The 121,128-nt window shown below is 45.0% G+C and overlaps 2 protein-coding genes across 2 annotated transcripts; one reads left to right on the top strand and one right to left on the bottom strand.

Annotated features, from left to right (window-relative positions):
• Nucleotides 1-13,114: 13,114 nt before the first annotated feature.
• Nucleotides 13,115-88,358, bottom strand: LRCH2 (leucine rich repeats and calponin homology domain containing 2). Its single transcript, XM_059732929.1, has 21 exons — nucleotides 88,051-88,358; nucleotides 59,785-59,929; nucleotides 57,425-57,551; nucleotides 54,495-54,600; nucleotides 54,271-54,407; nucleotides 53,187-53,320; nucleotides 51,044-51,131; nucleotides 49,821-49,932; nucleotides 49,382-49,479; nucleotides 49,227-49,294; nucleotides 48,878-48,982; nucleotides 43,947-44,018; nucleotides 35,085-35,133; nucleotides 33,250-33,366; nucleotides 30,472-30,516; nucleotides 29,300-29,350; nucleotides 27,590-27,647; nucleotides 26,068-26,180; nucleotides 24,709-24,846; nucleotides 23,834-23,911; nucleotides 13,115-22,432 (listed from the first exon to the last, which is right to left on the bottom strand). Exons 1-21 carry the CDS (start codon nucleotides 88,331-88,333, stop codon nucleotides 22,313-22,315), a joined length of 2,244 nt encoding a protein of 747 aa, XP_059588912.1. The 5' UTR covers nucleotides 88,334-88,358; the 3' UTR covers nucleotides 13,115-22,312.
• Nucleotides 88,359-104,864: 16,506 nt separating this feature from the next.
• On the top strand, nucleotides 104,865-118,123 carry LOC102571232 (UAP56-interacting factor). Its single transcript, XM_014601103.3, has 9 exons — nucleotides 104,865-104,973; nucleotides 107,867-108,007; nucleotides 112,043-112,185; nucleotides 114,049-114,176; nucleotides 116,103-116,190; nucleotides 116,830-116,873; nucleotides 116,981-117,055; nucleotides 117,566-117,692; nucleotides 117,943-118,123. Exons 1-9 carry the CDS (start codon nucleotides 104,901-104,903, stop codon nucleotides 118,036-118,038), a joined length of 915 nt encoding a protein of 304 aa, XP_014456589.1. The 5' UTR covers nucleotides 104,865-104,900; the 3' UTR covers nucleotides 118,039-118,123.
• Nucleotides 118,124-121,128: the final 3,005 nt, after the last annotated feature.

Genomic DNA, 121,128 nt, shown 5'->3' with positions numbered 1-121,128 from the left:
TGTTCATCAGCATCGGATGAAGTGAGCTTCAGCTCGTGAAAGTTTGTGCTATTTATATATATATATTTATTATATATACACATGCACTCACATGCATCTTAATCATTAATTCTATATAATATATAATTAATAATATATATATAATTAATGATTAAGAGGCATGTGTGTGCATGTGTATATATAATATATACACACACCCCTTATAGAGAGAGAGGAGAGCACATACGTACACTATACCTACCTACTTTGGTTAGTCTATAAAGTGCAAATTTATCTTGGCAAACAAATGCTGATGATACGTTGATTTGTTCATCAGCTTCGGATGAAGTGAGCCTCAGCTCGTGAAAGCTTGTGCTATTTTATACATATATCTTATATTAATAATGTTATATTAAGGTGTATGTGTGTGTGTGTGTATGTGTGTGTAATGCACACATCCCCCTAAAGAGACAGAGACACAGAGAGCGCGTGCATGCGTGCACTCTCTCTCTCTCTCTCTCTCTCCCTCGGTTAGTCTATAAGGTGCAAATCTACCCTGCTTTCCCCTCATCAGCCCAGGCAGGTTCTGCCATGCAAGCACTTGTTCAGGCTCTCCCCAACTAGAGAGCGCATCCCTGGGTTAGAAATGAACCCGAGGCCTTTGAGAACAGGCAGAAACCGCCTTCTGATGGATGCGATGCAGACAAAAGCCTGTCAAAGTTTCTAGCAACAGCAATCACCAGGTTTTTTTTCCTCCCTGAAGTTCAAACGTGGGCATACAGAGACGGAGAGAAACTCACGGCTGATTTTAGGAATAAAAGCATCTCGACGGAAAAACGATCACACCTGTCAAACGAAGATTGCAGTGCCAGCACCGGGTGAATGAACAAAGACAAAACATTTTAGAAAGCCCGAGCAAACCCCCCCCTGCAACAAGACAGACGCCTTCCCTCCCCCTTCCCTGCCTGCCGCATCGCAGGCCGGCGGCAGAGACCTCCGAGTTCAGGAGATTGAGTGCTGCCGGCAAGGTGAGGGCTTACCCCCAACTCTTACCGCTTTTCCTTCAAGCCAGGTCTTTCATGGGGTGAACTTGTAACCCAGCAATTACAAGCAAGTCAGATCAGCGCTAAAACACAGCAGCCCAGAGGCAGCTGCATCTCGGGGAACGAGATCCAGGAGCCGGGCGCGAGGCCCTGGGGAAGAGGATGCTCAGGGAGCGGAGATGCAGGGAGCAGCTTCCCCGCGAGCTTTGCAAGGACAGGTTTTGTGTGTCGGAAAATTTTAACCCGTGGAAAACGAAGGGTCTTTGTGGGAACGGAGCTGGTTTGGCAAACTTCTCCCAGTACCTGCTAGGTCACCGGGAGGGATGCTGGGGTGCTTGGCTTTCCAGGCCAGCCTGTGCCTGCTGTAGACGGACCCTAAAGCAGAGGCAGGAGCTGGAAGCCCTGGTGCCAGCCAGGGGACCGGGGCCCTTGCTCTGCCCTGCTGATGCCGCGGTGCCCTGTGCAAGGTGATTCATGCACTTATTACACCTCCCCTGCGGGTCCTCCCGCTCACCCGGGCACTCCCCAGCCCGAAGACTGGGAGCCGCGCGCCGTGCCTCCCGGCTGAGTCACCAGGGAAGGGCCCCAGCGGAGCCCGAACCAGAGGAAAGCGAGTCACGCAACCTGAGCTCACCTCTGTCTCTTCCACCTCCGGGTTCAGGCTGGGTCAGGTCCAAGGTTTGGACTCTGGGAGTCCACAAGCCGCTTTGGAGAGTTTCCTCTAACCCCGTGTCCCTGGGGACAACGTCCGTGACACCTCCCCGTGCCCGTTGTGACGAGGGCTCCTCGCACCCCACTGCCGAGACGTGCCAGAGCTGCTTTGGGACGCTGGCTCCTGGGGCTCCCTGCCGCCAGGGCGCACCAGCACACACACTCACTTGGCGGCGTGGCAGGGACCAGCCACGAAGCTGTTACACATTTTTTGTGGATTTGTGTGTTTTGTGGATTAATGCCATTGCACATTTTTTGCGCCTTTGTGCTTACTCATTTTGGGAGGTCATTAATGGCTATAATGTGTAGCCAGGTCACCACTTCAGATGTGCCAAATGGGTTGACCGTGCCATAAGTGTAACGTGTGACAGAGGCTATAGGTGTTGCAGGGAAAGGCCCGAGGAGGGAAACAAGCAGAAGAGTGCTTCGCTCAGCACCCAGCCACGGCCCAAGCACGCCCCTTATCCAGGTTTCTGTTGGATAAGGGGGGCACCTCTGTGTGTCCAGATGTTCTCCTTTTCACGGGGACTTGGCAAGCGCTGACCCTAAAATGTCCCAGACAGATGTCGATGCAGTTCTGCCTCGAAACCCCCAGCGCAGGGTATGCCCCGGCTCCCCTGGGCTGCTGCCCCGCTCTCTGGAAATCCTCCCTGAGCTTTGCTCCAAAGCTGCTTTGCTGCAGTTTAACTCCATTGCTTCATCCCCTGTCTTCTGCAGCCAGGGCCTTCCCTCGCCGTTGTGGCAGCCCTCCAAACCCGTGGAAACTACTCTCGTGCCTCACTTTCACATCCCATCAGGGGGCTCCAGGTTCGGTCTCAGTCTCATGTTTGTGTATTAACCACCTGGCCGGGGCACGTGAGCAGCGAAGGAGCAGGGTTTGCAGATGAGGCAGGCGTTTTGTTGAGGAAGGGACGGGAAGGATGAGGCCGATGTTCAGAGGACACCCGGCAAGGCAGGGACTGGGCAATGCAATGGCAGAGAAAACCAGTGCTCATGGATGCAATCGTGCAGCTCTGCAGGGAAAATGCGAGTCTCCCATGCCCGTCGCAAAGCCCTTTAATAAACCCCGTCTGCTCCAGGAAGGGAGGGAGGCATCGCTGTGGCCAAGTCAGCAGAAATCTCAGCTTCGGAGGCAGCTGCAGTCAAACCAGACGGTTAGGGTGCATATAAGGATAAGATGAACACGATGCAGGCAATATCACACAATCCTAGAAAACGAGGGTTGGACGGGAGCTCAGGAGGTCACGTCTAGTCCACCCTCTGCTCCAAGCAGGACCAGCCCCAACTGCATCATCCCAGCAAGGGCTTTGTCGCGCCAGGTCACGGAGCGATGATGAGAGATCATTAGCATTGGTCTCGTGTGCCCCCCTCATCCATGCACACCCCCAAAGGTGCAGCTGGGGGGCATTGCACGCAGGGAAATCAGCAAGCCACAAAACCCAGGAGCCCGTTGCTGGTGAGGTGGAAGCACCTGCAGTGCCCGCAGAAGGCAGCGGCATTTGCAGATACCTGGAATTAGGCCCAATGTCCCGTTAGCTCTGATGAAGCCCATTCTCTGCCTGCCATCAAGGCTCGCCGGCTCCACATCGAGGGCAGCTTTCAGAGGTTTTGCTTTTGTATCTCGAACTGGTGAAAAACAACTCACCTGAGATTTAATTGCAGGTGTGCCACCTTGCTAACGACGCTTGGGATGAGCAGACTGGCAATTAGAGAGAGGCTACAGGCAGCAATGAAAGACTCCAACTGGGCCGGTGACCTTTGGCAAAGTGAGCTTTTTCCGCTAACGAGTTATTAGCTGTTGACAACTTGTCTCGATACTGCTGTATCCTGGCATCCAGCTTGTGGAACAGGCTGTCGTGAAGTCATGCAGGGGAGTATTTGTCTGGCTTTGGAAAGCCCGAACGACTTATTTTTTTGCGCGTTAAATAGCTGTCCCTGGGCGGTTGGCTTGTGGTAGACTCCCACTGGCTGGGGTCATCTTGCCCTGATTTAGGAAGAGAAAATGGCTTTTTAAGAAGCAGACACTTGCTGGCTTGTTTCCTTTCTGAAGCCGGGCCCCCGACCCCGGCCTTGCACGGAGAGCGTCTCGCCACGGAGCCGTTTCCTTCCAACAGAAACCTGGATGCCGACAAGCCAACTTACTGCCCTGGGTAACCGCAAACCACGTCCTTGCTGCTAACCCCCAGGCACCACCTCTTTGAAACCACCCTAGAGTGGCCGCAGAGGGCCTCAGGCCCCTGCAACACATTACATACATGACGCACTTGACTGGTGAATGGCCAGTAACTTTAGACCGGCCACACGTGCAAAGTATTGATCACACAAATAAAAATGACACTCCAAAAGAGCAGTACAAAGTCAGTGCTTGAAAATGTGTAACAACTCTAGAGCTGGTTTCGACGCAGCTTTTGTCCGAACGTCCCGCAGGTGCGGCAGGCGAAGCAGGGACGCTATCGCGGAGCAGCATCGCCACGCTGGGTCACGGAGACTGGCGACCGCAAAGCAGGCTCCCACCCTCTGGGATTCGTTTCTCTCCATTTACTGAGTTTCAGCCCTTAAAGCCACGCCTGGGAGCAAGGAGTGGATGTTATAACTCGGTAGGGAACTGTCCTCGGAGCTCTCTCTCACTCTCTCGCGTTGTCTTCATCGTCGCTATTGCTGGGTGGAAATTTCCAGAGTGAAATAATGTGACTCCTAGCATCACCATCATTGCATGCGACTGCCTTTTGCTTGGGAAACGTCCCCATCCCCCATCACAACTCAATTCAGAGAAAGCTGCCAACACACGGCAAAACAGACGCACACATGTGCACTCTCCCAAGCTCTCCCCATGAGGCCAGCTCCCATGGTTTCCCCAGAAAATAAATCCACATGGCACATAGACCTCACAACATGATTAACTGGGAGGTATGGCAACGTTCAATGCAATCTTGGCCTAAGCCGTGGATTTTTATGGACAGGATGTGTGCGTCGCTCTCATGCCCACAACAAACAAATTAAATAATAGTTCTTCGTCAACTAGCTTCTTTCTGCAGAACTTGTCTTCTTCAGTCCTAGGAAGTCCAGAGAACGGAGTAACTCGAAGCCAGTGAAGAGGAAACACATAGATGTTGGAAGCTTTGCTTCATCCATGTTTGGGAGCGCTGGCCATCCCAACAGGAAACGTGGGTCAGCCCCGCTGCAAAGGCTAAGGCAACGATAACAAAACAGGGTTTTTTTAACCGCTCAGCCCGACTGGCAGCGTCAGCAGCGAGACGCTCCCAAGACTCGAGCAGAGGAAGCAGCAGCTGGTCCTTGCTTGCTGCAAACCTCGCCAATGCTCCAGGCGCCCCCGGGGAGAGGCGCGGAGGCACCGCTGCTCTGCTCCCCAGAACGAATAGCTTTTTAGTTCCCTTAAACGACACCCTCGTACCGTAAACCAATGATTTTGGGAGGGGTGAAAAAAAAGGATGCTCAGGTGGCTTCTTTTGGCTTCTTAAAAAGCGAAAAGGAGAGACATTTGGATGAGAAGCTGAAATGCTTTGATCAAAGTTGCTAGCCAGCTTTCTTGTAAATGGATCCAGATAGGCGCTGTGTGACCCCCAGCACCCATCGCCAGGCTCAGCTGCAGACCCAGGTCTGAATCCAGACTGGTCCAGATCCTGGGCAGCTGTTGAATCCCACTTGAATTGGGGGAGACCGTTCCCTCCCCTCTTATTTCCAGTGGAAAGGGACCTTTCCAAGCATATTGGAGTCTGAGAAAGGGCTGGCTGCCCAGAGGGAGGTCGCTTGCCTCCCAGAAGTGGACAGACAGACAGCGCGCTGAATACCTGCTCAAGGGAGCAATGAGTTTAAAATGGATTTGCACTCAACTTCTCCAAGTACTCCACCTACAGACCTCCACTCCCCTCCTGGGACTTCCCTGCACATACCTTGGGGTCACAGCACCATTGCGACACCCGGCCGTTGCCCCCGCACCAGCGAGCAGGAGCCTGGCTTCCCACGGCGGGTTGGAAGCGCCCGAGGGGCAGGGGCCGAAGTCCAGAGCCTGAAACTGAACCCGAAGTCCGAACACTGAGCTGGAGGGTTAAGCAGGGAGCCAGGGGAGCTACCAGGACAGGAGCCGCAATCAGCTGAGCAGCAAGGCGCAGGTGCTAGAGGGGTTCCTGCAAGAGGTCCACTGTGTCCATCCATTTTGGCACCAGGACCGTTTGCAGTCCAGGATCCCAGGACTTCCCCCTCCACGCAGGGACTGCCTGGCAAAGCGAGGGCCTGTCTGCACCAGCGCGCCCATCCCCGAGTCCCATTGCCACCTCGGCCATTTCCAAGGGGCCCGGGCCAAGCAGCGTGGCCACGCGGGAGCCCCGCAGCCCGTTTCTGGGTGACCGCAGCGTCAACCTTTGCAGACGTGACAACTGGCATGGTCAGCAAAGTAAAGGAAACCATCCGACACAATTAAGCATAGCACAGGGCCAGAAAGGAAACATTATAATGGATGACTGTACATTAAATCAGCCAAATACACTAAATCATAGCTTTATCTTAAGATGTTAGTCATAGCGATTGATGTAACCAAAGGCACTAATGTTATTTTGCTATAATAGATATATTTTGGTTAAGACGCTTAGATAATTTGTAAGAACAAAAACCAGCCCGTCAGAGACGACCGTAAGCTCAGGTGAAGCAGCAGCAGGCCGGCGCTGGGCAGGGAGGAAGGGAGATAAGAAACCTTGGGTCTTCCCTTCCCAAGGACACAAATCCCAACTCATGCGCTCCTCCCAAGGCCACGCGAGACCTGGTCCTGTCCAGGTCCGAAAGTTTCAGAAACAGAGACATTTCAATACAACCACTCCGAGGTCATTTGTTGGACTATTAGATCCATCCCGCTGTCTATCAACGCGGGGCACGGGCTGGAGGGAAATTTGGAGAATTCCCTCAGCAAATACAAGTAGACCTCCTGCCGCGCGGCACGCGCCCTCCTCCCGCCTCGGGACAGGGGACAGCCCCGCTGTGCGGTTGCGGGAGCCACGTACGCTCTGGGATCAACGCTTGTTTTTATGCAAAGAAACAGTCGGGCTGTAGACTTGTTTCTGCCTCTTTTCTCAGCAGCCAACCCACACGGGTACCTGTAATCCGGGGAACAAGACCCGGCCAGGCCTTGCGAGTTGGCAAGGCAGCCAGGAGGGTACATGGCAGCTGGGCATACCAGCGTGACAACCCAGGGATTGCTTTCCAAGCTGGCTTAAGGAGAACCAGATTGATAGCATGCATCCTTGGCTGTGCTGAGCAAAGCAAACAGCAATGCTTTTCTTGAGAAATGAGGTGGGTATGCAACTTTTGTTTAGAGTCAATATTTTTATAACCTTTTAAAGAGGCATTGCTTTGCTTTCCGTTTATTTTGAGATTTGTGGGGTGTTTTTTTTTTTTTACTCCTAATATCTGTGATGGATTTTCATAAAAGCATCTGAAATCAAAAGCAGAGAGAGGCTAAAAAAAATAGAAAGTTCAAAAGGGCGCAGAATTAAATTGCTAAAACAGACTGCTGCTAACGGCAGCAAAACAGCCGGGGTTACACAGGGCACCACGTGGCTCCAGGACCCTGTGGGATTGACTTGTGCTGGAGTTTTGTAACACAGGAAAGGCCTGTTGCAAAACGTAACACATGAATTTTGCCCTTTTCGGGGCATGCAAGACAGCACTGTGCTGCTCGGGTCCCCGTAACGTGCTAAATAGCTGCGTTGCCGTTACAGCAGTGCCTGTGGCAGACTAAAGATGCCTGTGGTTTTTTTTTGCCACCCTTGGAGCTTGATTGCAAAAGGAGGTAACGTGATGAACATGCCGCAAGGGCCAAAACTTTCTCCAGTTCAAATGCTTGTGCATGGCCTCTTCGTGGCTGGGATGAATATATTCGCAGCAAAAACAAACGGGCAGGGAGGTGACTTACGCCCGTGCACCTATTCTGGGGAACCAGCCCCGCCACAATGACAGCTGGTCTGCTGCTAAATGGCTTTCAAACATACAGTAGCGGGAGAGCGATGTGATAGCCGTGATGGTCCAGAAATACAGCAGCTGTTTGGGTGAGTGACGAAACCGTCCCCTAAGGTTTCAGCTCCAGGAATATCTGTAAGCTCTAACTGCAGTTCAACATCCAAACAAATCGGAGCCGAAAACCCCAATTTCAGGGGCTTATTCGTCAGCCTCGGAACCTGTTTTTCTCCCTAAACGTAGTAAGATTTGGGGGCGTTATTTGTAACTGGTGGGTGGGGCAGGGACTTGCAATGCCTGATTTCTGGGTTTAGGGATGTGGCGTCAGGGCACGATTCTCGACTGCGCTCTTGGGAGCGCGGCGGGAGCAGCGGATGTAACCCAAGTGGATGAAGGTCATAAATGGAGTGAGCGGCAAGCGCAGACCAGCACTTCTCACCTCCCCCCACTTTTGCTTTACTTTGGATGATTTCAGGTACAACCTAAGTATATTATCCACCTGCTCATCAACCGTCAGAAAGTTGAGAGAGAGAGAACCCAAGCAGTCAAAGCAGAAAGGTTCAATGCGCTCCCCGCAGAGACTGTGCTTGGATCGTAGAGTCATAAAAAATCAGGTGGAAAGGAGCTCAGATCACATCTGCTCCAACCAGGACCAGCCTCAGTCCAGCAAAGGCTTCGTCCAGCCGGGCCTTTAACACCTCCAAGGATGGAGACTGCACCACCTCTCTGGGTCACCCATCCCAGTGCTTCACCACCCTCCTAGCAAGAGTTTTTCCTAATATCCAACCTCAACTTCCCTTGCTGCAGCCTGAGCCCATTGCTCCTTGTGCTGCCATCTGCCCCCACTGGGAAGGTGGAAAGAGCGGAGGGTGGAAACCAGTGGGTCAAGACTGCTGTCAGAGATCAGGCCTAAATGGTGGACAAAAAAAGTGAGGGGTGGGCTCTTGAACCCAACGCTCCTTTTGGGGGCCCGTTGTTGACTGAGCCAGCAAGGAGGACGTATGATGTGCCGCTGTCGCCAACAGCCGCAGGAGCAAGAGCTTTCCCTTCGGGGCTGACGTCCCCGCCTCCTGTGAGCCTTCATCCGTGAAAGGTGCCAAGTGATCCAGGCAGCATCAATCAGCACCTCCGGCGGCTTTGGCGCAGGGGAGCACCTTTGAGAATGAGATTTGAGCTCCTGGTCTCGCTCTTCCCTCCCACTCTGTTCCTTTTTTGGTTTTTTGCCTGGTTAATGGGAGTCGCTCTAATTAAAGCATCCCCACCGCACCCCATCCCCAGAGAACATGTAAAAGTGCCCCCTGCTCTTTAATTCATGTGCATTAAGACAGGGTAATGTGCATTTTCCTAGTACCTCACAACAGAGGTACTAAATTTAATGTGCATTAACTAAAGTAGGTGTAGACGCACCCCTTGTGACTCTTACTGCCACAGAGCATAACTGAAATTAGAATTAGAAACACTGGAAACTGGAACAGACGAGGGGAATACCTGTGGTTATGTTGGACCGGCTAGAAAACTTCATGCTTAAAGGGCTGAGCCAAATGCTCTGCAGTGAGGAAGAAACGAGATGTTCAGCGAGATGGCGCGAGCCCTGGGTGGCCGGTCTCGACCTGAAGTGAACTGTGCTGAGCACAGAGATTAGCAAAGCGTTCTGCGCGGGGCGAGGGGGGACCCGCGGTGTGATAGAAAACAACCCGTTCGCAGAATTCGACCAGGATACCGTGTTCACGGTTCACATGACTTTCTTGGAAAATCACTGTTTACACTACTCGAGCCAAAGTGCAACTGCTGGCAGCAGCATCTTCATTGCAACACTGTGGAAATGCCCTGCTGAGGGGAAGTGCAGAGAGAGCCTGCCATTAGAGAGAAGGGATTACCAACACTACTGTGCACCAATTTTACTCTGAGAATGGCTGCTTTCAAATGCACCTTTACTGCTTTGTAATTTTTATTTTTGGTATCAATCACCCAGCCCTGGCTGATTTTTACTGTTCTCACAGATAATACGCCCCTAAATGAACGTAGGGAAGTTATCGAGGATTCCTGCAACTTCTCCAAAACGCTCCTCCATCTAGAACACTTCAGCAACCGTTCATCCAGAAGCCTACACAGGGAAGTGCATCACTTATTCAGTTTTGGAGAGACATGAGGCTTAGGGGAGCATTCACGCACTCGAAAGAGCAGATGGCTCAAACGAGTTTCTCAGCAGCCTCTAAACTCGTGTCTGCCGTCCGTCCGTCCGTCCGTCCGTCAGGAACACGCGACGTTCCTGCAAACACGTTTTCACTCCATCGGAATCCGTTTCTAATGGACTCACGTGAACAGAAAGGAGGGTAAAATCTGCGACAAATATTATTAAGTGCCCAGCGTAGTTTCAATATGGAAATTAGAAAACAAAAGCCACTGAACTCTGGGGGCCCAGAAACCGAAGTGCCTGTATCGAAAAACCTAGCCAGCTGCACGTACTGAAGCTATCCCATTACCTTTGCATGCTGTAATTTGGAAGGTAAATACTGCACTGTTTAACAAGACCATCTGTGCGGGGGCCCCTGGTAGCGGGGACTTGGAAGGAGGATCGGGAAGCGATGCTGCAATGAGAAGCGCTGCAGGCCAGGAGCAGCCACACCAGTATGCCTCGCTGTCGTGGGGGAAGCACTGGGTGCACGTGCTGGGGCCAATAATAAAGCCCATTCTTTTCAAATGTAACGTGTTCACAAGAAACTCCATGAAGAGGAGGATGGGCTGCTATGGCCCGCGACGGCACTCGCCGAGCGAAGCGGTTAGGCTGGAAAGCACAGAAACGGCACGAAGGAGAATCGGATGCTCTGCTCCAGGAGATGCAAACAATGAGTCACTTCTGCTTTCAGGATCCGATTCCAGGGTCAACCTGAGCCTTCAGCGGCCCCCACACGTCACAGCCGGAGAGAAGACACGCTGGGGAGCAGTACGGGGGGAAGCACTCCTTGCGGATCCACCGTTACGAGTTAGCCCCTGCACCTACAACTATTCAGTGCTTTATAAACCCACCATATTAAAATGCCAATTAAAATAGCTAAAGAGTTATTGCATATGGGCTGGTCATTAAAACACTCGCCCACGATAACGGGAGTTTTGTTAAAAGGATACGCAAACAGAAATCTCCAACGTAACTTTTCTGAAGTTGGTGGGTAATAAACATCTTCCAATTCTACTTTGACCGTCCTTGTGATTGGTCTCAAGTTATTAGTGTGTTGTCCTACAGGAGTGTCAATCATTCATTTATGAAGGCAATTACCAACTGACTGCTTCAACTGGAATATAAGCATCATCATTTTCTCTTTGGCTGCATAATCGGAATATTATTACTACTATTACTATTTCCATCCCACAGAGCTCTCATTTAGAAACAAAGCAAACAAATAATTACATTTCCTTTTTGGGAATAGCTCTGACATGCGTCAATACCACGGCAACCTTCATAAAACTTGATTTCGGTACAAAACGTATAAAGTGATTTCTAATTGCACTCTAAAAGACAATTAGAATACTTGATCAATAACTTCAGTTTAATATAGTCTCACAATCCATAAAATCGTGTGATATTTTGAAGGATGTTTTGAATATTGTTAAGTAACGGCACAAAAATCTGCCCCCTACCCCCGCCCATTTCTTCTATAAACTCTTATTTCTTCGTAAACACGGTGTATTTGTATTCCGACTGTCTAGATTGAGAATATCTACACTACACCACGTGCAGGTCCCTTCCGGCCCCCCTTTCCTACGATGCTGTGCTCTGAACGAGAGCACGTGACACAGGCAGGACTAGTTAAGAGATTGCCTACGCTGACAAGTGCTGCAGACATCAAACATAACCGGAAAGTTAAACTTTCTCTTGCAAGTGTCGTGTCTGATAAAGGAACAGGAGGCAGAAAGGACCCAGACGCGACTGGTGTGTGCGCGCAGAGCAGACGGAGGTGAATACAAAGGCATCGGCATCACCACCTAAGATTAGCAGACCTTGAAGGAACTGCTGCGTAAATGATATCGCTTAAGCAAATTAAAAGAAAGTGGGTCTTGCAATAAAGATAGACAAAGTACTTGGAGCTCAAAGGGCTCGCAGCTTGCCTGCTCTAAACACCTTTACTAATACAAAAAAATAGGTGCAGAAGAGTTTCGTGCTCCTTCCTAGCAGTGATATAACGCATCCACCATACAAAGGAGCCTGCCTTTTCTATAGCTGCTATCAGAGCATTCCTTGCAGGCGATCATAAAACTAAGCGCAGCCCTTGTCTGAGTCCTGTTCCCAGCAGGTGATACCCTACACAGAAATAATTACATTTCTCTCTGGATCCCCTGGTCCAATGCATTACCCCTTTCCCGCAGAAACGGATGCATCGAGAGTCCCGTGAGCTCGCAGTTTTCTCTGGAAATATAGCCACACAGAAAATGCAAATGTGTAGCTTATTGGATCTAATAAAAGGTGTCACTTTGGAAGCAAGAGTTCTAGTTTTTTGTATGTCTACTAGCTTATTCCTTTACAGGGCAGAGACTAACCCCTGTGAACTGAGGAAGGCCAGACCAGAAAGGACCGCCTTGTCCAGTTCTCTGCACGAAGCCACGTTGTGTCCATGCTTTCGGGAAACAACAGGCCCGTCCAAAACGGGAAACTCAGGTCAGAATTGCAAATGGAGTAACACAGACCCAGCCAAAGAACTTGCTGTGCTTAACCCTAAATTGTAGATGTTTTGCTACAAAACAACTCCTTTTCATCACCATGCTCTTCTACAACTTCTACGTCGTAAATTCTCATGATGTTTCACAACTGCTTCTGCTGCAAGCAGGGCTATCCTACAAAAAGGAAAGAAACGGGAAGGAGGGGGAAGGGAGAGAGAGAAAAAAATCTCTTTGCCTAAATGGACAGACCTCAAAACATAAAGAACAAATTACAGCGAACAAACAACGCTGCTGTGTCATCGTTCGAGCCGGACGGAGTATTTCGGATTACGGCTTGGATCATCGTAAATGCTAGACTTGAAAAAAAGGCGTCAGTTTTCACATGTACAAGTTATAGGAAGCTTGGTGGTACGATGTAATGTAAAAACAGAAAAGTTTCTATGTCAAGAAAGACCTCGAGAGAAGCAAGGCCCTCCTTGTCTTCTCAGCTTATGAACAGCAGTCATCTGCCTTGTAGTCAAATATATTGTCTAAGCAACCTTACCTATAAAGAAAGGCGTCCTTTAGTACGCTGAAGTAGTCTGGCAACAAAAATCAACAGTGAAGGGAAAATACAGGATCCAAGTCAGAAATTCTTGGGCAGATTCATGGTTCACGCACAGCCTTAGAAAAATGACAACGTCCGACGAAGTAACTGCTCGATCATTACCGTAAGTACCTGACTCTTATAGAAGATTAAAATGAATAACTGGGCTACATGGGAGTTATGAAAGAGTTTGTATTTTATACACAGAATATGTACACTGGTTTTGGACGTGTGGGTTTTTATCCATGCAAATTCCATACAAAACTATTTACAAAAAATAACAGTAGGATTGTTTTTTAAAGAAACATATACATGTTGGAAGCTCCAGCAATAATGGAAGTTCTGAGAAAAGACTTAAGATACATTATCATACAAATAGATGACCTTCAAAAAGGAGGAAAATGCCGTTTACATAACATGAAATGTGGAATGACTTAAAATGCAATATCAAACAAGTTGTTCAAATATTTACAGCTTAATCACCTGGTTCTTCTTATATCATCACTTCCAAATATCTGTCTCAGAACTACGATGTCAGTCTTGGACACGTGTACATGTTGCCGATTTAGTTCGATTATTTTTTTTTTCTGAGTTTCAGAAATCACAAGAAAAGGTACAAAGGAAAAGTATCTGAATACTGACCGAGTGATAATTTAACATGTGTTTTATGCAATCACATTTTCCTGATTCTACATAATTACACAATAGTTGAAAGTTATTCACATTAATCTCAACAAAATTCACCAGACGATCCCTTTACAAAGCCTGTGCATGTGACACACAGATGGTACAAACATCTGCATGTACTGTAGATGCAACAAATGAACAGTGGCAAGACGGAAACTCCCGTGGGTTTGGCAATGCTCACCGCAGTTACAAGGGTTCAGTAAATAAAACTGCCCTAGTACTTACAAGCAACAGGCTCCATCCTGCAGGCCCTCTGCAAGCAGCACGGACGCCCAGCGACAGGCGCCCACGCATGCCGGGCTGGGGCGTCCTGGCCCCGAACCAAAATCTGCATCCTGGGCAGATGTCACTGATTCAGCCACATTGCAAAAACAAACGAAGAACACCGCAGGCTTTGGTGCTTCCCGGCAAGTACCAGATTTTTCACAATGCGGCATCATGAAATTACTACCACTGGGGGATAACCCTGACATCTGCCTGACTGTGCAAGGACTCTTAAATAAGAAAGGAAATGCTCAAGTGCCAATAGATCATTTTAAGTGGCTCACTGCTGGACGTTGCAGATCAATTATAAACACACCGAGGGGAAATCCTGGTTCCACGGAAGTTAATGCTACTTTTCCCACAATTTTTTGTAGGTTCCCAAAAGTACTAAGTGCTCAAAGGAATTGGCCATTAGGGTTGAATTGTGAGAAGGGGAGGTTTGAAGTGCTTTTTAAAGATGAGGATGCTGAAGCCATGAAAAAAGTTGCACTTAATAAATAGCTCGTTTCAAATATCTTCAATTTTAGTTGATTACAAAACATTTCAAACATTTTATGCCAACTGATGCATCATGGCTGTTACTGTGTCCTTTGCTCCCGACCGGCGAGGCTGTATCTAGGTGATTTTACAGTAATTCTCTTTCCCTCTATTTAAAAAAAGTAAGCAGAGTAAAAGCAGCTGAAGGAAATGACCCTGAAATCTGGTGTAACATAAAAACACAACTTAAAACGGTGTTAATCATAAACAATCTACTGAAAACATTTCAAAACTGAAGGAAAAAAAAAAAATCAACAGATCTCTCCATTCTACCATGTTACAAAAAAGTCCGCAGCATTAGTCCTGTGCTATGGACAATTGAAACTGGGATTAAATCATGAAGAAATCTCTATTTTAACACAGGGCCAGTACAAAGACAACTCTTTCTAGGGGCTGTGATATTTTTTCGTCTGCTTACATCACTGAAAGAACGATGCCATAAAATGTTCTAAGAAAATACTCATTGGTGCGTGCCATAGCTTTTCTCCACCTCTGAAAGGGCGCTGTGTACCACACTTCAATGCGAGCTGCGTATAAATGGTGAGAAGGGATTAGTGACAACCAACTACTGCACAGTACGTTGGAGGTCAAGCGGTCATCTTGAAGCAGGTGTCCTTCCAGCACCACGCGCTCGCCAAAAGGAGCGTTCCTCCTGAAAGTCCAGTTACAGCACAGCGATTTGGGTGAAAATTAGGCATTGGCAAAAGTCCGCTCACCCGCGACTCTTCTGAAAGAACTATTCTCATCTTCTCCAACAGATTTTTCCTAGAAGGCCAAAGCTTTATGTACCCTAACTCTGCAAACTATCTAAGAGAAGGCAGTCAGTTCAGATGCTGCACCAGAGGATTTGGGTTTGCCCGGACACAACCTCCCCTAGCCCCCTTACTGCTTACAGCAACGCGGCCTGCAGGCAAGATGCTGCGGATACGAGCTCTCGTTGCTGGCACAGCGTAATGCTCAGGAAGGAGGTGAGAAGGGGGTGGTCAGAGGAGGACAGGAACATCCTTCTCTGGGTGTGCAACAGGGAGGGAAGTCTCACCCTGAGTCTCAGCTCTGAACCCAAGCTCCCTCGGTATCCCTCATCGCACAAACGCCGAGAAAGGAAGGGGAAGGGTACCAGGAGCTCTCTGCAAGAGTGCAGTCAACAGCCTTTGGGAAGCTGGTAAAGCCAGCTGTTTTCTCAGCCTGGCCTGCCAAGGGAAACACGAATCTTAGGAAGCCGTAACAAGGAGCTGCTCTTTGCACCCCGTCCCCAAAGCTGTGCAGCGATACAAGCCACCCATGGGTTTCTTTACCATCTCTCCAGCATGCTAATTTGCCTCCCAAGTGAGATGGTTCGGACAAAGCCAGCGCCAGCTCCCTCGGGGCACTGGCTGCACTCGAACGCGGCTCGCCGGATCTGCCTGTGCGACTTCACGTAAAAGTGCTGTTCCTTTCATTTAAATAAATCACGTGGAAATCAAAGACGTTTCCATTGGAGGCTGTTGAAAGGGAAGGGCTAGTATTTCACATAATACACCTGTCAAAAAGGGACACTGGTGTGGCCAGGTAAGGAGAACCAGCACAGCTGTTTTACAGCAACGCAGAGTAATCTCTCAAAGGGAGCGAGCATCGAAAACCTAGTACAGACGTCTCCTGAAAATATCAGCTGGAATCCACTGTAATGAGATTTTAAGTACAGTAGATCGGACTGGGATAAAACAGGATTTTTAATGAGTGGAACCTCAACGGTTTTGTCAGTTACTAAGTTCTAAAAAAGTGTCAAAAAGTGACAATTTGGTCAGGTTTCCTCCAAAACTTCAAGTTCACCAATCACAAAGCTTCATCGCTGCCTTGGCATGCCGATTTATTTGGGAGGGGAGGACTAGGATAAAATGCACACCCTATACTACATGCTAGCATTATTACGACAAGGAGAAGTCAGAGGCTGGCATTCATTTACATTTGCATCTGCTCTGCCTGCATGTTCCTTATAAGGTTTGAAATGATGTATTTCAATGCGCTGTCTTAAATGCGGGGGAGAAACGTGGATCACAACGAAGACAACCCCTATCTTGGCAAAAACACGTTCAAGACTGAACACGTTTATGGCTTGAATTTGGCTCCTGCGTTTGCTCAAAACTTGGGAAAGAAGAGCTGCCCCCACGTGATATCATAATTAATAGATATAGTTTTCAGTCTCGCAAAAGAGCTGCTGGTAGTTCTCCCCCCCACCATTTACTAAAGCTGTTTAGCTGGAGTATGAAGGTTGAGCTTCTGCAGGTGTTTGCCTCTTACCCTCCACGCTGCATATGGCACATAACATCTTAAAGCATTTACTAAATAAAGGTAGAAGTGTACCTATTTTAGGATTCCCTGAGGCTGACCAAACATGAATAACTCAGTACTTTTTATAAAACAGCCTAATTTACGGTGGCATTAGCTAAAAAGTGCTACTGGAGACTTCTACACCCAGGGTCATTATATCTGACAAAGCCTAGTTCTGATCTCAAATGCCCGTACCTTCCCGTTTCCTTATATAAATGGCAGGGTGAAATCCTGCCCCAGCGCAGTCAGTAACACAACTTCAACTGACTTCTCAATAAAACCAGGATTTTGCTCAGAATCACTTATGATTCATGTCATAGTTAAACTCTTGCAACTAATTTCTCAATCTGCTCCTGAATTTTGTGTGGCATTTTAGGGACTTAGCTACATTACGGGAAAGCTTTGGAAATCTGGACACAGCTGAGGCTGACTGCTATGCCCAAAGTCACAAGTCTAATTAGTCTAGCTCTAGCCTTTAATTATTTGTGTATAAACAAATAGGACAACTCAGTAACTGCATCTCTGAGACCGTTCCAAGTCACTCAGCCATCCACTGAGCACTTTAATGCCACTATTTAACACTTGCTGGGTGCATCTACATGTGCATTAATGCACTTTAGATAATGCACATTAAATCTAGTACCTCCATTGTGAGGTACTAGGAAAATGCGCATTAGCCTATCTTAATGCAATTAACTAAGAGCACGGGTATTTTTACACATGCAAGTGCCGCAGTGCCAGGAACTTTGAAAAGTACCCGGCGCTGTGACGCTCACAGTTGTATAAGCAGCGAAGCGTGCATCAGTGATGAGAAAATGGCGGCAGCGCGCTCTTGAACTAAACTGCATCAAAAGCACTCCACTGCCATTTTCTGAGTGCCAATGCACATTTTGCCACTCGTACAACTGCATGCAGCACAGTCTGCTCCGAAGCGGTGGATCTCCCATGCACCGCAGGACAAAAAGATACGTGTATAAATGCTCCAGAGTTTAAGTGAGGCTGGTGCGCATTAAGCATATTTTAATGTGCGTTAACTAAATAAATTTTTTTCCAGTGATGTTTTAATGTGCATTAAAACAGGCTAATGCACATTAAAGTGCATGTGTAGACGCACCCTCCATTCTGAGGTCCTAGGAAAATGCGCATTGGCTTATCTCAATGTGCATTAACTAAAGAGCACAGTTTTTCACTGACACCTAATGCGCATTAACAAGACAGGACTTTTTAAAGTGACGATTTAACGTGCATTAAAATAGGCTAATGTGCATTAAAGTGCACATGTAGACGTGCCTGCTGAAGGCATCTAGGCAAGACGTACTGTACTGCTCAAAGAAAAGGACACTCCCATGGGACACACTGCACCCACCAAAACATCCTGAACCTATACAGGAGAATATTCCACTTCTCCGCACCCCACCCGAGGAAATATCTTGGTAGTCAAATGCACCAGGCCATAGCTTTACCTGACTGCAGTCACTCTGATTAAGGGGCTTGGTACTGAAGAACTCTAGCTCCTGGAACAGATCAGTAATCCAAACTCGAGGGAGATTTCCAAAAATTCTTACTCTTGGCCTGACCCTGCTCCCAACCAACTCGGGGAAAAAACTGCAATAAGCTGCAACAGGAGCCACTGCTGTGCACTTCTGAAGCCCCCACACAGCCAGGCCAAACTCTGAGTAACTGCACGACGTCCTAAACGAAATGGAAACCCCAGAGCTCACCTAAGGAGAGACAAGGTATTGCCTGCACGTCACTAAATGCCACAGAGCAGTTTCCCACAAGTAAAGGGAAGGAGGGTCTCCTGAGGTCATCAGAAGGCAAAAACATATAAGAAAATGACTGATGGCTCTGCATAAGACTGGAGACTCTAAGGAACAGTACTTTAAATATACATACAAAACCTCACTACCACGGTTCTCGCATCTTCCCACAGCCGCTCTCCTCTGGGAGCCGGCACTGCTAATCACAGGCATCACGCACGGTTTCCTGTGCATGTCTTTGCTTTCGGCATGAAAATCCAGGGCTCGCCTGAGATAGATCCAGTGATCCTGGCTGTTCGTTTGCTCGCTGGGCCTGCAGGTGTGGGGTTTCTATTGAATGCTGTTGGGGGTGCTGGTTGTAGCTGTGTTGGTCTAAGAACATAGGCAGACAACCAAGACCCCCTCACATTTACCCAAATAACCTTGTCTGCCTATTGCATGCTGTGGCAGGGACAGGGAAGGGGAGCATGCCGAGGAGTTGATTCCTCTGGCGGGGGGTGGGAACTGACCCCTTAAACACTGGAGCTGCACAAACTCCTTTCCAGTCTCGTCAGCAGCTGCAGCCAAAAAAGCAGCATGGGGATACAGCTAATTTCAGAATGGCTCTACAAAAGCCATACTAAATTAGCGCGGTTAGCGGAGATGAGAGCTATCCAGATGTGGGGGTCCTCTCCCCACAGATTCCCAGGCTCGCGCTCTCAGACATCCTAGAAAGCCACAACATTTTTTCCGTGGTGAAGAAGGAACTGCTGCAGGAACAACCTTGGCTTACGTGCACATCTTGCCTCGTCCAGTGGGCTCTTCCTGCCAGGACATGACATAGGGCAAGAATCGTATCTGCAGACAGCGGGCAGGCAAGGCCACTTGCAGAATAGTCATGAAGATGCTACTTCTAAAAAAAATTAACTGATAGCCTTAGGCAACATTAACTGGCATTTTACTGTTTATCACACATATAGGGAGATAATCCACAATGACTTCATGTTTAAATTTCTTTTCCAAGTCATTTTTTAAAATACTTACAGAAATATGCACTAACTTTTACATAATTGTTAAACAACTGGCACGCAACACAGAGCCAGACTTTTTAATTTTTCCCTGTGGGCATAAACTTCTATCATTTATAGAATAGATAGAGGGGGTCGGACTCGATGATCTACTGAGGTCTCTTCCGACCCTAACATCTATGAATCTATGAATCATCTTCTGCCACATGATGACTGGGACTGGGAAAACTTGTTTCAAGCAATCAACAGAACGGTTCATTCGAAGGGGTACCAAGTGCAAGGTTCAGTGACCTGAGCAAGATTTACAGGGGAAATATTGGTCCAGCAAAAAAATAAATAAAAGACCAGTGGAAATATTTAAAGCACAAGAGTCCGATGCTTATGCCGTCACAGTCCAAATCAGATAAGCAACCAGCAAGCCCATGGCTAACGTACTGGAACAGCAACTTATACGCTCGTTGTCCAGAGGGCAAGAGCTGCTATACAATATATTTTCTCTTTTGAACGATAAACTAATTCTTCAGCTATTCCAAAGTAGCACATACAATAAAACAAAAGTCTCCTTATCAAACTAAGCTTGGCTTGTTCTTTTTAAAAAACTCAAATAATTATGTTCCATTTACATGAAATGAGAACAACTTTACTGATACATTTTTAAGAGAGCTCATTTTCAAAATAATTTAAGGTAAATGGTTAAAATTAATTTATTCAGAGAAAGGATAAATAAGGGTACTTATTTTAGTGGCTGATATTACACTGAGACTATTTCATTTTCCCCATTCGACTACATGCTTAGCTGATATTTTAAATGTATTGTTATATCTATAATTTTGCAGAGGACACGAGTTTTTTCAGTGAGCCATACTTTTGAGTACTATGCTGTATTTACAATAGCATATTTTAATTATAGCACATAAAAAATCACTTTTATTTCAACAGATTTCAGTTCAACAAAGTCTTAGAATAACGTAACTTCCTAAATCTTGTAGCCAGCACATTTTTTTTTATATTTCTTTTGACTGGCTTATTGGTCCATTGAAAGGAAGGAAGGACGGACAGAATAAAAGAACATTTGCTCCTTGTTCCTTTGCCAAATGAAATTAAATAAGGTATATCAATTGGCAATAGCAGAACCATTTTTTGTTACATATTTTGTTTGGCACAATAGGTTTTTTTTTCTTTTCACCTACAGTAACCTAGCCCAAAAGTATAAAGTCTGTGACATACCCAGACCTCAACTAACATTTCTGAGTGACCTACATACTCACTAGAAAGGTAACGAATGCACACACACACACTCATCTAAAACAAAGTATCCGACACACCTGAATTTGTTTTTGGGGAAGTCAACTCTGCTTCTTAGACCATTGTAAGCAATATACCCATCTGAACACGTCTAAAAACCAAACAGGTATTTAAAACCAGTAGTTGAGAAAACTTCCATTGTGGGGATTTATGTTTTTTTATATCTGCCCCCCAAGAGTTTGATATTCTTGGCACAGAGTTAACTGTAGAGAGCCACCAGGTGCAACCTGATTATACGCTATGCCACGCAAGCGGCTGATTTTCACAATAAATCCCAAACCAGCAAGTTCTCTCAACAGCAAAGAATATAAGGATTCCTAGTCTGATTTTTTAAACTAATTTATGAAGATTCTTGTTGTAAAAATGTAATGTGAAGTCAGGAACAACACAACGTAAAATCCTGAAAGTCACAGTATAAACCTGAGATTTTGGCATTTTTATCAAAATGTCCTTAATGATTACTATGTATGCGTCACTGGTCCTTATACATCTTATTTACTGTGTATGTTGTTGTTTGTCCCAAACAAGGAAAATAATTAAAAATGACAATTTTTGTCCAACAATACATTAAAACAGAAATGATTAGATATTATCAAATTAAATAGCATAAATAAAATGTATTTACATTATTTCCCATCATTAGACATCATAATAAGTAATTAAATTGTGCAACAAACTTAAAACATCCAACATCAAAAATGTGAAGCATCATTTATATCTTCACATATTACTGACCTTACAAAAAACTATTAAAATATTTAAAAATTCCCATTGTATCTATTTCAGACATAAAGAAATTGCAAAAATGTTTAAGACTATTATTAAGAGTCATCAATTACACAGGCACTTCACATGTAAACAATCTACAGTACAACTGAAAAAAGATTTTGGCACCAACCTAGAAGACTGGAAAAAACCCCGTGAAATCTGTCCTTTTTACTGGATACTCTTTTGTGTAATGAACTTCTGTCCAAGTAAATACTGGGGCTGTTAAAAATGTATAAATTACAAGAGTGCAAGAAATCAAGAACCAAAAGGCAGTGCTATTTGAAACGTTAAAATGGATTAAATGCGATCAGTCACTCAGATTTTCACCATCATACAGTCGCCGTATTTTGAACTGTATCTTTAAACGCTTTACAGGAGGGCTTTTTTTTTTTAATCAACTGAAGGTAGCAAAAAAATTAAATTTTTAGATGTAACACCATGAAACATTAATGGGAAACTTGGAACTTAGGTTACCTGGAAAGTGAACCTGATGCTGTCAAAATCTCTTGTGCATCCACACTTTAAAAAAACCAAAAAGAAATCAGAATACCAACATATTCAGGTAATTGTCTGCTTCACAACAAGGTTCATGTTTAACTCCAAAATAAGGCTCTGTCTAAAGTATCTGGGCAGAAATGACTTTTTGATGGCTTGGATGTTCCCATTCAGGAAGCTGAATCACCCAGGAGCAATCCAAATCAACAGATCAAAGGTTGGTTTGTCTGGTTTCCAAAAGTCACGTTACACAGAGGAAAGATGAGACGCCTTAGATGTCGGCAGTTCAAGCAGAGCCTGAACAGTGAGACCAACTTTCACTAGACCCCTTTCTTCCAAAATATGGTGAGGCAAGCAAAGCCTTTCCTGAAAAATAAAGCAACACATGCATCATATTGCAATCATTTGGCCCAGCTTGGGTACACAATATATTCTTACAAGACTCGAGCACTCAAATACTTCATTGCTTCTAATTAGCGTTTTGTACAGAAATCACCCCTCTTTACACTTGCACACATGTTTCTATGGCAACTTTGAGTGTGAGAAGGTATGCAGAACCTAATTATATTCCACAGAAATTCTGAGAGCTGCAGTATGAAAAATGCAAATAAAAATAAAAATAATTAGCAAATCAAGGAAAACATTTCTATAAAACTGAAGAACATTAATCCTGAAATTCTGACCCCCAAGTCTATCAGAAATCCCCTTCCCTCCATTAAATGAAGGCCTGTACTAATCTTAATTAACTAAAGATTCAGGAACAGAGGTTTCTATCTGCCTTGATAAACAGACGCAACAAAACGGGCTGGCGGGGCAGTTCTGGATTCGTGGTCACGTTCCTCCACCTGACATGTGGAAGCTCTGTACAGGTCTCTGCACTGCCGGGGATGGGGAAACTTGGCAACAAAATCACCCTCCACAGAGATTCCCCTTTCCCACAGTATCAGATAAAACAAGTGCCTACCATCTAGCGTTACCTCCTCGCCCTTTTAAAAATTATTTATAAACGCGTGGGGTCGGAATCGATAGCAAAATCTTTGGGAACATGACTTCTGCAGGACCTCAGCTGATCTGGGGGGCAGATGCTGGGCAGGGCAGAAGCACAGCATCGTAATCTCCAACTATGGTTCCACCTGAAACGGTGCCCTTGCTCCTTTGGGGCAGGAAGAAACAGTAACCCGTCCAACAATCATCTGGCTACTCCAAGTACAACTCTTTGGAGTTTCTCACCTCTAAACGGGAAGGAAATTTCTCTTTTAATGAGTTTCCACTGGTGGAGGGGGTAAGAGAATCAACCTGGCCAACGTGAGAGCAGTACCAAGGACCAGAGCTCTCGTAGTACAGTTAAGGGGTCACGAGCTTCTTCTGGCAGCTCTATCTGCACATCAAAAGGTGCACTGAATCTCTTACTTTAATGTAGGGCTTTTCCTAGGCAGGAAGATCTGCCATACACACTGTAATATGCTACTAAACTAAAGGTTTCTGATACCAGTGATGCCTAGCTCTTACACAGAACATTTCATCAGGAGCTCTCAAAGCCAACTGCAATGCTCAGCACCATTTTGAAGCCCAGAGAGGTAAAATGATTTGGCAAAGCTTAGACGGCTGCTCAGAGAAAGAGGTATGTGTAAGACCCAGGTGTCCTGAGTCCTCTATTATAACCAGCTGACTCCCCAATGGTCAGAAATCTAAACTCCTACAATGCTGCCAAACCTTGCCTGCAGTCAGTATCAACAAGCAAATTAGTCAGTCAAGTAATCTGTGTACCTGGGGGACGCCCAATTTTTTGCAAGCATCCAAAAAGTTTTCAACATTTCTTCGGCACTTCGCCATGCTGAGTTTAGGCTGTAAAACAGGATGTTAGATTCTCAGTTACTTCTTTATGACAGGTTTTTTAAATTACAGTGCAAATTCTGTAACAGTTGTTGGACCAGAAAATAAGGTACAATAATAATTTCGTAAAGCCGCACTAGATAACACAGGCTTCTAAAGCCATGACCTTTAATCCAGGACAGAGTACTTGTTCTATGGGGCTGGAAAGGACATGAAAACTGACAACGTATATCTAAGACAGAGTAACGACCACTTACAACTATCTAGCGTGGAACTAGAAGAGTGTCCTCACTTCAGATATGGCCCCTACTCCAGGAAGGATGTGGACAAACTGGGTTGAGTCCAGCAAAGGGCAACGGAAATGGTTGTGGGGCTGGGGGACAGGACTGGTGAGGAGAGGCTGAGGGAACCGGGCTGATTTAGTCTGGAGAAGAGAAGACTAAGGGGGGATTTAAGCCTTCAAGTCCCTGCAGGGGGGCTGCAAAGAGGATGGAGCTGGGCTGGTCTCAGTGGGGGCAGACGACAGGACAAGGAGCAATGGGCTCCAGCTGCAGCAAGGGAAGTTGAGGTTGGATATCAGGAAAAACTTTCTCATGAGGGTGGTGAAGCGCAGGAACAGGTGACCCATACAGGTGGTGAAGTCTCCATCCTTGAGGGGGTTTAAGACCCAGGTAGACAAGGCCCTGTCTGAGATGATGTAGTTGGGGCTGGTCCTGTTTTGAGCAGGGGGTTGGACTGGATGTGACCTGAGGTCCCTTCCACCCTGAATTTTCTATTGCTCTATGACTACAAAGATATAGTTGACCTACCACTGCTGGTGATGGTACATGAATGCTGGCAACAGAACGTGGCCTTATGTGATTGGCTAAATGGCAAAGAACCACACCATCCATCAATGCTGCTCCAATGTCGTCCGGCAACATCACTTTTAACCTTGATTCAAGATTCTATTGAACGAAAAAGAAAGAAAGAAGAGAACAGAAAAACTGTTCTCACTATCAAGGCAATTTTAATTTAAACTAAGTTTAAAATTGCAATATTTTTATGCTAACACATTATAATTGATTGCAAATATTCCATTTTCATACAATTAACCTGTTTTTCCTTAACTTTTAATGGTGTATCTTCAAGGACATGACACTTGATCTTAGTCAAAAGGCCAAGAAGTACTAAGGGAAGGACTCAGCCAACAGCCACAATAATGCTCCTCACACAAATGTGGAGAGCCATGACATCTAACTTGCAGATGTTTTCAAAGATCATAAAAAAGATGAACTGAACACCCCATGCAAGTCCAGAATTTGCAGGTATAAATGTCAGGTTGCAAAGCTGAGTCAACTGCCTCTGCAGGGATGGACACAACGGGCATGAATCATGCCCCCGTGAAAAGCAAGTGATCTATTTGCTTTGCAGAGGTCACCTCCAAAAATACGTACACACAGATGATAGGAAATGACGCAGGGATCTCTCCACATGCTGGAAAAGTTTGGGCAGTGGGGGATGTCACCCATGTGATAAGTAATAGTGTCCAACTAGGAGCTGGAGAAGTAAAAAATATAACTGAAACAGGTCATCCAAAGTCCTAGACTTCTATTGTACCTCATTGTTATTTAACAGCTGTTTAACCAAATGAGTGCTGTTTTATACAATTAACTTACAAATATGATCGGGAGAATAAAGCCAGGGAAACAGTGACATGTTGACCTAACATGCAGGTAGGTACACTCAGTGCCAGCTTAGTGCTACATGCCGCAATTAGTCTTATCTTCCACCTACATTTGATGAGGCAAGTGTTCAAAGTCCAAGGTCAGGTACAAGCCAAACTGCCAAACTGCTAGCCAAGATGTACTATACTAGGGGAGCCTTCTCGCAATGCCCTGTTTGCCCTGCATTGCTTCTGAAGACCCAAACATGATGTGCAAACCAGCATGCTAGAGAGGCCTACCAGCCAGACACTCGTTTTCTTTCGTGCCATTTTCTCCTTGAGGAGGAGATTTGTCATATGCAAGCTCTTAGGGTGGAACTATGTTGCTGTGGGGATGGCTCTTGCACCGCAGTCATAATCTCTATCATAGAAAGGCTTCACTACAAGGGTTTTACTGGTAGGGAAGGGTAAAGGGAAGTTATGGCCCCAAGACTGAACCTATATAGCAAACTATAGCACATACATTGCGAAGCTGTCTTATTTGTTCCCTTTCTTCCCTTAAATGCTCCATTTTCCTTCTCATTGTAAATCCAGGGTCCACTGCTCCATAGTCCTGGCGTGATGTACGGCTGAAAGCTGTGAAAAATTAGTAGTTATTTTTCAGTACTTGGAAAAAACCAGCCTTATGGGGAAGAGTCCATCAGTAAGGACAAATAAGAGAAAAACTCTACTGACATGTTAAGACAGCTATGTTATGTATCATAGGATGTATCACTATCATAAGATGACTCCCCTAATATATCAGCTAACTGGGCTAGTAGTTCAGTCAAACTTGCAGAAAAAGCTAGACTAGATAATTTTTCACACATGCACATTTGTGCCTAGAAACCATGCAGAGAGAGTTAATTTAGATGTGCAACTCTGCTTGGCACATATTTTGGAATATTTTGATGTGTGGTAAATTAGGACAATATGTTCAAAGTTTAATCCTTGCACAGCCTCTCTCATTCACTTCTTACTTTGTTTTTTTAGCAGGAAAGTTTCCAGTCATACTGAACAATAGACATTTTAAATGACTTGTTCAGAGTGTCATGGTTATGCTAGTTTAAATTTATGGCATGCATACATTATATGAAAATAAAGTACGCTCTTAACTCCCAAGTCTCTGGAACAATTTAAAGGAGAACCTTTTCAAAAACTGGAATACCAATCATTTTATAATTACACCATGTTAGGAGAGTGTGTAATCGCCAAAGTGATACCATATGTGAGTGACCTTCGCTGGGTATATTCTTGTACTGAGGATCCATAAATTAGTAATCAGGAAAGATGCATTTTTTAAGTTTGCAAAAGATAAACAGGAGCCCAAAATGTGTAGAAGCAGGACAGGCTTTTCCTACTGAGCTTCTGAAAAGAAGCTCCCAGTTGCAGTCTCCTTTTTTTTTGCTGATACTATGGTAACATTTCCCAGTGGTATTGCATATAGTTTATATACCACATGCAATGCAGTATATGACTAAGTACAAAGTAAAGAAACGAAGTATTAACTAAAGGCGTGCCCCCTGCTTCCTAGGCTTCAGGGAAATTAGCATCTGTGCCAGCTGGCATTATCTAAAGCAGTCGCCCTGCAAGGAGAGCGAGCAGCTGCTTGGCAGTGAAAGGGGCATGAGATGTGCTAAGCCAAAGAAGCACGGGCAGCTCCCTACTCTACACATCTATTCAATGGAGAGCAAGTGGTCCTTGCCTCTCTGCAGTATTCTCAGGGACAAGTGTGTACTCTCATCCTTGGTCTGCACAGGACGGCTTACGTCTGAGAAGAGAAATGAATGGGGTAGCAAATTACTTTGCAACTGAGGGGCCCTTCAGTGAGAAGCTTCTCCGAGCAGCTGGCCTTGCCTCTCCCCATAGCGCTGTGTTAACCGCCTGTGAGGACTTGCTGTCCCCTTCCACTTGTCCCAGTTCATGCATCTGTTGTCCTTCCCCTCCCTGACAGTGGGGAGAGTCAGCATCTGCTCTGCCATGCGGTACAAACAACGGCAGCTTACCTGACCTAGGTTTGAGACCAAATGGACCATGAGAGTTACTGTCAGTCCTTTCATAATCCTGTTAAAAAAAAAAATATACTGTCATTTTTCCTCCAGTGTTTGAGGGAATTAAGAGACTAAAAAAAACACATCTAAAACTTCTGTTCCCATCAAGACAACACTGACCACTTTCCATGTGCAGAGTACAAAACTTCCCTTTGCTTCAATGAAAGAACAGAGTTCTAGCATCTTTCTAGCAGTATCCTAGCCTTAAATCCTAGGGGGGTGCTATAATAAGGCAGTGATGTACGTTCGCTCGCCAAGGAGAGACACCCTTCTCTAGGCAGAAAAGTGACACCAGTTTAACTGAAGTCTCTGTTTAAAGCAACTGAGATCTCTATATGAACCTACTTCTAATTCTAAGCCAGGTGGAAATAACAGAAGTGTAACCACATACAGATTGGCATGGATTTAACTCGATTATTTCAAAAAAAGTTCAGCTAATTCAGTGCCATATGCATGTATGCAGATTAAGCCACAGAAAAGAATCCCTTAAAGAGCACTGTTGAGTGGACGGACCTAGTTCATTACATCTGAACAAACCAAAAGAAACAGGTATTTGAAAAACCATTTAAGGGAGTAGTCTTTCCTGCCCAAGTGCAGGGGGGCTGGACCCGATGATCTTGTAAGGTCCCTTCCAGCCCCTAACATCTATGCATCTATGAACTGATGTGTATATGTCTTGCTACCAAAGCTCACAATCCAAACGTGTCTCACCCCAGTTCTGGACAAAACCCACCTAAGCAGGTTCAGGGATAACAATCCAGGTTATCATGAAGAATAAGCAGTGGCAGCTTGCAGGCAGGCAGGCAGCCACTACTTCTGCCTCCCCTCTGTAGTGTCAGCACAGGCCACGGTGTGGCACGGGCCCCCTTCTGCACTTCCAGCAGGGGAAGCACGCCCAGGAGTGACTCCCCTTTTATTTCTTTATAAGACAAAGGGTATGTTCAAGCGCAGGACATGGCCCTCTCCCATCCCTAGAGTTGGAGGAGGGACACTTCAAGTCCTCCATTACCGGGGTGGCGGGGAACACCCTCTGCCATATAAACTCTTTCCTGACTCCCCACTCCATGATACCTAGCTGATAGTAGATTTATGAGCGTCTGTTCTTCTCGGCAGAGGTTTGCAATGCGACTGGCAACAAGGGAAATGTCAGTCAGGCCACATGCATTTTCCTTCTTAAAAATCGCCCAGGAAGCCAGGCTAAGGCATACATCAGGCAACCGGATGCATGGGAGATGAAACTCTGACTCAGAGGAAGACCTGGCGACACAGGATCGTGTACGGATGGACACCGTTCTAAATCACAACTGGTGTTTACAACTCTCTAAACACTGGGCCACCCGGACGCTGTCCTTTTTCAGCCCGGCAACTTTGACTTCTCTCAGCCGGAACAAGTGAGGCAGAAAACCAACCGTTTCTTTCTTGTACATCAATTAATCAAAAAGATCCAGTGATCTTCCTTTAACACAACTGATTCCTTTTTATATCTGACTTTTAAATTAAGGCATATGCATATAAGGTTTCAAATCTCTTCAAAGGAAAGCCCACTGAGTACATTTTCTGATTTGTCTGAGAGCCACCTATTTTTGTATGGTGAAAGCAAATTAGTGCACACAGAAAATGTTCCCTGAAAGAAAAAAAAACAAACCAAAAAACACAAACTTGTACCTCAGATGATACAGGAGACTGTGGAGACACATTAGTATTATCACTGTCTTGCTAAAAAGAAATCAGAGATGAAATTATAAAAAGAAAATTATGATTTAAATAGGTAAAATATGAAGTTATGAAAATGACTACATGCATGCATAACACAGGTAACATTTCTCTTAAATATGGCAGAGTCCAGTAGCAATTAACAACGTGCCAGTCAATCAACTATTGCATATTTTTAGCAACAATACTTTGACAAAAGGGATTTTCTTGCTGTAAAGTATTTAATTTGAATTCTTCCTGAGAAAAATACAGGTCTATATTACTTATTTTAATCTATTCAAATTTAAAATGTCATAATTAAATGACATTTTAAATGACAAACCCTTCCCTCTTTAATCTTTTGCACTTTTAATTGTAAAGGTATTTAAATCACAAAGCCCCCACTTATCTACAAATAAATATTATTTAAACTCGTACAACACTGGAGCTAGTCGCTATCTATTTTGTTTAAAGAAGATACAGGATTTAAATCAAGTTGTATTACTGGACTGCAGTTTCTTGTGGACAACAGAAAAATTATTACATCTACTAATTCTTTCACCCCCTTAAAAGTTGAGCGACTATTGAAATGCTAACTGCTATAGTAATCAAAAGCATTGCTTCACAATTTTTTATATTGTTGAAGGTAAAGTCATTATTACAGTTAGCAGCAATCTCACTGTAAATGTTTGCAACAAGAAACCAAGTGGAAGAGAAGAGACAAAAATGAAGACAGGAAAAACAATGTTTAAAATTAATGTTAACTCTTAGCTTTTACGTTCCAGACTTGCAAATGCATTTGGGAAATGCATTTGGGATGAGCACTATGGCATGCAGACAGCCACTGTACAACAGTATAATGAGGGAGGCACAAAGAAACGGCCCTTTCTTAGAATAACCATATCTTCTACTTTACTCAGGTGCCCGTGCGCAGTGTCTATGGCAGGTGGTATTTTATACATATATATATATCTCTTGTGTTCTAGGTAGGCTACAAGCTCTATGGGGCAAGGACAGCCTGCCTGTGGCATTTACACCCTGCTCATCAACCTGTTCCTGGGCTGTGTCTGGGATTGCTTAGTGGCACTACAATGCAAACAAGTAATGTCTTGGTTGAAGTATTTTATACCACCGTTGTGTCTCACCTCATCATTTTCATTTCCACTTGAACTCTTTCTGGAAGACTTGTACTGCAAAACAAACATTTTTTTTTATTATTCGTAGAAAATGCACAGGTTTTACGTGTCCCAAAAGTAATGCATGCCAGTGGGACTGCTAGATAGATGACTGACCATCATCCTGCAAATGTTTTTAAATAGTGCAGAACTTGGGACAGGGACAAGGGCTTCTGCATTCACGTCCTGACTGCTGCTGGCTCCCCTGGGGTACCACCTTTGCTCAGGTAACAGTGCTACAGCCAACCAACTTATTGTTAAAATGACTGGAAGAAATGAGGCCTTATGGCACTACACAGAATGTTTTTTAAATGTTAGTGAGAAACATTTTTACATTTATGATTGCATTGTGTGTATTTTAGAAAATATTTTTGCAGAATCTGGTCTTGGATTTTGATGCCAGCGTAGCTACTCCATCACACTATATCAAACAACTACTATAGCGGCATCCATTAGAAAGGAACTTAAACTATATGTACAACTGCATGTGGAAAGCGATATTAAAACGTTGCTAACACTGCAAAGTCAGGCACTTTGCAGAATTAAGGCCATCTGTACAGCTTTAATTCAGCTCTCTTGTGCACATCCTTCATAATAATTCAGTCTTTAATTACCTAATCAAGTATTATTTTCTCCACAGAATCCTTCATTTATTTATATACTCCTTACATATTTATTGCACTCTATTCAAACACTGCTCTGAAAACAGAATTATTTTCCTTCTTGGCTTTTCCTACACTACTCATCACCACAGTGCCTGAATGTTCATAAACATTAGTGAAATTATTTCCGCAACACCTGTGTGAGATGAAGGGCTATTCTATCTTCATTTTACAGCTAGGAACTGAAGCACAAGGAGTTTAAGGTCACAAGATCTGTTAATTCTGGGTGCTCAAGCTGAGATGCCTTGTACCAACTTCAGTTCAGAAGTATCCCAGCTTCTCATCACAGTCCCATTTTCTGTTGCTGACATGTAGGAGAGATTGATGCCCACCCTGGGCATGTGGACTGCACCCATTGTATGCACAGAATCACCCTCCAGAGATACATGGACATCTCCCTATTCCTGTAATGGGGGCACTTACATGCTCAGCAGGGGTAACAAGCACTCCCACATCTTAGTCAGGTAACACTAGTCTCAAGTCACACTGATTGCGCACGAGTGAAATAAGAGTTCTGCCCCTGCCTCTATTCCTCAGGGCTTTTGCCCCAGTCCCTGTCTCCGTGCTTAGCCAGTTTATTCCCAGAATCTCTGCCTTAGTCTCCCTCGCTTACAATGCTCCTTGCCTAGTGACACCCCCGGCTTCCCACCCCATGTCTCTCCCTTATCAGCACTCTGGCCTCCAGTCATCCCATTTCCTGTCCACACTCCCCACTGCAATCTCTTTGCCTTGGACTAAATTATGCACAATACCTTCTTCATTCTCAAATGCAATTAACTTCAAACTTGCATGACATTTTGGAACGGCCACCTTTCCAGATAGAAGTATGATGGCTACATTTCCTGAAGCCCTTTTCACAGTTCTGAACATCCTAATTCGCAATCCAGTCAGAAGCACAAACACCTACATTATCTCCAAAAGATGGACAAAACTAAGATCTGCTTTTGCAAAATGTAGACACTGACATCTTGTGACCACTGACACACACTGCAAACAAAATGAAGCAGTAACAGAAAATGTCTCAAATGCAAGTGTTCAGCTAGATGTTAAGAGATCAATTATGAAAATGTTTGATGATAACATGCTGTATCGGGTAAGGCAGAGTGACACCTTATAGACTAATTAATGCAGAGAGGCATAAGCTTTCATAAGCAACATCTTATTTCATCAGATACTATGACTTCAGGCTAACATGGCTACTAAGTACCTTTCTGCTGCATCAGGATATAGTAACTGCTTTAAGATGTATTATACATTTTATTTAAACTTCGTAAAAACATCACACTGAGCATAAAAACTATTTTTGCACGCGTCTTGTGACTAAGTTTGGGGAAGGAGAAAGGAAAGAACCAATTAATGTTCGGGAGAATTGGGGGTTAGACTTGATCCAAGGTCTTTAGCACACAGCCTGAGAAGACGGATTGCTTCAGAGAGACAATATTTTCCAGCGCACTGCGTTGTCATAACACCCTGAAAACATATCTATTCACCTACCAGACTGAACTAAATGGAGGTTATAGCTCATAACAAGTTCAGGAAAAATGCTAGGCTGCCTTTTTTCTTCTTTTTGCAAAAAATCCACTACACTCCCAACTCTAAATAGCCCCAAAAAGGATAGAGGCGCAGATTAAAGACTCTTGTTCAAATTCAAAATATTGTTATTTTGTATGGTTAAAGGATACCCAAAGACATACTTGCTCTTGTAAAATGCAGAAGGTAAATTTAATGTACCTGCTTGTATCATATGGCCACGTGTTTCAAAATGAATGTACACACTTATATCTGTTGCTTGCTACTAGGAGTGCTCGGATGTTTCACTAACGCCCATTCTGAGCACCCCGCGTCACGCACGCTGCAAACGCGCTGCCGACCTTCTGAAAAATGAGAATCGGCACCGCTAATCAACGTGTCTCTGTACTCCTAGTGACTGAAGTGCACAGACATTTTTTGAGACATGGTGTATAGTTTAGTGATAAGTTAAGCTGAATTTTCTTCGTTTTTTGTCCCAGAAAAATGATCTTGTTTTGATTAAGAAAGCTAGAGTTCCAAAGTGAAAAAGGCACCAACAAAAAAGTATTTCTGATACCTTGAAATATTCCTTTCTAAGTTGTTTGCTCTTCCTCCTCTCTTCATTCTGCCAAATAACTGGTTGAGTTTCTGGCCAGTGCTGCTCATCTGTCTCATCCTTCTGATTTTCTAGAGGCTGGTTTGTTTGTTTTTTAAAATAAAATAAAAAAAAAAACATACAGTAGGCAAGTATTAGAACTGGAATGAATTGTTCTGAGTTAAAATTACGTGATGATAATAAAGCTGAACGGAAAAGCATGTTTTATTGAAAGCAGTAGTCTTTCCTGGGCTAGCCTGGCAGAATGACTTCATCACATCTCTAGTACGGGTAGCCTCTGGACAACATTTCTTGCGTTTCAAAATTCTACAATAAATTCTACACGAGGAATCGGAAAAGCATAACACGTTTATCTTTTTAAAAAGTTCATATCTTTCCCAGTCATTCAGGCTGCACCTGGCTTTCACGAGTGAGCCATGTGCCATTGCCTACAATTACTGTTATGAGTGTTAGTATGAGGCCTGACTAGCCTTTCATGTGCTTTCGGGGGCAGTTCCCATATGGATAAATTGAGATGTGCATAAATTTTACATATCAGGCCAACTGCCCACAACTATTCTTTAAAAGCACGCTCTTGTAATCCTTAGTGGCAATGATGTGTTTGTTCATTAGATAGCACTAGAAAACTTCTATCTTTGCAACATACAAATTAATACGAGGAAACAAAGGAAATGATCAAAGTTTTAGTCATAAGAGATCAGTGAATGGAAGTAATTAAGAAGCACTGTCCTATTCTAGGAAGGGATGACTACACAGGCGTGTTACTGTAAAGTAAGCTGGGGTGAGCCTGCAGCACGTCGGCTACCCCAACTGTACCTGCTTCTGTGCACATTCTTACCCCAACGTTAAAGGAAGGTAGCTTCCCTTTCCATGAGAGTGGGATAAGATACCTTGCATTGCTATTATTATTATTAAGATTTATAGCCCACCCTATCAGGAGGGCTCAGAATGGCTTCCGATGAATGCCAACACCCCGGAGATAAGGAACAGCCACCTCTCCAAATGACACCTCAAAACTAGGAAATTCCCCCCACCCCACTTTGCTATGACCCTTAAGAGCAAACCTTCAGCCAAACCCAACTATGCTTTGCAATCCCGTTCGCATCAAACAGAGGTATAAAGTAACTTCTTCCCACCCCGTCTCACTCCTGTCCCATAGCCGGGGGGATACCACCCCCCTGCTCCCTACGTGGGGAAAAAGCATGCACATACATGATGAGTGGGGAGTACTGCCATGCTGTGACCAAGGTGGTTCAAAAGGAATGATTTAACTACAAGGATCGCAAAGCAATCAACTGGCATTTCTAAACCTCGCTTCTTATTAGCACACCTGGACACCATAACAACGATCATAACACAAATGAGGAATCAACATCTAAAAATCAAACGTTCGGAGTTTGGTCTTCCAAGTTTCACACACTTTTGATGTGTAATGGAACCACTTCTCAATTAGGCGCACACAGCAAAGACTGGAGCTCTACAAGATTCAGACTTTGTTATTTTCCTCAGGTTTAACAATCTGGCAAGTCTGAGACAAGGAGACAGAAAAACACACAGCCCATGTCTTAGCAGCATTACCAAGTTCTTAAAGACAGCATGAATAATATCTGAAGATATGAGGATACAGAACAAACTGGAGCGCTACATAAAGAGGGACCTTAGCTTCCACCTGCAAACTGTCTGTGTGCGCACATGCTGAAAGAAATCAGAGGAAGTGACTCATCTACGCACAGGTTACTGCTGAAATGGTGATCAAGCATTAAAAATACGATATAGTTGTATATGCACCTACTTACCTGCCAGCTGTATGGAGACAACGGAGAGTTTGCTTCATCTGCTGAGACACTTAAAAACAAAAGCCCATATAAATATGTATGATCTTGGTTTTATTAGCTGTTGTGTTATAACATTTGTAAAAAGTCAACAGCAAGAATGCCAAAATATTTTACAGAGGTGTTAACTGGGCAGTTTTGTGCTTTGGGTTGCGGCAGCAGCTGTGATGTTTGCACCCCATTCACTCCCCCCAGCCCAGTTATGTTCCTACTGTTTTACATGAATACAGAAGTGGTTCATGCAAGGGGATAGGTTAAAGTTGGGCACAGTGTTAAAAATATATACATTCCCAGCAACACTGTGCTGACCTACTGTTCACCACAATTTAAAAATTGATACTCCAAAAACGAATTCCATGATTTTCTATTAGAATGTCACATTACATGTTTGCACCCAGATCTATTTCAACCTCTTCATCATCTCATCTTCCTTTAGCTTCTACGTGCTTCCCAGTCTCCAGCAGTTTACTTTCAACACAGATTCAAACAGATCCTTAAAATACTTCCTGTGAAATTTAGTCGCTGCCTTTCTCCAAAAAGTGGAGGCATGTTGCGTTTCATGTTACCAATAAAGCAGTATGTTCTGATTTTACGTGGGTTGCCCTGTGTACAGTCAGTTTACGGTGCGTGTAGAACCGCTACACAATCAGTAGGGAACAGAATGATATTAGAAGAGAGGGAAAGTAAACTGATAAATCTCAAAAATAAAGCAGAGGCACTCGAGGGCAATACCCCAAACTCCTTGTATTATTCAGTATCACAAAATAAATCTACAGTTGGTGTTTCTCTCTTCCTTAAAGGTCATATTTCAATGTTCTCATGGGCACAAAACTCATTTCTTCCATACAGCTTACCAGCAGCTTTCCTTGCTGACAATCTGGGGAACTAAGAAGGAAACTCCAGAGCCAAAAGCAGATTCCCATCTGGAGCTGAAGAGCTTAGCTCGGCAGTTCTGAAACACGAGAGACCCCACGCTCTGCAGACTGGGGCCTGGAAGGGACCCCGCACGCCCTGATCGCTGGAGTTACATCCACAGTCAACTATACTGTGGTGACAGCCAGGCAGGGGCAAGCTGTAACTGCTGCTCCTATCAGAAGTTTTGTCACTCTCTGCTCCAAATTTTCACCCCCCTTGTTTGTTTTATACACCTGACACGTCTTAGGTCTCTCTCTATCCTCAGACACTGAGCACTCTGGGAATAACTGCAAACCATGCCATTTTACTATTCACTCCCCTTTTCAGATGATTTCTATGTTGAACACTGTACAGATCGCTGGGTGGCCCCCACTGCTAACCTAAATCCATGGCAAAAAAAGAGAAGTCTTACCCTCCGTTTCATATCTTTTAATTAGTTTTCAATCCAGGAAAGGTCTTTCTCACTGATCCTTTCCACTCGGAGGCACAGCGGTTGCCTTGCCCCACTGTACAGAGGGGGTATCTGATTGCTATTTGCAAGGGCTCTCCTTCAGCAAGGGTCAGATGTCGGCACCAGGTGGGTTGGAAGGATAACTGGTTTAGGGGCTCTGAAGGGACCAGTGGCTTAGAGGCTTGCTGGGTTCTGTCTTGCTGCAAGAAGAAACTGGAGGAGGGTTGTGGCTGCCTTGCTCTTCATGCCTTCTCGCAGGTTTACAAGGAGGCACGGGGTGCAGGCACCACTGGGAAAATCCAACCCCCTGAGCGTGAGCTACAAGTGCATCTGCAGCAGGCTTAGAGTTTGTCGACGAGGCAGACTTTATACAAAATGTAAGGCTGAAACACAGTTAGATGCACCTTCACATCAGGATTTGAACTTTTTAACCATACTTTCTAAAGGACCTCAACTTTCGCACTGGCTTATCTGAACACTTCCGGCTTTGCCTAAAAGTAAGTAGCCAACCCGCGTAAGAGATGTGTGTGTGTATGTGCACACGCACGCACGCACATTTGTGATTTGACTTTTACCAGTGACAGTGAGCCACAAGATGGCACCAGTAACCTTAAAAAAATTCAAAAACCCATTTTTATAAAATCTTGGTCATATTAGAGTGACGTTGTAGCCATAATGGCCCAGGAATCACGTGATGTCTTTTATTGGGCCAACTGCACCATTGAGATAGTTAGACAAGCTTTCCAATGCAAGACATTCTTCTTCAGGTCTGAGGGAATAAAAGAAGGATGTCTGTCTTTCATTGGAAAGCTTCATCTGTGCAGGAATTAGACTAGACGACCCTAGAAGTTCCTTCCATCTTCACAGTTCTGTTTCTTTGTAGTAACCTTTTATATATTTCAAGACTTCTCTCCCTTTCAGTCTTGTCTTTCTATACCCAACAAACCCAATGCTCACGCCTTCTGGATCTCTGATTCTTTTTTTTTATTCCTCTCTTGTGACTCTCTCCAAATCATCCATATCTTTCCTGACGGTTGCTGTCTGAAACTGGGTGCAGACACTGCTGAGGTCCTACCTGCGATGAACGTTTACTTCACGTGCACGTGTAGTACTTTGCCCTTGGTGCTACTGCATTTCATCCCATTTCAGATGACTCCTCTTGTCTAGCACATTTTGAATTCTAATTCTGTCTTCTAACACACTTGCAACTCCTCCTGGCTTGATATCATCTGTAAACTTAACGAGTGCGCTCCCTATTCCATCATCCAAGCCTTTTGATAAAAATACTAAATGGTAACAGATCCAAGATAGACCCTTACAGAACCCCTCAAAATATTCTTCCAGTTTTAGTATAAGCCACCAAATACTCTTTAACTACACTTTTCTGACCACTGTTGCACCCATACAATGAGAAATACAAATCAAGTCAAAAGTCTTAACACTATTAATTTTATTCACTTCTACGTGGAACGCAAGACTAATCGCATGGTTTCAATTTACTTTGCTAGTACTGATATGCTCTGACAGTATTCAAAGCCCAAATATTTACTTTTTGGGTGCTTGCCTTAAGAACGGGGGGGAATGCTTTTCAGACCTGCAAGCAATGGACACTCCTCAATTATTAACGTGGACTTATCATACCTGGATCCTCTGGAAATCAATCTAGGCGTCTTAACCTGGTCATCCTAAGTAAGAGGAAAGGTTTGAAAATTCCCTGCCTGGTGTTAGCTTGCTCAGCCGTTTTGCACAGACGTCAGCTAACAGTACGGGAAGAAACGGAGCAAGGTGAGAAGAGTTGAAATTCAGAAGGACACAGATTTTAGCATTTTTTTTTGGTATTTTCATCTCACAGATAGAGATGTCGGGAGAAGCTGTTACGGGAACATGGCTAATCCCGGGGGGCGGAGTGTGAAGAACAGAGGGATCGTCCGAGTCACTGAGTCCAGCCCCCTGGTTTCACAGGCAATAAGGCCGTATCACTGCTTCCGTAAACTAATCAAGCACCATGTTAAGAGTAGTTACGAACGGCCCCATTTCTCCTCATCTAGCTCAGGAAGTGCAGTTCGGGACCCTCTCACAAGACAGGCTCCATTCAGGTACACCTTCTCTGAATCTGTTCCATGTGAATTCACGCAAATGTCCAAAACTTTACACAATATCCAGAGGAGGTCTTAATATGGCTTTATATGACCCAAACACTTCCCAATCCTCCTGGAGACACTTCCCAATACATCTGAGGGCTGAACTGTTTCCCACAGCTGGTGCACCTTGGCAGCTCAGGCGCGTTCTGTGAACAACTAGTGCAAACAGGCCTTTCTCCTCCTCAGTCACTTCTAGCTGCCGAGCACCAGGCTTAGGGCAGTCACTCTTTTATTACTCCCCAAGTGCCTAGCCTAGTCTTCTGTATTATTGAGTTTTATTCCATTTCTATTACTCTTAGACCTCAAAGCAATTCCATCCTTCCTCTGTGGTATTCCAGTTTTCCTCTATATTGGTGATGTCTTTTAACTTTGTGCCACCAGCAAATTTCATCAGCACGATTCTACTTTTTGTGCAACGGTCATTAATGAAGATACTAAATGAAACTGATCCTGGAGGGACTCTACTAGTAACTCCCCTTCCCATATGAGACTTCTCCCTTCAACACTATCTGTTATCATCTCCCTTTAACCAGTCCGTAATCCCCTTGCCTATTTGTACTAATACCCATCTTGTCCAACTTAATTCACAATTTCCCAAGGGCACCACTTCAGATGTTTGTCTGGTCCTCTATGCTGATGGCCTCTATCACATTCCCTTTGTTTACAAAAGCAGTTATCAGTCAAAAGAAAGACAGGTTAGTCTGGCCAATTCAAGTTGTATTTTATCTCATTTTCCATTTACTTCATATCCTTAGTTTTTCCCCTGTCAAAATCAGCTCTAAAGCCTTCCATACTACTGAGGTCACAGGTCTGCAGTGCTCTGATCATAAGTGCTTTTTCCATCCCTACTATAGGTACAACATTTGCTACTGTCCAATGATATGGTACCATGGGGAAACCTCATTATTCGAAAAATTATAGGTATAAAGGGCTAAATGAGGAAAAATGAAAAAGGCACCAATTTCAGTATACTAGAAACTTGTTTTCATAGTCCTCTGACATATAATATGCTCATTTCTCATAACATGCATAGCTAGCACATACGGTACCTTCCAGCTCTTGGATAATAGACATTGCTAAAATGCTGCAATACCTATATTGTACTTAGGGAAAAGAAGAAATAAGCAATGTCCTTCAAATACTGGCTCTCATGTGATGTTGGTGTACAAAGCTGTAATATATTTACATTACAATGCTCCCTTCTGCTGCAGAAGAAAGGAGGCTAATTACGGTTGCAAGGGCCATGCGTCATGAGAAGCAGGGGCTGAGCCTGCACCGTATGACTCCCTGCCTCTTCTCACACTGCTGTAAATGCCACTTGCTTGAAGGTTCGTGGGTGGTGAAGGGGCAGGTTAGGCAGCATTAGAAAACATGCACTTCCCCTTAAGAGCCTAGGGGCAACTGTTCCAACGTCTGGCAGCGCATGCTACTGCGTGGTCAATTATGACGGAGAGAAACGCAGGAAGTGGTCCTCATCGCAAAGGTCCTGCCACTCTAAACGGGCTTACAAACACAAACTCGTACCCTCACGGGACGTGGCTGGCATATACCCAGACTGTCAGCCGTATGACCAGAGCACATGCAACGATATAAAGGTTATAGATGAGGATACCGTGGATATCAGGTACTCCACAAAGGAGAGAAAAGATTCATGCGCTGTGGATACTAACCGCTCTTTCCTGCTTTCCAACCACTGAGTGCTGCTCAGCAGTGAGCCATAGGATTTCACATCTCACCACATGACCTAACTCAATACAGCACCTGAATCTATTAGCTTTCTTCCAGACTGCAGAAGCAAAATCAGGATTATTCTGGGGAAACAAAATGCAAATTGGGAAACTCCCCACGGAGGGCTAGTATAGTGTGCAGTCATCTTACTTTGAGGATATTTGTACTGGAAAACTTAAAACGGAAGAATAGGAAGGCAGAAGCCACAGACAGAGAAAACTTAAGAATTCACTTTGGGGTCGTACAATGATAATGTGTCTTTTGTAAAAGACAACATACATCTTCCTGCCAAGAGCCATGCCCCTGCCAGAAACATCACAGGCAGTTTAAAAACTACTGAACAATACATATACCCGACACACATTTCCCCAGAAAAGCAAAGCAGAAAGAGAAAGCACTGCAAAGCAGTTACACATGGGAGAAAATGTTCCTTGCACATTTCTTTCTTTCTGCATTTCCATTTGTTACAGCAAATATTTAAACAGGCAACAGAATCTACTCAGGTTGTTTCTTGCTTGAAGTGAATCCTATAATTAGCACCAGAAACGGTTGCTCTGGAGGGCTGCATTTCATCTCAGACACGGGACTGTGGCTTTACAGGTTCTAAACTTTTTGGTTAACAAATTCCTCTCTTTGACATTGAAAGGAAGTAAGTTTGTATCTGCCAAGTTTCCTTCTTAGAAATATCGTATCTGTTCCTCACCTACTTAAGACTGGTTCAAAACAACAGACTAAGTGATAAAAAAATGCCAGTCGCCCTTGGACAAGGGACTTTCCCATTAAGCTTGCTCCTGATGGTAGTCAGACATCATGAATGCTATCTCCCACTGCTTTGATGACTGAACTCGGAGGAGTTAAGCATTACTTTCAAGACATATCACTGCTTCCTCACATATGCTGTAAGTTTTTTGAGACAAAGCTGTCTTGCTTTGTGCATTACACGCAAGCACCAGCACACCAGTCGGCTCATTGAATAGCAGTGCTGTACCATCCAGCAGGAAAGGATGCTTCCTGACACAGGGGTAAAATCACTGTGAAATACATGGGAAAGGAAAAATGCCTGAATGCTCCAGAAGCTTTGAAGCCGAGGAAGACACAAGACTACAACTTTTCCAGGTGAAAGGATAGTAAATGGAGTGAACATCAGACGTGGCATGAATCGTGCAGGTTCACTATGCTACGAGGTTATGACAGCGAGATGCATACCTGTGTTGCCAGTACATGAAAAACCGTTTGTGGCAGGAATCCTCATGAACGTGCCAGATCAACCAGACAGGTTACAACAGTGATCTGAATGGATTATTGTTTGTATGACCACAGCGCCTAGGAAGCCTAGCCATGAACCAGGATCCTTTATTCTAGGCACTGTAAAGAAAATGTAAGAGCATAAAAGAAGCTGTACTGGGCTGGACCACAGATCCCTCTAGCTCAGTATCCTGCATCTCACAGGGTGGACACTAAGGGGAAGAGTATTTATGCAGGACCCGTCCAGCCTCATCTGTCCTGTCCCTCTTCTCTTGCAGCATTCAGAGGCCAGGGAATTTCTAAGTTGGAGGTTGTGTTGAATATCCCCCAATGGACCAATCCTGCATGAACGTGTCCAATGCTCTTTGGTTATTGGGTTTTACAACAGGCGTGTTAAACCTATGGGCTGTGGGCCAGATCCGGCCTGTAGGTCTCTGAACTAGCCCCAGCCCCAGCCCCGTGCGCCCAGATCCAGGCACATGCTGGCATGATCTGGCACACTGAAGCCATATGATCTGGCCTGCAGGGCTCTGCATGGGTCCAGAAATTTGGCAGCAGGGAAACAGCAATTAATGTCATCACTGCGCCCCCACTGCCAAATTTTCAAACCCCTGAGGAGCTCCGCGGGCTGATGACATGACTCCAGAGGGCAGATCTGGCCCATGGCCTGAATACCCTTGTTATAGACCTTTATCACCAGTCATCCCCCTCAGTCAGTGTTTGTCTAAAATGAAAAGGCTTAGCCTATTTCTCCTCGTACAGAAGCCTCCCCATGCCCAGTCATCTCTGCTGCCCTTCTCTGTGCCTCGTCTACCTCTGCTACATCCCTTTTGAGAGGGGAGGACTAGAATGATAAAGAACAAAGAATAACGAGACTATCGCTGCTACAAAGAGCTTACATACTATCTATAAGACGAGAGACAGCACATGGAGACCAGACAGGGAAGTGGGGGAAAAAATAAAAAAAGATAATGCTGACTGGCATGACAAACTGGCACCCCAACTATTTTCAAGTGCTTTGCAAGAGTCTGGAAAAGAAAGGTTTAATGAGGGTTCTGAAGGAGTACGAAGAGATAGTGCTGTGGATGCCTACAGAAAGTTTCTCTAGTATGAGAGGCAGCATGGGGAAGGAACATGCTTGAATATTTAACAAGTGGGCCAAAAAGGCTGCCAGCAGCTGACACATGGAGATCTGTGAGCAGCCAGCAAAGAAAAGTTTGTTGGCTAATGCTGACCAAGGCAGCTGGAGTATACCAAGATTTCTAAGTACTGAACTGCTTTCTGCTCCTTGTGTATGGTATTCTCTCTCATCTACTTTCTCTCTCTCACCTTTTAGACAGCTATAATTGCTTTTCATCCATTAGCCTCTACTTGTCTCCTGTACAAACAGAACCTGAATTAGTGGCACGCAGCGTGATGCAGCACGCATCCCTGGATGAATGTCGCAGTAAAAGTGTTACTCATTGCTAACACCCCCTTCTCATAACACCACTTTATGCTAAACCCAACCATTTTGCTGCAGGAAGGATTTGACATTGTTGACCGGCAAAACGTTAAAAGAGTTCTTCCACCCCCCCACGTCTGAGGAAGATGACTTGGATTTCTCAATGCTTCTTTTCAGAGTTGACAAATGTTTGGTATTAGCTGCAACAACTTCCATTAAAACTCGAGTAAGCAGAGTTAAGGATATCCCTGAAAAAATGATCATTTAAAAAAGTTTACTTTCAGTTTACTGTTAAACATTTCAGTGCCCAAATAACCTGAAAACGTGGTGTTTATGGCATATAAGAGTTGACAATTTTTTTTTAAGTACTAACGGTTTAAATACAGGAGCTCCTCGACAAACACAAAAACTAATTATTTCTTACATTCTACTCAAGAACCGTTCAAAGTGAGAAATGTCACACCTACTGCCGAGTTAAACATACAGATAAGCATCTAGCCTGCCTGTATCGCTAGAATTAAAAGGGCAAATTAAATTCAGAGGCTCAGAGAATGCTTCATCTGGATGATGCCAAAAACCAAACAATACTAACATGTCTCCAACACTACCAAAACACATTTCTTAACTGACAGAGTAAAAAAAGTGCCCAAGGCATCCTGAAAATGTTTAGAATAGTTTATAGAGGTGTTATTTTTCTGTTCCTCTGTTGATATTTAGAAAGTCCTCTTCAACAGGAGAAATGGTGATATAAACTGACTGTACACACACAGAGTGTTTGGCACACACTATAAAAATGAAGAAGCAAGCTACCTGATCACTCACTCCTATCACTTAGTGTCACCAGTAACTACACAGCTACGGGTAACTTGAGTAGACAAATAAGACTATAATTTTCTTAATACCTTTTTTCGGATTCCACGGTCTGCTGCTTTGGCCTGTTTCTTGTGCTTACTGAGGTCGAATGATTAAGGAGCCTGGGGGAAAAAATATATACATTTATCTAAACAGCACTCTTTTTAAAAACCTTTCCAGTGTACAGAGCACCCTACAAAACACTTCCTGCAAAATAAACATTCGAAACATGTCAGGACATATGTCACATGCAGGTTGAATGCGTTTCTATCAAGGGAACTCGGCAAAACCCAATCCTGCTCTCACTGAAGTCAGCAGCAAAGTTCCTAACTCTCATGGTACCTCAGTCTTGCAAATGCTGCGTGTCCATTTCATTAAAGCTCTTTAGCAACAAGCTGCCCCAGCTGATTTTTACCCCAATGGACACCACCTCAATTGTTCTCCATGGATGGAAGCCAGGCTGCTTTCAACACAGAAGCTCAGCCCTGTGCATCACAAGTGGCAGAGAGAGGAAACGGTAGGACACAGTGCAGTGAATAAGACAGGGACAAAAAAACATACGGGAAGGAAGACTGCAGAAGCGGTTAGGTGGACACAGAGGAAGAGAGTGGAGGGCAAGGAAAATGCAGAACTTAGGATGCTGGGCAAGAGAAATGGTAAGGTGGGAGTGGGTGCTGGGCAGGAGGTTTTAAGGGGTAAAAACTAGAGAACCGGGAAGAAGTGAGAAGAGCAATCGGAAGGTAAAATGGGGATGAATAAGATGGGGATGAGTTGAGGCTGGACTCAATTATCTTCTGAGGTCCCTTCCAGCCCTAATGTCTATGAAAGATGGTAACTGCCTTCTCCTAAAACCTAGAGGGTCCAGTCCAAACTAGCTGGTGGTCTGCATTTGCGCATGCATTTCTAACTTGAAACAATCACCCAAAGACTTGGTAGGACATGCAGGGTCCTTTTAAAGATTTGAAAAACAGAAGGCAAATCAATGAGGGCAATTTGTAATCGTAAGATCTTTAACGAAGTCAAGATATTTAGTGGTCGGACTTATAACTTTTGAATTCTTTGGGACTAACAATTTTGCATCACTAGATGCCAATAACTTCAATGTGTGCAGGATTGAGCCCAGAGTGCAGGGTTTTTTAAGATACAAAATGGGACTCACACAAACAAACAATCAGAACCATGATTCACTGAACGAAAGAGAAGAAGGCTACAGGAAGACAGACACCGTAATTTTAGGTGACACTTATCATTCTTCTAAAATTGCCTTTATTAGTCATCAATTCAAGTAATGTATTAAATACTTCCACTGACACCCATCCTGGACTGTTAGAGCAGCATTAAGCTAAACAGTCTCAGCGGTGGGCTAAGTCTTCTAGATGCCGCATGTTTATGTAATTATGTAAATCTTATTTAACTAAATGGATCATGCAGGTTCAAACCTGTGACATGAACAAACGATCTGCATCGTGCAGTGCATACTTCCTATAGTTTATCATCAAGGATCCAATTATTCAGGTCTTCTAACAGCATCAGACAAAAACAGCTATATATAGAGCTGCAATGTCTGCATTGCATGACATAATAAATATGGAATAACAAGAAAAACTCCCATTGAAGTAAACGTATTAACTTTAAACCTTAATGTTAAGGAAGCAGGAACTGCACAGGGGTAGTGATCCCTGCAAGGTGTACAAGGAGTTCGATGGGCCTTCCCAACGGCACAAGAGATGCAGAGGAATTTGAAAATCAAAGGAGAGATGGACTCAAGTCACGTTTCCTATCTTCACAGATGGCTCTTCCCTTTGTATACCAGTACTAAATTTCTTTACTCCCATGTGGCTTTCCCTGTCTGTTCACTCCTTGGTCCCCCAATGGAACCAAGAAGTTCACCAAACCAGACTCAATTACAAGCTAGTATTTCCAAAAAGTATCGCTTAAAGCCATTCAAAAACAAGTCTTCTCGTGAAACACTGTTCTTTCATATGTAGAGATGAAGGCATTTGGAGAGGAGCGGTCAAACATTCCTGAGCTATGCTAGGATAACATTTTTTTTGCAAAGGACAAGATGTGAGGTTTGAGAACTGTAGTTTGGCGAGTCACTGGTGGAGCCAAGGGAAGGATTTAAGCTAATAAACTTCCTAAACTCCAGTTTTGGAAGGATATCTAATGTTCTGAAATGCATACTCTCTCCTTGGGGATAATACTGCATAATCATTTACCTTGAGATCTATTTTTAGTCATTAGGGATCTTATGCTAATTCCTCCAGTCGCTTTATTTTAATTTGAATAAGCAAATTCCAGTTAATGTTGCTTTTGCTCAACACATTATCATCTGCTGAATTTTAAAGCTCCACAAACACTGGATACCTTGATGCACGTCCTGCTGCCCTTGTCCTCTGGAACAGCTTTTCACTGAATGAAGTTCTATAGCTTAATGGTCTCCGTCTGTATTCACATTTCATGTACATCAAACCCAAAGATGGAAGAAGGAAGCAGGAGAGGTTGATGGGAGAGGATAGGGAAGTCATTAGTACAGCAAGGAGAAAGGAGAGAGTGGACAGACTGCATAGGATTAAAAGTAAACATGCCAAATGATCAGTTATTGTTAATAAGACCTTACTTCTGCGCGCATACATTTTAGAGAATTTCATGTGATCAGATCAAAGCTAGACATTGAAAGTATTTACATATTTTCAGATTCAAAACCAGAAATATTTCTGCTGTAAACATCTAAAGATTATGTATTGCTGTCACTAGAAGGAATTATAAATTGACAAAACCACAAGCAAAATCAAGGCTAACTTATCGCTTACTAAATGCTACTGACCAACGAGTGCTGAATTTGTCACCACAAGTTTAGAAGTACACTCGTTCTTTATGCAAGTTCCAAAGGCATTGAAGTAAAACTTTACCAAATAGTAAATAGGAATATGCAAGGACAGAGCCACCTGAGGCAAAAGACAGAACTAAGAACTAAATTACCGTATACAGTACAGTAATGGTTATGTTTAACGTGTGCAGCTTCATTTAAATACTGAGGTAAGTGAATGATCATATAATTGGGAAATTTATAAAACGTTTTTCAATCTGTCATATTTACTCAAATTCAAGATCCCCCCCTTCAACAGAGGAGGAAAGCCCCTCATTTTGGATTCAAGTACAAGGTTGGGGGGCAGACCCTGCTGCAGCTCCAGCCCCAGCTCAGGCTCTGGGCTGCAGCTGCTGCCTCCCACCCGCCTGCTGCTGCTTACCCTCAGTGGCAGCAGCAGGTAAACATGGTGTGTGTTATTAATTTAAAAAAAAAAACCAAACTATTATTAGACAAGTGGCAGCATATTGCAAACAATGCACACTACAACTTGCAAATGCTGCCTTTCCACGTCTATATTTCATATTAGAGGAAGGATTTCAAAGATTTGCCTTTTCTTAGCAACATCTTTGCCAGCCTGCCTCTTAGCAAGGACAGCTCTTCCTTAGATGCAAATCTCCTTACTTTAAATCTCTACTACAATAAAACAGCAATGATATACTTAATTATGTTTCTTTTAATACACTTAATTATGTTCCTATCTTCATTATTTTTCCCATCCCAATGGACATGTCCAAATTTTAAATACAGTACATGAAACTACAAGTAATTACCGCTAGAGTCAATCTGAACAATTCACACCGAACTCAAATGAGGACTGAGCACTGGCATGGTCCTGAAGACAATTTTCCAGCTACAGTAGCAGGGTATAATGACCTCTTACTGTTTATCTTTCCCCACTGCCTTTTAAGAAAAACTGCAGCAGAGCATCTGCAGCAATGTGGAAACTCAAGACTAATGAAAAAGGCATTCAATGGACTGTGGGATGTGTTATCACCTTGTTACATGGACTGTGATTGCTCAGCAGCAGAGGTCCCTTCCTGCCCATCGCCATTCACCGTCAGTACTGTGCTCCTGTTCCCTGCTCCTCTCCTAACTATGACCACAATCCCCAGATACCTTCTGGCAAATGACTCTTCTCACCCTCTTGTCCCAAGTAGCCCACTAAGAGCAGGGCCTTTGTCAGCCCTTTGCCCCATCTCGCATAAACACCTTGTGTGCTTTCTTCCATATTATGCACGGAATACCACCCCTGAAATAAGCCTCAAGGCCATTTTCCAGTCCTGGCTCAAATCCCTTCTCAAGAACCCATTTCATTGCAATGTTCAAGGGAAAATGTCAATTGATAAGGAGAGATAAGAAGTCAGGATGAACTTGTGATATCTAGCTAGAGGAGAGATAAGAAGTCAGGATGAAATTAATGATATCTAGTTTGTTTGCTCACATGTTCTGTCATGTGAAAGAAGCATGCTTGAACATGCCATGATCTTTCCTCTATAAAACCTAGAAATACACATCTCAGCAATCTGAAAGGACGTATTATCCTACAAGACCATATAACTTTGTTGAAAACTTCCTTTTTTGTAAGAACAACAGCTGCAAAGAAATAACGTGCATACTTGTATCTTCATGCTTAAACATCAAGCTGAAATGAATTTGTCACATCAGCAATAGTGTTAAAAAATCTTTTAATACTAGATTCCACTATTTCCAAATAGGAATGTTTTGCTTTGAAAAATAATTACACACCAAGTCACATAATGAAAGGGTAGGTTAACTCCATAATATATGATATGTTCACTTCAGACTTATTTTCGTCTCTTTTAATGACATGAGCTACAAAACCCCCCCAATCAACTCCTTGTTCTGCATCATATGTACATTGTATTTGAGTACTGAGGTTCCTCTATCCAGTTCTATGCAAGCAGACACATGGCACAGTTAAAAATACTTTATGAACTACTTCAACTGTTTAATGAGCTTAGTTGCACAAGTCTCTTCTCAAAGTTATAAAATACCAAGGATTTTAAGATGCACAACCGTATGTAATCTGATAACTAAAAATAGCATACAACTTGTCTAACTGATTACTGAGATACAAAACCCAAATACCTGTTTTTTTGCTCCTGCTGCAGTAGCTGAGCTGCTATTTTTCTCAAGTCAGTCACTTCCTTCAGTTCATCTTCTTCCTCTGCCAACAACTGTTCTTTCTGAAGCCTGAAAGATGAAACATTAGTTTAGATTAAAAATCTTGTTTTTGGCAGATCATGGAAATGCATGCACATTCTGTTACTTGCTTGTTTTAACTAAATGGAGATGTTACCTGACTAGTTGAAAAGTCCTTGCTAAAAGTTTTAACGTTTTCTCCCCAACCAAAATTATTTCTATGCATCATAGCACATCCATCTTTCAAACGCAGAAGTTTGAAAAATACTCAGGAAAATAGGTCTTTAAGGCTTACCGTTTTTCATCTCCCCAGTCTTCATTCCGTTCTATTTTCTGAGATTTCTCAGGATGCTTTCCTTGTTCCTTATACAGAATGGAAATAATTAAGAGTTTAGATGTTAATGAATGAAATGTGCCATCTAGTTTTCTCCTCTTCTGAAGTTACAGTACCTTAATGTAAGAAATAAATGGTCCAATTTGTACATCTCCTTGTTCAGGAATAGCTGCATCTTCCGCATTAGGGTCAATATAATCATCCACCTCCTGGTCTAGTGATGATTGATGGAGATTGGAAAAGAGAATATTAAACAGTTCTCTCAATCTAATGTTACTCCTAAGAAAGAAAGGTACTTGTAACAAAGTCAAAAGATGATATGGTGAAATCTTGACTTTTGAATGTAGAAAGGATCTTCAAGACATGTATTTCTTTCTCATTGTGCATATGCTGACTTGATCTTTATCATTTTATTACAATGATGTTTGAAATGATAAACATATAGATGTACTACACCATCATGCCAGATTCTGAAGTACTTAACTGAAATGATCTGTGCCCTGACCAAACAAGAATTTAAGCACATTACAACAACACACGTGCCACAGGCCTTACCTTTCTGAGAGTCGTGTTTATTTCCTATTAAATGATTGTCGTTTCTTAAAGTCTGTTCCCTTGTTGATTCTGATACCTGAGAGTGAAGGCTGATTGTATCATCATCAGATGGCTGCAAAAACAGTGACAACAGAAACATAACTTCCATGGTCATTACTTATTTCACATCATGTTTTATTCATAATCATAAACTACAGTAAGGAATCTATCCTTAATGAGTCTCAAATGAAAGAAGATTTAAGGAAAAAAAGCCTAACAACCAATGCAACAAGTGCTCAAGTTGCTCTGTTTCATTTGCAAATCAGCATTTCTCATTCGCAGAACACTTGCAGCACAATGCTCCTGACAGAGTAAAATGTGCACCTGTGAAAGCAGCAGTTCCTGAAACACCCAACTATTTTTCCTGCCAAACGCTCACTCAGTATCACCCAGTTTTGAAAGCTGAGAGAATCACACTTCAAGTCTTCGTGACCACTTTCCTTCTTAGTATTCTCTTGACACAACCCTATGATATTTCCATTTTCATGAACAGTCTAATTCTGGGGTCAGCACCTATGGGTCATAAGCTGGATCCAACCTACAAAGTGACTGGATCTGGCCCACTGGGGACAGGAATCGCTGCCATACATCGTGGAGGTGGCAGCAGGGGCTTGGGTGCTGCACAGGGGAGCGGTGGCCTGCAGTGGAAGCCTGCTGCTCTTAAAGGTTGCCAACCCCTGCTCAAGTCTCTTTTAACCTGGATTTTAAACATTTTAATAATCTTCATTTAGTCCCATTTTCACAATGTTCTTGTGTTTAATTGTAATACTGCTGTGACAAACTACAGCTGGCTAAACTCAAGAAGTATACAGCTACATGAGCAGATTCTTGGAAAAAGTAGATGCTGCTGATCACTATACATCTAACACGTCAAACAGCATTTTCTACCAAATCTGAATTCAGAACACATTTTTTCAATATAGACATCCCTTTCATTAAAAATACTTTATGCATCACTTCACTTTATTTGTTTTAATAAGCGAAAGCAAATTTAAAACACAACCTTACATGCTGTGTCTAAAAATGTGGTCAAAACAAACCACATTTCACTGAATGTAACTGCAACAGCCCTTTCATTTATTTAAGCTTTCCTAAACATTACACAGCAAGTCTGTAGAATCTGAAGGAAAAAATAAAACTTCTTAAAACAAAAAAGTTTAAATAAGCAGTACAAGAAAACTCACTTCGGTGGTAGACAGTCTTTTATCTCCATTATCACTGCCAATGCCAGAGTCAGGACCATGGTTTTTATTGGGGTAAAAGTCTTCCATGCTATAAGAATGAAAAAGGCAAACACAAAGTAAGATTTAACTTTTCTACATGAGAAGTGAAAAGTAAAACACTATTTTCCAAGCTGCGACAGGTGTGACCATGGACCTTCTCAGACTGCTAAAAAACTATTTTAAAACAAGATTAAGATTCAAAAGATCAACCTGCAGGGTGGCCAACCTGTGCCACAGGCAGCCTGTGCGTGGCACGCAGCAGACTGCGGAGGGGACAGCACAGCAGCAGACGGGGCAAGGAGCAGAAGACAGAGCCACAGATCATGCAGGGAGCACAGGGCAGGAAGCAGAAAGCAGAGCAAGGGACTGGGCAGGGAAGATCAGAATGGCACTTGGGGCACACTCCCCAACAAGGCTGGCCCCCGCTGGATTAGCTTATCTTGTCCAGTTTCTTGTAAACTCAGACCACTTCTCACAGTCCACCCAAGTACTATGTCCGGGGGCAGTGTTAAATACCAACTGCATCACTTCCTTTGAGAAACTACAACGTGTTAAAACTTCACGCAGAGTTGTGGCTTCCTAACTACTATCAAGCCTGCCTTCTGGTCGAATGCTGTCATCTCACTACCCCTTGCTAACCCTGTCTGGATAGCTACTCAGGGCCCTGCTCAGAAATTAAACGTTCCAGAAATTCCAGCACAAGGAAAACCTTTTACCTTTGGTTCAGCACTGACTACTGACAAACCTAAGGGTTGTGAATGCAGCTTTAAATGTATTGCCAAGAATACAACAATGCTGTATAGAATATTTGGTGTCCTAAAGCAAGACAGACTGAGAGTCCAAGCAGAAGGAAGTATATTTATTTGCTTATTTCGAAAAGGTCTTCTATGAAAAAAGTTAAGTAAAATATGCCAAGTTTCTGACTTCAGGAGAACTCAAGGCAAAAAAGCCCAAATTGTTTTAAGCTTTGTAAGATACAGTTGAATTTAGAGTTTCTTCAAATATATAAGGCTGTCTCGTGGTTAGGAGGCAGGCTTTCTTGCTAACAAACTGTTCCACTCTGAGCAAGTTCAGGGAAATATAACCGTAATGCCATAGTGTACTGCAGAAGCCCTAAAGAAAAAAAAGTGACCTGCTTCAATGAACACATTCAAAATAAGACTTCAGTCTAATTTCTGATATACTACATTAAATCTGCAGTGAGAATAATTATAATTTGCTTTGTAATACGAGTTGAAACAGAGAGAGAGAGAAAAAACAAGCTAGTCCACTAGCAAAATTAGACAGACTTTCTGTGGCAGTGCTTCTCCAGCATCCTACACATTAGGGCTGTGTGAAATTTCGCCAAGTATTTCGTTTCGAAGCTCAAAACAGCAACATTGAAACAAAACAAAAAGCTTCGAAATTAAATGAGGGCACTCGAAACATTTCAAATTTCAAAGCAGGTGGCAGGGGAGAACCAGGACTGCGCTCTGAGTGGCTCCACACCCCATGGAGCTCAGCCCGGTGGTGGGAGGCGGACAGAGCCAGGGCCGAGCTCCATGGAGCCTGGTGCTGGGTGCGAGCTGCGCTGGTTCCAGGCGGCAGCAGCAGGCTCCTGTCATCCAGCGCAGACCCAGGGGCCCGCACCCCCGGGAGGAGTCCAGCACAGCCCCGCAGCCCTCCCGGGGGTGCAGGCCCCTGGATCTGCATGCCGGATGACAGGAGGCTGCCGCTGCCAGCAAGTGTCACCGAGTTTTGCTTTCAGGACTTTGAGGTGCAGTTTTCCAAGAAACCCCTGCACCTACCTACTTGAAACTTGGCAGGCTTCATGCCCTCAGAAGGGGCTACCATCCCTGCAACTTGGATCTGAACAAGACAACAAATGACAATGATTTAGGAATTTTCATGATGTCCCATTATAGCCTATGAGCGAAACACTGAAACGCGTCAAAACAGCGAAACAGTTTTGACTAAACAAAACGGGACAGTGCTTTGAAATGAAACGACAAAATGAAACACCGTCTCTTTGAAATGGCAAAACGGATGTCAAAACAAAACGATGGTGTTTCGCACAGCCCTGCTAAACATTGAATTCAAAGCAAAAATGAAGAAAGGAAAATACCTGTCTGTCAGTGGCTGGGAGGGGATTCGTTTTCCCAATGATGGAAGATCCAAAGAATCTGGTTTTTTATCTATTCTGAGGCATGCCTGAATGCTGAGGAATTTAAATATGTGTACTTTGCCCTTTAAACATATCTGTTAGGAAACACACAAAAAAATTTATTTAGCTGCATGATATATTTACAATACCACGTACCAACAAATACCTTTTATATCTAAGGGATTTCCGCCTTCCACCCACCCAATAAAAATGCAGCTCTGGTAGCTCATTAGTCAAGCTATGAAAAAATCCTACTGCCTAAAAGCCCAAGACAGACAGAGCTGCTATGCAGGCAAACGCAAGTGCCAGTCTCTTGCCTGCAGCAGAAGGCTGCAGCTGATCTGAGCGACAACAGGAGAGAAGCATTTAAACCATCTACGAGAGGAGAGGGTGGCAGAACAGATGAACATGTTGAATGAGAGAGGAACAAAGGGAAACACAATGTCTCTGTGAAATACGGAGAAAAGGATGATGTGTTTGGACAGGCCCAATAACACGGCCTAGTAACGTCAGGGCAGACAAAAGCAAGTGTAAAGATGGAAAGAGCTTGCAGCAATAGGGAAGCGGAAAGATGACGGGGGATCCTGTGGGAAAAAGGAAGCTGATCCTAATGCTGGCAGCTGCAGTTTTTCTCCTGGGCTGCACCACTGGAAGTTCACAATACCTTATCAGTTTGCTATGCAATGTAGCAGTTTCTTCTTCCTTTCCAAAATTTGATTTCTATATTTTGAAGGCCAGAATGGAACATTTTGATCACCTAGTCAGACCATGGACAACATAGGGCAGAGAAGTGACCCGATGCTGAACTTCAGCAACTTGCACAGGAATTGGGGGTGATTGGGCAGGTCCTATGCGCTTCCTGATCAGCTACAGTAAAAGGCTAGATGAAGGACAAGCTACAAAACAAAACGTCTGAGCAAGGATCATGGGTCAAGAAACATTCTTGGATGTTATATATGACTGATGGCTGGTAATGAACCAAGCACGCCTTCCCCTTCTTTTATATCTATGGTTAGCCAAGGAACCAGAAGGGTTTTATACTAACCTGTGCTGGTGGTATCTGCATTGGATTGTTATCCAGAATTATTACTTGTAAATGGCGTAATTTCCTGTAACAAACTGGGATCTCTGTAACTTTATTACAAGAAAAATCCAGCTTTACCAAGGGGAGGTCTCCCAATTCTGTAAGGGGGGAAAGACAACAGAATTAGACATCCTAATGCTTTGTGTAATGGACTTAAATCAGCGAGAGGAGAAAGAGAAGCTTACCATCTGGCAACATATGGAGATTATTTCTTCTTATGTTTAACTCTCTGAGTGACTGCAATTTTCCTATTTGCTGAGGAAGGACCTGAATCTCATTACAGCTAACATCCTAAGCAAAAGATAAGGCGTCAGTGAGTTGAACGATAGCTTGACTGAAATTAAACAAAGGAAATGTTACAAAGAAAGCTAGCACAGACATTATTTTCCCTTTTTCAAACAAAGAGAGCTGTAACCTAAGTCTTAGGGCTTCCTCCTCAACCTACAGTAACATCTAGTAGTATGAGCACCCAGGCAAGAGACCTAAACCCGTGGACAAGTGACATTAACTTTGAGGCTAATGCACTGGACTGCAGATCAGAAGATGCACCTGTTCCCATCTCTGCCAAAGACTTCTTATGCAAGCAAGTCATTTATGTTCTGTTCCCTCTGTAAAATGGGGATAATAATCCTTCTCCTTCACTATGTTACGTGACCAAACCACTACTGGATCCAAAGCCATGAGCTTCTACTCCCCGAAGTAAAATACCCCAGCCTGTTATCAATAAGGTGTAGCAATCTCTGAACGAGCACATGAAACAGTAGAGTTACCCCAGGTGCTGCAGGATTGCTTCTAACCTTTGCTAATGTATTGAACCTGGAAATGACCTCAGATACATACACAAAAATGCAAGTTTCCAACCTGTTTTAATCTCAGTTCAATAAAGGAGACTTAGTTTGCCAGGTGTGATTTGTGTGTGCTATGACAACATTTAGATGTCTGCCTACCCAACATACAGGTGAAGAATCAAAGCTTGGTTTTAAAGCTTAGGTCCTTAGAGGCACATTCAGCTTTCCTCTTCAATAAGGAAATCCATAAGCTTCAGAATCAGTCCAACTCCCCGGTGCTGACAGGGATGGGGCAACCCCAGTCCTGCACAGAGCTGGATGCCTGGGAAGCTGCAGGGTTGTCTCCTGCACAGATACTCTCATTCACTATTTCACCGCTCCCTAGCTCAGGACAGGATTCCTTCCATCAGCATGGCTCTCCAGCATCCATCTGGGCATTTGCGTTGCCTACCAGCCTTAAAAGTGTAAAATGACTGTTGACCCATTTTCAATACGGGTGTAGACATAACATAATAGTTTCCCTACTTCTATTCTGGGTGCACGAGAAAAGAAGAAATTTAAAATTCATTCATACTATCCCAATCTACTTCCAAGTTAAACAACTCCTATTTGTATTTGCCTCCAAAAAATTAATCAAGGGTAAACAGGCTGAATTATTTCTGAAGTGTGCATGTCTATGACAAAAGCAGTCAGAACTCTAGTGGTAGAGGTGATATCTTTAATTAGACCAACTAGGTAGTTGCAAAAATATTTTTATATTTGCAACTTCCGGGCTCACATGCCCTTCCCTCAGGCAAAGGAGAATAGTAAAATGTTTCCCGGGTAGAAATAAAACTTCATACTGCACAGGGGAACTGGAGAATGGTATTAGTTATCCTGGGTGGGAAAGTTCAATTTATGCAAATTAGGCTCGAATAAAAGTTGGAGCAGTCTATTTGCCCAAAGGTGTCTGATGGCAAGCAGGAGGTTGAATTTTGTTAACAAGAAAAGAAGCAAAAAAGCAAAATTCAAGATCCTGCTTGCCATCAGACACCTTCTAATAAAAGATATCGCCGCCCCTGCCACAAGAGTTTTGACTGCTTTTGCCTTTAAACCAACACGGCTGCAACCTATATCCCCGAGACATGTCTACGACAGAAATGGGACGCTGGTTGGTTGCAACGTCCAATTAGCAACACCCCTAAGAACTGACGAGGCACCCGCCGTCCCCCGGTTCTCATTACTGCTGGAGTTAGTGCAGGCACGTTTCGTTCTGGGCGCAGCAGCTGTTGCCAGACTGCAAAAACTAATCTTTACTTAACACCAGACTGCCTCCTTACGTGCAATTACTGCTTGTTTGGCTTTCACAGATTAACTTTATGGCAACACATACAAGTTCTGAAGAGCAAAAACAGTTATCCCATTTTCATCTGTAAATATTTCTGAATCAAGGGACTTCAACCAGGGGAGAGGACAGTAGGTAAACAAATTATAGAAATGTCAAACATATTCTAACAAGGATCTTTTAAATATGCAGGCTAACTGACTGACAATGTTTCTTTACCCCTGCAGAAAGAAGACTTCCAGGTGAAAGACATTTAGAAAAGGAATGTGATAAATAGTGGCCATTAAGTTCACTAATATATTGCACAAGGGGCATAAACATTGTCTTTGGAGCAGGATGAGCTGTGCTGGGATGTGTCCTGACACAGCCCATCTGCTTACTGGTGTCTACAGACATCTTTTGGAGCCGCTGTCCCATGGGGCTGGGCTCCTGCCTCTCTCAGGGCTTTGGGAGCCCAATCCTACAGAACAACAGCCCCAGGTGCCACGTCCCAAACTGGGGTGTGTCTGCAAGTGCGGGACCCCCAAAGTTCTGCAGGCGATGGGCATCCCCTCCCATTTACAGCATCATGAACTGTAACCACTTCTGGTTGCAGCAACATTTTTGGGCACTTGGAGTGAGACAAAGGGCTAAAAAATTTGTTCGCAATTTGTGCTTCCGTCAACATTTTTACGGGGACACAAGGGTGACATCTGTTTGCATCCAAAGGAGAATCTCTCAGACAGATATTCTTTAAATCAGATGTTAGATTACAACATATTGTTTTACAGGGGTGGGTTTAGTGTTCTAGACTGATGACACAATTGAGCAAATTTGTTTCATTTGCATATGAACTATGGCAAAAAAAAAAAATTAGTACAACTTCAGAATTGTGCATGCTTCATAATTTCCCAATTACAACAAACTGAACATTTATGTAAGGTCAGTCATGCTAATAAGAACAAGTTTAATTACATATTTCAAGATTCTCTATAATGTAAATGTTTAACACAAATATACTCACCAACTCCATTAGGTCTCTCAATTTTCCAATTTCTTCTGGAATGGAAACTAGCTTATTATTACTAACAACCAACACCTTAAGGGGCAGGTCAAACAGGTATTTTGGCAATGTTGATAAAAGATTTCGACTAGGAGAAAAAAAAGAGAGAAGGAGGAAAAAGAAGAAGAAATTTTAATATGCCTCTGACAATTTACGTTCAGTTTGAGATTCTTAACATAAAAAAAATCCTTTTTTCCTTCTATCAGTTATAATAATTTATCTATTACATAGTCATACACCTAAATCCAATTGTAAGCTATATTTTTTAGCGTAAATCATTTGCCATATCCCCGTAGTCAAATAAATGTCATGTCCCTATCCAATCTGAATAAATGATATTCTACTGTAATAGTTTAGAGCCGCCCATCTTCCATCAATAAAATGGGGAACTAGATGCTGATTTAAACCCCTTTCCCGACCTCCAAGCATCATCGAGTGAAAGGGACTAGAAACAAAATGAAGAATACAAAAACCTACTGACTTATTAGACGAGAATTTTAGCTGTACAAAAATACAAACCATGCTGAAACAAGCATTCGTGAAGTTCTGGGTAATGACACCCAGGAACATTTCCTTTGTCTGGCACAGCTGATCGATGGAGAGGTGCAGCGAACCCTGTACTATGTCACTGAAAGGTATGTTTTAATTAATGCTGACTTGTATATCATGGGCCTCAGTAACCACCCTGCACAACAGAAGCATGCTACACTAACAAGAAAGATGTCCCTATTCATGCTGTCATTGCACTCTTCCAGCTACAGGTCACCTCTTGTCACAGGTATATACAAAAATACATTTCCTAGTAAAATACCTGTGCTAGACAAGACCTGTGTTTTGAAAAGCAGACTGTTCAGCTACAGTAATGAATCAATCACTGTCAGGCATAAAGGGGAAGCCGTGGCAGTTTTCAACGGTTTAAAAAGAGAGCTGTCAAGAGTACAGAAATTCTGCTTTGAGGCCATTCTAGAGGGTTTCAAAATTCTTTCAGTTCCTTATTGGAACAAAACGAAAAGTTTCAATCACTTGCATGAAGTTGAAATACATCAAAACAGAACTGAATGTTTTAATTCTGTTTCTCCATGACCACAGTGCACAGGACCGCAGAAACTGTCACCAAAACTTTGTCAGAAGCAATGTCATCTACAAATGCTTCTTTTCCATGATACATGGGGTAATTTGGGGAAAAAAGTCAACTTAATTAAAAATCTTGTGACAGATGTATTGTAAACAGATTTGCAAATACAGACTGAAACTTCAGAGATGTTGGATACCTGGGCCCTGTAGAAGCTCTGTACTTTTCCTACAATTTCCCACACCTATCCTCAGGGGGTTTGGGGGTGGTGGCTGGAAGAAAGAATAACGGTGCAGTATCTATCTTAAATGCCTAGTTGGGTCAGGTTACCCAGAATGTACAAAAAAGAAAGGTAACTCAACTGGCCATTAGACCATTTAGTGGCTGCAATAACACGCAGGGCTCAGTTACAGAGAAATTAGCATCCCGTTCTATTTCTGTTTTGGGAAATACATTCTGCATCTTTCATACCCAAAACAAGAGGGGAATTGTTTTTCTGAGGTTTTGCACAGGAAAGAGCATGAGATTTGTTTAGAAAAAAACACTGTAGGGCTTTCATTACTGGTGCTTTTAAAACTCTCTGCAGAGCACACCATTCATAAACTGCAAGTTTTCCAGCCCATAAATTCTTTAACATTCATTCCTATCTCAAGGTGGGTCGTGTGCAGTACATCTCCGAGAGCTTTTTGAAATAAACTTCATTTGAGGTCTTTAGATAAGAAGAACAAGAAGTAGAAAAAAGTACATTGGAGGTTTCAAGACCCAAGTCACCATATCTCAACCAAGTCATCTTAAATTGGGTCATAAAACCCATATGCAGAATTTACAAAGGAGAAAATAATTTTAGCATATTTTAGGCAACTGGGGACCATAATGGAGGCAGGCTGTGCAAGGCCAGGTCTCAACTATGTATGGGGGGTCTTAGTTTTCCTTTCACACACATCCTCCACCTGCCTACTTCCGCAGCACGGGACAGCGTACCCATCTTTCCTGGAAAGCTGATGCTTATTTCTCGTTCCTCCTCTCAGATGATGTGGCTAATTGTTTTCAGCGCTGCAGGCACATCTATCATCGTTTGTTTGTATGACAAGCAAGTTGAACCTATTGTGCAGAACGAGCCAGTCTCTAAAGCCTAAGAAAAATTACTACTCCAAGAAAAGGAAGGAGCAAGAGCAATGGACAGTAGGCTATCACCAGCTGTGGGGGTCTAGTGTTGAGATACAGGACAAGGGGAGAAAAGGTTACTCACCTAATGTTAAGATACGTTAACATCTGTAGATTTTTAATAGCTTCGGGAATGGATTTGATGCAATTGTGATACAAATTTAATGTCTCAAGTGGTGCGAACAGCCATACATCAGGAGGAATTTCCGTGAATCTATTTTTTGATAGGTCTGTGGGAAAAAAAAGAAATTTTTTAAGGTCAAAAATTTACCCAAGACCAGAGAAATGCAGAGAACTGAGAGGCTAATGGAGAAAAATGATCATAAAAAAGATGTTGATGATTAACATAATCAAATTAAAACCTCGAATAAAAAAAAGGTTAACCGTTGTACCTTTCACCATTTTTACCCTTTGCTTAAAAAAGGAACCAGAATCGAAACTAATGCCACCACCTATTCCCTGTAACATTAAAAATGTTCAACAAGTATCAATCATGATTTTCAATTCTCTTTCTCTCCGTCTTTAATCTACAGGACTCCCTCTCATCTTTCTCCCATGCTAGGCACAACAAGACAACACCTAACAATAAGATACAAACTCGGAGACAACTACAGTCCTTTGGATCAACATTTGCCTTTGGAAGTGTCTAATTTTCTTTAACGTCAACATTTATTCTTGCAACTAACCCAAAAATAATTTAATATTCAAGCAAAATCTATTCAGCTAATTAAACTACAAAAGAGCAAAGAATGGGCAAAATCCACACGTGTCTATTTTAAGAGAATTTATCCCAACCATGCAACTGGTCCAATAAAATATATCAGCTACAAAAATCCTTGCTTCACATCATTCCTGGACCATCGTGGCTACATCACTCCAAAACTGCCACCTTTGTTACCACGAATGCAGGCAATTTCTGCTTTCCCAATTATGCAGATGGCCCAGGGACTTCCCACGTACGCTGCTGCCAAGGCAACATTAAAAATCAGTTAAAAAAAAACTTCCGATGACTCCTCTCAAAATCCACCCTAGACATCCACGTGCCGGGAAGTTCTGCACATCGCCCCACTGTAGGATAGAGAGAAACCAGCAGCCTCTCCCCGGGGTATTGCCACAAACCTAGCACGATCTCCATACAACACACTGGCAAGAAGGAAGACCGTCGGTCATCTGTTCGACATTCTCATACTGTACTGAAAAAACTGAACACTGCTTTTAACATTGAACCCCAAACCATAAAAAGTCTTCTGGCAAACTGAAGCCAGACTGTGTTAAGTGGGACTGCACAGTGAATTAGTATTTGCAGCTGCCATTCAGAAAATAAACTGGATGAATACTGTGAAACAATGGCTTCCAGGGACATTGATTTTGAAACCCTGCTTCCTAAAGTCTAAGACAGGAAACTCGAGTGAACAACTACTTACCACCAAAAATAAATGGAGGAAGTTACTGATAGTTTTAGCAAAGCTTTTGTACATAAGAAAAATACTCAAGTGTAACTGCTAAAAATCCTTCTGTGACAATCAATGTGGCCAAGTAAGGAGCACTCCTTGGTGTTGGGCCCCGGAGGCTATAACAAGCATCTGCTCTGCTAGCCAAAGGACCTTGATGTTGGAGAAAGGGGAGGAAAAATATTTATCATCAGTTAACTCCTTTAACTGCATATAGGGAGTTAACTGAAATAAACTAGCTGGGTAGACTTGTTAAATAAAGCCTTTCAGAGAATTTGGCTTTCGTCCTTTCTGCTTCAGGACTGCAGAAAGTTATGGAAAAATAAGTCAGAAAAGTTGCCCTGTTCCTTTTTGACGTTGCTAAGACCAATACCTTTTAAAACACGATTTCTGTGCAGGGTGCGGTAGATGGGTTCAAAGCACAGGGGGCTACAGGTCCATTTCCAACAGTCCCAAAGCACCGAGGATGCGATGTCTAGGCACTGGTAGAAAATTGAAGACTACTCCAAATAAATGCAACCAGGCCGTTCTGCAACAGGAGACAAAGGGAGGACCTTCTTTTGTGGAAGAGCCTGAACCTGCTTGCCATGGACAAAGTAACGTTCAGGCTCCTCCTTCGGAAAGCAGCCACCCTCGCCTGAACCCTCAGCTCTTTTGTGATGGAAAGCCTAAAGTTTAGAGAGTCCATGAAGACCCAAAATGCTGGAAACCGGAAGCCTGAAGGGCAGGGCGTCAAACATCCAGCCTGCGGAGCCCCATCATCCGGCCCGTGCTGCCTTGGGTCTGATCAGATACCCATGGGGTCCGTGCATGGCCCTGGTGTGGAGCTTGCCCTGGGATGCATGCCATGCCAGCTGGTCCGGGACCCCCCCCCCGGCTACAGGGCTCTACCCAGAACAAAATGTACCTGTGGGATACAATGCCACTTTTCCCTGCTCAGATTCTCTGTCCCTGACACCTTCTCGCACGCGCTCCTTTCCCTCCCATCAGGAATCTCATTACTTTTCAAAGATAAGCCCCTTTTGTTCCCGTTAAACGTCCTCCCACTTACTTTGCTCTGCCTGATCTCAGTCATTTTTTTTTCTCCATTTGACCCAGTTTCTGCATTTTTAGGGCTCTTCACCCTCACCAGCTGCATTTCCATGAAAAAAGTTGTTTCTCATCCCCCACATGAATCTTGCAGACAAACCAGACTGCTAAAACAAAGTTATATTTGCTTTAACCAGGTGTTAGTATAATATGACCAGTCAGAAGCCCAAATGCCATTTTTGTACCGCAGGTTTCTGAACAGAGACACTAGATCAGAGCCGTGGAAGTGCATAAATACATTTAGCCACCAGTGTCTAGGTGGGTCTATTTGTGGTATCTGTCCAGAGGAGGGTATGCTGTCAAAATACATGTACTGCACAAGGAGATAAGCTTCACTACACACTTTTTTCAGGAAATTTATCATGCAGTTTGCAGACAGCTGTTTTCTGTTTAGTCTTCTGGAAAGCACCTCGCAACTCAAATTCCAGGGAAACTGAAAGAAAAGACTTTTATAGTCAATCTTGATAGAAAACAAAGCTTTAACAGGGGATGAAACACAGAACACACCCTTACTGGCTTCAGCCTTTTGGGCTCCTCGGCTATCCGTCGCATAGTTTCAATACGGTGCAGTCTCGTGCGGTCTGGGTAAGAACTGTCCAAACCCACAAAGTTACCTTCCTTCTTTGAAATGCACCACTTCGTGCTACTTCATCAGAAAATGTGCAGCTGGGCAACACCTGGACCCTGCACTTGAGTCAGCTTGTAAAATAAAAACAACCGCCTTGCCTACAATCAGCAGGGAAAATGTCTGCATGGGGGAACCCACATCGTGCTAAAAAGAAACAGACCTTGAAATCCCCCACTAGAAGCTGCTGCGTGTGTGCCCTATAAAAAAGGCATTTCCTGTGCAGTCTAGTTTAGCCATTTGAAGGGAGAGTTTTCTCAGGGCTGTGCCAGGCACTGCAAAAACACTTAATATTCTCAATGAACAAAGATACCGTGTTTACCCAAATCCAAAATGACGTTGAATACAAGGCAACCCTCCCAATCATTAGCTTCTATACATGTCTACTCTGTTCCGTGTACAAAACCTATTCATTGGAGGGTCATCTTCAATTTGTACCACTCCACCACCGCAGCAGAGAAAGGTGTTAAACTTAACACAGGTTTGCAAAACTAGTATGAAACTGCCAATGCCAGTGTAAAACCAAAGAAATCTCTGACGTGGTAACACACTGCATTTAAGCTACTGCTAATCTTGTGCGTACCGGACATTCAGAAAGTGCACAAGAGTGAGAGTAAAATGCATTAAATGTCCTGGAGTATTTTCAGTTTATAGAGCCTGTCAAATGTGCCATAGACTTGGCTACAGATCTCACACCAAAGCATAACCCCAATCCTTACCAAACTGTTTTACAGGTCTCGGGACCAGAGTATGTTTTAGCCACTCAGCTCTACGCAGAACCGGGTGAAATGCAATGGACTGTTGCACCCAGGAGGTCAGATCTGATGGCCTGATTGTTACTGGCCTTGAAACCGAGTATAATCTCTCTCTCTCTTAAACTCCTGAAAATTATTCCAAAGCATTAAAGTCTTCAACCGACACCTCAGATCACAGAACTATTAAAAAACATAGAGCCATGACACTGCATCATGTTTCTCCACGTCCTTGCAAGAGGCATCTTTTTATGTGGAATAAAAATGGCATCCTAAAATATCAAAATCTAATTACATTTTACACAGCACATTAAGTCAGGTGGTAGCAGAACAGCATTCAATCGATTACGTGCTAGGAAGTACTGCACTCATTATGCACAATCTAAAATACGTGCTGAGATTACAAGCCCTAGCAATTATTCTGTTGTCATTTGGAGTCACAGGTTCGATCTCTCTCTTGCCCTCCTCTCAGACACTGCACCAAATGCCCCCTCCTAATTATTCTCTTTGCAGGATTTTAGAGTCCCAACAACAAACACTGGATCTGCACGTTCGTGGACCTAGCTCCAGTAGCGAGAACCCGTAGTGCAGACATGGCCGAGACATTTTATTGCTGTTTTGTTTAGTCATACAGTTAACAATACTTTTGCTGCACAAGTGTTTTCATTAAACAGAAATAAGGCACAGATGCACAAAGGTATTTAGGTGCCTAGATGCTTTTGCTAAGACTCTGGGCAGCAAAAATGAAGGTTGAAAGCAACCGGCCAACAGACACTGTTAGTTCCTGGAACTTAATCAAGGAAAAGGGGCTGGAAAGGGGTAAGGAAGGGAGCTAAGCAAGCTCAGATATGATCTCTCTATCTGAAATGAGCAGGTTGACCCATAACTAAAGGTAGCATACGTTTACCTCACCCAGTTTGGTACTGAACTGCTGACCAGTGCACATCAGTGGTCAAATTCTGCACGTGTCAGCCCCAAGTAAAAAACTCTTCCCTCTCCTCAACTGTTCTCCTTTGCTACTGGGTCACACCCACTTCACCAATCCCTGTCAGTGTTTTGGAAATCCAGGTGCGCTGTGATGTAAAACACAACCAGCATTTACACACACACACAAAAAAAGAAAATCTTTGCAAACAGAAGATTGTGTGCCCAGTAAATAAAAGGAACCTGGCCCATAACCTTCTAAGTAGCAATCCTGAGTCTTTCTGATCTGTTTTTATAAAGGGAAAGGCAGAGATGAACGTACCCTAGGGCGCAGGTATCCAATGTTCGGCAGCTCCATCCAGCCGGCAATGTCCTAGGAGCCCAGGGCTATGGGACCCCAGTGAAAGTGGCCAGTGCCCTGCCACCACTGGAGCAGCCGCTGCCAGCCGTGCTGGGGCACAGGGCAAGTTTGACACCCCTGCCCTAGGATGTACAAGGACAACACCTGAAAACCTGTAACTTGGTTTATCACTACACATTTCATTTGGACACGCGCTCTTGGGAATGTAGCCATCCACGAGAGCTCGGTGAGCTTCCTCAGTAAAAGACAGTTCAAGCATAAATGCCTCCTCTGTTCAGGAGGAATCGGACCTCGTGGTAGAGATGGTATCTTTCATTAGACCAGCTAGACCATTGCAAAGGTTGCTGGTTGCAGCCGTGTTGGTCTAAGGACACAGGCAGGCAGGGTTCCCGGGGAGATGTGATATCTATTCAGAGGATGCTAAATACCGTGGGAAACCCTGCTATAAGTAGGTTGCTTACACAGCAATGCAATAAAATAAAGCCAGTTTTGCTATCATCTGTATTACAGGGGCTGACGCTGCATCTACTATGAGCATGGAGACCGAGGACTTCAAAAGGATTCCCAACGGCGCAGGGAGAGCGGTACTGGCACCCCTCTAGGAACACAGCACTGAACACACCTGTGTCAAACGCTGCCACCAACCCAATCACACACAATTCTTGCAAAGAAAGTGGGGTTTTAACATGCAGTGCAGCAAGTGCTTAACACTTCGCTCCTCATTTTTATTACGGAGCTTAGTCCTATAGGACAATGTTCTATAACTAAAATGGTTGAATAATTATAGCATGTCAATGAGATGAGCTGTTGTATTTTAAAGGGATTTCTGGTTTCCTGACATATGCAAAACAGGATTTATTAATGTCATGGAAGCTCTCAAGCTATATTAGCTCCAGAAATCTGTCATTCATATTGGCAGCGTTCAAGCTTTTCTTGTTTCCTTCCACAGTTGCAAGACGGTACCAATCAGGAAAGGCATTTTTTTTTTTAAAATCCTGCAAATAAAATTGAATATCCAAGCACTAAAGCAAACTAACAACAGCTGGATTAAAGTGCTGGACACACCTTTGTGACCAAACCACCTTACTTAGTTTGAGTTGTCAAAATACAGCACCTCAGTTGGAAAGGGACTTTCAGATTCATCACTCAGTGTACAACATGCGTTGTTTGGAACAAGTCAGATGCCAAAGAAGATGCATACGTCATTAAAACATAGGACACGTTTACTATACGTTGTTGCATTAATTTTCCACCAGCAGATCTCCAAGTACCAGCTCCACTAAGACGTAAGGATTATTCATATTTTGCATTTTCCCAGCAATCCAGAATAAAAGCTGAGCCTCACAACGTTATCTTCCAGCCAGCAGAGAAACAAGATGTGTTGCCTTCAATAAAGCAGGCAGGGGAACAATGAACTCCTGCTCCAAGCAGATCTCCTACTACAAGAATCGGCCAAGCAAGAGCTTCACCATAGGTTTCTCTACTGCTCCACAGTCATCGGCCATGGAAAAAACACATCATCCCACAAAGTATCAAGCCTTCATTCCAAGAATAGTATTAAAGTTTCTCAAATACTTTATAAAGCAAATAAGTAAAGTGAGATCTCACACAAGTGATTATTTCTGTTTCTAAGCAAGTTACGTGATTGTCCACTGTCATACAGGTTCTTCTGCTGCCGTCAGAAGCAGAAGCATGGGGTCTTATCTGGTACCAGAGACTAGGTGCATCTACACATGCAATTAATGCTAGTTGGCTTTACTGTGCAGCAGATTTACTGCACAGTACATTTACTACCTGTAAATGAAGGTAGTAAATTTACTGCGCAGTAAACTAGTTTACTGTGTGGTACATGCCTGCACATGTAGATGGTGATGCTTTACTGTGCAGTTGATTAGTCAACTGCGCAGTAAAGTGTCTTGTGTAGACACAGCCACTGAATGCCAAACTAGACGTCTCCTATGTTAAGGCAAATTTTAGGTTAGGAAATGCATGTTTTATTTTTAACTCGGTGCTACTGACTCATTCTGTAAACTCTGTTCACAGGTGGGTAAGATGAGCTGAAAACCTGTATGGACGTTCAAAGGCAACCAAGTGCTGCAGAGAATATTACTGGGGTATTTTGTAGGATTTCTGTATCACAGAAGTTTAGAATCACACTCTCAGAAGCACCACCTTTTCCCTCTTAAGTGCTGGCACACTTTAAACCAAGCTGAAGCTCAATGGAAAATCCTCAGTAAGTAGCTCAATTCAACTATTAGTCTCTACAAGAAGCATCTATTTCAGCAAAGCTTCCTATGTTTGCATCACTCCTGATGATAGCTGCCTGTCAGCCCTTATGAAGAGACTTAACCTACCATTTTCTAACTGATGACCAATGATGGGGGGAGGGAGATAACACTTTTTCACTACCTTTGACATTACAACTATACAGCTTAAAATGTGTACTTTAATCCTAGACTCTGTTAGTGTCATAATTTCTGGCTCCCCTTCCGTTTTAATAAGCGCAGGGCTAGAAGATTTGCAGAACTCTTTTACATATTGATACTGTTCTATAAAAATTATTTAGACTGGTTAATGGAAGCTAATCATAATTAATAGTACCTTATTTTATTTTAACAGTACTGCACATACAATTTTAGGGGTGGTTGCAAATAGTTTGTCATTTATTTAGGAGGTGGGATAATTGCTGCACTTGAAGTCCTGCCAACTTAGGCTGAGAACTGTGTTGGAAGTCAAAGTCCTATGGATTTTATCAATATATCTATAGGATTGTACAATCACAAGAAAGTAGGAATGGAAAAGACCTCACAAGGTCATCTAGTGCAGCCCCCGCTCAAGGCAGGATCATCCCTGAATAAACCATCCCAGCCAAGTGTCTGCCCAACCTACTCTTGAAAATGTCCAAGGATGAAGATTCTGCAGCTCATCTAGTCTGTTCCAGTGCTGGACCACGCTCACAGTGAGAAACTTCCTCCTAATCTCCAGCCTAAATTTCCTCTGCCGCAGCTTGAGGCCACTGCTCCTAGTCCAGTTCCCCATGGCCACAGAAAAAAGCCCATCACCATCCTCTACGATCGCCCTTCAGGTATTTGCAGATTGTGATCAAATCCTCTCTGTCTTCTCTTCTCCAGACTAAATAAACCTAGCTCTTTCCGCCTTTCCTCATAAGTCATGCTTTCCAGACCTCTAATCATTTTTGTGGCTTTCTACTGGACCCTTTCCAATATATCCACATCCTTTTTCAAGTGTGGGGCCCCAAACTGCATACAGCTTTGTCATCTGTCTTTTTTCTTTTCTTCCTCTATAGAAACTTTCCTCACTTCAGTGGAAAGTGAGGAAGAAGGAGGATGTTTTTGTGACTAACCTATAGGACCGAGTCAGGAGATCTGGATTCTCTTCCCAACACTCCCGCAACCTTTGTGTGCTGTCTTGGGTAAACATGTAAAATGGGGATAATTATAATTCCCTTTATTAGAGTGAGAGGGCAGGCTTTTTTTATTATTATTAAAAGCACTATGTATATCTACCATGCTTTAGGGTAGTTGTTTGTAGCCATGTTGGTCTAAGGACACAGACAGACAACGTTCTTTGGGTAAATGTGATAATCTTTTATTAGACGAACTAAATAGTTGGAAAAATTGTTCTTTGGAAGCTTTTGGGCACAAATGCAACTTTCCCTAGGCCTGAAGGGCATTTGTGCCTGTAGGAGAGGCAGAGAAAATGCCCTCAGAGCATAGCACTTGGTGCCTGTTCCCATCTTTTTCTTCCTCTGTCCCTTCGTACATGACATTCAACAGCATCTGATGAAGTTAGCTTCAGTTCACAAAAGCTCGTGCCTTGTACCTACTTTGGTTAGTCTGTAAGGTGCAAATCTACCCTGCCTTCTACTGGACTTCAGACTCATAAAGCTAACTACATAGGAGTCATGGGGCCAGTGAAAACCTGATCGACCACTGTTTCCGATTGCTGTTTTATTAACCACTGACCTAGCATTAGTAGCCTCCAATCCTATTCAGGATGCAGCTGCTGACCTTGCATGCATCACTGAGACCTGGCTGGAAGAGGCTTCTGGAGCAGCATTTGCCAAAAATAGCTGTGGCCAGGTACTTGGTGCATCATCAGCCTATAAATGGCAGGTTGGGTTTTTTGTTTGTTTGTTTGTTTTTCTGGGGGGAGAAGTGATCTTCAAAGGCAATCTAGCAATAAACAGTATTTGCTGCCAAACTTGCCCGCGACGAAGTGCACCCGCCCGTTTGAGACCAGGGATGGAATGGGGATCCCGCTGGTGTACCGAGAACCTGGCTGCACAGCAGACTCCCTGCTGAGCTAGCCCAGCTGGTTTGAGAGATGGCATTGAGGATGCCCAGACTTATCGTCTTCAATAACAAACATCCACATGGAGACCAACTCTTCAGGGCTGGGGCAGAACTTCATCACCTCCATGACTACCATGGGTCTATCCCAGGCAGTAACTGGATCAACACAGGAGGCATGGCACATGTTGGACCCAACGTTTTGCACCTTCCTGGATACAGGGGTCCTGTTTATCGAGGAGGAAGTCACCTCTGTCACAGTCAGACCACTTCCTTCTAAAGGTGCACATCCTGGACCTTCAAATGCCCCCACTGGGGTGGTGGACCACGTAGGCTGGTCTGCCCTGACTAATGGAGCCAGTAGTATCCCAGAACTCTCTGGGGGACAATCCTACTGACCTTGATAGTTACTGATGACCTGGTCAGTTTGTGGAGGCTCTGCCCTGACCAATTTATATGGGTCAGTTGTACATGCTGTTGCCCACTGAGACAGAGGATGTGGGCAGCCAACTACAAACTAAATCTGTGCACATCCTGGCTTGTAAATGCCAGATGAAGGAGACTGAGGCCACTGCTGATAGAAGCTGTCAGTGCCTCCTTGCAGACACCTCTGCATCTGCAATTGTATGGCCTCTACGCAAGAAACCATCACTTGACATTGACTCTCCAGCCAGGCTACCACCCTATTTAAAGCCTCCTCTTTCTGGGGAAGGTCACTAAACAGGAGGTTGCCAGACAGGATGCAAATGGATTCCTGGACCCTGTCAATCCAGCTGCTGCCCTGGTTATAGCACAGAGACTGCGCTCTGTGCTTTAGGTGACTATGTGAAGTCAAAGAGCAGCAAGAGAAATTTTGCCTTGTTAATCTTGCCAGATCATTCAGGGACTTTTGATAGAGCCGAGCACGAGGGATAAATCTTTTATACGCAACCTATCAGGTTGTCGCAGGACCGCTTTTAATTGGTTCCACTCTTTCCTAACAGGGAGGTCCCAGAGTGGTGATGAGTGAGGGCTCATCACCCCCTCAATACCTTCCCTGTGGTGTCCCCGAGGTCTCCATTCCACCACCTCTCCTGTTCGATGCATACGTGAGGCTCCTGGGTGAGACAGTGCGGAAATTTGGAGAAAGCAGCCATCGTTATGCTGATAACATCTGGTTCTACCTTTCTTTCGCATCCAACCTGCAGCCCAGGGTCCCTCTCCTCTCTCAGGACCTGGCCACAGTTGAGGACTGGATGCAGCTGAACCCAGACAAGACAGAAGATAGGGATGAGCAATCCATGTGGCCCGAAAGAACGGGACACCTACCACTGATGGGGTTCAGCATCCCCTTGTCACTCAGGTTCCCAGCACTGGGGTGCTCCTGGATCTCCAGGTGGTAGCAGTGGCTAGGAGTGCCTTTCCCCAACTCCACAAGCTGAGAAAGCTGAGAGCCTTTCCTTCAGATTCAGATTCTGGTCCCCATCATCCAAACTACACTACTGCAAAGTGCTATGTAGGGCTGCCTTTGAAGACCACCTGGAAGCTGCAGCTGTTGCAGAATGTCTCATCCCACCTTTTGACAGGGGTGGGTGCCAGGAGCACAACTCGTGCCCCAAGTTTTCCAGGTGCGATTCAAGGTGCTGGTTTTGACCAGTAAAACCCTAAATGGTTTGGGCTCTATGTACCTAAGGAATTACCTTCTCCCTTATGCCCCATTCATGATCCCTAAGGTCAGTCAAGGGCAACCACCTGCAAGTACTATCAATGTGCCAAGCTGCTCTATTAGCTTTGAGACATTATTTTGCTTTTCTTGTTTGCTTGTTTTGCAGGTTGCTTTGCTGGTTTTCAAGCCACCTGAGCCCTTCTGGAAGGGTGGCACATACATTTAATCTAATAAATACATAAAGAAAAAAAACCCTATATGTTAAAAAAAAAAAAAGATTTCAGGCCTTTTAATAAAACTTTTGTAAATTTTATTGTTATGAAATCTGAGCAAGAAAAAAGAAGTGACAGACCCACAAACCCTAAACATGTCCTTAGTTGAAAACTAAAACAATCCTTAAACAATGAAACTGGATTTTTTTCTGTTACACAATAACATTTGTTTCAGTCAAGAAACAAAACCTAACACAGTAGTTTCCAAGGTAATAAATACAAGAAAACTGATAGGGTTTTATTATGCTCCCAAAGTAAAAATAGTTTCCACTGTATTTTGTTGTTGGTATTTTAACTTCTAATTTATCAGCCTGATGAAATGAAAACTAAATGTGCATTTGGAAAAGGCAGATGTGCCCTAGGGTATTTCTGCCTTACAGAGAGGTCTCTAATGTTTCTTCCTCTTATGAATTTATGTCCTAGCATTCCATCAGACATAAGCGTCCCTAAAACCAATATGAAGATTAGTGGTAAAAAGACAAAAGAATTAAATGATTTTAGCTAAAAGGACTTCAGAGATGAGTATGTCATCAGCATACCACAACAGAAATAAATACCATACTGTTAGAAACTTTTTTAGTGCCCTATCAAAAAGGAAGTCTATTGAACCCAAAAAGCAAAACACTGTTGAAGAAGATCCGATGCATGATGTTACAGCTTAAAAAATGTATTTTGGAGAGGCAGCATCTGTTGCTATGCTTACGCTGCTTAACACTTTTATTAGAATTGCAAGCCTTTACCAGGCTAGGTTCCCTCTGGATGCACTAGTTCACCCCAACAATCTGTGGGCACCACACAGGGAAGGAGCCCTATCCTGTTGCCAGCTAATGCTGCTAACCCTGTAGCTTTGTAGTACAGGAGGTTTAGTGTGGACACCCTAATGATGATGCACGACTTGCAGGAAGCCTAGGCAAAGTTTCATCCAAAGGCAAACTGGGGACCTTCATCCCTTGCCCAGGATCCCCAAATCCCGTTCCCCTGTGATGCTTAAATGAATCAGTTCCACTGGGCTGAGACACACTCACCAGATAGTGTTGAGGGAGTGACACCATGTGCCACTTCATAAGCTAACAAGACTCCTTAAAGGAGGTTTGAATGGAAACAGGCTTCAAGATGAGCTAATGAGCAGGCTAGATTGGCCCAGTGGCTTTTTGCTAGTTCGTTATTATATTAGTGATCCTATTTTGGTTTTTGTTATAACCTTGACAATACAGCAATACGTTTATTGAAGTGCTAAGGCCAAATGACGCTGCCAGACACAATGGCACAGTTGCTACTACTTCATTCTTCACCACTGCTTTTGTCTCAATCCCTTTTTGTCCGCATTTCTTTACTGTGCACTGGTTGTATTTAATTTCTTCTTTTACTGTTCTTCTATTAAGATCTTTTGGAGGTAACCTCTCTGTGTAATTAAGATTACTATCATATACCAGTGCCTCAAGTGTACTTGGAAATGTATAAACATAACCATGTCCCTGCCCCAGGGAGCTGACAGTCTAGAGCAGGCGCATATGCGATAAGAAAATACCTGCCTCTATCAATTCCCATATCTATGCAGCTGAGAGCTCTAGCAGATCACAGGGCGATAGGAAAATTAGGCTGGAAAGGACCTCATCTAGTCCAGCTGCCTGCTCAAAGCAGTATTGGTCCCGAGATGCCCAGTAACTGGCACACCTTATTTTCTGTGTGCCCAGTTTGAAACAGCCAGGATCTGCTATGCAGAACTGCAAAGTTTTTGCAAGTTCTGTTGACTCAACAGCCAACTCTGTCGGACTACAAGCACATGCGCATCACTGGGCTCGTGCCGACATCACACATAGACATTGAGCAATCATGTCAGATAAACAGGGGTTCCTGCTCCACCTTCAGATGGAGGGATGTGGCAGACACATTATGGGATGCTCACACCACTTGGAGTTGTGGCTGAACAACAACCGTCTTCCACGACAGCATTCTACTAGCTCCTTTGTTTCTTCTGTTCGGTTGCCCATTCATTCTTGAATGCTTACAGACCCCTACAATTTCTTACCCCTTCCACCAGTATGGATTCCAAAAGTCTTTCCAGCATGATTGAACCCTTCCTTATTATGAACAGTGCCATCCTTACCTGTGCCACATGACTGGTAGGAACAAAAAGCAAAAATACTGGAGGAAAAATGGCTGAATAAGGGGAATAAATCAATGTTGCAGCAAAAGGTTAGGAGCTGCAGCCCTGAGGGTGCCCACTGATTCCACTGACATTTGGCAACCTTGGTGCATTTCAGCAGCTCCACGAACCCTTCCTCCTTGAAGTGTCTCTTGTCTCTTCATCACTGTCAGCTTTGCTGCTCCTGTCAAAGATGCCCTGCACAAGGCCCCCCTACTTGAGGGCACTGATTTAAAAACAGGAAGCTTCTGAGATATACTGAGATACATAGCAGTAGCATAACACTTCAGGAAGCCATCTTTTCTTTTTCTAAGAAATTTGCTATTGGTAGCAATACAGGAGTCCCACAGCTGACATGGGAGCTTGCTGCAGGACCCTCTCCTGCTGCTGCCCTCGTTCATTTACCAGCTACTAGACCCCGAACCTGAAGGAAAAGATGCAAGTAACCAGCCACAGCTTTTTGGAGGCTCTCACAGAGGATCTGATAAAATTTTTATCCTGGTGGAAAAGATACTCTGCAAGGATTCCTGGTCTGGACCAGCAGCTACACATGGCTTCTAGACAGCCTGGAGAGACCGGGACATAATCACTACCTCACCAGTATCATCCAGCTCCTGTCGACCCCCACAGCCTGTGTGAAGAAGGCACCTGGACCTGGGCAGACAAGGTTCCTTGGGTGAATTTGATATCTTTTATTAGACCAACCCAAATAGTTGGAGAATAGTTATTACGCAAGCTTTCGAGTTCAAAAACCCTTCGTCAGGCTAAGGAAGTTTCAGCAGTTGGTGTGTGCTCTTCCTGGACCTAGGACACTTGTTGCACATCATCCCGACAGTGCTGCAATCCTTGGTTTTCAGAAATGAAGCACAGTGTGGCAGGAGCAAGCACCATTTACCAGAGGACACTGAACTCCTTACTTTTACTGGTAAATGCCCAGTGCATCTCTTGCTGATAAAGCAGCTCGAGACTGCTCTGTTCTGTTTTGTTCTTCTTCCTTTGAGTACAAGTGTACCAAATGTAATTGGGGTGGAGGGGCTTATAGATTCATAGACTGGAAGGGGCTGGAAGGGACCTGGCAAGATCATCAGGTCCAGCCCCCGTGCACTGGGCAGGAAAGACGAGGGATAGGAGGGAAGTACAAACAAACGCATCACTTGTCAGACCTGCCTTTGCTCTTCTTGCTGGTCTCTGTCCACTGAGACAGCCTGCCTTTGGCTATCCTGGGTGCTGTCTCAGCCACCTTCATCCTTGTTGCAGAGCTTGAGGATGGCTCAGAGGAAGGCTCGTCAGGCTCTAGGAAACATGACAGTAAGAAAACTGCCTTCTATAACACAACCTTTCTATTTTCACCTTGTAGAGGGACTTCAAAACAGCAAATTTAAAAGTGCAGGGCAGTCTCAGACTCCGATCTTCTAAGTGCCTGATACAGCACCACACAAATGTACCTTTTTTATAAACCTAAAGCCTACTGAATCGGGGTACCACACCTAAGGTAATTTCACCACAGGCTTCATAGAAAACACCTTCCCAGATCTGCAAGTGGCAGAGGCAAATGGCTAGAAAGATGTAGCAGGCCTCCTGCCCACCCTTGACTTTCCCCACCACTTGGCCCCCTGCCACTGCTTTTACTGCCAGTGGGCCAAGCTATGGGGGAATTCATTCCTTGGGGGGATGAATTTAAGATGCACCACCCCACCCTGCCCCCCCGCATGGAAAATTATAACAAACTAGGGCTTGCCTTAAATTCAGTCATCTTGGATTTGTGTAAATGTTTTCACAGCGAGTGTGTTAAATGGTACTTCAGTGTTCAGAAGACTGTTTCACACTACATCTTCCCTTTCAGCCATTTGTGGATGCTAAATTACTTCTAGAGCCCTTTTTGTCAACTGATTAAAAAATACATCTAAATGCTCATTTTGCAGCAGAAAAATCATGTATCCAATTCCAAACAAAACTGCTTTCAGTATCTAAAGAAAAAGGGCTCCTCAGCTCTTTAAAGGAATACATTTAAACAGAACAGTATTTGAATGTAAATGAAAACTAAGGAGAAGGATAATTTGACAGCTACTGTCTGGAAAAACTCTTTCTTACACATGAAAGGCCTTTGTAATTCGTGGTTTACAACCTCCCTAAACAAATCATTTATTCTAAGAAAGAACAAAAGGTACCATCAGTTCATGAAACACCTTGCAGTCCATAATTGGCACATTTGTGCTGAATTAAAATACATGCAGCTTGATTACTATACCAATCCATGTAGAACAGATCTGAAAGAGTATCAGTCAGCTATATTATTTTTTTAAAGATGTTTCAAGCATCCCTCTTACTCAGCTTGGGAATCTAGTACTTTTTGTAGGAGGCTGGAAGGGGAGGCAGAATATAGTACAAAGCCCCAAAGTGAGATTTGCTGGAACATGTAACAACAACAAAATCCAAACGACTCAAAGCAACGAAATAGCAACTTCATTTCATTTAGACTCTTCTGAAATTCATAACCTCTCCACTCTGATAAAGTAACTAGATATTGTAACTTCGGAAGATTTAACACATTTACAATCTTCTACAAAAGATGGTTAATGAAAACTTAATACTGAATGGGTGACACTCAAAATCCATGCAAATTTTGAGGGTTGTTTTTTTTGTTGGTTTTATTTAAAGCAAGTACCATAAAACCATGGGGAAAGAAGAAAATAAGCCTCCCACATGACAGGACATAGGAAGTTAATAAAGACAACCGTCTTTAATACCCTGCCCACACTAAAATTCTGGTAATAAAGAGAGATTTCCCTGATGACTTTTAACTCTAGCAGTAAAAAGACAGCGCTGCACTTCTGGGCCACAAAATTTATTTAAGGGGTCAATTAAGGCTACACTTTCTGCAAAAACCTGCAAACATTTTTAGAGCAACTTAATGCCATTCTTTAATTATTTCTTAAATGTCAACACAAGCTATAGCTTATTCTTGATTCATTAGTATATTAATGAGTCAAGATCTGTAATATGACAAGGGTTCAAACACTTGCTATACAGAGAACTACATCTGCTAGGCCAACTCCCAAACCAAGCAACTCCCAATCGGAAGTCTCAACAAGCAAAGCCTTTGGACAAAGACCAGCTCCTAGTAGCTGGAGTTCGAAGCCCTTTCCCTCTATCCTAATTCCACGCTGTTGGAAGGGAAAAGGTCTCCTCTTTTCCCCCCAGCCCTCCCACCATGTCTGCTGGCTGCTACAAAGGAGGGACCAGCCACTGCTGCTCTACCCATCTCCAGCTTTCTCAGGCAGAGGACTTGGGACTAGCTTATTCATCTCTCCCACAACTGGCCTCCGTCCTAAGCAGCGACAGCATACACTGACGTGACTCAAATCAGTTTTGTTGCTGGCTACAGTTGTGAACAGTAATAAGAAAATCAGAGAAGATGTAATTTCACTTTTGGTGCTGTCTGGAGAAACTAAAATAGCAGCAAAGGAACTGAAGTGGTCTGCAAAGACTATAGTTCTGCATTCATATTTGGAAGGCAAAAAGTCTTTTTGGTAAGGAAAGCAAGCTTAATTTTTACAAAAGTTTTGTTGTAGGCCCTCGTGTTTGCCATTGCATGCTTCCCACGTGTCAGAAGCAAATGGCTTTTTCAAGCTCTGGTTCAATGCATTCATAGTCCCCTAGAACCTGGATCTTTCAGAACTGGGCGGTTCACAGCACGTTACCAAACTGAGGATAAGCTGCTTGCTGCAGCTTTTGCTTCAAAGGGCCCAAATTCTCCAACAAGCTAGAGCCTCCCAGCCACTGCTTGGAAAAGTGGCAACACCCTTTGAAACAAAAGCCACAGCAAACAGCTGAAGCCTTCAGTAGCTGTTTGTTGTGGTTTTTACACCAAGTTTTAGACAGTTCCTTCCTCTTTTACTCATCCCTGCTTTGGGGACAAGCTCTTTAGAGGGTTTTTTTTTTCCAGTCCCATTTTATTTAGGGTCATAGCTGATTTATCTGGATAGTATGATGATTTTATAGTGCAAGCGAGTGGGGAGCTCTAATTACAAGTGTGTTTTATGATTAAATATTTCAAATTGATCATTTATGTCTTCCTTTTCCAGTATGCTCATTGTGTTAACTTTCAAGTTTAAATTGCTTGTAAATATATCCTGATTTTTGTTTCAATCAAAATCAACTTTGTTTTAAAAAATTAAAAAGAATTTACTCTGATTTTGTCAACCTTACTCTTTTGCACAAGCAGAGGATACAGATAAAAAAAGTGAGCTTCAGAAAATAGATTCCAATTTGTTTGATGCATTTCAGGGAAGGTGCACACAGCTTAAAACTCATTTCTAGCCATTTCATAGATTGTAGTCAAAAGGGACAAAGGATCATCGTGTCCAACCCCTTGCACCTGGCAGGAAAGAGGACCAAGGTCAGATGACCCCAGCCAGGTGACTATCAAGCCTCCTCTTGAAGACCTACCTCCAAGTTAGGTGATAGTACCACCTCTCTTCGAAGCCCATTCCAGATTTACTTTCTACCATTCATGGTTGTCTATGATAACATGAACAGTGGCATAATTACTTTAAGCACTTTTACAACTATTAAATTATTTTTTTTGCATCCAGATGCTGCATAAAATATATCTAGTTAATATTTTTTTGAGAACAGACACAGTGATCCCATTTGGCTAGGCCCACACGTACACAGAATAGTCAGAGCAGAACTGGTTTTTGGTGCATGAATGTGTTTAGGTACTATCGTAACATGCTACAAAGAAAAGCCTGATCTGTTTTTAGGCCTCATCTGCACCAAGTTTGCCAGAAGAACTCCAGTTCTGGCAAAAACTGAGTATGTTAGTTACCAAAGCTCCCCTGCTTATACCGCTGTCCAGCCCAGCGCTGCAGGTACGAGGGCACATTTTACCAGGTGACGCCTTCCCGGGGGTACTTCATGCCACAGCTGCTGGGTGGAGCCACACGGAGCTGCCAGAAGCACAAGGACACACATGAGCTGTGGCAAATGCTGTCTAACACTGGAAGTTAGAAGCAGTTCATGAAGACGGAGCCTTAATCTAAATTTGGATGTTCTCATGGAGGGCCCTATTGGATGAAGCTTTCCTTTGCCAACATGCTTCCCTCCTAAAAGCAGACTTCAGAACAGTTAATACTGTTTTCTTTTCTCAAGTGCCCTTCACAAGAATGTTAGAAAGGGTTTTTTTTTAATTTAGGGATATAAATTGCTTATATAAAGTGGAATGTAACAGGATAGAGGGAAAAAAATGCTCCTTCGGTATTCAGTTTGTGTTAGCTTAACATTTTAAACCACACACACACATGCTTACAGAGAAAAAAAAATCTTAAACTGCAATTAATGTTAAGTCTTCTGAGAAACTGCCTATACTCATTCTCTTTAGCAGCAGGCAGTGGAGCTGGACTCAGCAGTTTCACCCGAATGTCCACAAAGAGGAAGTAAATGTGTAATGAAAAAAACAGCTAGTGGTAAATATAAGCACAAAGTAGACTGTTTGTAAAGCGATGTGTAAGTATTTGGCGTGGAGGGCTTTTGTTTTGTTTTCAAAGAAAAGTTAAGTCAGCAGCACGGAATGCGATATGAAAAAAAATTAAGGGATACTTAAAAACCACCTAAAAGAGCATTCTGTTCCAAATCTGGTGTTTTCAGTTCTGATAGCATCCCTCTAACATAATCAACAGTAATTGCACTGCGTATTCCTGCTGGTTTACATATGTAGGAAAGCTCCCTCCAACCAGTAAAAACTTCTAAATTGGTTGAAATAGTTTGAATGCAATCACTATGTTCCATCTGAACAACAAACATTTCCAAAAGATAAACAATGATTAAGACTGAATATTAGCTTTAGCTTTCTTGTTGCTGCCCACCTTCTTTCAGGATTTAACATTATCATTTCTTTTGGCAACGACTATTATACATTAATAATCCACAAAATTAAGGTAAAGAAGGAAATCTCACAAGTGCCTGAATGAAGTAGCATGTGCCTCAAATTCCTTAACTCTTATGCATTTGTTAAAATTCAAGCCTTAATAGGCCTAAATTATGTTGTCTCAACATTTCCCTTCATTTTGTAGGCCACAATAACACTTCCGACTGCTACAGCTTAAAGGAAAAACGTTTCATTCCCTTTGTGCATTGGACAGAACTTCATGCTCAGCCAGATCCCCTCCTGTGTAGTCAATTAGTTTTGCTGAGTCTTAACTACAACCACTGAACATTATTACTGTTATGTACTGTTCTCTGAGAAGAATGTGGAAGCACTTCCTTGGACTCAGTAAGTACATGCTTAACTAGCATCTCAGCAGAAATGAGGCTGCTGAAATTTCAGAGCGGAGCTGGATGTAAACACATTTTTTCCTAAATAAAGTTATGCTCTTCAGTTCAAATTCGTACATACTAATACACCCCCCCTCCCCCAAAATAAAAACCTGTTACAGAGGTTATGTACACACTGCAAGAACCAGTGAGAAAATAGATTTCATAGAAAAATTAATAAGCATAGCTCCTAAGTGCCTTCAAGGAGGAAGGGAAGAAAGAGGACTAGCAAGCAAGAAATCTTCCTTCTTTCCTTCACTAACTACTGCATGGAACCAGGTGAGGAGCAGATAAACTAGCCAGAGAGATGTCCCCATGGCTTGAAATGCTGCCGACTCTAATGTGGCCCAGCCCAATGAATTATATGGCAAGCCATGCGCCTTTTGGCTTTGGACTAATGGCATGCATAGTTTGTACTATACATAAGTAGGTACAAAAGTGCTGCTTAAAAATATGTTCATGCAGTATTGTGCTAACACTTGCAGCAGCTTGAAAAAGATCAAATGGATCAATACTGGATAAACTGAGATTGGGAACCCAAAGTACAAAGTGACTTTCAAATTTGCCCCTCACTTCCATGTGCTCAGAGAGAGCAGGTTGTGTTAAGGGAGGCAGGGAGAGCTGCAGGGGAAGAAGTTGGGAAGGCCACCTGGCCCCCCAGATTTATTTTCCTTGATGTAGCGGTAGGAGGGGGACAAATTCAAGACAAAACTCCAATAATTAGATTCTATACCCAGGAAATTATAACAAAATTATGCATTTTCTATATATGGAATCTAATTATTGGGGAGTCAACTTAAAATTCAGTGTTGTATTACATTTGAGTAAATATGGTATCCAGGCCTTTGCAGCTTTCCCAGGGAAAACACAGGCAGCTACAGCTGGGGTTAGGTAGGGAGCAAAACATTGTGGCTGCTCTATTAATCCCCACCGGTGATGACCCACAGGCATTGCTTGGCTGAACCAAACTACCCAAACCCTCTTCACTTCCCAAGCTAAGTGGTGTGGGCAGCCAAAAACACCTGCCAGGTCAGCTACGGGCCTAATCCAAGCCAGCTGAGAACCTGTCCAGCACAAGAGGTTCAGGTCTGCTTTAAGAAAGCAGCTTCTGCAGCATAAGCCTCTGCCAGAGGAAAGACAACGAGCTCAAAGCCAGCAGCTACTACTCCCTTGTCCTGACTGTGAAGCTGCCTTTGCAGCATTTACTTTCTCTTTCCCTTGAGTAGACTCCTGCAGAAGTTGCTGTTATCTTATTTTCTCACTTAAAAAAAAACACACTCTAGTTTCCAGCAGCTGTTGGGGTTTGTTTGTTTTTTTTAAACGTGTGCTGTATGTGAGAAATTGCAATATATAGGTTGGACTTGGAACCTGGTTCCCAAAGCATTCATTTTTTTCTCTTGGCAAACCACCACCATAACTGATACCAGCATAGAGCTGGAGTTGCATTTATACTGAACAGGAGCTAGCCAAACACATTTTGAAAGGGCTCCTTAAACTCTGGATTCTTTCCCATCTTTATATTCATCTGGGTGTGATGAAAAGTCCATCTTTTCTCCCTCCTAAAGCAAGTCTTAACTATATCCATAGTATTTTTCTTGCACATTTTTAATTTGTGAAATCGTAGGATGGATGCCTGTAACCATTTTTTTTTCAATGAAGGCACAGCTACATACAAAAAGGGCCACAACTAATGTTATTTGGACTGCAGAAACAGGAACTGAGAAGTCAAAGGATGCCAGTCTGTGGCTGCTCTCGCAATCTTGGTTCTGCTTCCCAACAAGTCCAGTCTGTGCCCCGTTCAGAACACAGGGTCCCAGACGGGGTGGAGATCGCACTTTATACATGACAAAATCCATGAAAGAGCCTGTTACGGCACAGAACTAGGGTTGCACAGACACACAACCATCAAACTGGCATACCCAACTTCTGCATTCTTGACTGCAACATAATGAACTTTTCTTAAAGCTACATTAATTGGTCGGAGGCGGGGGATTTTCTTACACAAAACTTACCTCCCCCACCCCTTACCAATCATGGATCACCATGGTTTAACCCTGAATCATTGCCATGGCAATGCAGTTTTATCACCTGACCTATACTAAGTGGCTGTAGAAGACCAATGTCGTCCAATGCCTGGGGGAGACCGATAAGCTTTTAGTGCATTGTGCAGAATCCAGCAGGAGAACCCGGCCTACATACCTTTTCCCTTCCCTCCGAACTCAGGAGATCCTGCCCCACATGGTATGCTTGGTCAGGCAGATAGAGATGGACCACTGGGGTAGCATCCCAAGTTGGGAAACCAAACTAGATGGGTACTCCCTCTCCTCCTTCCCTGAGCACACAAGGATGGAGGTAGCAGGGTGGCCATTACACCACAACTCAAGGAGCATCCAGGCTCTGCCAGCACACAGTACCATGCTTCTGTGGCTTTTGAAGAGGTTTCGGTTCATTGCGAAGACAAAATTTCCCTGAGGAAATTGCCCTGTTCATAAGAATTCCCTAGGCAACAGAAAGTGGAGTATCAAATGCATCTAATATTACCATATTAGAGCAAATCTTTCATCGTATTAGGCACTTATGTAAACATGAATAAGAAAGGTCACCTATTATATTAGGCAGTAAGTAAGCACACAGACACAGAAGAGCAGACTGCGCGCACCAAAGAGCTTCAAATCTGAGCAAGACAAGCATGAGGCAGGGAAAGGATGTGACACCCAGGAAGAGTGAAAAATGTGGTAGCAAACATCAGGGGGATCAAGGGGGACAAATGCAACAGAGGACTGGTTAAGGAGAAAGGACACAGAAAGGAGGGAGCAAGGGACAGTGCAAGGAAGAAGCGGAGCTGGTACAGGCTGAAACCAAGGGGAAGACAATCAGGAAGAGGGCTAGAACAAACAACCCGCCTGCCCTAGGCAAGTCACCTACTACAGCCTTGAGTGGACTTCCCCAGCGTTTCTGCAGCTGCTCCCTGGCTGGCTCCACCCTGCAGTTTTACCATCCCCTGCAGGAGGCTACTTGCTGGAGCCAGGCAGGGCAAACACTTAGCCCAAGGGTCAGCAACCTAGGGGCCTTCATGGCCCATGAAAAGACTGGATCTAGCCCACAGCAGCTTAGGAAACCCCAGCCAGGTCAGCAGAGGAGGTGTCTCCAGAATCCTACTGCCCACCACGTTCATTTATTTTCTCAGCCTCCCTAGGATCCTAGCATCTACCTTCTTCTATATACTCCCTTTGGCGGATCTGCTGATCTCTAGGGAAATGCAGCGTGCAGCCTGCCGTGGGGACTGGATCATAAGCAGCAGGCTGGGGTGGCAAAAGGTTTCCAAGCCCCAACCTAGGTCCTACTTAGCCTACAGCAAGGGAAGAGTCCTAGAACAGCTCTACATTGAAATGGATTCTATGTAAACTGTTTCCTACTGAAAAAAGGATGAGTAATGCAGCAGCAAAATTTACGCTGACCAATGTAATTAGTTATAACCAAAAAAGGGCTAATGGGAACTTGAAAGAAACCTAAAAAAGCATGTGAACAGATAACATGATGGGAAATGTAAATCTCTTTTGATAAGTACAAAGCAATACAAATTGGAGGGAGGAGGGGGAGAGGGGAATTAAAACTACTCAATTTACAGAACTCAAAAAACAATATCAGCTCAGGAAAATTATCTAGGTTTTACAGAGGAAATGTTAACAAAACCTCTGCAATAAGCAGATGGGATCAAACGAAACTAGATGTTAAGCTGTATAAGGAGCAGGCCTGTGAATAATACTAACACCTGATTTATATACATATTCATATTTACATCGTGTGGAAAAAGGGGTGCAGCTTTATCAGGAACATTGTGTGAAATACTAGTCACCCCATTTCAAAATGCTATTTATTGTACAGCTTGAGGGTTGGAGATATATTGTTCGTTGTCACTTGCATAAACACAAGCTAAATGACTAGTGTGTTGGGGGGAAAAAGCCAATTAAAGCCTTCAATATCATTTCCAGCAACATTACAGTTAGCTGCATTGGTGGCCTTCTTTTAGCAGATAAGCCAGGGACTAGCTGGGCTTGGTAACTCCTCTGTGGTCACCGCAGAGGGGGTAAGAAACGGACTACCAAACAGCCCAGGGGAGGCAGTTTTCACACTGCTTCCGTTGTAAACGTTCCTCTTTTTTCCAGACTTCCAGTCTGGCACTTCCCCAAGCAAAAGATGCACCAACAAAACCTTACAGAAGCTCAAGTCAATATAAATTTGTTGCAAACCTCACATTGTCCTCCTGATTGCAGCCTCTTCAATAACAATGACATATGTTCTCCATTAAGCAGTTCACTCACTTCCTCTATGATAATTTAGATTCACATTAGGCAACAACAGTTCGTGCCTCTAAAATTAAGGATTTTGTGAGTTCTTATAAATTCTTCAGTTAGTTGCCATTCTAATTAATCCAGGCTGTCAAAAGGACATAGCACTATTTTACCCAAGAAAGTGCAATTGGTTTAGAGGCCTTCATTCAAGACATACAAGTATGTGCACCATTTAAATTTCATACTGGCGTCCTCGCAACAAATCTTTTTAGTCACAAGCCTATCTGCATTACACAGGAGAATGTCAGTTTGTACCACTGGGCCACCTGAAAGGGGCCAGCTAAATATAAAGTAATATTGATCAGATTAAGTCAGTAATGCTAAACCAGGGGTGGGCAAAATGCAGCCCGCCAGGCCATTCTATCGGGCCCGCGGGGCCCCTAAAAAATTTAGAAAATTAATATTTATCTGCCCCTGGTTGCCTGTCATGCAGCCCTTGATGGCTTGCAAAAACTCAGTAAACGGCCCTCCGCCTGAAATAACTGCCCGCCCCTGTGCTAAACCGTGCTTCTCAATTGACAGGCTTATTGACAGTCTCAGCAGAGACATCCAGGAATCCTAAGGCAGAAAGCTTGAATATTCTGTTACTTCTAAAGGGAAAAACCCTCAGCTCTGGAGGAAATATAACCATACTGCAAAACCATTTCCCTCTCCCTACCTTTGTTAAGGCTGTTGTGGGAGCTAAGGATCAAGATATATATGCTTATGGGCAGTCTTCCACTATGCTATAATTTTTTATTTCTGGGATGGACATCAAGAGAACTTGATAGATGCTCGTAAAATCTGATTAAATAAACTGAAAATCAACAGGGATGAGATTTGCTTGGGAAGATTGAGACAGCTGAGGGGGCTACCTCTGTTAAGCAGAGAAAGCTGACATTAAGGGCTGTCAACCTAATGCCTTTCATGAGTACTAAACTTGCATATTTAAGAAGTTGTTTGTTTCATAAAACACTAAAAGCAAAAGGAAGCACACTGGCAGGTGTCAGCAGGGCATAGCTGTCTGGCTGAAGACGTAAACAAAAAACACTCGCTCCTTGGTGCAGTTGGTATGCAATATAACTGGCTGCTTAACTCCCGTTGGGTTTAATGACGTGCGTATAATAGGAGGGAGGATGCAGGCCTGGAGACTCGAGATACTTCTCATAGAGCACCGCCCACTGAACATCCTTCAGTTCACCTAGACTCTTCTGAGACAGCTTGCTCAACAGAGCCAAACAACTTGTATAAACAGACAAATGATAAAGGAAGTGCAAGAAAGCACTTTAAAAGATCTTCAGAGAGGTTTAATGAAATTCTGAAGCTGCTGAAGCATCTGACGTCATTAAAGGGCCAAGTATTAAACTGTGAGATTACTGAAGCAAATAAATTGTAACATAATGAGATGCCATAAACATTTGCTATGGTCCTTGCAATTTACGGGTTATAAACCAATTAAAGATATAGTAGGCACAAAAATCTCCATACAAAGGACCTGAGGCAATGGGAGAAGGAAGCAAGCAAGGCAAGAATTACAGACATGTCCAACCTTTGCCTCTTAATGAAGTCAATTCAGTTGAAGTTAAGTGTAGCACGATGCGTCACAAATAATTTAGCGCTAACGTTTCTTAAAACGTTTTTTAGAAGTCTGAATTAACTAAAACTATTCTATTTCCAGCTCAATAAACAGTCTCTAAAGAGGCGGGATGGTATGGCTTAAAGCAATGGTTTCCAATCTGTGGTACAAGTACCACCAGTGGTACACAGACAACCTGTCAGTGGCACACATTTAAAGATGTATTATAATTACTTTATATGACAAAAATTTGCTGGTGGTGCTTAAGATTTATCATTTTTAATTGGTGGTGCACAGCCTGTCAGGGTTTGGGAACCGCTGCCCACCCTGGAGCTGAAACTGGTGTTCTAGATCCCGCTCTCATTTCTGCCACAAACCTCACGCAAGCTAGTCACGTACAGTCCGACTCTCAAAAATGGCACTTATTCTGAGTACCTATCTTGAGATCCTGCCACCCAGATATTCAGATTTCCATGGAAAATAAATCCAGAAGGTTGCAAAATTAGTGCCCAACTGGCACCAAATAACAGTGAGTATTTTTTAACCTAAATCTTCACTCCTTGCTTGATATCTGTGCAAGATGTGGGGAAATTTGTCCTAAACTCGCAGCAGGTTGCAGTATAAAGCTTGTTTGTAAATAGTGATAAGTACCATAGAAATGGCTGTAAATAAATATAAAGGCAGTGTCAGAATCTTATCCAGAATCCAATCCTTCCTTAGAGACAATCTGCAAGCAGCAATTTTTAATGCACTTGCTGAATACTAAAATATCCACCCACCAGTCAAAAAATAGACAAGACAGTCTACAGGCCAAATCAAAATAAATATTACAAAGCGCTCTCAAGTACATTTTAGAAAGCCCTTTAAAAGAACCGAAATACAACCCCACGTCACCAGATGAATTCTTACACAGGTCAGGCTTCTATTGTTTGTGTACAGCAAAACCGATTTACATGCATTGTTCGATGCCACTGAAGAACACACAGCATCTTGTATACGGAGGCCTTAATCCTGGCTGAGGCTTCTGAGCATTACTAAATGGCACGGATCAGACTAGCAACAGTTACAGGGAAGGCAGATTGCCATAATTTACACAAAGTCAAATCAATCTTGAATCTATCAACGTGGTTTTGGTTGTACCTTATGATCATAGCACACCTATTAAAATGCATGGACCCCTAATAAACTCCACGCAAGACAACAGAAGAGCTCTACTGGTAACAGATTCTCTATATACAAGGGCTCCTCATTTTTCTATTTTAAATGTTGAGCAGTTTTTGTGCCTAAATACTCAACATGTCCCATACATTTCATTACTGAGCAATTTTGAGCTATTATGCCATTTAACACATTTTAAAATTATTTTTGTGCTCCTATTCCCAGACAATTAAAGCACTCTTGCCTACCCACATTCTGCTTAGCACATGCAAGTCCAACACATGTGCCAGGAAAAAGAAAAAGACATTAAGACCCAATACTGGATATTCTAAATATCCAGGGTTGTTTTTTTTAATCTTTCGTAAATCCTCAGCATAAAAAAGCCTCACAAAACCTCACATAATATCACAGAACACAAGCGCCTCCGACCTAACAAAAACACGCAGTCCACAACAAAGGGTTGGGGAGAATAAGTATTTGATAGATCACGGGAACACAGGATTGTCACAGATGGATGAAGGCACTACAATGGGCAGTCTCTTATTCAAGATGATAAACCAATTACCACAACCCCGTGGAAAAAAAAAAAGGAACCAAAACCTTGACACGCATGTTCCCGGTAAAGTGTTTTATAAAACTGCTACCACTGTTGTAGCAAATAATGATACATCAGATCCTAATTAGTATACTTTGTGCTAGCATCGTAGCCTAAACAGCTCATTTCCAGGGACTGGTCCAATACCAAATACATCAAGAACTACCACTGGAAAGAAAAAACAAAAACACAGGCGACAAAACCCCAACGGACTAGACTATAAACCAGATTTCCCCCTTCACGCGGAACGGAGCCACGGTCGGCTCCCGCGTCCGTGTTATTAACCGACGCGGCGAATACATTGAGCCCCGCGCACAGAGCCTGCCGCACGAACGCGCGCGTCCCGCCCCGCGCCCCCTATTCGTGACCGAGAACGCTGCCCGGGGACGGCACCCCCCACGGGCGGGGACCAGCCCAAACACCCAGCTCCTCTTTTTGAAACTGCAAACGAATCTGATGGCCCCAGTCAACGCCCCCCCCCCCCCACACGCACGCCCACCCTGGGATCCCCAACAACTCCCCTGGGCACCCCCAGCCCTGCCCCTCCCCCACCGCCGCGCCCTCTCCATCCACTCCCACTCCCCCACCCCCACCCCCACAGGGGACGCCTCCCAGCCCCGCCCCTCCCCCACCCCATACAGCCCCCCAGCCCTGCCCCATGCCCCTGCAGCAGCACTACCCCTCCCCCACCCCCTGCAGCCCCCCAGCCCTGCCTCTTCCCCTCCCCCACGCCCCTGCCCCCTGCAGCCCCCGCATCGCGGCGCGGCACGGCACGGCACGGCACGGCACGGCGCGCACCTGCTTGCGTGGTGTCGCTGAGGTCGTAGCCGCCGGCGGGGAAGTCGCGGAGCTTCCTGCCGCTGAGGCCGAGGATGCCCGAGCTGCCCGCCTCCTCCAGCGCGCGGTCCAGGCTGCGCCCCGTGTGCGGCGGGAGGGCGGCCGCGCCCCACGGCGGCCCAGCGGCGTACGGCAGCGTCAGGTGCGCGGGGAGCCCCAGCCCGGGCCCCAGCCCGAGACCCGGACCTGGCCCCGGCCCAGGCCCCTGGCCGCCGCTGCCCCCACCGCCCTGCCCGGCCGCCATGACACCGCGGCCAGCCCAGCCCACAGCCGCCCGCCCACTGCGCACGCGCGGCGGGGGCGGGGCCGCCCCAACGGCCGTGCCGACCGCCCACTGCGCACGCGCCGGCCCCGCCCCTCAACACAACAGCCGCGCGGCCCGCCCACTGCGCACGCGCCGGCCCCGCCCCTCTACACAACAGCCGCGCGGCCCGCCCCCTTTTGCGCGCTACAACAGGGGGCGGGGCCACCCCGCCCACCATATCAATGTCCGGGGGCGGGGCCAATGAGGGGCGGGGCTTCGCTGGGCCCCTCCCCCGTCTTGAGGCGGGAAGGTGTGTCAGTTGTGGTGCAGTCGACGCTTCAGGTGGTCGTGCCCTGGCCCGTGGGCCGCGCTGTGTCACGTGGACCCTTGCCCCCAGGGCCGGGGCCTGCAGCTCCCAGGCGTGCCCACTGCCCCCAGGGCTGGCCGTTTGGCGGCCGGGGAGCCACTGCTTCACACACTCTTGTGTTTCCAGATGGGCAGGGAGCCCCATGGGACAACCCACGTGGCCGAATCCCACGTGCGCAGAGATGGATCTGGTGTCAGCAGTCAGATGTGGCACGGGATCCCACGCCGCACACTGGGTCCCTGCACGGGGTCGGATGCAGCACGCGGGATCAGATGCCCTGAATAGTCGTGTGTCATCCCAACGTCCTTGCCCCTTCAGTGCAGCGACAAGCTACGACGAGGGGCACCAAAATGTTGCAATCAAACGTCCCTGGAAAGCTGAGCGTCATGAAGATTAATCTGTCGCTTTGTCAGCAAACCGACGGGATCTAATGCAAGCAATGAGTCTGGGTTCGGTTACTCTACGGGACTAGGCATCCTTGTGCCCTCGCAAGCCGCGATCTGAGAAACCTTGGAAATCACGAAGACGAGAAATGATGTGGGAAACGGATGATTTGGAGTATTGTTTTTTATTGCTATACAACAATCTCCCAATGCGTTTGCCAGCTGCGTGCTTATTTCCCCAAGGTAGCTCTTGGGCATTTCCTGCAAGGGATGCCATAAATAATAGTCCTGCAAAATACATACGAAAGCCTGCACAAGTGACTGAGATATGGCTAGGTAGTTTGATAAAGCGACATATGATCATCGTTTCTATTATCGGTAGTTGTCTTGTCCTTGAAGATACAGAACTATGTGGCAACATTTAATACTGTGGGGTTATTCCTAGTTCTACTAGGCTTATTAATTTTCCTTATGATATTGTAGGGAGACTGCCCTGACTTAAAAAGAATATGTTGCAAAGAGTGTTTGCAAAGGCCAGAAGGCTTACAGTAAGAAACAAGCAACCCACAGATAGGAAACAACTTGATTTTCCCCAAATACCCCCCAAAATTAGAGAACTGCAATCCCCACATCACCCCCAGGGGAGGTCCCTTCACCTTCTTCCAATGTCACTTCCAAACCAGGTGTAAAAAGGTGAGGCTTTTAACCTTCAGTTTCAGTTATAATAACCTACTAGTAGCCAATTTAATAGGGTGTAATACAGCAGCTCGTTACTCATAAAAGCAATACCTTGACTTCAATGGAAACATCTGCATGGAGAGAGATGCAGAGCAGAATCAATCTGCTCAATGGCTTTGAACAAATTGCATAATTTAGAGAATCAACATTTCAGTACTCCGTTATACTGTACAGCACACGAATACCTCTACAAAGTGAGAGAAGAGTTGCAATTTAAGGTAATCAGAAACTACTGTTCATAATTTATGCATAATAATCTGGTATTCAAGTAAACCAGCACATTTTCTATTGGGGTAAATGAGCAAACCTCCAGTGACTTCCATAGAAAATTTGGCCTGCTATAAAATTTGATATTGGTGGAATGAAATATGTATGGAATAAAAGGTACTTTAGAAAGAACTGTACATACATATTCATTTATGCTACTGAAAGCTAATATCTTGCTGGTAACATGGAGGAACAAATTTATTCTGTGCTTTGAGACAGAGAATTAGTACAACTGAAGGCTTGTAAAATTTTCCTAAGATAACAAAAAATTCCTTTTCAACCTGCAAGGTAAAAGAAAAAAAACAGTTTTCATCCCATCTGATGAACAATTTTGCTTGATCCAAGTCTTTTATGGTGTCCATGGCAACTCTTAAAAGCAATATAAAAATATTATTGACTGGAATGTACATTATGCTGAATTCCCAGTTGAACTGCCTACATAGTGGTCTGTTGGTTCAGGGTTAGATATTAGTTTTAAAAGTTTTACAAATCACTGGGCTATGAGCATTAGAATTCTCTGCATACAGGAACGTGATTTCTGTGGTGAAAACAAATCACTAAGGCCATCTATTCAATAATTGCAGAGTAGGGTTACCATTCAGTGTAGCAAGGAAAAAATCAATAAGGAGTCTCATCAAACAGTATGAAAAAGCAGAAATAAAAGGATGAGGGCAAGGCTGTCACATGAAAGATAAATTAAGGAACATTTGTGATAACCCGGGAGACACTGATGCTCCCAGACTCCAATTTGAGAAACCAAGTGAAGGAAAACAGAAAAATTGGGCAATACCCCTCAGCTCTGCTGTGATATTATTGATAGATGGAATATTGTTTACCACTTTTGTGACTAGCGATCGTCCTGGAATATTGCCTCTTTCGGCTGAGTAATTACCTAAATGAGTACCCTCTGTGCTGTCCAAACATGTGTTGTTTCATATACGTGTCAGAAAGCATTTATCCCATGAATAAGCATGCTCTGAAGCGGCCACTGAGTAAGGCTAAAGAAAGGTCCGTAGAGTCACATTCCCAATGGAATTGCACAAGGCGTGACAGACAGCAGAATTTGCGTTCGTGCTTAGCTCTTCCTGTCTTTCCCTTAAATGGAAATGTTATGCATGCCATGTGACTAATTTTGGGGCTCTAAGGGAAATTCCTCCCTGGGCTGTATAAAGGAGACTAGCCTTCAGTCAGCAATATGTCAGTAAGTGAGACAGCTGAGCCATTATTTGTCAAAAGAGGAACAGCCCTTGAATATAGCATGGGCAATATCTGGCTGAAATTCAATAGTACAGAATTAGCCAGGATAAGGAAGGGGCATACCGAGGACTGGAAGATTTAATCCCTTGGTGCTTTGGCTGTAACTGCATGTTTAATGAGGAAGTGCTCACGGCTGCGTGGACAATGGGATCGCTATTGCCATTGCTAATAGATGGATTTCCTTGGAGTAAAAATCCCAGGTCTGCAAAATGCAGCAGCCTGAATGGAAAATGCAAAACTCATTTTGTCATGTACAAATATGTCTCTCTGCTTCATTTCTACCTGGATTTGCAATGCTTCTGTAGATACCAGGTAGCATCTGCAAAGTGGATGAGTTCCGGCCCAGGGCAGACAAGTGATTTAATGCTGTCTCAAACAGCCAAGCTGAAGATTCCCCAGTATAGTGGGGAATCCTAATCCCATCCGCCATCATAGCTGTCAGCACAAGTAGCACACTGTGCTTATGGCCACAGATAGAGTCTGAGGACAGACCCGATTCCCTTGCTGTACCTGAATTGGTTCACTGTTACATGTGGACACCAAGCGTTCTGTGACACAGGTCTGATCAGTCCTCCAGGTATCCCACACCGCACTGCTTCTCATCCCCCAAACACACACTGCTGTAACTGGCCACTCTGTTATGTAGCCAGAATTCTTCTGCCCTTCTCCCCCCTTTTGTTGACCCTTTTTCTCAGTGCACTCCCTTGCACGGCTTGGTCAATATAAGCTACCTTTCCAGCAACCAGCTCTGTCTTCACTCCCTGGTTGGGAAAGCAAAAAAATTATAACCCTGCCCATCACAGGTCGCCCAGCCCTTGGGACTCCCAAAACATGGGTGCAAGCACTGTCCCCCCACTTGCCCACTGCCAGACATGCTGGGCTGAGTGTGCTCACTCCCATCCCTTGGTGTTGGGGTCACAGCACATCACACAACTGCAAACTGATTTCCAATTGGTGGCATTTTGCAATGGATCAGCGGTCACCTGTGTCCACACCCACAGAATATTGGCTCTGTCTTCCCTCTGCCATGGATACATCTGGCTTTTTATTGCCTGAATGGGACAGTGTAGCCACCCCTAATGAATGGAATAGTTATTTGAAATGACAACCATATATACAGATGAAAACCCTTTATAAGAAATTGCCTTCAACTTTCAGGTGTCTGAGGAGTAGGCAGGGGTGTAGGTTGTAGCCGTGTTGGTCTAAGGACAGAGGCAGACAAGGTTCTTTGGGTAAATCCGATATCTTTTATTAAACCTGTATTCATGTATGGGTTTTGGGTGAATGACACTAACATTTTGCTTAGTGGGATTCTGAAGTTCAACACAACCCACTTGCTCTTCCTTGTTCTATCCCTTACTATATTATTTCAACAGGTTTTTTTCCTCTCTGTCCTTCCTTCTCTCTTTTATAAACCAGTAACAAAGGACAGAGTGCATGGCCTTTTGGTTAGGGCACTAGTCCAGAATTTAGGATTCACACCTCTGGTCTGGTTCAGCGTGATCTTGGGGAAGTCACTTAGCTCCTTTGTGAAATGAAGCTAAGCTTATCCCTATGAACTGGAGATACTGTAAGTTAACACACTTTCTTATTTCACAGGGGTCTTGTTGAGGAGATGTTGATGGGTGGTGAAGTAGCTGAATAGCAGAATGGGGACTATATGAGAGAAATACTTATTTCTGCGTTGCTGCTACATACCTCTAATTTTCAGGTTAATGAAAACCGCAACGGAGCTCCTCCTGGCGTAGCTTCCACTTTGAGCATCTTTGTGGTTATCCACATCCGTTATGCATGAGATGAAGACTGATTTAAAACATGACTCAACACCAGGGCTTTGTCTACTCTAGAGTAAGACGTAGGTGTCACATTATATGTATTAACTCATTTTGCAATTAGCCCAAGCTAATAGGTTCAAAGTAAAACCCAAGAGAACCTAGTGCAGATAAACTTTAGGGTGGTGCCAAGCTACAGCTTTGGGCATTAGCAGCACCCCTGCAGGCATCCCAGAGGTTGCATCACGTAGCCAAACAGCGATGCACAATCACCTTCCCCACTGTTGTGACTTGCACTTGCTCTGGGCATGGCTGGCATCTTTACCTGCCACTATATTGTCCTGCACAGCTGCAGCCAGCTAGATAGGACATAGATGTGTTTCAGCCACTTGGCCCTCTCAGTCTATCCTACAACTCACTGGTCAGCAATTACCTACCATTTCTCCCCCCCCCCGTCCTCCCCCCTCAGTTACATACAGACTCCAGTGCAAAGTAGTACTTAGCTGATCTTAGCTCTGCTCTGGCCTCTCTCGGAAGGCACAGTCCTGTTACAAATAATATTTAATTATATTCTTCCTCTTCTTCCCCAAAGTTTTACTATTGTGTAAGAAAGGTTAGGATTTTGCTTTACTTTCTACAGCACACAATTTTTTGGGCCAGCGCACACTGACAAGCAGGCATCATGAATGTGCTTGTCCTGGTTTGGGCCAGGTGAGACAGCCAAGAGTCCTGACATTATTCACAGTGAAATACTCAATGTGGGACCACTTCCAAAGCCAAATTCAGCTCTCTGATAACCTGCCTGTTTTCCTGTGATAAAATCATCCCTTTGCTAGTCTATGAGCCCCTCTAGAACTAGGCAAGATCATTCTCACCTGAGTAACTTCACAGGAAAGAAGGAAAACGGACTAGCTATGGAAGTGATGCAAAGAAAAACAATGGTGAAACTCCTGTTTCTTCAACACCTTGGCAAATGTCCTTCAGAGCAGGCTCCAGTCCAGACTGTGAGGCCCACAGTGATTGGGGTACAGCTGGGCCTTGATGAATTTCCATTTAGGCATCTGCACCCTGAGAGAACGTCAGGTCAGAGGGAAGAGACTAAGCATGCACTACACACCGCAGGCACAGTTGGTTGCAAAGCAGGCTGTGCGCCAGAGGTGTAACGGGGAGCTTGAGCTCCCTGGGTGGCAGTCGTGCACAGGGCCGCATCAGTGGGTGTGCTACTGCCAGCTCAGCGGTGGCAATACTTGCAGCACAACTGCTGCTCTTTTTGTGCCCCCCAGGCTCAGCACCCAGGGCTTATGCCCCACTAGCCCCCTTTCTGTTACACTATTGCTGTGTGATGGCACCACACTTGTGCCACTTGCAGTAGTGGGACTAACTGGATGCAAACTGAAGCAATGACGTTTCTCACATACATGATGGTTTAGAAGCTTCCCACAGGAAAGGAAAAAAATAACAGATCTGGCAGGAAATTAAATGGAAGTGGAAAGTTCTCCTTTTCAAAGATTTATATCTCTAATTACCTTTCTTCAAATACACAAATGATAGGTCATGAAGAGGTGCCAGGATAATTCAACATTACTAATGTCCTGCTTGGATTCTCTGCAGGCAGGGCAGTTTCTTTCCCATGCACCCTGAATTAAAGCACCTTAACAAGTTCGCACTGAATATTTTTATGCAGTGTCATGTCCTATTTTCAGCTTTATTTACTCCCTTAATTATATTGAGGATCAGTGGAAGATCTATCATACTTAATTTTACCCAATTTCCTCTTGCATGGACTTCTAAGAAACCTTTACAGAGAGTGGCATAGGACAGCAGAATCATTTTCCCCTCAGTTTTAAGGAAAATCTCTATGATTAACTAGAGTCAAACCAGATATGAGCAAGCACAATTCCTATGAAGTCTTAGCACTGTGGCAAGGCAGCAAGACACATACTCCTAAACAGAACAGAAGGCAAATGCACCACTATAAGCACTTAAGTGCTAGTGTTTTTTCCTAGCAGATTGTTTTGAAAGAAGTGGACACAGATTATTATACTGTGACATCTGACGTATTAATAGAAGAAGCAAGAAATATTCCCTTCTGACTGCTTCAGTGAGCAATGTCTTTTCCTGGAAAAAAATGCTATTTTATTCTTCTGCAGACTACAATAAAATGGCAGATCCATTACTGAGAAAATTCCCTTGCACATTCTGCATTTGGAGTGGCTGTAATTGTGCAGCTGGCCATGCTTCAGTGAGCTCCAGAAAGTCTATTTCTAGGGTGGGGCTTCTGTCCTGAAAAGTGAATTTCCCACTATAGTTTGCTTTGTGCGTTGTCTTCACAAGTATATGCACCAGAAAAGCCTTGCAGGTAGGAAAATTATGGATAACGGTCTTTTCAGAGTCCTAATGGTCTTTTAAGGGAGTTTTCTTCTTTGACATTAAATGTTTTGTGTAATATGCAATAACAAAGTCCCTTTCCATCTGGTTTCTGGGTGCTATAAGTGTGGCCTTCCTTTGAAACTTTCATTTGGTCCTGGTAAAGGCAGCCCTGGACAAACTGTTGAATGAAGACCAGGTCTACACTGCAGTCAGAGCTGAGCTTGCAACTTGAGTTAGCATGTTTGGCGTGGTTTTCATATAACAAGCTAATGGGGATCACTAGTGGTGAAGCTGCAGCAACGCTGGCTTTCGTGCTATCTGTACAAGCCTACCAAAGACCTTGGGCACTTACTGGTATAGCTAATTCCTGCTAAAGTCTATGTTGATGCTGTTGGTACTATTATCCTTAATCTAGCTACTTCATGTGTGCTGACACACGCTACACTCACACCACTTAGCCTAAGGCAATCAGAACTACTTCCTAGATGACTATCCATGACAATATGAAAGTTTAACGTACTAGTTCAGTGCTGATTGCTCCACAGACACCTCCAAACAAGGCATGTACTTACAGAATTCTGCGTACGTCGGAAACACCCAGTCTGTTTTGGAGCAGAGGCAGTAAAGCAGAGTATACTTGCAATTACCTATGTAGCAAGCCAAAAAAGAAAGGGGGAAATGAGGAGGTTAGGTTCTGTTCAGACCAAAAACAAGCCACAACCCATCCAGTGCCTAGAAGCTGTAATTAAGGAGCAGGACCCCACTGAACTGCACAAAACGTCCCTGCCCCCACGGTTCTTGAGCAGTTCTGACTGCACTACCCCAATGGGGGCCAACCTTTGTGGCAGGTATGCCACAAATTAACCCCACACCGTTCCTAAGTGTCACTCCGCTTCCTTTCCCTTACCTGATCTACTGCTCTGCTTTCTGCTCCCTGCCTGCTCTGCTGCTTTGCTTTCTCTTCTTTGCCCCATGCTCCCTGCCCAAACTTCTGCTCTGCTTTCTGCTCTTTGCCCTGTGCTCCCTGCCTGGTCTTCTACTCTACCTTCTGCTCCCTGCCCTGTCTGCCACTGTGCTGTCCCCTCCCCAATCTACTTTATGCAACACAGACATTCTCCGTGACACTTGTGGCACCCGTGTTGCAGACTGGCCATCCCATGCACTAGGCAGAAGTTCATAATAAGGATTATAATAGTTTAATAATTCTATATTCACTCTCACGCAGCATCTATGTCTAATGTTGTTCAGTAATTTATGTTGTAAAGTAAAAAGGGGTAGAGAAAAATCGGCCTAATTTGGACCCATTTCCCTCTTTCCAAAGCCAGTTGTGCTACTTTCCACCCTCTGGAGTACATTTTTGCAAATGAGTTGAATATGGTGAAAAACCCATGTGCAATGGGCCGGTGAATGATAAGCCTGTTACTCACAAGCCCTTCTGCTGCAAAACATCTCTTCAACATAAACTTCCTGAAATGTTTCCTTTCCACGTCAACAACCCCTGCTTGCATTTGAAACTGAGAACTGTGATTACAACAGTTCTTCCTAACTGGGAAACAACTACCAAACAACTCCAAAAACCAGACATCGCACCCCCTCGTGGGGGAAATCAGAAATGCCACAAACAGTACAGGGATTAGATTTTTGACCATCGAAATACAGAACTGTTTTTATATTGCACAGATCCACTGATGGGGGAACTGCAGCTTGGAGAGAAGTCTGAGTAAACACCAACTGTTAGAAGTGAATTCAGGGGAATTCTGTCCTCCAAACCATTCAACAGACTTTATATTTGGTCCCCAGAGGACAACAAAGGCCTTGATTTATTTGCTTTCACATCATGTCATTTTACGATTGCTTTGTTGGAGAGATTTATAGCATTAGTATATGAGATGCAATAGATTTGTGCCACCACCAGTTAAAAAAAACGGACAGATAAAAGAAGCAATCTTTTTAAATGTAAACATATCTTGAAATGATATCACAATACTACAGCCTTCATGAAAACAAATGACTGAGCACACACAGAAGGCATTAAAACTGCTAAAAAGAAAAAGGCGAGGAAATATTTTGGGATGATAGAATTAGTCTGGGTATTTAAGGGCATATATTCCCTTCCTCCACTGGCTTTTGGGTTGAAATTCCTTTTTTTATACTAAAATATTAAAAACGTTTTAGAACCCTTTTATATTTTGACGGTGATAAACCCTGATGCTCGAGGGGGAAAACTGGCCCCATGCATTTTCTGCTGTCGTTACAGTGAGTAACTACCTAATCACTGATTACCATGACTGTATCCAGAGCATCTATCTCATTGAATCCAGACTCTCGAGGAATGAGCGAGTTTCTGGTACACAATTATAATGAGTTTCCCCGGGGTACATTAACCGTATCAGACCCAGCGAAACGAGAAGGTTTATCATTTTCCAGCATACAACTGCATGTTCTTAGTTCATATATACTAAGGTACTTCTCATTTTCATACAGAAACAGTCCCCACCACAATATTTGTCTATAGAGTTAGAACCTGGTACCTTCAGCACTGCAGCCCAGTCTCCATCATTTACACCAAATATTTTACTAGGGTTGCATGCATGTAAGATCACCCATTGCCTGGCTTTCTCATACTCCTTGTAGCAAGTTTACACATGCAGCCCTGCCTCTTATACCACTGACCACTGAAATTACGGGGAATGGCATTAACAGCAGTGCTCAGTTAAAGCATTGCAAACTGGGCATTGACTAAGCTGTAGATGAGGACACTTGCCTTGGAAAAGATCATAACCCTAATGCCATATCTCGTCTATCTCAGTGACATCCTGCCTCAAGGGCTAAATCCAGAAAAAGGATGTAGGTGCCTAAAACGGGGTTCAGGCAGACTCACCTACACTCCAAATGGCAGTCTGAAAAAGCCCTGCTCAGCAAGGTGCCCACCCGCCCAACTCCTAAGATATGAGGGGCAAGGGGTCAAAAACTAGTACCACGGCCACCTGAGGGGCCTGATCTGGCATCCACACTCAGAGCAGGCCTGACGAGCTGACATGACTGGGCCCTTCAGTAATGTAGTGGCAATTGCTTTCTTTTTTGGCAGATGGAGGAAAGCACAAGCAGAAGGCAGGTCCTGTTGCTCCGTGGTTAGGGCACTTTGTGGAAGAAGTCTGGCTTGGAGGATTGGTCCTGTTGTATTTATTTTTTTAATCCAACAACTATGTAACGTAAAATGCATAACCAGACCTGGAAACAGAGCTTGGGGCTCCTCCTTCCCAGGCGAGTCCCCTATCTGCACGTCTGTGGCATGTTAGCCCTGTGAGAGGTGGGTGATGTGGGTTTGACCTCTCTCAGGCTGAAGAGGCTTCTGACATCCAAGACATTGCTGTGACTACCAGGCTTTCATAGAAAACCAGGCAGCATCAGAACAAGAAAAGTGCTGGCCTTGCTTTACACCATGAAGCAATGGCACCAAGGGCTCTAAGCTCTGGATCCTGAGCCAACAGAGTCTCCTATGGGGTGGAGAAGGAGAGCTGCAGATGCGCCTTGTCCTCGGCATTTCCTTCTGGCGAGATTCAAGCTGCTCCTAAAGCTGGACTGTCTTTCTGAGGCATCCAATTCTCCTCATGCACCCAACAGGGACCCCAAGTGCCCAGCTCTGGACCTGAGATTGCACTTAAAATGTCAGCACTGTGTGTGCCTAACTTACAGACACCAAGGCCTTTTTTTGGATCTAGCCCTTCAGCCATAGCTTGTTCAATGTTGTTTCTTCCTAACTCAACAGTCAACAAGGAGAAATGCAAAGTGCTGCACCTAGGGAAGAAAAATGTCCAGCACACCTACAGCCTAGGGAATGACCTGCTGGGTGGCACAGAGGTGGAAAGGGACCTTGGAGTCCTAGTGGACTCCAAGATGAACATGAGCCGGCAGTGTGACGAAGCCATCAGAAAAGCCAATGGCACTTTATCGTGCATCAGCAGATGCATGACGAATAGGTCCAAGGAGGTGATACTTCCCCTCTATAGGGCGTTGGTCAGACCGCAGTTGGAGTACTGCGTGCAATTCTGGGCGCCACACTTCAAGAGGGATGCGGATAACCTGGAGAGGGTCCAGAGAAGGGCAATTCGTATGGTCAAGGGCCTGCAGACCAAGCCCTACGAGGAGAGACTAGAGAAACTGGATCTTTTCAGCCTCCGCAAGAGAAGGTTGAGAGGCGTCCTTGTGGCTGCCTATAAGTTCATCACGGGGGCACAGAAGGGAATTGGTGAGTATTTATTCACCAAGGCGCCCCCGGGGGTTACAAGAAACAATGGCCACAAGCTAGCAGAGAGCAGATTTAGACTGGACATTAGGAAGAACTTCTTCACAGTTCGAGTGGCCAAGGTCTGGAACGGGCTCCCAAGGGAGGTGGTGCTCTCCCCTACCCTGGGGGTCTTCAAGAGGAGGTTAGATGAGTATCTAGCTGGGGTCATCTAGATCCAGCACTCTTTCCTGCCTATGCAGGGGGTCGGACTCGATGATCTATTGAGGTCCCTTCCGACCCTAACATCTATGAATCTATGAATTTGGATGTGCAGGATGAAGTAAACCCATTGCATTTGTACTGGAGTTCAGTTCCGTTTCCCACTTGAAAATAGCAAACGTGACATCTCCCTCTCCATGGGAGAGTCCCCTGAAGCTGGTACCTTCAGCAGTGAAGCCCAGAGGAGGGTACAGAACTCAGGTCTCCACTTCCTGGGCTGGTGCTTTAACAGCTGGGATGCTACTAATAATATGCTTTGCAGCATCAGCCCCTCTCCCTCCTCCCATCATGTTCCCAAAGTACTTCTGCTTCTTTCTAATTCCTGCCTTACCCTCTTTGCAATAGAAAGTGACAGTGCTTCACGGGTAATAGGAGGAAAGAAAGTACTAGTGGAAATCTCACAGATCTGATGGGTTTTCAGGCACTTAAAAAAAATAATAAAAAAACCACTTGTGATGTTTACAGAAAACCACAAATGCACCTCTAAAACTTTTTGATACTCTGTGAAAAACTGCAAGTCTTTGTTAGCTTAAAAAAAAACACCCCAGGAAAGTGCTTTTGGATAAAAATGTGTTACATCCAGATTTCTTGTATTCATTTAATGTCAGCTTTCAAGGTGTTTTAAAACAAAAGACTTCACAGAACAGTTACTTACATGCCTAATGCCAGGAGGGATAAATTATTTATCTCTATCATCTTAGCAGGAATAATACATGCAATCATACCTGCCAACTGATCTCCTAGCTAAACTAACATAACAATCAAGCTAGCTCAGGATTTTGTTCCTTATTTTTCATACTAGCAAATTAAGCCAAATATACAGCTTCCACTCCACTTCTCCCAAGAGGTTATCTGTCACAATCACCACATTTGAAACCCTTATTGATGTCTTTTCATTACAAAAAGCATGGCATCCAGTCAGATCTCTGTGATCTCTCTGGAGAGTTCTTCCTAAATTCATCTACTTCAATCAACACCTTAATGATCTGTCTATGAATCCAGATTTCAGATGACTGAGGCGTACACAACTACCTTCACAAATAGCACTGTTGTGGACAAGATTTGATATATACTCTTAATGATGATTATTAAGGAAAGCAGGGCTGAATTTCTCCTTTCATACTAAAGTAAGTTAAGAGTTAACCCTACTAGAATACTACTGAGGTACTGTTGAAAGCAGTGACTTTGGGGATGGACTGGAAGGGGACACATCCAAATCCTATTTGCTTCATTGAAGATTGTAAAAAAAAAAAGCCCCAGACAATGAAACTGGAAAATTTAATTGGAATGCTTCCCTGCTGAAATGTATTTTTCCATTGTGCCCTGTGTATCCCGGCTATTTATAAGGACTATTTTATAAGCCTTAAGGGGGAAAAAATATTCAAGGCACAGTTAAAAAACCCTGATTTAGTTTAGATGGATTTTTCAGAGAAAGCAGGCATGCAAGATGTAAACAGGTCACGTTTCTAAGCAAACTGCCTCTGACAGCATTGCTCAAGTCCAAGGTCATTGAAGAGGCACGGGCAGAACTTAGGGCATGTTTAATCACAACGTGTGTCTGTCAACACACCCCACCTTTGCTACGACGTCCTGTCACCCAGAGGCAGGTGCCCACCTCAAGCCCCCAGTGCCTGCTGATGTTGCCCTAGGCTTTTCCTCTGCTTGCTCTCTGCCCGTCCCTGCAATGCAGGGCTCACCTATGCTCAGGGCAAGGCTCAGCGGGTCTTCTCAAGCATTGCTACCCCTGCCAGGATTCCTCGTCCCCAGGTAGCCTCAGGCCAGGAGTCTGGTCACAGCCTCTGCTTGGCTCCTTCACCCTGACCCCACAACCTCTCCAGACGGCCTGTCCAGAAAGCCGTTGCTTCTTCCAGCCACTCCGCACTGCAGAGTTGTACCCCAAGTCATTCCTCTCGCACAGCTTCCAAACAGAAACCCAGCATGTCTCCTTCCTTGCTGCCAGCAGTCTTGATGATACCTCCCTACCCCTTCTCCAGCAAATCATGCTTCCTCCTAGCTCCCAGGGGAATTGCATGCAGACCAGGGAGCTGCTGGACCCAGCCCTGCTCTGAAAGCCCCAGGTAGGCTGAGACACCTAGCAAATGAGTGAAATGCAACAGCACAGGAATATGCAACCAGATTTCAGGGGTGTTGGTTGTAGCTGTGTTGGACATAGGCAGACAAGTTTCTTTGGGTAGATGTGATATCTTTTCTTAGACCAACTAAATAGTTGGAAAAAGTGTTCTGTGTAAGCTTGCAGGCACAAACACCCTTCTTCAGGCCTAGGGAGAGTCCAGATTTCAATATTTCAAGTCCTGAGTGTTCAAAGACAATGAATCAGTCCTCAAAAATTTATCATGAAATTAGCTTTTTAAAATCCCACATTACCAATGCTTGAAGCATAACTGCTGTGGGGCAGAGATGAGACTGGTCCGTGGCTCATATTTGAACACTGCTGTATTCTTTTCCTACCATAAATGTAAAATTCTCCATATTACTACCCTAACTTTTCCAGTCTGCATGTGTGCCCAGCAATTCAATCTGCTTTATGATAATAGTTATTATAATATGACATCATACAATTATTAGCTTAATGATTATGATTATGGTAGCACCTAGTTTGTGCTAGGGGCTGTACAGATGGCAAGGGAGAACTTCTGCTCTGAATAGCATGTACGTGGGAAAACCTCCCATTCATACTGCATGCTGTACAGTGGGGAAAGGGAAACTCACTTGACTTTGCAATGTGCAAACTTTGCTTCATAATTTCTGTGACCTTTATTATGGACCCTATGTGAGGAAAGATTTCAGAGCGCTTATTATATAAACTATCAGCAACAAACATGCTATTCATCTCGGGTAATGGGAGCCCTGGTGAAAAGGGCTGATTGTTCTCTCAGCAACTCCTCTGCGCCTTTCTGTTTTGCTTTGATTTTCCCCAAGGCATCGAAAGCAGAGGAAGGTGGTTTGGCAGGACATTCTGCACTTAGGGAGTGGGAGATGGACAGTCCCGTGTTGGACCCAAGCTCTTGGGGTGGGGGGAAAGAAAAGTCCTGAGAAGAACCTGGCTGCTGTAGCCATTTAGCTGGGGTGCTGCGACTACTCGCACAGACACAAGGCCTTGATTTTTCTTTGTAAACAGAGATCTAGCCAACAGCTGGACAGGACACGCGGGGCCCTACTATACATTCATATGAAAGCTGGTTAGAAACCAGCCACAGAGTCATTACACATTTTCAAGCACTAACTTTATAGCTGACTGGCTCTTTAGTAATATTTATCCTGTGATCATGGCTTTGCATGTGGGGCTGGTCTAAATTTATTGCAGTTTATCGTGTGATAAGTACTTTGTATGTGTGTATGGGTGTGGGGGGGTGTTGACATTTATTGTGCGATTGACTAGTCAGTTGTGTAATGTATACAACGTCTAACAGGGGTCTCAGAAACACAGACACAAAGCAGCCCATCCTACTGCCCCTGTGCTGGTGACATGGTGGAGGAAGGTGTGCAGGTAGATTCATGTAGAAGCATCAGTCTGCTTCTAACACATCTTTCTTCCTAGCACAGAAGTCCCTGCATAGCTTAGGGGATTGGAAATTTGTCCCATAGGATTTATTGCGGGCAAGGGGGATGTACAGAAGAACATAGCATTGCCATTTCATGATCCAGGTCACTGTACCCTCCAGCCTCCACACTCTGCCATGGTGTGACTGGGCAAGACAGACCTCGGGTCTGAGCCAGTCCACAGCAGCTCCCATCTTCTCTAATGTCAGGGTTTCCAAACTACTAAATGGCAAAGAGAATGTCAACGGGGACTGAGTCTTGACTGTCTCCCACCAGAAAAGAACGGGGGTCGCCACCTGAAACGAGCAAGCAGTTTCGAACGGCCTTTTTCATCTGGCGTACCATGAAAGCATGGAGCCTTTGGCCACCAGCCATGATGGCAACTGAGAGCTTCACCTGGTTCAACAGTAGCCGAGATGTCTCCTTGGGGAAGAAATGGGCATCTGTTGCTACTGAGCGGGGCATCTGTCCTTACTGAGAGCTTCACCCAGTTCAAGAAGGGCTGGGATGTCCCCTTGGAGGAAAACGTTACTGGTTGTAGCTCGGTTGGTCTAAGCCAGGGGTGGGCAAAATGCAGCCCGTGGGCCGAATGTGGCCCGCCAGGCCATTCTATCTGGCCCGTGGGGCCCCTAAAAAATTTGGAAAATTAATATTTATCTGTCCCTGGCAACCTGCCATGCAGCCCTCGATGGCTTTCCAAAACTCAGTAAGTGGCCCTCCGCCCGAAGTAATTGCCCGCCCCTGGTCTAAGCACACAGGCAGACAAGGTTCTTTGCATGGATGCAATATCTTTTATTAGACCAGCTAAAGAGTTGGAAAAATTGTTCTTTGCAAGCTTTTGTGGCACCAACACCCTTCTTCAAGCGTCGAGTCGCCAGCAGGCAGTTCACCAGCGAACTCTCTCCATGCCTGAAGAAGGGTATTTGTGCCCCAAATCCTGCAAAGAACAATTTCCCCAACTCTTTAGCAGGTCTGATAAAAGAGATCACATCTCCTCAAAGGTCCTTGTCTTCCTTGGAGGTCTGCCTTCAGACAGGCCACCCGCAGACTCTCCCTGTGCCTGAAGAAGGGGGTTTGTGCCCCAAATCTTGCAAAGAACAAGTTCCCTAACTCTTTCGCTGGTCTTATAGAAGAGATCCCATTCACACCGAGACCTCTGGAGGTCTGCCGTGGAGGAGGGAGGCGACGCGTGCTGCTGCTTCGCGGGGGGAACCGGGACTCCGCAGAGGCTGCCAGGGGGAGAGGAGAGGGGCTAGCCCCGGGCGGGCAGTGCCCGAGCCCGGCGGGGGCGGAGCGGAGGGGCCGGGGCCGGGGCGGTGCCCGCACTGCCGCCGGGCATCGCAGCATGGAGCCGGGCGCGGAGCCGCAGCCGGAGCCGGAGCCGCAGCCAGGCGCGGAGGAGATCGACTTGTCCCTGGGTAGGCGCCGCTCCGGGGGGACACACGGCCCTGCTCCGCGGTCCCCTGCCCCGGGGCGGCTGCAGGCTGCGGACCCTCCTGCCCCGCTGCGCTGCACCGCGCTGCACCGCCGGCCCCGGGCTTCCCTGCTCCTGGCTTGGGGCAGCGCCCAGCCCTGGTGCAGCAAGGCCCCCCGCCCTTGCCCCCAGGGAGCTGGGACCCTGCCTGCCCCCGGAGCCAGCGCTTGAGGCACCCAGCGGGGAAGCCAGATGCTCTGGAGGGGCAATGCCAGGTTTCCAGGCAAGAAAAGAAGAAAGATCAGGCAGGACCTGGACTAGTCGGGCACTCCCGGGGTGCCGCCTGCCTCCCGACCCATCTAGGTTACCTCTCTCCCTTGCTATAATTATTTTCCTTTCTGCTAGTCCATTCCTGGCAGCTCAGCCCCTTTTTTCCCGGGGTCCCGACGTCCCCAGGAATAAAGGCGGAGGTTTTCCAATGTGGAAGTCACTGGGAGTCCTGCCACTGACTTCAAAGTACTTGGCGATATACCTTGCATGGGGAAGAAAATCAGTGGTGAGCCTTCAAATGCTTCCCTGGAAGTAGCCATATTAAGATGAGCTGAGAAAGGAGCTGCCTATAAAAATGCATTTCTTTCGCGTGGCCTGTCTGTAAATCTGTAAACTTAACTGGGGGGGAGGTGTGTCTGTGCCTGTACCTGAGTACGTTTTTAGATCCCAAACTTATGAAACTCAACAGCACCTGAGGATGTTGAGACCTGTCCCCCCCCAGGTTGATGACACAGATAGGAAATTTCTCTTGATTTCAAACAGCACTGAAAGGGAGCCTTTTTTTTCATGGGAACAGCTGTTGGGTGAATTATTTTTCTTGTGGTTTGAGTTTCCTTCCTATGACGAATAGATCTGTACAGGAGGAAAGCTGTAAGGGCCCTAGCAGCAACGGGTGCGTCAGATTGGCCTTTGTACAGATATGCAGCATTAAAAACACCGCCCCAGACCCGGGTTGCAGTCCATGAGAACATATGTATGTACAGCCCCTAAACGGTATATCAAAAGGGTAAGGAGACATGCAACGGGAGGGGGAAAAAAATCACCATTTAAGAAATTGTATCAGGGCAACATGACAGGGTAGAGCGAGCCAAACACGGCAGGTTCAGGAGAGGCCGTCCTAAACAGGCCTCTGTCAAAGGCGAGATGGGAGCCATGCCCGCTGGGCACTCGGTGCAGAGACTATATTTAGCAGCGTGCTCATGATGCTAGTCATTTCGCTGGCAGCCAGCACGGTGAACCGTGCATAAACAGCTGCCCCCGCATGAAGTCAGAAGGTTTGCAATATAGATCTCAGGGATTATCGTCTCTGTTATCTCGGCCAGTTTCAAATGATTGTACTTTTCATAGAGATTTCGGCTCTCCTCTTCCCCGAGGCCGAGCATGGATCAGGGGGAGCAGGAGCTCCATCGCCAGGACATTGGAAAGTTGGATTTGTTCTGCAGGGAGCTCCGGTGGGGTGGATCAGAGTTGGTGACTGGAGCCCAGCACCCCATTCCCCTCGTTACTGCTCCCCCACATAAGTGCTTCAATACTGGGCTTCCTTTTGTCAGATTCATCTCTCCGCGTGGTTGCTCCTTGCAGCTGGAGGAGTCACTCTGGGAGTCCACAGAGCTGCACAGATGGGAGGTCGGGAGAGCTAAAGTAGATCCATCACACTGCCGAATAGCAGGGTAGCAGAGTCCGGGCAACAAGAGGAGAACAGGGCAGGAAGAAATCTCTCCTTGGGAACATCCCTAGTGCATGCCTAGATACATATTTCCACTGCCTTAGACCAAATTGCAGGAAAGCCAGGTCACTCTCCTCTGCAACGGATAGTATTATATCCCAAAGACTGTGACAGTTCTCATGTACGTTCCCACAGGAAGGCAGTACCTTCCCCATCCCTGCTCCTTTTCTCCAGTTGATTGTTTAGGAAACTCAAATGTGGTGCTGGCAAGGCCGAGGATAGTGACTGATGCTTGCTTGAAAATGCTGGAAGTTTCAAAGGGCCAACGAGCTCCCCGCCCCCATGCTGCCCGGAAGAAAGGACCCAGTGCCAGTGGATTGCCCTCTCCTTTCCCTGTGACACATTGCAGATGCTTCCCAAAATATCTCGCGTCTGCTGCTGCTTCTGTCCATCGAGCAGACATGGAAGCTGAATCCGTCTGCAGAGCAGATTGCTGTAGCATAGGCCAGAAAGAGGATCTCTTGTAGCGGGGGTCTCTCTGCTGCAAAATGCAAGGTTTCCCCCATCCTTTGCTCTTCCGATGCTGTCGCAGTAATCATAAAGGCATCCCATCCAGCAGTTTCCGAGCAAATTTGCCAACGAATTCAAGGAACCCCAAGTATTCAAGAATAATGAAACAGGTCCCAAGAGTCAGGAGCTCCGCTTATCAGGAGCTCCTCATCATGATTGTTACTGCTGTTATTATTAACATGCTTATTAGCCTTGGTAGTATGTAATTATCATCATGATATTTGCCTCCTGGTTTTTGAGATTGACATGTTATCTATTTCAAGCTGTACTTTTCAACCACGAGAGCTAGAAACGTGCTTTGTTTTTTGAACTCGTGAGATTTGCCTGTAATCACGGGAGATGGGGCTTTCAGAAAGGAGTTCATGTGCGTGTCAGCAGGAACAGTGGAGGGCTAATGTCAGCTTAAAGCCTATGAACCCACCTTCATTTCATCTCCAGTCTCTAAGCTGATGGTACGTTATCTGTGCTGTCCGTAATCTTTGGCTGCGTGGCCAGCATAGTTCACAGCTTTGCCTATGAGCGGCAACAATGAGTCCTCGAAATGGAAAGGGAGGCTAGTGGAAGCACCCACATCCCCTGATTTGTTTTGGTCTTTGTCTTTTGCATCCAGATGACATTATCAAGCGCCACAAGAAAGACCAGACGGACACCCAGGCCATCAGGAACCAGCGAAGGCAGCGGCTCGGGAACAGGACCGCGTATGGATACGGGAGGCCGTGGCTCCGTGCCTGGGTGCAGCGCAACCTGCAAGGTGCAAAGCGCTTGCTGAGACGCAGCCACGGGGGCAGTGGAGGGGTCCATCTAGAAAGAGCCAGAGAAGCTCGTTCATCTCTTTTAACTGTGTATTTACACACCTAAGTCTCTCTGCTAGATCCTTTTTATTTAATCCCTGTGTGCCTGGAAGGATACTTTTGCTTTCAGCAGCTTCGCCAAAACAAATCCTCCCCGTAACAGCTGAATATTTCAAAGCATGAATTTGCCTTTTCACTTTCTCCTCTTTCTCTTGCATTACTAATTCAAAGCGACGCGATCGCTATTCTGTATTCCCTTTTGAGCTCTGCATATTTTAATTATGCCTCTTTGTAATCCTCCTCTTCCCAGAGCACACTTAAATTACCTCTTTGGTTCCCCTCTTTGACAGCTCCGTTATTGGAGTTAATTTGTCATTTTGGTTGGCCCTCTTTTTTTATGATGTGCTTTTCATAAGAGGGTGAGACCAGGCAGCCATCTGAAATGGATTCTTTTTCCAGTTTTATCCACAAGACAAAACGTCTCTGAAGAGCCTTTCTTGGCTGTGCTGTTTCTTACTCCTCTGAAACAAGTTTAACTGAAGATTGGAGAGGTTTTACACACCTCTACCTTCGATCCTTCCCTGCTTGTGGTGTGTAGTGCCATAATGACACCCATCCTCTTTGTGTTTATCCTGCTCCTCGGCATTGTCATTCAGCGCCACGTCTAGCATCCCTGACATGCTCAGCTTCAGAAGAAATTACCCTTAATTTACCCTAGCAAATTGATTTTCCCACAAAAGAAATTTAGGTTTTTGATATTCCCGTACCCTCAAAGTGGCAGCCACTGCTTCGCCCTAGAGAATAATTCAGTCCAGGTTAGAGGAGTCAAACTGGAGATTTTAGTTTATGTATTTCTTTTAAACAAATCCTTCCTTACGCCTTTTGCCAAACGCAGCCATTCGCACATTCAGCTAGCTGCATTTAAGGCTCAGTCCAACAAGGTACCCTGGCTGAAGCCAAAGTTAACAGACATTTCAGGTGCTCCATGCTGCCAAAAACCCAGGTCTTGGGACTGCCAGGGCTTACATCACATCGTTTGCCCCTGAGAGGCAGCTTCCTCTGGGCTGGGATGTTGTGATCCAAACTACCATGCTGTAACGGCAGGGAAGGAAGGGTTAATACCGCACCTGATTAGAGCAGTAAGGGAATTTGCCCTGGTGAACAGTGATTGCCCACACTGGAATTGGGCACCAATAGCCCCACAGATTTAAGGGCAAGAAGCTGTGCTCCTTTCAAATCATCCCTGAAGTCAGGATGCTCAAACCCTGCTCACACAGGGGCTCAGTCAGGCTAAAGCTGGGAGGGGGAGAAGCAGCTCTACCAGGATAGCTGCACTCAGCACAACGGTGCTCTGAGCTCACCCCGTCAGCACAAAGCGAGGCTTTCTCAGCTGCGTGCACGGCAGATTTTGTTATAAAAGACTTTTTATAAACATTCTCTGGATGGTTATAGCATCAGGGGCTATTGCTTTTAAACTTGCAATGCCTATGGGCTGTGCTCAGAGACACGTACCCAGCTGGTGCCAGTCAGTGAAGCTCCACCAAAGCCAGTGGCCCTGCGGTGCCGGGGATCTGCACCCGCTAACAGTGTGGCCTAGGGCACTGATGAGCAGAACCAGTGCTGTGGCATGGACATGAGGATTTTGACCGTGCCCATACACTACAGGTTGACCCCGGTATAGTTTACATTGGTTTTGTACCCTAGCATGCAGAGTGGACAGACGACTGGCTTATCCTGCAGCAGCTAACTGAGGGCTGCTATTATAGCACTTGCCACTGGGTGCCAGGGATCAAAGTAATAGCTTGAGCAAAGAGTTACCCCAAAACAGGCAGCTGAAACGGAGCAGAGCCGCAGATACACAGTGTGTGCACACCGGGAAATAGCAACTGCAGGGTTTTCTCAGGGTCACGGTTTACTGGATTCAAGTGGCTTGTACCAGTGCAGTGCTGCATGCACTGCATCTGCTCCACTTTTATTCCAGTGTAAAGGCAGACAACACCGAGTTAAGTGCAGTGTGTCTGCTTGCCTTGCCTGCTTTGGTATTTATCCTTCCACCACAAGCTGCACAGAGAGAAAAGGCATCTCTGAGCTGCTTCCTCCACCACATTAGCCCATGTTAGGCTGGCATGCTTGGTAGCTGGGTGGAGATGACAGTGCAGCCAGGCACGTGGATCAGAGAAAGCAACTGGAGGGCAGCGGTGTGGCAAATGAAACAGAAAGGAGGAGAGAAAGCCCAGCTTGAGGGCAAAACAGATGGCAGAGAAGCAACAGCTAAGGGCTAGAAAGTAAACCCCAGGGCTGTCTAGAGCAGGATTCATCCAGGGCAAGAGGGGAATGGTGGGAGGATGGGGGGACGTGCCGGGGGAAAGCTGCCCGTGACACCTAGACCCAGCAGTGCGCTCTTCCTTCCCCTGGCTCCCCCTCCCCTGCCTCATTCAGGAACAGCTGCTGGGGTGTGAAGAGCTGCACAAAGAAAGCCATTGCTGAGTTGCCAAGAAGAAGCAGTTTTACTGACCCTAGGGAATGTAGGACCAACGTGGCGTGTTCTTCAATGCCATCTGCTTGCTCCCTGTATAGGGACATGTCACTATACCCCTACGCACAGACATATCCTTGGCTTGAAACAGCTGCTGTCCTGCTACATCTGTTCTCTGCTGCTTTACTGCTCCTAAGTGAGCCTGTTTTTTCTTTTCCCACTGTACTACAACATCCTTTCCTCCAGCTTTGCCAGCACTTATTACCAGTTAAGATATAGCAACCTTCAGCCTTAGTCACCGTGACACCCACGGGACAAGGGGAAGTTGGTGCTTCCTGAGCACGCTTCATTTCCAGTTGCCTCCAGTTATCATAACCCATCAGTTCAATGCAATAATCAATGATGCAGGATCAGTCTAGACTCTAAACTGCTGTGGATTTGCAATACTGAGGTTATCTTCTGCAGCATGCAGCATTTTTCAACCGCACGACGTTATTAAGCTTTGTAATTCATCATGTCTGAAGCTTGTTCTTGAAGCAACGTCTCTGCTAATAATTGATACGCCTCTATGAGTATGAATGGCCACTTCATGGAGGGGGCTACTCTGAAAATGACTGTTTAATTATAGCTACATGAGTTTATTACAGGGAGCAATTCAGACCCTAATGAACCGACATTTCATCTGAAAGATTAAGCTTGCTCTCTTCTTCTCACCTTATACTTCAGAAAATGTATCAGACAACGTTAGGGAAAGAAAATCACATTAAATGTGGTGTGTCTGCGTACCACGCATTGATTCAGAACAGCAGCAACAAAAGCTCTGTTCCTTGACGCAGAATGTATGCGAAGTTTTATATACCTATAAAAGGGCATTGCCCCCTTTTCATCCATAAAATCACATCTGGGCTCTCTCAGCCAATCCCAGACCTTTACAGATTTGTCCTCTGGTGCTTGCACTGATGTGCATGCCTGCACCCAGGAGGCATTTGCATCTCCGAGCTGTTTCATAGTAGCATGGGGATATGAGCTCTGGCACGAGGGTGGAAGGCTGCCTCGTGCCAGGTTTGTTGGGGAGGTGTTTATGATAAGTCAGAACTGCGTCACTCTTTCCTTCCTTTAACGTTCCCACCATTACTAAATTCAATACTAGTTTTAAAAATCTTACATGAAATAAAAGCGTAAGACTGAGTCTCTGGAAGGGCAGATCAAAAAAATATGCTTCCCCTTGAGCAAAACACTAGATTGGCGAAAAAATGCAGATCATATTGCAAGCTCCTTTACTAACATTCAAAACATTATGACAGAGATTGTTGCATCCAGATACACTTTGAAATAAGAGGTACTTTCAAAACAGGAATTTATAACTGAACGCTAACTCGCATCACTACGCGGATACCCTCTCTCCCTGCCTACGCAGATATTTTCAGATCACACAAAGGCATCTAGGAAAATTTTTAATAAAGCTGGATTCCTAGATCAGCTTTCTGACAGGTGCTGACCTGAGTGTTTGTTTCCATAGGACCCAATCGATTAAGAAGAGGATTTGGACAGCAGCAGTACAACCGGCAGCAGTGGAGGGGCACCATACCTGGCCCAAGGAGAAGAACAGCCGTGACATTAAATGGAGTGAGCCCCTTAAATCGCCAGATTTCTACTCAAGAGGTAGAGGCAAGAGAGTTATGGCTGGATTGAATAGTTTGGGATCTAAACGCGTACTCAGACACAGGCACAGATGCACACCCACATACAGATGCACCCCCCCACCCCCTCCAGTTAAGTTTACAGATTTACAGACAGGCTGTGCAAAAGAGATGTATTTTTATAGGCAGATCCTATCTCAGCTCGTCTTAATATTGCTACTTCCAGGGAAGTATTTGCAGACTCACCATTGATTTTCCCTGTGCAAGGTATATTGCCAAGTACTTTGAAGGTAGTGGCAGCACTCCCATTGACTTCAAAAGGCTTTGGCTCAGGTTCATATGTCTCACTGACATATAGTGAAAGCCTACTGTTATACATCCCTGCTTGAGACGGCTGTATTTCAGGTTGCCCGAGCATTTCTATTATCAACTCCCTTTTTTAGCTGCCTGTACCATTCTCCTTTTCAGGCTGACAGTGTTCAGGCCAAGTCTTTATTAAAGAGAACTTGTTAAAAAAACATGTAAGTGAACACAGTTCACTCGCTTTAGGAAGAGAATGGGAGCAAAACACACTTTTAAAGCGTGTTAAAAGACTTCATCTGACTTTATTTTGAACGTTCCTTGCACCGAAATATGTGAAAGCCAAGATGTAGGAGGTAGGTAAGTCTGCAGGAAAGGAACCTGGTCCTGGTGAAAGTCTATTGAGGTAGAAGAGTTTGAAAACAGTATCCCACACACTCTCAATAGGCTTTTACAAATGGTGATAACATGTTTAACAATAATCTCCTAAGAGTTTAAGTGAAGGAAAGCTGCACCGAGCCTGCAATAGTACGTGGTACTTGTTATAAAAAAGAAAGAAAAGAAATCAGCTAGGTATTGAATGTAGCTGGATGGTCCCAGAAAGCCATAAGTAGTTGCTAAGAAGAATAATTTAAAGGTAGCTTTCATGCCACAAAAGCAAACAGAGTAGGAGTATGTGGGAACATCTGTCCTCTAGCAGGCAGTAACAGTGAGGAGGTTATTGTCCTACAGCAATAATTGGTACAGTGATACCGGTCTTTGCAAGTCACGGCACAAGGGAGTCCTACGCTACTGAATAGGTGTTTTCTGAAGTGGTTTTCCTCCTTCCTCCAAAGGCTCGGAACCAGCAAAGCTCTTACCTGCATGTGAGAGCAGCAAGCAGTGGCACGCTGAGCAAGGCAGGGCTCTGTGTGTTGGCGATGCTGGGATCATCCTAGTTCTGCTCTGTGCTGCATCTCTGCAGGCGACTTTTTTGCATTTCTGGATCTTTTTTTTTAAACGCTCTGCCCTGCTTATCATGCAAAGACCCCAGCACCTTGTTGATGAAAATAGCAAGCACAAGAGACAGAGGAGGAGAAATCATGGAACAGGTCAAGAGAACTAGTCGTGTCCTGGTCAGCATTACTTGACAGGGCTTGATAACCACAAAGGATCAATCTCATATCACGTCGGTTAGCCAAGAAGGCAAAAAACCCACCCGTTTACACAGCAAAAAACCCACCCCATTCGCACGGCAGGCTCTGCAGCAGGAAAAGCAAAATCATGTCAGAAAGTGGCCATCCATCGTGAAATTAAGCTGTAGACAAGCACAGCATGAGCAACCCCATGGGTGAACCCCCTTACGAGCTCTCCAAGCATCTCAAGTGATGCCGTAAGAGACACGGGTGCTGTGGGTTTGGTGGCTTCCCCATGTACAGGACAAGCCAATGGACATCCATGGGTTTAAGCTCCTGCTCCCTCAGGCCTGGGATAAATCACTAGTATTTAATAGAGACACACGTGCTCTATCATCTTTCTTGCTGCCTAGCAATGGGGCGCATGCTGCACTTGGACCGGGTAACGGACGAGCTTTGTTCCTTTCCAGGGCAACCAGAATGAAGAAGGGTTCAGCAAAAGTGATGACAGTGGACAGACCGGAGCACAGACCAGGCCCCTCCTGCACCCTCGGAGATTCAGGACCCTGGGTGCCGCAGTCCAAGGCCCAGCGAGAAGGTAGTGCCTCTGCTACAGCGGTCGGGGCCTGAAACGTTGTCCTTGTTGGTTGCAACAAACCCATGATGTCGCAGAAGCTCCTTTGCGGCTCTGCACTAGCCAGAGAAGTGTTATAGTCAGGTCAGCCTATCGGGCCCTACAGCCTTGTGTTGCACCCAGGTGGATTTGATTTAAATCAAATCAGTTGAAATCACTGGTCAGGAAGCCTCGATTTAATTACTGTTTTCTGCAAAAAGTGCACTCTTGTTATTTGATATCCTCTGTTCATTTAACTTCTTGAAACTTTGCACTTTTCGAGAAAGGTAAGGGCCTGACTCTGTGTGCACAAACTTGCAGAGAGACAAGAGGGCTGATGGGTGGGTAATCAAGTCTGCTCTCTCTCCACCCCATGTGCTGCTTCTAACAAGGATGTTATCTCTGGAGACACAAACCCACAGTTTGAGAACTGAAACCAAGCATCACAGAGATGCTTAATGGGATCTTCTAGAGAGAGCACTCAGTCCCATTGGGTAGAGCAGTTTTCTTTAATTTTGAGTAATCTATAGAGGACCCCCATAAGATTGGACCCCTAATATAGTCCATGGCCTGTTGTAACCTATTTATAAAACTTTTCTAAAAAGGTTATATGAATATATTGTGTCAAGTAGCATATAATTAGAAGTTATAATCTCTATTCCAGGATGATAACTTTGAGCTTTAACATATCTTACATTAAAACTATCCTTATATTGTTTTTTTTTTTTAAAACATCTTAACAAAAATATGATTAAATCAAAAAATCTGATTTAAATAAAAAATCTTTTTTTTTTAATTCTTTTAAAAAAACATTGATTTTTATCCACCCTTGCTGCACTGTGTGATGGGAGACAGCTCTTTGTACAGGACAAAGCCACTCTGAGATAGCGTTACCATACTGCGCTTGTGCTTAATGGGACAGACATTTCATCTGCCTCTTAATTTAATGAATAATAAATCATGCATCCTTTGAGCTTTTATTACATATTTTCACAGCCTCTTTTATTAAAGTAAACGTTGCCTTTATGGAAACAGAACAGTTAAAATCAAGATGTCAAAGCCATAGGGGCCAGACACCAGCAGCCTTGTTTGCATTGAACGATCCTTTATTGCACGCACAGCCACGCTGCAACCAAGGTACTGCTCACTCCAAGGCAAGCCTCAGGAATTTGGGCCCAGGGACTGAGCTCCTGTTTGTCACAGGCCACAGCATTTCAACCTGTGTATTGAACCCAGCGCCCGTCTGTGAGCATGGTCCAGAAGCAAGGGTCATGGCAGTACCTGCCGAGCTCTGCAAAACCAGTGGAGGTGACGTAATGGTGGCACACGGGGTGGGGCTGGGATGAAAAGCAAGGAGCCAAGCAAGAGATGCTTAGGACGTTGCTGTCATTAAAAATGATCCATGACAAGAGCTCCCTGTCGGCAATTGAGAAAGAAAATTCTTTTGCTGAAATTAGTTGCAACAAAATTCATTTAATGTAAAGGCAAGTTTTTTTAAACTGAAAAAAGGTCTCTTTTCTATGTCTACTTCCTTATCCCCTCCTGCTTCCTTCTGTCTTTTGCATTGGGAAAAAAGGGTGGAAAACGATAACGGGAAGGAGATGGGAAGGAAACCCAAAAAACCTGAGAATGGGATTTTCCATGGACATAACATTAAATGTTTTGGCCAGGTCTTTGGCCAACACAGGACCCTGGCTGCAGTGTAGCGTCCTACTGAAGGCAAAGGGAATTCATTGCTGTAGCACGGTGCTCTTTCCAGCTGTCTAATACCCAGGCCTGGGCACGGCCAGTTAGCTTTTTATATCCTTTTCAATCAAGCCTGCGGGGATGTTTGCTAGTCAATGGCTGGAGAGGCCGTTGTGGAAGGTCCCTTCCAGGCAATCATAGGTAACGTCATATCTTTCCCTTCAGCGGCCGGCCTTTCACCCTAAACAGGAGGCCGGCCTTCCAGCAGAAGCAGATACAACAGAGGCGATCCAAGCCCGGCTTTTACAGAGGGGTCAGTGCGGTACCATGCTTTGTACTGCTAGCGAGTGTGACCACGGCTTTCCTTTTAACAGCCTTTCCTCCTCCCGTCTTCACGCTGCCCTGACTGCCGCTAGGAGCTGGGGGCAAGAGCCACGGTTATACCTAGACATAGCTTGTGCTCTCCCCAGTGTGGATTTTGGGGGGCACCGTAGCTGCTGCTCTGCCGCTCGCCCAGCTCCCTCCTCCCTGCTCTGCAATGTCTTTGCGGTCTGCAGCTCTTGGTCCGTCCGACGTCACCTCCACTTCTGGCCCTGCAGCTCGTCTTCCTCTGCTGTAGAGCAGGCCCCAAGATTGCAGATACATGCACGTGAAGGAGGGGCATCTCCGTGACCCCGTGGCTAATGCTTTGGGGACCAAGCCCTGAGTTGCAAGGCTGCGTTACAAGGAGAGAGTCTCCCAGGGTCTGGCAAGCACAGAGGCAGAACAGGAGCGGGATGCAGGGTTGCCGCTTTGCCTGTGGGGACAGGATCAGCCCACACTAACCCACGCGCTTGAGTGAAATCCCAACACGGCTGCACCAGATTTGCTCCCCGTGTTCTCTAATGACGGAGTTCAGAGGAGCGAGAAGCAGCTTTTGAAGTCAGTTCCCTCTTGTGTGTTTATTTCACAGCAAAACGAAGCCAGCCTAGCCGGGAAACCACCATGGATGAGAAGGTAATTGGGGCGGTCAAAATAAAACCCCCCAGGAGAGAGGCGTTGGGAGTGCGCCCAGCTCCTCCCTCGGTGCTGAGGCCCGAGCAGACACATCTCGCTCTTGGCAGGTGGCAGCTGGCACCCAACCCTGGCGCAGTGCTGACCGTCTCTGTGGCAAATCCTCAGGCAGGCCAAGGCAACGTGTAAGTCGGTGGTAGCCTTGGTGTTACAGGTCCAGGCAGCTCTGATGCAGAGGCCGTGCCCCTTGCTCCCATGCCAAACAGCAACAGATGCCCCTTTCCTCCAAGGATGCATCCAGTCTCTGTCTGAATCCGGCAAAACTCCCAGCTCCCACTGCACCTGGTGGCCACGACTTCCACGCTTCGATTTAATTTAACTCCATTATCGGAGTTCATTAGAAACAGCCATACGAGCGGGCTCGTCGGCTGCAAACCTGCCAGGATCTCTGGATGCAAGCAGCTCTGTTGGAAATGCAGGGCCTGCCCACTCAGAGACTGCCAGGGGGTCTGGGTTATAAGCGGAGGGTCATCGAGAGGGTGCGGGAGCCACGGGTCCCCGTGTGCTGTGATCAAGCCCCACGAGGGCGTATGGAAGGTTTGGCGTTGGGGAGGGTTGAAGGCAGCTCCTTCACCCCTCTCCCGGGGGAGCAGCAGGGTCTGCATGTGCCGAATAAACCCACCTCGGCCGCTCAGCCCCTTCTCCAGGCCGGGAGCCAACCGTCCGTTCCTGAGAGGCAGGAGACCCCCCTTCCCCAGGCCGACCAAGCCCCAGCCCAAAGGAGTGATGCTGAGGTTCAACTTCCGCGCCATGGCGAACCAGGTAGCATGCGAGCACCCAGGAGGGGGAACATCACTGCACGGACCGTGCGGCCCTGGAACAGGCCGGACCTGGGAAGCGCGTGCGGCAAACGCTGACTGGCCTTCAGCTTCCTTCCCTCCTTTGTGGACTCTCCATCGCTGGAGGGGCTCAAGGAGAGGTTGCATGGTCACAGATCAGTCTGGACTGGGGGTGGGTGGCAGGAAGGACCCAGTTTGGGGTGGCATCTCACGACACTCCCTTTCCCCCGCAGACCAGCCTGACCCTGGACGAGCGGTTCTCTGGGCTGAGGAACAAGTGGCGTTTCATGGCCGCCAGGAACGTGGGACGGATGGTCACCATGCCCTGATGCCATATGCTCCCCGCGGGGCCGGCGGCCTGACTCGGCCCAGCCCGGCCAACCTGCAGCCCAATAAACACAATAGCTTTCCTGACAGACGGCTGGCTTGGCGGCGCGCTGTCCCCTCCTGACACGCAGAGTTGATGAACCGCAGAGATGCTCCCCTCCACCCGCACCCTGCGTCCCAGCCTCTTGCCCCCTTAGGCATCACGTGGCCGAATGCAATCCCTCAGCCTCATCCCCTGCCTTGGCTGGGGGCTGGGGAAGGTGGGGAGCATGGAGAACAGGACAGGGAGGCGGAGTGGGGCCGCCTCGAGGCCCCCAGATGTCCAAGTGCCTTTGTCACAGTGTATGCCAAGCATGGTACAGGGCTCCCTGCCCCCAAGCCTTCATGGTTCAAGCCCCCAGGGCCGGCAAACATGCACCAGGTGCATGCTGTTCCAGGGAACTACTGATCTAAATCCTCCCCCACCATCCTTGGGTTTGCTTGAAGCAGGGTTTGCACAGGTGTAACTACAACATGAGTAGGCAAGTGCACCCCCTGGGATGCTGACGGGTGCAGAGAGCCCTGGCTGGGGGCTACGCTGATCCCAGTCACTTTCTGCACCTACATCAGTGGTTTGCTCTGGTGCCAAGTACCCCAGGTTTCCTCCTTGCATGTGTTGGCTGGGCTGAGGTTTGGAGCACAACGCCCAGAGGACAGGCCGGCCGTGGGGGCTGGCAAGTGCCAAGATGGAACCTAGACTTCTACCGACAAAACCCAGCACAAAGCCAGAGTCCTCCAACCCAATCCCACCCCAAACCTGAACCCAGCCATGGCCTGGGCACAGCCCGCCATCAACCCCTGATGCCACGTGTTGGTCAATGTGATCATGCGACTGAAAGCCTTAAGCGTTGCACCAAACCAAGCTAAATGAGAGACTGGATTTGGATGTGGTTTTGTAAGAATCTTTGTATGTTTTGTTAGTTTAGGAAGAGGTGATGTAGGAGGCCAATGTGCCGAATAAACCGCAGGTGATGCGTAACCTCTGGTTATCTACATTCCCTACACAGACCTTTCAGTCTGAGTGTGCCGCAGCCAGAGACAGTCAGCTTTGGCCCTTTGAGTGTGTGCCACTGCGCTGTCTGTAATGTCTGGCTGGCTGGAGCCCACTGTTCTTCACTGGGGGAGGGAGGGGGCAGAGTATTAACTGGCTCACATTTACCTTCTGTGGCAAACAACAGGGTGTGTGTGCAAATGCATTTGCTGACTGACACTCCAGTGAAGGCCTCCACCACTGCTAGTGCTCCAGAGCTGATAGGAACAGCCCAACACTTAACAACCCAACCCAACACTTAACCCAACCCAGCACTGTCAGCCCAACCCAACACTTAGCCCAACCCAACACTGTCAACCCAACCCAACCCTTACAACCTAACACTGTCAACCCAACTCAACACTTAACCCAACCCAACACTTAACAACCCAATCCAACACTGTCAACCCAACCCAACACTTAATAACCCAACACTTAACAACCCAACCCAACACAGTCAAAGGCACCACTGCCACCCCCTAGAACACCCCTGTAGCAGCATGTTGCTGCCTGCCAAAAGGATACCCAGGAATGTCAGTGCTGGTGCAAGGGTACAGTTAGCACAGGACAGGATTTCTGTTCTTGGGGAAGAGCTGAAGGAGGCTTTGGAGGGGTCATGGTTGCAGAAATGGCCGTGTAAGAAGTCACTTGCCTGAGTCACACAAGCACCACTTTGGTACCCCTAGATCCTGCCCCAAAACCCTGTGATGTCATTGGGTGGCGTCCCATCCCATGGGCTTTGCATCCAGATTCTTTTCAGAGTCACCGCTGGTTTCTCCTGCTTTCTACACCCCCAGCAAAGCAAGCTCAGGCTCAAGCTAAGTGGGTTGGTGCTTGGGGTGGCAAGAGCAGAAGCTCATTTAGACTATATGACACCAGGGAAAGCATCATCCTTAGATCCAAGCTGTGGCCGTGTAAGCTGGGTGCCACTGAGAGGTGCCCAAAACCCTACTGGCACCGAGGGTGGCATATTAAAAACCAGGATCTATGGGCCCTGCTACACATTCAAATGGAAGCTGGATGGAAACCAGCTCTAGAGTTGTGATACATTTTCAAGCACTAAATTTGTAGCTGGTTGACTCATTTTATAGCTCTACAGTCACTTTTATCGTGTGATCATTACTTTGCACATGTGGCCAGTCTACATTTATTGCACGATTTGCCACTGAACCTCATAATATATGCAACAAATAGCAGGCACCTAAGAGAGACAAATCCATTTGTGCCAAAAGCGGATGCACTCCTGGGAGGGAAAGGTTTAATTGCTTGGTGTGTTCCCCACTGCTCTCAGTCAGACACGCCGCTGTAACTTGTACTTGCTTGAGGATTTCTCATGTGGAAAGGTAAAGGCTATGTTTCTAGTCCGGTGACAGTCCCAATTGCAGTGAACCTGCACGAGGATAGAAAGCTTGGCCAAACACTCACATTTGCATTGCCTAAAACGTCCCAGAGCCACATGCAACCAGCACCTTCAGCCTCCCAGGAAACACCACGCTTTGCTTGGAGAGTGAAAGAGCTGAACTGGGAGCTCTGGGATGATCACAGTGGCATGGTGTCGCGAGCCGATGCCCCCCCTTACACGAGGAGCTCCAGACCGTCAGTATCTAATTAACTCTACACGTTTAATTAGAAACCGTTAAAAATATTTTGCAGAGCCGTCCCATGCATCATCCCTTTTGAACCATCGACCTTACACGTGACTCACAGTGGGGACAACGGGGTCTCTTCTCTTGCCCTGAGCCACACGGCTGATGCTAACAACCAGCCTGCACCACACCGTGCCGTGTCTGCATCCCGGCCCCGGGTCCTGCTCTGTGCAGGCAGAAAAAACGCGGAGTTGCTGCTTTTGGGGCATGCCCAGCGCTGCTCTCACCATGGCTACAGGACACTGGGGCGTGCTGCGGCAGTGCCGGAGTGGGCAGGCCAGGCATAGCTTTCGGCAACACTTCCTATGGACGTCTGGCACCCTGTGGACAGGTTTTTATTCTTTTTTTCCCCAAATTTTACCATCTCCCCAGAAGAT

The sequence above is a fragment of the Alligator mississippiensis genome, chromosome 8 (assembly GCF_030867095.1).
Source record: "Alligator mississippiensis isolate rAllMis1 chromosome 8, rAllMis1, whole genome shotgun sequence".
NCBI classification, from domain to species: domain Eukaryota; kingdom Metazoa; phylum Chordata; order Crocodylia; family Alligatoridae; genus Alligator; species Alligator mississippiensis.
The sequence above is the reverse complement of the archived record's forward strand: the minus strand, read 5'-3'. Positions and strand labels throughout refer to the sequence as shown.

What these genes read in the sequence shown, in the direction of transcription:
- LRCH2 (XM_059732929.1), bottom strand. Translation starts at nt 88,333, where the DNA reads ATGGCGGCCGGGCAGGGCGGTGGGGGCAGCGGCGGCCAGGGGCCTGGG. An exon ending in CAGCAGGAGCAAAAAAACAG is followed by an intron (nt 44,019 to 48,877) that starts GTATTTGGGTTT and finishes TTTTTCCCCCAG; the next exon opens with GCTCCTTAATCATTCGACCT. An exon ending in TGTCTCCATACAGCTGGCAG is followed by an intron (nt 33,367 to 35,084) that starts GTAAGTAGGTGC and finishes CAAACAAACCAG; the next exon opens with CCTCTAGAAAATCAGAAGGA.
- LOC102571232 (XM_014601103.3), top strand. Translation starts at nt 104,901, where the DNA reads ATGGAGCCGGGCGCGGAGCCGCAGCCGGAGCCGGAGCCGCAGCCAGGC. An exon ending in GGAGATCGACTTGTCCCTGG is followed by an intron (nt 104,974 to 107,866) that starts GTAGGCGCCGCT and finishes TTTTGCATCCAG; the next exon opens with ATGACATTATCAAGCGCCAC. An exon ending in AGCCCGGCTTTTACAGAGGG is followed by an intron (nt 116,191 to 116,829) that starts GTCAGTGCGGTA and finishes TTTATTTCACAG; the next exon opens with CAAAACGAAGCCAGCCTAGC.